Source organism: Poecile atricapillus, chromosome W (assembly GCF_030490865.1).
Source record: "Poecile atricapillus isolate bPoeAtr1 chromosome W, bPoeAtr1.hap1, whole genome shotgun sequence".
Classification (NCBI taxonomy): Eukaryota; Metazoa; Chordata; class Aves; order Passeriformes; family Paridae; genus Poecile; species Poecile atricapillus.
The window spans coordinates 61,062,993-61,184,888 of record NC_081288.1 but is presented as its reverse complement, the minus strand read 5'-3'; the positions used below and the strand labels follow the sequence as shown (position 1 = coordinate 61,184,888).

General features: G+C 41.5%; 2 protein-coding genes across 5 annotated transcripts; one reads left to right on the top strand and one right to left on the bottom strand.

Moving 5' to 3' along the window:
• Positions 1-761: 761 nt before the first annotated feature.
• LOC131592035 (histone H2B 5-like) lies at positions 762-19,659 on the bottom strand. Of its 2 annotated transcripts, none has more exons than XM_058863275.1 (2): positions 19,435-19,659; positions 762-5,403 (listed from the first exon to the last, which is right to left on the bottom strand). In XM_058863275.1, exon 2 carries the CDS (start codon positions 5,372-5,374, stop codon positions 4,994-4,996), a length of 381 nt encoding a protein of 126 aa, XP_058719258.1. In that variant the 5' UTR covers positions 5,375-5,403; positions 19,435-19,659; the 3' UTR covers positions 762-4,993. The 2 variants fall into 2 exon arrangements, with proteins under 2 accessions (XP_058719258.1, XP_058719259.1); XM_058863276.1 differs by lacking the exon at positions 19,435-19,659 and adding an exon at positions 18,937-19,425.
• A 136-nt stretch (positions 19,660-19,795) lies between these two features.
• LOC131592063 (GRAM domain-containing protein 4) lies at positions 19,796-95,271 on the top strand. 3 transcript variants are annotated; one of them, XM_058863321.1, is made up of 20 exons: positions 19,796-20,020; positions 44,074-44,284; positions 52,514-52,634; positions 65,517-65,637; positions 73,112-73,173; positions 75,079-75,211; positions 75,676-75,701; positions 76,905-76,996; positions 78,483-78,574; positions 79,514-79,562; positions 80,371-80,442; positions 81,773-81,816; positions 81,913-82,022; positions 83,241-83,395; positions 87,142-87,289; positions 87,759-87,852; positions 88,923-89,007; positions 90,734-90,802; positions 91,359-91,498; positions 94,209-94,226. In XM_058863321.1, the coding sequence occupies exons 1-19, from the start codon at positions 19,992-19,994 to the stop codon at positions 91,458-91,460; spliced, it is 1,815 nt and encodes a 604-aa protein (XP_058719304.1). In that variant the 5' UTR covers positions 19,796-19,991; the 3' UTR covers positions 91,461-91,498; positions 94,209-94,226. The 3 variants fall into 3 exon arrangements, with proteins under 3 accessions (XP_058719304.1, XP_058719303.1, XP_058719302.1); XM_058863320.1 differs by lacking the exon at positions 91,359-91,498 and having other exon boundaries at positions 94,209-95,271; XM_058863319.1 differs by lacking the exon at positions 91,359-91,498 and having other exon boundaries at positions 73,112-73,182; positions 94,209-95,271.
• Positions 95,272-121,896: the final 26,625 nt, after the last annotated feature.

Sequence of the window (121,896 nt, the reverse complement as noted above, 5' to 3'; positions counted from 1 at the left end):
TATGTTAAGCTTGTGTACCTTTAGAGACCCTAGAAACATTTTTAGCTCTGATTTCTGTTATATGCCATATCTGAAGTCTTAATTGTTTCTCCAGCAGACAGTGTCCAGCATGGCACATGCATTTCCCACTCCAGTGAATGCATTATGATGCTGATATCCAGCAGGTAAGTGTTTCATTGGAGTATACTTACCGATCATTCTTTAAAGGGAAGATATTTTTCCTTCTGGGGTTTTCAGGTGCTACATCTCATTCCATGTTTGTTGCCTATAAACTCAGAGTCAAAAAAAAGATGTTTCTAGCATTAGCAATTGTTAATTCAGATCAACAGAAATTCTGAATGTGCATAAAACACTTCTTCAGCCACAGAGTCTCACATTGTTCAGTCCAAACTGCTCCTGCTTGGGGGTAAATGATGGCTGCCAGGTAGAACACACCCCAAGCAGGAGTGTGGCAAGGACAGGTTGCAGGCTCAGCTCAGCCTGGGACAAGATCATTGGAAGGGCTTGAGAAAAACAGATGTTTATGTTGCATTCATATTTGGGGTAACTCCCCATGAGGACTCGCAGTGGCAGCCTGTGATATCCCTTCAGTGCTGGGCTCCTCTGGGTTTTGACTGACCCTCTGTCAGGACCAGCTGTGCTCCATCTCTGCTGGAAGGGTGGTTGCTGTCAGTCCAGGTCTGGAGGAAATATTATGGAGAAGGAGAAATGCAGGGCTTGGGGGAGCACTAGTGATAAGGCAGAAGCAAAGACACCCCAAGAGCTGGGTACCATTGACTTCCAACAGCTTGGAAGTTACCTTTTATTTAGACATTTAACAGACAGCAGGTAATTAGCACTAAGGTCATAACCCAGCAGCAATATAACATGGATCACACTTGATGTAACACTTATTGTCAGAAAACCCCTGTGTACATAAGCCCACGAGATACCATGCATGGAGTAAGCATGAAAGATTGCTCCCCAGGTGGTGGTCCCAGGAAACTCTCCAAATTCTGTCAGTAAGTGATTTTTATTATTCAGTTCCCATTCTTCCTTTCCCTGTAAACAATTTGATCTGGATGTAAACCATCAGAAATGCTATGATGGAACAAATGCTCAGGGCTGTGCAGAGGCCATGCCAAACTCTGCTCCTGGGGTGGCAGGACATGGGGCTACCCATATGGCTGCCTGTCACCAGAGTGAAGGGTGCACAGGCCCCACAACTCCACTGGGCAGGACTCTTTAGTGTCCCTTTGTGGGACACAGCTGTGTCCAGGACAGGCACTCATCCTCCACACTTGTTTTTGCTTGTTTTCCTCATGCTTGACTAGAAGCCTGTCAGTCCTGAGCAGGAGCAAGCCTCCATGCAGGTATCCACTCAGTTCCTCTACAGGCTGAACTCTGCTGTGAAGGGCAGACGGACCTTAAGCCCTTCTAGGGAAGCAGGGTGGAAAATCAGAAGATCTATAGCAGCTTGTTTTCTCTTTTAAATATTACATGATAACAAGTAACTCAGTGCAGTGGTATCCTTGGGGTTCATAAGAAGTTAATACCAAGGCTGTATTACCTTTTTCATCTTCATTTCCAACCTTCAATTTGTAGTTGATTTATTTTTTCAAAATTTGCCTGGCAAAACACAGGCATGGACCAGAGATGCATCTGGCACTGCAGTAGGAATCAGGTAGGGACAGCAGGGCTTGGTATATTATCTTCAGTTTCAAAACATTTTCTCAATTCCAAAGCTGGAAATATGTATTCTTTAAAAACACAGATTCTATAGTGCAGAATCCATCTTCTGCAGCAAACCTCCTTACCAGGAAACAGTGAAGTATGTCACATCTCAGATTACTTAGTGGACAATCACTCCTTGAACTTTTAGACCACCTTCTATTGCCTCTAATATTAAGGCTCAGCCCAAGGTCATCACGTTCAAACTAATTCCCTTTTAACTGCATTGGACGGTGTCCTGCACATGAACTTCCCAAATGCTTTCTGTGTCAGTCCTAGCTTATACCAGCCTTTTCTGGATCATCCCTTCCCTTTGCTGGCACAAATGTCTGTACAACAGTGAGAGAACAGAGCAGTCACCAGAACAGGGTTTGAAAGAGAGGAAAAAATAAAAAAGGCTTGTTTTAATACGGATCAGCTCACCAATCCTGTGCTTCATAATGTCAAGAGAGAGGGGGAAAAAAATACAAATGGTCAGTGAAGAGCAAATGATGCATAAAAGTACAAACTAAACTATAAATGCATGGACATGATCAATTTCAGTCACTTGGCTTTAGACAATATAAAAATCTTCTTTAAGCTTTCAAGTATTTTTGTAGCTTTAAACCACTGGTTCTCCTCTCTCTGAAACAATCTCCAAAAATGGAGAATGACAACAGTGGCAGAAGAAAATGGGACCAGTACTCTGTGTATGGAGTGAGCAGCTCTCATCTGAGTGCCCAGCCTCATTCCTGGCTCCCTGAGCTGCCCAGGAGACCCTGGATAGCCAATATCTCATTTTATTTTCCTAATTTCCTGCAGCCTGTGAGACAAAAGTGGGACTTTGCTCTGTGCAAAAAAGCAAGAGTTTAGAGGCTGTGCCAGGTAATTCTGGGAGATGTGTGTCCTGGCTCAAAGACACTGCTTGGGCTCATTCCACTCTGAATTCTTGCCTTCAAGAGGACTCCCCAAAGGGATGAATTCTGACCTGCACCTCGCAGAGACAGAAGAAGAAAGCTCCAGCATTGCCATCCAGCCCCTCACTCCCAAGAGGCCCCTGATGCATCATCCACTGTCTGGATTTTTTGTTGCGGAGGCATCGGGGATGATGGCTCTAGGCCCGCTGCAGGTACAGGTTAATCTTTGGTATCCGATTTTGGCTATTTGATTGGAAACAAAAAGAAGTACTAAGCTGTCACTTGCAAAGTGCCCTGGCCAAAAGGCCAAGGTTACCAATGTTACTGATACTGAATACAGGTGCTGCTGCTGGGAGCTGCTCCTTGTGGGTGCTGGCACTCAGGGAGCAGGGCTTTGTTCTTTCTGAGAGCTATCAGCAAAGATTCCTACTGGCATTAGGTTATGAAACACAGCTGTGTGGAACTGCTGAGCAGAGCGTGGGAGGAATGCCCTTTCTCAGGTGTGGGGTGCTCACGCCCAAAGTAGGGGTGTGGGAGTAGCCCATAAATAAATTGACCTTCAATCTTGCACAGAGACCACAGGAGATCCCAGGCTGCTCTCAGGTTTCTGAGCAGGGCTATGCAGTTCTTTCCTCAGACCAACTGGGAAAATGACTGCAATGCGAATCTTCTGGAGCTGCAGAGTCCTACAGCTCCAAAAGCACCATAAATTTGTCAAAGGTCCCAATCACTCTCTAAGTGTAAAGAAACAGGATAGGGATACATCCAGGGGACAGACAGAAATGTACTGCATGGCTGCTATTTCGGGATATGAATTTACCTTTTAATTAAAAACAAGGTCTTGAAGCTTAGGGAGAATCTGCACTTAGTTCTGGATCCTATTTCTTTGCTGCTCCTTTTATTTACAGAGTAAGTTGCTGAAAGCTGTTGTTATTTTAGACATGAATATTTTTTATTTGAGTGTTACTGCCTACCAGAGACTTTGCTTTTTTATTTTTTTTTTAATGTTGGCTAATTTTGTGTTTTGAGTAGGAAGCTTCAACTTCACACCAGTTCTACACAGGCCCTTCTGCTATCCAGCAGTCTGGGCAAGATAAACCTGTAATCAGGACATTCCTCCCTTAACCTCTATGGCTTTTTCACGATTTTATTATTGCTCACCTTACCGTGGACTTTGAAAAGATACGGGGAGTATCTGAAGTAGTTTAAAACTATTTAATCTTTTAAATATCTGGGATGCAGGCAAGTGTCTCTATATATCCACCCAGCCCCCAACTTTGCTTTTGCTTTTTAACTGCTGAATGAATTAGGGAGGGCAGGGCCAGGTGAGCTGCCTGCAGTGATATTTATGGGGAGCCAGCTTCCTCCTACCCCTCAAAATGCACTAACTACCTCTGCTCCCATACCAGATACCTTCCCAAATCCTCAGTACCTGCCCAAAACAGCTGTGCTGTTTGTCCTGCATCACCCTATTCCTCACAGGAGAGGGGACCCCCGCGGGCACCACCCCATCTTGCCCACATTTAAGGTGGAATGGAGCACCCAGGCAGCATCAAGGCAGGAAAAGTCTCTGAAAAGCAGCAGAATTAGCAATGTCTTGCATGCCAAAGCAAGTCCTAAGGCAGGCAAAGCAGCAGCCAGGAAAGATAGACACCCATTCCCAACATCCCACCTTGTCCATTCCTCCACCTCAGCACAAGGTGGGAGGCAGTGGGCAGCTCCAGCGCCAGCACCCTCATCCTGCTCCATGGCTCATCCATCAGGAGCAAGGAGGAGGATTAGAGCTTGGCATCATCGTGGGCATCTGCCTGCCTGCCAGGCTTGCTCTTTAAAACAGGCTGTCAAGCAGAGATAGCTGTTGAATCAATATGTGCCTGGTAGCTGTTGATGCCATTTCTGCCAGCACAGGGTGGGCTGAGCCACTGCACACCAGGAGGGATTCAGGCTCTGAGAGAGAGGATGCAGTGCTGACTCTTCAGTACCCACATCAGATGACTGTGAGAGAGCAGTCAAACAGGAAGACTTCAGTGATGGTGTCTCTGAGTTGCCGCTGCCAGTCCCCCCCTCCCAGTGCCAAACATGAATGTTTGCCAAGCACAGAGGAGACTGGATATACTATGGTTGGTCAGTTCTTCGAATGAGATGTGAAAGCAAGGGCCTCCACTACCAGCCTCAACAAATCCTTTCCACATCCTGAACAAACTAGGAAAATCAGCTGACATCCAGAACACTGTCTCCTCTTCCTCTGGGCAGCTTCTCATGCCCATCCCCAGGCTGCAAATTGCTGTGGATAATAGCTGTGACCATTCATCCAGACCATGGCTGCCTACCTGTGCTTGCGTGGAGGGCCCGGAGCTCGATGGTCCCACTGCAGAGGGGATGCCCGGCTATTTGGAGCTGGTGTACTTGGTGACAGCCTTGGTGCCCTCTGAGACGGCGTGCTTGGCCAGCTCTCCTGGGAGCAGCAGGCGCACAGCTGTCTGGATCTCCCGGGATGTGATGGTAGAGCGCTTGTTGTAATGAGCCAGGCGGGAGGCTTCTCCAGCAATCCGCTCAAAGATGTCATTGACGAAGGAGTTCATGATGCCCATGGCCTTGGAGGAGATGCCAGTGTCAGGATGGACCTGCTTCAGCACCTTGTAGACATAGATGGAGTAGCTCTCTTTCCTGCTTTTGTGACGCTTTTTGTCACCCTTCTTCTGGGTCTTTGTCACGGCTTTCTTGGAGCCCTTTTTGGGGGCTGAGGTTGACTTTGCTGGCTCTGGCATCCTGAGACCTCTTCCGCTGTGTCTTGGAGCTGCTTGGAGAGAACATAAAAAAAATTCTAATTATTTTTTGACCACCTACAGAATAATTGTACTGCTGGGGGCAAGCAACAGCTCAGAATCTGAGACAGATACCCCATGGCCCTGTGTGAGCATTTCTGAACTGCCAGCAAGAATTTCTCTGGTTTATGTATGGCTTTTTGTTGTTTTCTGTTTAAATACCTAAAACACTGGCCTTGTCAACATCTCTGAGCACAAGCCTAATTGGCATCTACTTAGTAAATACGAGATGGAGCCTGAATATCTTTCTGAGAACACTGCAGTTCCAAAGAATACTCTAACTTCAGCACAGATTAAATAAAATCTTGCTGGAATAGGCACAAGACTGTTGCAAGGTATCACTGCAGCCACCTTTACATTAGACTGGTCAAAATTATTTTATATGATTTACAATCTCCAATAAACCCTTTCTTATTTGCATGGAGATAGAAGTTTATTTTGAGGGTGCTTGCATTTCTGTAGCTATTGTTTGACACCATGTTTTCCAGTGAAATATAAAAAATATAGTTTTAAGCTAGCTAGCTGAGCTACAGGAATATATCAGTATTCACATCGGCTATCAAAAGATACCAGAGAGTAGAAAAGCTTAGAGGAGGTGGCAGGAATCACCTGGTCAAGAAACAGGAATGTGGATAGGAGTCAAAAAGCAAAGTGCTTTTGGGCTACATGTTGATGGAAAAAATTGTTTCCTGCTATTTGATGCTTTTTTTGCTTTTGAGAGAGCAAGCCTTTGCTGGACAGTTTACACCAAAGATGCCTGATCCTCCCTCTGAGTTTTTCTTCAATAGGTCACAACGTGCAGAGCCATGACCTGCAGCTGGCTGCTCTCATCCAGAAGTGCAGTAACAAAAAAACAGTATACAAACCCATCAAAAAACTGTGTGCCTGCCTTATACTACAGATTTACATGTGCTTTACTTCATGGACCAAGGGGAATAACTGTGTTGCAACCTGGTAAATTGTTTTGTGTTTCAGAAAACACTTCGAATGCTCCCTTCAAAGACAAGGCTCCTCCAGGTTTTGCTGGAGGAAAAGCTTACAGCATCACCCCAGGGCTTGGGTTTTACCGCTCTGCATATCCTTTGAAGATGACCTAGGAATTACAGTCTGCCGGCCAAGAGAGACTAGTAGAGAAAAAAGAGCTTCAGGGCTGATGGCACATGGGAAAATGGATAGAAGTAAACAGAAGAGAGAAAGCTGGGATGTAACATATGGTCTGCACACTGAGTATCAGAGAAGGACCTAAACAGTGCCTGTGCCAAGGCAATGGCTGCATGCTCAACCCTGCCTTTCCTCCTTGGGAAAGAGCGAGCGAGACGTCTGATTTCTCCATCTGCAATCAGAGCCAGATGCAGCAGCACCCATGAAGCCCAGTCTATACAAAGCTCCGGGCTGCTCCCTGTGGGAGGAGACATCATTGACCCTGAGGCCGGCTTTAGTGCCCAGCCCCACCTGAGCGGATACCAGCCCCAGTTTCCGAAGGACGGCAGCCAGCGGCAGGGCTCCGCAGCAGCGTGCGGGAGCAGCAGGGCCGCCGGGCCGGGGCTCCGGGACCCGCACGCTGCCGCTGCCGACGGGCAGCGCCGCATTTCGGCACGGCTGCAAGGGCAGGCTGGCACTGCCGGGGAAAGGTCTCCTCCACAGCCCTCCGAAACACCCTGCTGGCTAGAAGCCAAAGTCAACAGTGTTCTTAGATCTGGATTTCTGCCCCAGAAAAAGTTTCTTCTCCGAAACCATGATTTTAATGTGCTAAGTTTTTCACTCTGCCACCTCATGTCCTTAGTTTTTTCTAGCATTCTTCCTAGTGGTGGCATTTGGAAGGGCAAGCGCTGGACTACCCCAAAAGTTCTGGACACTTTTCAAAACTGACACCTTTCCCTTAAACACCACATTTTCTTCCTCTGGTGAAATCACAAGTTTTCTTCCCTTTTTTTCTCTATTTGGGAAACAGCACTGGGAAAAGAAATCCCCTACTGCTCTGCTTGTAGACTTGAAAATATGTCTTTTCAATGGAAAATGATTTTTCTATAAGAAATAACTGTGCATTTGCTTTTTTTTTTCTTTTGAGCTCATTTCCTGCCTGGAAAACACCACAACTGAAAAATGCAGAGGAGTATTTCTTAAGCTTTTTGAAAAGTATGTCCTTCTAAAATATGTATTAATTCTTAACTGCACTTCTACTGTAGCTTTTAAAAAATGAATAGAGAACCCAACAGGTACCAGAGTGATTTCACATGGCTCCAGAACAGGTCACAGCTACTGGACATCTCCGTCCATTTGCTCAGCTAATGGCCTTGGGTAGCATAGCCTGGGTCTCACTCCTCTCCCATGTATAGCTGCAATGGGAGAAGCAATGATGCTGAAATTCGGAGATAAGCACTAAAACTTGTGCTTTACTCCACCCATTTCTTTGCAGCTGATTGTTTAACAGGTAAATTACACCTTCTTTGCAAACTGGCTGTGTTCTTTGTGGTTTATTTGGGCAGTGCCTAGCATGTAGAGTCTGAGTGCATTTGCCAGGTGCTAAATAAATAATGTTAACAATGGTCAACAGTATCACCAATCCTTCTGTCAACAGTGCAACGCAAAGCACAGCAAGTGCTGCTCAGGTATAAAGACAGAAGCAGTGGGATTATTCCCAAAGTGTCCATGTGGCGAGTTTTTTGTTTTGAGGAAAACAAAAAGATGACCTTTAAAAGAATGGTTTATTTTTATAAAAGTAGTTCCATGTCTTTGTTACCTTAAGGGAAAAAAAACAAACAAAAAAAGAGTTGGAGAGAGAACCTGAAGAGGTTAATAATTTTTGGTTCTTATTTTGCAAGTGTTGCTGGTATGATTGACTTCTCTATTGTGAGGTAGACCAAGCATTGGATACAGGCTGCTCAGAGAGGCTGCAGGATCTCCATCCTTGGAGATACTCAAAATCTAACTGCACACAGTTCTGAGAAACCTACAGTGGCTGACTCTGCTCTGAGTATGAACTGGATGGATGTTTGCCAGAAGCACCTCCAACCACATCCATTCTGTGACCTTTGGAGACTGAAACTGGATGGAACATACTTTATGAGCTGTGTTCCCTTGATTGACATTTCCAATGGGATACTGCTGCCCAAGATTCCCACATGGACCCTAAGAAGAGATGGTGTTCATTTCCAGGTCCAAGCAACTGAGGTCCCGGGGATACAGAGTATGGCCATGCAAGAGAATGCACTTTCAAGCAGCATATTTGGAGTTTCAGGTTTTTGAGGAAAATTCTGAGAACATTCTTTTCTTTGTGGCTTTGTATGCTCTGAGTTAAATCAGTTATCAGTGCTGGCAGTTTTTTCCTTCCTCAGAAAACCAACAAAACCAACCACAGTAATTTTTCCAGCCAGTTCCAAGCAGCAGCCTGACTGCTGCCAGAAAGCAGAGCGGTGCAGAGTGACAGATACATCTTCCTTTGTGTTGACACTCCTTTCTTCAGCATCATTAAAAGGAAAGTGAACAGAAAAACATATTCAAAGATACAAATCACCAGAGTCTCTCAGATCTGAAATGGGAGACGAGCCCTGCTGAGAAATCCCACGTGGAACCTGATGCTGTCTCTTTTCCCCAGGCTTGATATATCAATGGAGAGAGACAAGCAGGGAACCTCCTGCAAGATTTTTGTTCATTTTTGGCCTTACCGCTGAGTCTGTAGGACCAGTGCCAAGCTGCTGCCAGCAGTGTGCATGGGTGATTGCGGGTGGACTATGAGCTGGCCTTTTGGACCTTTCCTCATGCAGGGCTGGAAACAACACTTGGATTTTTTTTTACTTTATTTTTTCTTTGGAAATCTGTCCTTGTAATGATGAGCGCTGGTGCATCCACTGTAAATCCCCATGCCTTTTCTGTAATACCCTAGTCAACCATAAAAGTCACATTTCTAGAATCAGTATTTGTTCTTACGAGGTTTTGTTGACAAATTAAACATATGTAGGAAAAACTCAAGCTCTCATCTTTTTGACATCTGAAATTCTGACATTTGTTAATCTTCTGATGTTCTACTTTAATCCTTGCTAGAGCAAATGAGAACCAATGGGCACCTGCTTATAGTCCTGCCCCTTAAATAGAAATGCCCTGTCCATTCTGTCCAATTATTGCCCTTTTTCTCATTTTCTCATACTATATAAAAGAAAGAATACTTGGCTTTATTCCTGCATGTCAAGAAATACTAAAGAAAAGTTGCTGCTGCTTTTTGTTTTATTTTCTTTGAAACACAAAGGGTAACAAATTAGGGAATGTTTCCACCAAAAGGAAAAGGCTTTCTAATGGATTCACCTGCTCTGAAATGCTTTTAAGATCTGGTAAATATAGTTTACAAATTACCAGGTGTCAACAAATGACTGTTATTGGAAAAGAGAATTTCTGCAAACTGCAAATCCCCTTCCTTTTATTATGTATGACCATCTACTATTATAAAAGAATATGTTCATCTGTGAGGTGTCATTATATAGTAACAACTGAGAAAACAGTATTTGTGATTATTTGGTAGCAAGCTCTGCCTCAGGTATAAAGCAGATCAGAAGCATGATGAGTCATTGTGAGACACTGGTGATGTAGCCTTGTGCAAAAACTGATAGTCATATTTTGGTCTGGAAAGAATATTTCTCTTGGTATGTTGTCTAGCATGTGATGATGAGGTATTATTTGCTTTGAAGAAAGGAGGAGGAGAATTTCCTAGAATAAGTAAAGCTAATCTGAAATGCCTGATTTCTTCCAGTGGTGGAGGGGTGCAGAAAACAGTTTTGAGATCCTAGGTTTCCTCCCAAGTAATCCAGTAACAGTACTAAAACCCCATTCTCAGTTCCACATGCTCTGCTACACTATATATCTCTGTTCTTGTAAAGTTTTCATTTAAATAGCTACCTTTCAAAGTTGGATATACACATGCAGTTTTCTAGTGAACAGAGGACTGTGACTACAGGTTAAAACTGAAGATGACACCTACTTACTGACAAAGAAAGAAGTGCTACAAACTCAGTCTCTGGCACAGACACACGATGCTCACACAGATCTTCATATTTCTTTAGAACAAATTCAAGCAGAACAGAGCACCGTGTCCGAGCTCTTTGACTGATATTCATCTTGCTTGTGTTAACCCATTTCTTGGGAGTTCTGTACAGAATACTACAGGAATCTTTTCTATTTTTTTCTATAATTTCAATTTATGATTTTTAGAAAACACATTTTTACCCACAGTAAAAACTGTAATTTCTTGTGCTTCTTCTACCCAAGTTGCAAGTATTTCTCAGGGCTGTTGGAGTATCAATCAGACTATGTATTACCTAGAAAGTAAGGAGCAGGACCCTACATCAGAGCTCCCTGCAGAGAAGATACAATGAAATTTAAAAGAAAATAAAATCTTACCCATGAGTCAAGCAGAGCAAGAGAGAGACAATGTTGCAAGAATAATTACTGTCAGGAGACTAAACGCTGCAGTCCTTATGCTGTAAGAGTGTCTGAAGTCAATGGGGATTTAACACGTCTGAAAGCACAAGTACAATGTTTAGAGATGCTTACCACCAACAGCTAACATTGATTTCCACTGGAATCCACAAGGCTCAGTACTTTACAAAAATCAGACTTCATATTTTATCAAGGTTTTGTTACTGTTAATAAACGAGCACTTAGAAAAGCTTTATTATCTGCTCTTTTTAAGAGTACTCATTGTATACTTGCTTTGGTATATCTCCAATCTACATGCTTGAGCAAGTATCCAATAAATACAAAAAGGAGAATGACATTTTCTATGGATCAATACCTGTTAAATGTAGGTGGGGTACCCCCAGTACCAGCATCTGCTACAATTACACTCCAGGTCAGCTTTCCCACAGAGTGTCAGTGTTTCAGAGGAACCTGTAGGAATTAGATTGGAGGACCCTGGTGGGTCCCTTCCAACTTGGAATATACCGTGACTCTGTATTATCACAACCATCCTCAGGAAGCCAAACAGAGAACACAAGCAGGCTCACTTCCTTCCTGGGGTTTTATCAATAACTCAAAATCTCACACATAAAATGCAGCATGAGTCTCCAAGTTTTAGAATCAAGATTTTCTGCTTCTGCCACAAATCCTTTCCTGAAGCTACAGCCTTCTTTTCCCCTTCATATCCCACTGCAACTCAGCTGGACCCACTGGGAGCCAACCTGTGTCCAACTGCAGGGTTTAGCTCCCATCCTTAGACTAACCCAGCAAAATTGCTCTGGAGGTAGGGAGCGGTCAGAGCCTGCTAACCGTGTAAGAGCAGCTGATGTCCAGCTGACCTGGGACAATCCTGCTGGGCAGAAGGAGCAAGACAGCACAGCAGCTCCACTGCTCAGAATCATCACAAGCTCTATATATCTTTTTGGTGGTTTGCAAAGTACAGACTACTGGAGATGGGCGTGAGAACCAAAATCATAGATGACTGGGGTGTATAATACCAATGGAAGAAAGGTGTTTTACTTATTCCATGATGCCCTATGCTACTGAAAATAAAAAATGCAGATTTGAAATAAGTTGTTCTGTGCTGTGTCAAAAATGAAAATCACTTGCTCCTTATCCACATCATTTCAGTTTCTCTGGAAAAGGAGAAGAGCAAAAACTCACTAAGACTGCTATATCTAAATAACTCCTTCTACAGCAGAGCCGTGGTCTCTAAAGTAGTAATGAGAATAAGCCTAAAGGACTGCTATCACTTTTAAGCAAACTATTTTTATGCATTTTATGGAGTAATGGAGAATTATCAAAATTCTAGACTATTTTCATAAGTGCTGAAAAAGGCATCCATTAAAAATGTGCTCATTCAGCCATTCAGCCAAAAATAGGAGAGAAGCTACAGCCCAACACCTGCAGGCCGTAGGGAGAGAGTGGGTGGGAGAGGGAGAAGAAGCCTCCCCAAGAGATGAGAGCTGCTCTGAGTTAAGGCAGGAGTTATGTGGGAATCAATGCAGACACATGCAGCACCTCTTCCTCCTACACACCCCACACCCAAGCTTTAGCAGGTCCCTGTAACCCTTTTCCAGCACCACAGATAATTTATGTAACAAAAAGAAACAAAAGCTGAGATTGTACCCCAAAATGTGTACTTTGGCCAAACTATACTGACTGGGATTAATAATTTTCCCCATGCTGAAGTGGAAAGCTATGTGCTCATGTTAGGCTGAAGACCAGACCAAGGTCACTGAGGCTTTTATGAGCGATGTGATAGGTACATCACAATGTAGGTGTTACCATGTATTCTCAATGCCATGGATAACATATATCCATCAAAACCTTTTAACAACCTTCAAGGTGTGTATATGGGTCTAAGGCATATATGCTCAACAGACCTGGACGTTACCAGCATCAACTCTCCCCCTACATGGGGAGAAAGTGTCAGGCAAGGGCATGATGTGTGCAGCTGTAATCAATCATGACTGACATCCCTTCTAAATGAGAGTCTCTCACTTCAATCATCACTTCCCAGTTATATTACTCACATTTCAGCAAGTCCTGAAAATGGTTTCAGAAAAAACAGCAGAAAGCATGCAATGAAAAAAGTCAGGGATATGTGAAAGCTGCTTTATCATCATGGTAAAGCCTAGGTGCCTGGGAACAGAGTGTAAACATGGGAGGTGGGGGTACCAGACAGGTATATCCAAAAGGACTGCATGCCATGCCACAAGCTAAAGGACAGCAAGTGGCACAGCATCTGATTCCATTGCTACAGGACACTGAAAATATTGTAATGTGTGTATTAATAATTAATTTGGCATAGTAAAAGCAATTTTACTGTAAAACAGAGATGTGTGACTATTACTGGAGCCTGCAGGGAAACAAAGATAAATGTCCTTCCCCAGATCTCACATCATTCAATAACCGGATAGGGAACACGATCCAAAACTGCTGACACTTTTTTCTGCTGCTGCTGCCACCAGATCATATTACCACAGGCAGAGAGTCCTCTGAGCATTAGAGGTCATCTTCTGTAGGAAACAGCAAAATGGAGAGTCTGTTAGATGGAAGGAGAGGAGAAAAGCATGGCTGGGACAGCCAGCTCTGGCAAAGCTCCCCTGAACAGGCAAGCTGGCTTTTCTCCAGGAACAGATAGGGGTGAGCACTAAGACACAAGAGCTACTGAGGATAAAAGTAAACTCTGAAATAAGAACTGACAATAAACTGTTTTAAAATGTTAAAGAATAAATTTACACTGGAGATCCTTACATCTTTACTTGGAAGGGGGAGAATAAAGGCAAGGGAGGAGAGGAGAAAGACAAAGAAATCCAGTCCTTACATATTTCAATGACAAAATTTGGTATTATAAAAATTCTAGGAAATGGCTTCAGTATAGCAAGTAACTGCTCTACTTTAACAAGGCAACATTTTTCTATGGTGCTGTGCTACTGAAGAACTGTTATCAAAATGCACAGATGTTCTTCACTTTGTACTTCTCTTTCCTTTATTATTTATTGTTCTTTCCTTCTTTTTCTCACATCCATTACAAGTGCCAGGAGGTTCAAAGCCCCAGCAGGTCCTGTCTCATATGTGGTATTTGTACAGAGACTAACACAGTACTTTGAACAGCCACAGGGTTGAAAAACTGGCAGCTCTCCAGAAACTTAACGAAATGGCTGTCAAGTTAACCCATGCCCAAATTCCACATTGTACAAATTGCTTGTGAATAGTGTTTTAATTTACCTCTAATTTGTGATAGCATCGTTACTGCATGGATTTAGTGAGCTAGTCACTATGTTGATGCAGGCTAAAAAACACCATCTCCCTTCCAGAGAAATCAAGCCATAACTGGGGATACACCAATATTTACATCAGGCACAGGTGCAAAGAGCAATATGATGAAGACTTGGTTGCAACCACTAGACCAGCAGTGAAGAAAATGGGGGCTGCTGGACAAAATGACAGTGGTCCAGGATGGTCAGCAGCAATTAGAAACACAAAATGTGAAGCTCACTTTTCAAAATTCAGAAGGGTTTTCAAAGGCAGCAGGTTTAAAATGCCAGTGGAGTGCCATGTGAGCTGTACAATACTGTTATTTTTAACCATTCTTGGCTCCATCCTCCCACATTCACTTTCCTCCTGAGCTTTCCATGCCCTTAGTTTCCCCACTGCTTTAGTCCAATAGTCTCCCAAGCTGTTTCTTCCTTAGATGAAGTGCTCACCCTTTGCTCTTCTCCCTCCCTGCTGGTGCCTCTCCCAGCCCACTCCCTCCACAGATCTCATTAGTGCCTCTGCTTCCAGAAGCACATCTTTTCAGGTGACTGCCAAGTCCTTTTCTTGAGTTGTGCCCCAGTTATCAGGGAGATGCAGTTGATAAGGAGGATGACTGGAGCTGGGCTGAGGACCCACAGTGCAGGAGAGGAGATAATATGGGGTTAATTCTGGCGTGTGAGACAGAGCAGGGTGGTACAGGAAGGTCAAGGCAGCTGCAGCCTCCACATTTTCAGGGCAGAGCTGCTGCACCTGCAGTGCATTTTAAGACAAACACATCAAGATTGAAAACAGCCTGTATTTATATTAGGTATGGTCAGCTCCTTCCTGAAAGGATCATCTCAGTCTCCTGTCTTGTAGGACTCCACTTGTTACTCAGTCAATTTCCAGGTGCCTCAGAGGACCCAAAGAGGACTGCTGCCTTTCTGTCAGTATGGGAGCAGCTTCCCTTCCCTATGTTTCTTCCAGTGACATTTACCAATGGTTCATTTCAGTCCTTTCAAATTTCCCCTTTCCTTCCTCTTCCTTGTTTCTACCTGCCTTTGTGATAGAGAAATGAGAAGACTCTTACCATATGCTTTCCCTGGCCTTTCTTCACACTAAGTTTTATCTTTAACTGCTGAGCTCCAGAATACCTTCCTTTCTGTCCTTTCCCTACATAATTTCAAGAATTTCTTCAGAAAAAATGTCACATGTTTTTCTGTTCCAGCTTTCTAGCATAACTCATGTCCTTTCTGTAATTCCCAACAACCTGGGGTGGTTGTGTTCTCCTACCCTTCCATCCATTGCCTCCTGTACACACTACCTATTGCCTTGCCACCTCTGTTTTCATTCTGTTTTGTTTTCATTTCTACCTTGCAGTCTTCTTTCATGCAGAATTTTCTGCTTGACAAATATCAGTCTGCTTCATATGATCTCTCTCCCCTCAAGAGACAGAGTTACACAGGTTATACGAACAGGTTCTAAGGAACAGGTTCTAAGGAAAGATCTTTTGGGTCCAAAAGCATGTCTGTCTTTCCTGACTCTGACTGATATAGGCACTGCCTCTGACAAACTTTGCCCACTTACATCCTTGATTGTGGCTAAAAGCCCACAGTTTCCCCCTCAGCACACACCACCTGCAGTGATTACCTGGGGAATGATCCTCTACCTTCAGATGATGGATTTCAACCCTCCAGGTGACACATCTCATGTCAGAGATGTGTTCTCTGCAAACGGAAACTCTCTTTCCATGGTCCTCAGGTAAAGGCCATTTAAAAAAAAAAAATAATACAGAAAACCGTGCTGTTGGACCACCTATACACTTTCACCAAACTCAGGAAAAAACCCTCACCCTATTTTAAAAGAAGTTTTAAGGCTGTTTTGAAAGGTAAAGAATTCCTACTCCAAGAGGGTCGATGAAATAATATGACAAGGGTGGTGATTAAGTCTCACCACAAAGGAAAATGTTGAGTTGATGTAGGTGGCATATAAAACCCCCCACTCTCTTTATGAGTCAGGTAAGCTGCCAGAAAGTGGAGGTGGAATCTGTGGGATGGAGCTGTTTTCATCCCAGCCAGTTAGTAGTAAGCTCTTTGAACAACAAAAAAAAAGTAGTTTAAATAATAAATTGTATTTTTTAAGACTAAGACTCTTATCTAAATAGCAAAATCTATCAATTGCCCTTGATCCCCAATGATGGTGTTTGTAGTCAGTGATAGTCAAGGGAAAAAATTACGAAACAACTCTTCCCCCCACCCTCCAAGGTTAATGTAGCATTTTTGGATTATGCATCTATTCTTCCATCTCCCACCCAATGCATATGATCCTGCAGTCACAGCTCTCTCCTCTCCCTCTGGCTCCAGAAAAAAGGGAAGCTGACAGGCTGAAATCCCAGTCTCACCCCACACAGAACCCTTTTCAGAGGAAGAGCTTAGCTCTGCTGAGGAGAAAGCATTTATCTTCCAATAGCTGCACAGAAGTGGCTTAAGAAATGCATAAAACAAAACAATTGTGGGGAAAAAATAAAAATGTTTTGTGAGATCTTATTTTGGGTCAGTCCAGCATCCAAGGGATATTTCAAAGATATGACAGTGTCCCTCACTTAAAACGAAAGTCTTTTCATTTACAAAAAAACTGAAATTGAGAAATGTAAAAAGAATGTCATGAAGTCCTTGAGTTTAAGGGGCTTAAGGTCCTCCTCTGGTATTGTCAGTGGGAACACAACATCTGCTCTGTTCACAGTGCAGCCTGAGCAAGATGCTTTCTTAAGTACACATCTGAATAGAGGAACATTTCCCACATACTTAATTCTTCAGTCTGCCCAATACACATGTTTGAGGATGGGCAGGAGAAGCTATTTCAGGTGCTAAGAAAGGGATGAAATAGGATCAGACTATCCCATGAGTAATTTCTGGTGTTCAGCTGGAAAGTGAAAGATGTGGAGGGAAAATAAAGGTGTACATATATATATGTAATATTTAAGTAAAATATATGTAATATATATGTAATATATGTAGGGGATGAAAAGGACAGTGACCAAAGGAATAGCTTGGAGAAGAAATGTCAAGAGGAAGGTAGAGTTAAGCAGTGGACAGAAGTGAGGTGTCAGAAAGGAGAGAGAGGAGGAAAGGGTATAAAAAGAATGACAAAGAGGGGGAAAAAAAGAGATGTAAAAAGAAGACATATGAAAGGGAACAAAAATGAGAGAAAAGACATGAGTGGACAAAAAATAGAGGAGGAAGGTAAAGTAATGAGCACAATGTTTGGTAAAGCAGAAATACTGAAGTATAAATAAGACACAGAAAAGAGAGACTCATAAGAAGGGTCACAAGAAGAAAAAAAGACCTTGCACAGCAGAGAATATGTGAAATAAGCAGCGGGGAAAAAATAAATCACCTGCTAGTGGGTGTGAGGTGCTGCTATCCCAACAAGGGACAGAAGCAAACCCTAGGAAGTGACAGGCTAAACCCAAGGAGAACAAAGGACCACGCTGGGAGAAGATAATGATACCCTTGTACTGGGTTGCTGCCTTTTGTCTGAAACAGAAATCACAAAGGTCATTGAAATTGCTGCTTAAATCTTACATCTGATACTTGAAAAAAACCCTCTTTCCCAATACAATCATTCTTCCTTCTCTCTCAGTGCTGGATTAAATTAATTACTGTACACTCCACAGTTGTACCTCTCTGCTGGGGAAGAAAACCCCAGACACCATTCTGCTCAAAGCAGATCTTCATCTCTGGCTCCCTTTGCCTATAGAGGCTTCTGCAGAAACCTTTCAGTAGACAAAGGTAAATTTCCTGCAGCTCCAAAATCACCATGATGGATTTGGCTATCATTAGTAAAATGAGGAAAGAAAGAGGAAGGAAACAGGGGTAAGCACTCAGGAAAAGCTTTTTTTTTTGTTATTATAATTAGGAAATTTAACCAGTACAGAGGGAAAGAACTTGCTGCCTGTAAATAAACTGTCACTCCTTTGCACATCAAATAATAGGAACAAGAGGGAGTGTGTGGGAAGTACATTCATATTATCAAATTCTTTCTGATATTAACGTGTTCAATGTAATGAAAACATAATCAGGAAAATAATGTATTGTAATACAAATACTATGGAGGCTATAGAGGAAAAAACCCCAGGAAGATCAGTGTTCCCAGGGTAGCTCCAATCTGAGAAACCAGAGCTTTATTAGTAGTAACAGGAGCAACATATGGAGATGAATGAAACCATGTTTGTAAATGTGATATGCAATTGCACACTCTCACTTGGCTTTCCTTTTTCACGATCTGACTCAGCCTCCACACTCCCCCATCTTTTGATTCATAAATTCTTGATATCAAAAAATAAAAGAGTTACAAAGCCAGCATGCAAAGAGCATGAGATGACGTGAAATACAAGGATGCTGGTGAGCACAGAACGTGCCATCAATCACCACCCTGCAAATGGACAAATCTGCTGGAGATAAGCAGTGGAGACAGGGCCACCCTCTCCAGGGGCTCGCTGGAGGATGCCGCGCAGCAAGCCACAGCTCATCTCCACTGCACCAGAGGCGCATGCTGAGGTAGACAAATCTATTGCAAAATTGTATAATATTGCTTACGCTGCACAGCAGCCACTCGGTTGGGCAGCCCCTGCATCACCAAACCCGTGAGATTGGAGGTGAGAGGAATGAGAAATAAAAGGGTTTCTTATGGCATATACTCCCTGTATTTTTTAAGCTATGGAAAAAAGATCAGTTAACCACAAGCAACACAAAACACAACAAACAGTGCATGAGCAATGGTTTACAGCCCTATACACGCACTAAATAATTAACAACCTCACGGAGTGTTGACACAGTGGGGGTCTGTATACAGGATAACCCCTTTCTTCCCTGGGGGCCCGGGCTCCTCAGCATGTGTGCGGTCAGGCTGCAGACGGCCAGCCCAGCCCGTGGGCACCGCCGGCCCACTGCGGGCAGCGCCCGGCTGCGGCGCCCAGCCCAGCCACGGCCGTGCCCCGGCCCAGGCTTCGCCCTCAGCCCCCGGTTAAGCGGAGCGCACTGAGCTCCGGCCATACGACTCCTACGATCGCAGCAAAGCACTGGCAAGGCTGACACCGTTTCGGTGCATTCGCCAAGCCCGGAGAACGACGAAGCCCCGGCTCAGCGGGGCTCGGGGTCCAGCACAAGGCAGGGCAGGGCTGCCCGCACACCGCATCGCGGTACAGCGGTGCGGCAGCTCGCACGCTCGGGCGGCGCGGCCCCGCTGCGGCCACTGCGGCGTACGGTGCCCACCGCTGCCGCACCGCAGGCAGCCAGCGCAGGGGAGGGTCTTGCCTGCTGGGCGTCTGGGCTCCTCCGGAGGCGAGCTCCAGGCGCCGGCGTGGCGCGGGGCAGGTGCGCACGGCGGGGCCGGGGGGCTGCTCGCTGCCGCTCCGCGCAGATCCGGCGGGCGCCGCGCCGGACGGGCCGCGGGACCGGGACCCGCCTCCGGTCCCGACCAGGCTGCGACCGGCGGGGCGCCTCGCTGTGCGCCGCCGCCGCTGCGGCCCGGGCCGTGCCGCACCGCCCATAGCCCGCCCGCCGGCTCCGCCCGCCCCCGCCTCTGCGGGCTCCCGCCGCGGGGCCGCCGGGGGCGGGGCGGGCGCGCAGCGCGGCCCCGGCGAGCGGCTCGGGCGAGCGGCTCGGGCGCTGCGGCGGCTGCGCGGGGCGCTCGGCACGGCCGCGGCGGCGGACGGGCACCTGCTGCCGCCTCGCCCGCAGCGGCGCCGCGCTTTGTCCGGGCTCAGCGGGCGCGCCCGGCCCCGGCGGCGCCCGGCCCGGCTCAGCACAGCGGCCGGCGGCTCTCGGGGCGTCGCCTGGCTCCGGCGGCCTGGGCACGGTGCGGAGTGTGAATGAGAGTTTGCTCCGATTTCCGAGCAGGGTGAGTGCCGCGCCGGCCGGCTCGGGGGAATAATAATAATTACAGTACTACTACTACTAATAATAGTAATCTTTTTTTTTTTTTATTTTATTTTATTTTGCGGTGTCCATACCTTTACAGACTAACCCGGCGCCACCTCCCTGGGGTAGGGTTCGTACGGGGCGCGGTGCTTCTCACCACCCTCGGACGGGGACCCTCGGGAGGGGGCTGCTGTCTTTTGGTCCCTCCGTTCCCTTTTGTTCGGCTCTCCCGGGGCTGGGGGAAGGGGCGGACCGGGAGGTTGCGGGGGAGCCAACGGAGGTCCCGGCCGGTGGCGCAGCTGTCCGGGCGGTTGCGGCACACGGGACGCTGTTCCCGTGCGCAGGGGCTGTCCGGCTGCCCCCTCCCTGCTTCCCGGGCAGAGCAGGGGCCCTCTGCTCCTCCCCGCGCCCCTCCAGCACGGAGGAGCCGCCCTGGGCTGCGGGGACGGGCGGTGGCATCGCCGCCACCAGCCAGAAGGCAGCGGCTGTAGTAAACACAGCGCGTGGGGCGGCGGTGAGCCCGGTAAAGGTCGCATCCTTGTGTGCACACGCAGCCCGACCTATCTGGGCTCCCCAGCTGTTGTACTGGGGACGCTGTGGCGGCTGCCGGTGGCTGTCGCTGCTCCCGGCCGCTGGCTCTGCTCGGCGGTGTTCCCCGGCTGCGTGCAGGGATCTCCCTTGGCGAGGGAGCAGCGGCGAGCTGCGTCACACCCGCCTTCACCTCCTCCCGCCCCCGGCCGGGGTGGCAGCTGGGTGGCATCCGATTTAGCAACGAGGGCTGGCAATGCAGGTTCTACTGTGAGGTTTGATTCCTGAGCGGTAGCTGTGCCTGGCCGAGTTCAGGGCTAGCCACACGGTCGTGTTAAATAGCAGCCAGCAATGTACTGATTCCGCAGAGCATGCAGTGTCTGGATGCATCTTGGTGTGGGGCAATGAGGCACGGGAGTGCTGGAGCAGTAGAAGCAGAGGAATGCCGCTGGAGAGCTTACTCGCAAGGGGACAGAGAGAATGGCATGGTAAATGGCTGCTTTGCAATTCAGGCTGCCAGCCTGGACTCCTTCAGACAGGTCAATAGGTATGCGTAGATTTTGCTGCCTTCTGTGTGCTCCTGTGGGTCATCCCTGGGCTTGTGTGCACAAATGGGGCAAATGGGAAATCACAGCTTTTTGTCATGCTTTTGTGTCTTGCCTTGTTGCTGCAGCTCCGGAGTTTTAGATGAGTTGATGTGGTTATGGAATGAATGATGGACAAGTTCTCAGTATCACATTTCCAGTGGTGGTTGAGATGTGGGTAGGGATAGGAAATATTTAATAGTAGGGCTCTCAGGCCCCTGTGCTTTGCATCATCTGGCAAATCCTGCCTTTGCTTTTAACATGTGATAAATAGTTTCATTCCACAGAATTAGAAGTATGAGCTTAACTACTTTTTTTAATGCCATATTTAGTTATCAAATATCACATCTAGTTATTCAGGAAGGGAGTGCTTTTTTTAGTCCTAGTCCATCTTCTTCAGAAGCTGACAGTTAAGCTACTAGCTCTGAAACTGATAAAATACAAAATTGGTGTTGTTTTGGCACTGAACTGTGCAAAATTCCATGAAAGTCTGAGTTATGTTTCACTATTTTTCGTATGGTGGCCACAAGAATGTTTGGCTCATCCCTCTGCCATAATAAAGGTGGTTTTTGGGCTGAGATGCCAGACTGAACTGAAATGAGCCATGTCGTGCATCCTGCTCTGCAGGTAAGCTCTTGGAGCTGGTTTCGGATGGTGGTATGTGGGACTGACCTGAGTTCAAGTATCAGACTGATGGGTTTGGTTTTGGGGTTTTTTTCTCATTTAACTGTGGCACTATTGTGACATGATTTGTTCAGCATGTCCTTGGTCAGGGGGTGGTTCTCAAGCAGCCTGAGGTTGGCTGCTGCTGTTTGGATGTATGTGTACCACTCCTTGGCGTGGTACAGCTTCTGCTCTGGGTGAAGGTATCACCCAGGCTTTGACCTCCTGCTTGACATCTTGCCAGCATTGCTGTGTCCTGGTGACCTGACATTAGTACCTGTGGGGGGTGAGGAATTAAGTGCAGCAGTGGGGACAGGACAAGCTCTTTCATGGGACCTAGTTTCAAAGAGACTAGTAGAAGGGACATCCCAAATAAGAAGGCAAAATTAAGGGGCTGACTAGCAGCCCTGTTGTCTTTCCAGCCGGAAACTAATTCCCAATGATTCACAGCAGAAACTGTTCCCTGCCCCTGCCCCTTTCACTCTGTGAGCGATGTCGAGAGGTTATGGGTATGGGAGTTCATTATAAGAATTAATGGCTGGAGCACTATTATGTGCCAAAGAGATTCAGTGTTGTTTGAGACCTGGGGAAAAAAAGCCAAGCTGGAATACTATGTTTTGGCAGGGGAACCCTTGCAGTGTCTGTAAGTGATTAGTACTGCTATTAAAGGTCAAGTATAGGTCCTGGGTATGATACACTGTCTGTGGATACATACGAAGTACATATATGTGTGCTACATATATGTGGTGTGTCTTCAGCATCATTCTGGTACTGAAATATTCAATCCTTAACACAGAGACTTCAAACCTAAGGAGAGGCATTAACTGTTTAACCCCCAAAATGATGACAGATCTGTTGGAAGAATAACAAAGATCCCGTTTCTCCTTATTTTGTCTGCTGAAAATTCACTTTTTATTTTTTGACTGTATCACCACCAAATCTGTAGGGACTCTTGAACACCAGTCTGTGTTTTGTATAACATATGGTCCCATTAGCAATTTTACTGTGAATATTTCTTTATTTAAGGAGTAATAGATCACATTTCCTGATGTTTTATTTTTGTAGGTCTGGGTAATAAATACTGTTCAGGAAGGCATGTGTCAAGGGCAATGTATACCTCACTAATTCTTTTGGGTTAAAGTTATGTAGATATTCAGTGGTTTATCATGGTCTCTTCCTCCCTCTCATTACCCCCAGTATTTATCAGGCTTTGTAACGATACTCTGTAAATTCAAAGTCCTGAAAGCCCTGGCTACAGCCAAAATACTCCAGTATTCAGAGAATTCTGTCATCTTGAATTGGAGGCTGTCTTGTCCAAACCTGCATCAGGCTCAAATAAAGTACGCTATTTTCTAGCTTTATCCTGTAACACTGATTCAATTTCTTTCCTACACAAATTTTTTGCAGCTAAAGAATATCTGCATGGCAGCATCCATGCTAGGAGGAGAGATCACTTTCTCTAATGTGTTATTTTTATGACAAAGCATTTGATCAGAGGGAAAGCTTTGGACAGTAAGTGCTTCATCAGGGTTTTTCAAAACAGATTTTCTCTCTGCCCACTGCCCTTAACCTGGCAGGTTAATGCATGAAATAATCTGTGCACAGAAATACAACAGATGTAGTACCTCAGTCATAATGTTGCATGCTTTGAGGTTTTTATGCATTTTTGTCTTTGAAGTTTCTGAACTTGCAGATTTCCTCTTTGCACCTTCTGTTCATTGCCATTGCTATAGGACACACACAAACCAAAGAAATTAGTTTAGACCTTTTCCTAGAGGTCAGAATTTACTAAAAGACTTATAGTTTAGTTGCGAACTCCTCTTAAAATTTAATGACTTAGTGCTGCTTTTTGTTAGGACATAAGAAAATGAAGTAAAGAGTCTTTGAAGCTCCTTCAGACTTCATAAATATTAACAGGCTCTGTAGTCTTCAGAGAGAGTAGGTTCTGGATGTTTTTCTTCACCTTAATAGTATGGTTTCATTTGCACAGTAAATCTTCTTGTCTTGACTGAACTGAAAGAGCAGTTATCAGATGCAAATCAGAAGTACTGTATTTGTGGGTGGGAGCACACTTGCTGGGTTTCCCCTTCTCTCTTGAACATCCAATCCTTTTCCTGGTGCATGCTCTGGGAGAAGTAAATTTAATTCCCTGGCTTACAAGATGAGGTCTTCAGAGGTGCTTAAATGATTGAAAACACAGGTTTTTTTGCATATGAGGGTAATGGAAGGTAAAGATTCACAACTTGTTCACTTGGATTGAAAAATCTTTTTTATTTGCATCTTGGTTCACTATATATGTTTAATAGTTGCCTGTGTTAATGAGGAAAAAAATCCACGGTAATATACTCTAAACATGCCTTGAGAATACTTAAAATTGTCTCTAAGTTTAAAAACTAACTTTCATTTTAATAAAAACTGAAATTCCATTTAATTGCAGCTTCCTATAAATCCCAGGTTAGTGCAGAAGGTTTTCTGTGATGATCCATAAAGAACACTTCACCTGTAGACACATGTTAGATGAAGTTTGATGTGTTCTTTTAAAACCTGATCTAGGCATCTCATCGGTAATTAAAGAGAACTCATCTTTTTATTTTGCAGAATGATGGAATGACTGAGGTTAGAAGGGACCTCTGGAGATACCTGATCCAAATCTTGGCTCAGGCAGAGCCAGCTAAAGGAGGCTGCTCAGGGAGAAGTACAGATGGCTTTTAAGTATCTCCAAGGATGGAGACTCCACAACCTTCCTGGGCAGCGTGTGCAAATTCTTAGTCACCTCGACAATAAGAAAAGTGTTTCTTGATGTTCAGAGAGAACTTCCTGTGTTTCAGTTTGTTCCCTTTACCTCTGCCTCCATCACTGGGCACCACCGAGCAGAGCCCAGCTCTGTCCTCTCTACACCCTCCCTTCAGCTTTTTATATACATTTATAAAATCCTCCCCTTGAGCCTTCTCTTCTCCAAGCTGAACAGTCACAGTTCTCCCAGCCTCTCCTCACAGGAGAGATGCTCCAATCCCTTTGCTGGACTATCTCCAGTATGTCCATGTATCCCTTGTGCTGGGGCCCACAGAACTGGGCACAATACTACAGTTGTGGCCTCATGTTTCCCAGAATGCTTTAAAAATAAGAAACTTCTGAAGTAAATTGTGCATGTGGTTTTTTTTGGATGAAGGTCCAAGAGGTCACTTTGGTGCTGTAAATCACTGATACAGCTTCTGAGTGCTTTTGCCTTTTCATAGGAGTTGATGTTCCTTGTTTAAAACACTTCAGCATTTTCCTGATCCTATCAGTGCAGGCTTTGACAACTCTTTTGACCTGTGATTAAGGGATTTATGACTAGGTTTGCTGGCTACACATGCCTAATAAGCATAACCATTGGATGCTGAGTCACATGGGGACGTGTTTTTGGGGCATGTTGATACAGACTTCTCTCTGAAACAGAGCTCATTGCAGCTTTATAATGAACGTGGGCTTACATTTGTGAGGGCACATTCCTGCTGTGGGCTGGTTTGGTTCTCCAGCAGCTACCCTCGTACTCTGTTGGGGCTGAGCTGCCTGGCCCGTGGGCAGCTTCTGCATAAGTGCATTTCCCCAGAGATGAGCCTGGAGGTGAGCAGCTGTCTGTAGACTTAACCGAGGGAAGGCTGGACGGATGCTGTGTGCGTATATGGGTAATTCTGCAGTTGATGTTAAATGCAGAAATTGTAAACAGGGGCTTTATTTTTAGGTCAACAGGGTTTCTATTTTTAGGTGAGCACTTCTAGGTGGAGAATAAAGATGTTGGTGTAATGCTGCTAACAGTGGTCATAGACAGGAGGCAGAGAAAACAAGAAAAAGGCATAAAGCACAAAATATCACTTTATCCTTGGGTTTTTCGTCAAAATCCTTGAGAGGGGTTGCTAACTTCTTTACCGTTAAGAGACCCTGTGTGTTAATGTAGGTATGTGTAGCTGGTTAAGATAGGACTTTTTGAAGGTTTTTAAAGAATATAGCAAAATCATGTGTAAAAAGCAGTTGGCAGTTGCTTGCCTTCTCTGTGTCCAAATACCGTGGTTAATAGGCACCTTTCAGATTTTCTTAGTATCCCCCGAAAAGTAACTTCACAACATGAGAGGTCTGTACTTACCTTAATTGGAAAGAACAAAAACATAATCTTCATGCTGGCCTAATGCATGCAATTAATGACTGAGTGCAATTAGTTTCCAGCTGCTAAAACTGTCTGACCAGATCTCTTGACAGGACTATCAGCAGTTTGTACTGGTAGCCAGCATTACTAATGCTTGGCATTTTACCATGTTGTAAAAGCCACTTGTTCCTTCAATATTCATGTCAGGTATCAGGGTTACTGACACACAGTACATATCAAATTCACTGGTTTGGAAACTGACCAATTTTCAGAGATCAAAAATTAGTACCGGGCTTTTCAGTGAAGGCTACAGACAGGCATCTTTAGATGCTCTCAAGGTAGGATTTAATTCATAAATTAAAGTTTATCATTTGCTTAAATTTTGAAAACTGACTTCTTAAGTTAGAAATGTGTATGAAAAAGCTGACTTCTTTAGAGAATTTTAGCTTTAGAGATACCTTCAGAAAAAAAGTCCTCCAGCCTCTCACTGTGTATTTTACTACCTGAGGGTCCACATTCCTACAGTCAGAAAATGGTTTGGATGTTTTTCTTTCTTTCTCTCTGGATCTCTTCTCTGCATTCCCAGGTGTGCACAGTAACTGCTTTAAAATACCTTGCTGCACTTCTCAAGGTTAAAAGCATGTTGTAATTCCTGGGAAGTGTCACGGGGCTGCAGAGAGGTGTGCAGATTTCTAGCTGTCAGCAGTTTTTCAGGAGTGTCATAGCCATAGGGGTGGGGAAATGTGAAGTGTCTAGAGAAGGATCTCTTAAAATGTAGGTGTTTTTTGGACTTCACTTTGAGTAGTCCCTGCTGCTGTGTTGCAAGCCTGATGAGGATATCATTTTTTCCCATGTTATTTTAGAGTCAGGTGATGCCTGTAGCTGTACAGCTTCAGGGACCCACCTAGTTGCGTTAGGACTGATGAAGGTGTCTTTTATAGATGGGCAATATGATGATTTGCTCTTGCAGTTAAGGGATGATATTTTTGTTGTGTTTTTTGAGGTTTAATAAACATTTAAAATTGTAAAGTGAGTGGTTGTTTCTCGCAGTGTCTAAGCCTTGTGATTTATTGTAATTTGCTCCAGATCAGAACCCAGCGAACTGTATGGTTGTGTGCTTTGGGTAAAGCTGCTTCCCATGACACTTCTGTAGTAGTGGGACCACTGCCAGTATCAGATTTTGTTCCAGGGATAACCCAGAAAATGGGCAAGTTTAAGCTTTCTGAATTGTCTGGAGAGAATGGGATGTCCACTTTGAGTCTTAGTGATCTTAGCAGCAGAGACCAGTCTGAAAATACCAATACCCCACTCTGGGAGTGCAGGGAGCAATAGCCTGGGCTCTTGAGCGCTTTGTGAAATGCACAACTATTGCAATGAGATACCAAGTTGGAACAGGGGAAAAAAAATAGCATTTTAAGCATCCAAAGATGAAATGCAGCATACCTTCAGTGTGGTATTCCTTGCAGTTACATAACCCTGATGAATGTGACCTTTACCTGATTCAAATCAAGTGCAAGATGATTTGTAATCCATGATCCTCTCTGAACTCATTTTTGTGTTAGGGGCTTTCTTCATCTGCTCTCTTTCTCACCCTTTCCCTTGTGAGACAGGGAGTAGTGCCAAATTATCATGTTGCCTGCATGTACCTTGCTGTATTGAGCTGAGGTGTTTGATTCCCAGCAGCTGCCATCCTGTTTGTGTGGAGCAAAGGTAAATGCGAAATGTGGAACTTAGGAGCAGTAAAACATCCAAAGCATCCTCACGGGACTTACACTACGATGTCTTTGGACTGATGGGATCATCAGGTAACAGTAGAAACCATCTCTGTAGACTTCTAAGTTTTCCATCACCCTGCAAGGATCACGTCATTGGAAGGAGTAGGAAAAAGCGCAGTCTGTCTGAAGATATTCTTTATGTAGTCTGACTTTTCAAAGCATTAAACCACTTGCAGGTGTTATTACAGTTAGATTAAGTTTATAATTCCTTGGACTTCTGCAGTGTTTTTATCCAATATCTCATATTCCTTTAAAAGCCAATCTACAAAGTAACCCAGAAAATAGCTCCAAGTGTCTATGGTCTCAGCAGCTCTGTGGCATCACCTGTGGTTGTGCAATGGGGAATGCCCTTCCCAGCAAGTCCTGAACAGTGTGGTTGGACACATTGATCCTTTAGGAGAACTTCCAGCTGCTACAAGGTGCTGTGCTTGAAAGATTTTCATCAGGTGTAAGAGCTTCCTGGAAACTTGCAGTAAATAAAACTAATGTCAAGAGTTTTCAAAACAGTGCAGAAATGGGATCTCTGTTCTCTTCCAGTTTATCTGGAGCAAGCCCTTTTCTGTTTGGAAGAAATGTTCTGTATACAAAAGTTTTTGATACTTTTGAAGGGTTTCAGCCTATTTTGAAAAACTTTGTCTTCCCTCCCTGGCAGAGTTGCTTGTGGGACTTATGATTGTAGATGCATTCAACAGCTCTTTTTACCTTCAGTCATGGGAATAATGTGGGATAATTCCAACTTCCCTAGAAAACTATATTAGGCAATATTTTTACAGCAAATAAACTTTTTGTAAAGCTACTTCTGCTTCTTTCCTGTGTCTTCCAGTAGCAATCTTTCCCCAGTTTGAGGGCTCTGCCAACAGATTGCCTCTAAACGCTGAATCACTTATCCCTCTTGAAAATAAATGAAGCACAAATACCATTTCTTGGAATATTTTACTGGAGGAATGTGGAATTTACTTTGTTTAGCAGTTTGATTTTGCTTGGTGAAGCTCTATGGCCCTTGAAGTCCTCTTAAAGGAGAGCAAGGGCAGTATCTGCTTTTTGAGTATGAAAAACTGGCTGACATTTTCAGTCCCATTTTCCTGGTGCAGTGCAAGCCTGGCTGTGTCCAGTATCCACTTTGAGTTTCCCTTGGATGCATACAGCTAACCTGGTTTGAGACACTACAGGCATCTATTTAAAATGCATTTTGTGTTTTGTTGTTCATGCTTTGAAATTGCATAAATATGGTTTTCTTTAGCAGTAAGCTCTAAGTATTAAGCTGTTGTCTGTGACTCATTAGTCTATTGTTGGTGACATTTAAATCATGGAAAATCCTTCCATGCAGTTTATATTCCTTATTGTTGAAGCAAACTACAGCTGTTTGTTTTACCCTGAAGGAGGCTTTCTTCTCATCTGACTAAAAGTTCATAATAACGTCTGGGAACTAATATGAAAGTACAGCAGACCTCATTCATCGAACAAAGTATTTCGTGTGCATATTTAACTGTTGAACTGTTGTGTTAGATGGGTTTTGAAAACGCTACGCAGACTGACACAAAAAAAGTGTCTGTTTCCTTGCTTTTTTTACTTCCTCTTCTCATTTCAGAAGCTCCAGTGGAACAGTGTTTGTAGTTACACAGAGTGATGTTTTCTAGAACTTTCTAACCAGTGGTTTAGTTTCTATGGGTTAATACTACATTCTTGTGAAAGTCAGAAGGAAAGTCGGTTAAAGACACGTATACTTACTGGAAACACTATGAAGGGATTTGACCTTGAAGATGACTGAATGACCACAGATTGCTCAGTATCTGGAATGGGACATGTGTTTAGGAAACAGATGCTTTGCGTGGTTTTGCATGGTTTTGTGTGGTTTCTGAACCATGGAGGGAGCACCAGACACGAACTCTTGAGGTAGATCAGCTACAAGCGTGCAGGTTTTCATTCTTACAAGTAGCTTATTTTTGTTTTTAAATATGGACTTACTAGTAGGTTCAACTTCTAAAGTAAAAGTTATTTTGAAGAATGCAGTCATAACTAGCAATGTGATTATGGTCCAGTGTGCACCCTTGTGTAAGAATGCCAGTATGAATTGGTCTGACCTATTCTGTAGGCTTCTTAACTATATACCAAATCCAAAGACTTTTTTTTCTGTATGTATGTGAGCTCTTGGTCAAAGTTCTTAGTGGTGATTATAATACAAATCCAAGCCAGCTTCCTGATCCTGCTGTCAGTTGTGATTCCTGGGCACTCAGAAACCTTCACACCTACTAGAAAAGAGTCTTCTAATTTGGAAGGACTTGCTTTCATGCCTGCCTCTTTTGAAGGAAGAGTTTTAGTAAGGAGAGGTTTTTATTTTGCTTGTTACAATACATCTTTTGAAAAGCCTGAAGTCCCTGGTATGGTGTGGGGCATCAAAGTTGAGTGCAGCAATTAAAAGCTAGAACAGTTCCTGACTAAAACTGCTGTTTAGTTTCTGAAGCTTTTGTACCATCCAATAAATAGAATGGTTTGGCGGTATCCGTAGGAGATGAGCTATCCTTTCATTGTGTATTTACAGCTTTTCTTCTCATGCTGAAGACAGCCGGTCCCTGTTACTTGTCAGCTCTTCTTCCAAGACTAAGGTGTTGTTTAGAGCAGAATCCCATTTTCAGCCGTCCAAGTCCCTGCTCAAGTTTAGTCTGTCTGCCTAGATCCTGCAGCTGGATGCAGGCTCCAGATGTCTACAACAAAGAAATCCAAATATATCATCTTTCTTTTCCCTTTTTTTTTCCCTTCACCAAATTTGATGTTTTGTAATTTGCTTTTGGGCATATATTGCTCTGTTGATCCCTAAATCATTCAAGAATAATGTGGTGTGACTTTTTCTTTTCTTTCTTTTTTTTTTAATTAAAAAAAAACTTCTATGCTGATCATGTAAGCTAGTCAGAGGTTAGTGGGAGTTCAGTTCAGTGGTTCCATCATATTCTGCAGTATTGAGTAAACTTCTGACATTAATGCAAAAAGTCTTAGGATTCCAAGTTTCCGTGAATTTGAGAGACTGTATATGTTAAAACATTTGTGTATTATAAACAAAAGGCTTGATATCCCTATACTGGAATTTGAGCCTGACTTCTAATTCAGCTTTTGGGATGCTTCTTGGAAAGTGAAATCTATGGTTTAGGTTTTAAAATTCCAAGATTTAAATATGTGAATATTATTTAAGTAATTTGGAATAAGTTAGAGCTGGAAGAAATCCCAGTTAAGAAACTGACAGAAGTGCCAAAAGTGTTGCTCTGCCTTCATTTATACTCAGTCCCCACATTCTTTAAGGAGTTTTCATGAGGTCTTTGGAGGTCTGTGGGCGGTCTCTGGCTTCAGCTGGTGACATAGCCTCAGTTTTAACGTGAGCCACCACTGGCTTCTCTGGCTTTGACTTGGAAAAACACCAAACCATTTGGAAGGAGTGGTTGGATGAAGAGAGGTGGGATCTCTCCAGAAATCTCCTTTGTGGACTGAGGCAGCTGTGAAATGGGCCCAGCTGAAGTGGTTTTATGGTGGCAGGTAGGTGGATGGGTGCAAGGACTGTGGCTCCCTCCCTCCCTGCTCCTTGCTTCCCAGACATGAGTGCCTGGAAAGATACAGGCTGTGTACATGGCTCTCTGCCTCCGAGTACTTTGACCTTTGGACCCTTATCATTGCCAGCTGAAGTGTCAGCATGGCATAAATAAGTCAGATCAAGGAGTGTGATTCTGGCCCTCTTCCCAGCCTTAGAGACAGATGTAAATGCCATCCTCTAGCTGGCTTTTAACTTGTTTAGTCTGATTGAAATGATGACTGATATAATCTTATTTCTTGTCGTTTGGTTTCTTCACTTTGTTACTAAACTGTCTTCTGCTATCTTTGTGTTAATTTAAATCTATTTTGAGTCTGAAGGCTCAACATGTGCCAGGTTGCTATTTGCTGTCATTGGGTTTGGATTATTTTAGCAGCCTGACAGGCTTTGCGTTGTATCTGTGACATTTTGAGACAAGAAAGTACTGGGGTTTTTTTTTTGTAATAGAGCATGCAAAAAGTATGGTAATTTAGAGTGCTTTTACAGGCTTGGTTAATAAACCAAAAAGCTGATCCATGAAGTGCAGGCACCATTGGATTCATGTGTTACCCCATGTTTGGGATCAAACAGACTGATCTGGCAGAGTTATTTTTTTTTCCTTTTCCATGTGTTCAGTACATCTCATGTTGAAACCTGGTGGAGAACTTGCTAGTATGGCTGTTTCAAGAGAGAAGCTGGCTTCTCTTGTGAGAAATGCCACTTAGCATACATAAATACTTTGGTGGTGATGCCAGCAGCAGGTTCCCCCTCTGCAGAGAAGTGTAGTTGGGTTTGTTGATATGCCCTGCTTTATTTAAAGACTTGCTCTAAGATAATCTTGTTCCATTTGTTTCAAGCAGCTTCAGAAATGTTGCTGTTAGCTCATGTGCATAACTTTCTGTCCTCTACAGTTATGAGGCAATAGAATATGAGAAGCACCATTAAAATGTTAATTTTTTTTACAAATACGACCAAATTAGTATGAATAGATACACTTACGGTCATAACCTCAGCTGTTTGGTTCATTGTTAGGAAGAGGCTTTGTATCTTTCTTACAGATATATGTAAAGCATAATTTCTGTGTTTCCTTGAAATTATGGATTTTTTTTTCTATAGTTTTCCTTGACTCTATTCGTGCTTTAAGGAAGCCTCAAAATTGCTCATAGAATGTGGTCACACATCTCCATCTTTTGTCCCTGTTCCTGTGCCAGCCATGCGTGTGTGCCAGGCTGCTCCAGGTGGGGAGCTGAGCTGCTCTGTGTGTTTGTGAAGATGAGCGGGATATGATTGCTGGCTGGAGTTCGTTTCCAGCAGTGCTGAGTGTCTTGAGTGATGAGTTATTTTGGTTTTGTTTGCAAAATGAAATAGGTTTTGTCAACTAATAAAATTTGGGAGAAAATACAAGAATGCATGGGAAACTTCAGTAATGTCTTTTTTTTTTCCCCTCCCTCCCTCCCTCCCTCCCTCCCTCCCTCCCTCCCTCCCTCCCTCCCTCCCTCCCTCCCTCCCTCCCTCCCTCCCTCCCTCCCTCCCTCCCTCCCTCCCTCCCTCCCTCCCTCCCTCCCTCCCTCCCTCCCTCCCTCCCTCCCTCCCTCCCTCCCTCCCCCCCTCCCTCCCCCCCTCCCTCCCCCCCCCACCATTCTTTCTGAGGTTATTCTGCTTGCTCATAGGCTGTGGTCCCCATCTGTACCTATTGGTGGGGTGAGGGGACGTACTTTGCTCAGCCTCACCTCCATACTTCTCCATCAGTTGCCTATTTAACTCTCACTACAGCTGAGCATCTCTGTCAGCCTTTTCCTGGGCTGGACTGGTGTCCATCTTCAATCCTCTTCTTGGAGCAGTTAGTGGTATCACCCAAACTGGCTTTTTTGACAGCAGTTGATACTACAGGCAGAGGTTGCTGGGAAGGAGTGTGGAGGAGATGCCCAGACAACAGCTGCTTCTTGGAAGAATCAGGTTTCATAGCAGAGATTTCTACTGAGTTTTATTGTCCAAAGCATTTTGAAGTCAACACGTGAACTGAAAGAGATGCAGTTCTGGCAGAAGCCCTGAGCAGTTTACTCAACAACAGAGCTAACTTGCAGGATTAAGGTTCTATTCCTTAGGGATCTAGTTTCTCACAGGACTGTACCCTCTGCTCCCTGGTATGACTATACTAGCTGGGGGTTTTGTTTTTGGTTTTTTTTTTTTTTTAAATTTAGGATTTCTATTGTAAGCATGGGGACAAAGAACAGATATTCTGGTTCCTGTGGGAATGATGCAGTTTGAAATGTGAGAGAATAGAGGTTTGCTCCTGTAAGGAAGATTACCTTGAGCAGCAGGGCCTTTCAGTCTGGAGCCTGCCATTTCACTGGGTTAATTATTTAAACAAGTAATTGCAGTTCAGATATCAAAACCGTGTTTCGGGTACAGTGATTTCTTTCTTTTTACAGCAAATGTAACAGCAGTGCAGTTGGACTTACATAAAGGGTTGCAGTCAGGAGCAATGCAGGAGGGGTCTGTGATAACTAGAGACCAAGTTCAGTGCTTTCCTGTGCCACACAACTTCCCCTGCTATTTCCTGACTCTTCTATGTGGAGTAAAATATCTCTCATCTTTTGACAAGCTGTGTGGGTGGACTGAAGGAGGCTCTTTTCCAGAGTGCTGATTTCCAGCAGAGCTGCTGTCAGTCTGGTGGGAACTTGACCTTGACTTTTTTACTCTGTGGTAAGATTTCAAGGAATAGTTTATATGGCTTTTACAAGTGGCTGTATAGTACAGACAGTGCCAGAAATTAAGCTGATGCCTGAAGCCAGACTTAATGTATAAAACCTGATCTTTCTGTGGTACTCCTTCATTTAACTTAGTCTGATAAATCCCATGTTCGTGTGTTGTGCCTGTCCTTTTACACATTATTTATTCAAGTTTTTACACAGTATGTTATGCCCCTACATTTAGAGGTTGACATGATGAGTAATTGTAACACTGAAAACTTGTGTAATTCGTGGTGTATTCTAACTTTTTTCCCCTTCCCTCTCTTGCGAACTTGTAACACAAAGTTTAGAAGCATTTCCAGGTTTTTGTCAGGAGAAAGGGACAAGGAATAGAATGAGCAGCAGCTCTGCTTCTTCCATGGAAATGTCTGTGATTTGGGGATTATACACATTCTTTGTAAGCTCAGGGCCAGTATATAGTAAGGAAATAAAATATTCTGAATTATATTGATGGTTGTAATTGGCATGTGCTAGCTATGTCTTTGTAGTTCTTCATGAACTACATGAAGAACATGAACATGAACATGAACTACATGGAACAGCAATGTTGTATTTATCCACAAGGGGTGAAGTTAAAAATCTTTAATGCATTAACGTTATGTTTATAACTGTGTAGCAGTTGGAGAGCTACTGGTGTTTGATAAAATGCTCAGTTCTTTTCCTCAGCCATGTATGTCTTTTGATTTTTGTAGTCAGCATAACTGAAACACTTGATTTTTTTGCAACATTCACATTTCAGAAGGTTGATGAATTCTCAGATCAGCAGTAAGATAGTCGAAACTTGGAAGAACAAGTTGCAAAGTGTTGTACACAAAATTACTGCGTCTTGGGAATCTCTCACTGAACACTTGGATCCGGATGGTTTCACATTAACTGGATACTCATAAAGTTCTGGTGTCGGCTTCTACTGGATTGTCTCCCTAAATTGAGGGAAGACCCTCAAAATAGACCATCTTGCTGTACTCTGGCCCTTAGTCTTGTTCTCAGTGGAGTACCCCGCTAGGTATGTGATTTGGGCAGTATGAACCTGGCCCTGTGCTTTCGTAATGTCAGAAAGGTAGGGGGTTCCTTTTATCACTGCATATGTAACACAGCACTTGTAGGTCTGGGGTTCTTTGCCTGTTAGCTTGAGTAATTCCTTTTGTATGGCCTTGCCCTGAAATGGTGTTGCACAGGAGGCTTGGCACTGTGACCAAGGGGAAGTGTTTCTCACATGTGCAAGGTGCAGAGGTTGGTGAGGGCTGGGCTTCTCGTGAGCGCTGGTTGTGCTCTCACAACCAGCTGTGCTGTGGGTGTACGTGAACAGCGGAGATTCGTCAGGCTGCCGTCCTTAGAGCTGTGTCCTGCTTCACATGGGTACATCTTTGTTTATAGACACAACAAACAAAGAGGAGTGCATGGACATTTTTCAAAACTGGACAATGCTATGTACCTTGGCTCTGTTTTCATAGATTGCTGAGTGAGCTATGATCAGACACCCTGAGCTGATGAGGTACTTATTTCTGAGAGTCCTCTCGAAAAGATACCTTGGAAAGCTGTTCTCAAAGTATCTTTTCACACTTGCATTGCAGCTCATTTCTACAGTGTACTTTTTCTTAGCAGTACCTTCATTTTCTGTTTTATCTGTGGTTGCCCTCTGAAGATGACAAACATACAGTGGAGATAATGAAAAACTTGGCATCAAGTAACTTAGTAACTTGCCCTTTTTTAACTTGAAGGGATAGAATCAAAATTGTTCAGAGCTGGCAGGGCTCACACTTTTTCTTAATAGTCAGTAATTACGTTCTTAATAAACTTATTAGTCTGCATAAGATGCTCCTACCAGTATATGTACTTCTGACTTTAAAATTTATTTTAAAGTAGATTGTAAAAGACCAGCATTATTGTGAGTGTCCTGTCAAGTTAGACTTGTTGCAGTTTCCATTTGAACAGTGGAAGAGGAGATAAATGCAGTGACAGCTTAATCTTACCCTGTGTTGTGTCCTGTCCTTCTCCCCCATTTGTCACCCCCATATCTCTGTTTTTATAGGCAGAAGTTGTGCTTGCTTAGGGCAGCACTTGTTGTGTGTCCCAGCTTCTTACCTGCTGGAAGCCCTTCCAATTCTGAGCTGCCTGAACCTTCTTCTATGCAGAGGCTTTTGCTAAACTGGTGATGTTCATCTTCCTGTCTGCACCCTCAGCTCTACCCTGACTAGTAGACAAAACTCAGAGCAAGGAAGCAGAAAAAAGCCTTTTGTCAATGCCAAGCTGTGACAAACTCTTCCCTGTCCTTCAGAGTAGGGACTGAAGCTCTGGCATCCAATATCTGAAATGTGCCTTGTGGCAGCTTCATGAACACTGTCTTTAGGGTGAAGCTTTGCAGTTGTTTAACCTCATTTAAGTGCAGGTGGCTGCTGTAAAAGGATGCTTTCTCCCTCTGCTCACCACCACAAACATTTTCTGTGTGGGAGTAGCAAAATCTCCCAATAGTCTGTGCTTTCCTGAGTGAGACTGCATCCCTCTCTGCTCTGATTAGACTGACCTTGCCAGAAAACAAACACAAAAATTAGCTGCTCAGCAATGAGCTGATAAACTGCATGAGTGATCAAATGACATAAAGGTTGTGGCAGAAATTATGGGGTTGCTCCCTCTGGTGTCAGCCTGTTATCTAGTGGGCTTCAGGCTTTGCTGGGCTCCTTTGGGATTGGGATGGGAACACAGCAGGGAGAAAGGAGGACCCAGTGGGTGACCAGGAAGGGACAAGTTCATGTCAGCAATAGCCTTTATCGTGACATGCCATCCCATGCCACAGGATATCTGTCATGGCTTGAGCTGGTGGCTCCTTCAGTCCATGCATGCTGCTGGAGATCCTCTCTGCAGGCACAGTCTTCATGCAAGGCTTTTTGTGCAGCTCTTCTGGTGGCATAGTCAGTGTCTCACTTTTATTTTCTCCTGCACAGGCGCCCTGAGGAAAAATGAGTTTTATCTTCCTTCTTGGGAGTTAAAATTGTCAATTTACAGACAAATTAATTTAGCAAAGCTTGCTAATTTCAGGTTTCACAATGAGAGATAGAGGTTTCACAATGACAGAAGTGTGCATGGTGGCTATGATAGCAGAAGAGGTGTTAGGGTAAGTGGGGAGTTAAGGGCAAAGATACTCAGTGGAAACAATTACTGCCTTTTGTTCCTTGACACATTGGGTACAATCTGGATAGGTAGGTGTGTGTGTGGTAGGTTTTGGATTTTTATTTTTTTGTGAACCAGTCCACCCACAGTTTTCCAGTGGTGGTGAAGTCAAGGCCCCCAGTTTCAGCTCTCTTGGACACTGAGCAGCAGCTGCCCCTTCTCCATCCTTCTGTGGAGGGTCACTGGTGCTGCTGTCTCTGGCTGACTGAAGGGCCAGTCCCCAGCCAGGTGCTTGAGGGATTAAGGTCTACAACTGTGCAGGAGCTGAGCAGCTCATTTTGGGAATGTTTGCATTAACATTTTTGCCAAATATGTGTGACGTACTGTCTGAGGAAGGGACAGAAGAGAACCCTACAGCCCCAAGCCACCATGTTCTGTCTCCCCTCTTCCCCCAACCCTTTTGTTTGCAGCAGCCAAGCTGAAGATTTTGAAGACAAGTCACTTTTACTGTGCAGTCCTGATTTGTCTCCCAGGGAGCTTAATGCCGTGAGCTGAATGACTCGTTACTCTCTTTTTGGGGGAAAAAAGATAGATTTTAGCGTAATGCATATTCATGAAGCCGCATTATGGTTGCTGTGACAACCTCACCAGTCGAGGTCTGTATGTTGAACTTCCTTCTCCAGTCCCCATATTGAACCATAGAACATGTTACACAGCTCTCCACTTTTTGCTTCCTCTCTTCCTCCTCCCAGTCGGTGGACAATTCAAATTGTTTGAGTTGATGCTTAATTAATAGCTGCATCTGTTTAAGTCTGCGACACCAAAGCACAACTTCCTGGTGGTTTCCAAACTCTGTTAACTGAGTGTTTCTTTGCTGGGAGTCTATAACCCAGAGAAAGTGATTCTGGTGGGTTTTTTTTGTTCATCTCCCTTCAAACTTGAAGGCAAAATAATCCTGAGTTATCCTGAGTTACTAAGCATAATGTTTCTTCAAAGGTAGCCTGATAACTTCATCCATCATGAATAAAACAACCCTCCAGAGTCCATCCCCCTAGTCTATCTAGTCTATCCCTGTCTAGTCTAGTCTGTTCCTAGAGTTTTAAGGACTCCTGGCCCTGAAAGGAGGTTTTAGTAGATGTTACTCAAAACCAGAAAGGAGTTTGTTCTGGGTATGTTATGACTCTGAAGCCAAGAGTGATGTAATTGGAGGAAGACTTGACCAGACTGTGACGCTGAGGCAGGGAATATTATTTCAGGATGGACCTGTTGTGATGAGTGTGGGGAGAGCTCAGTTTGAAGACTTGTTTGCATGTTTGTTGATGTCAGAAATTGAGGGCACTTGCGCAATGCATGTAATTTTCAGACAGTGTTTGTAAGCTGCTCTTGGCCAATCCAAATGAATGTTTGGCCCAAAGTATTGCAGTCTTGGTTTCCAGTGACAAATGATGACATCATTCTATACTGAGAACCTAAAATGTTGTATTGTCCTGGATGACCTCAATCTCATATTGGGGCTGTTCATGAAAGGGCTGTGTTGAGTGTGAGTTCTGGCCCTTCTGTCTGCTAAATGTCCTTGTTGAATCAAGTTTAATGTAAAGTTTTCTTGAAAGGTGCGAACTTCACCTTTACAAAACCATTCCCTGTTGTTCAGCAAGAGGTGCTGTGGGTTAAGTTCAGCTTTCTTCATGGATGTGAGCCTTCTGGAGAGTAGTTTGGGAGAAGTCTATGCACAGGGGGAAGAAAAGTATCCTTTTTTTTTACCCTGTGCTCTAGGATGACCCTGCTGGAGTAGGGAGGTTGGACCAGATGACCCACTGTGGTCCCTTCCACCCTGACCCGTTCTGTGATTCTGTGAAAAGCTGAGCAGATGAGGAGCTCTCTAGCGCAGTTGATCTTTCTCTGGTTAGTTTCTTAAATATTAATGAGTACGAAATGTTCAGAAAGTGACTTGAAATGAGATTCCATTCATTAAAATGAGAAATTGGGGGGAAAAAAATTCATGTAGCAAGAGGGAACTTTTTGCACAGAACATTATACAGACAACTCTGCATCTGTATTAGGCTTAGATATACTCGTTTTTCCATCCAGTTTCAGTTAGACATGTCTAGAAAAGAATGCACCAAGCTTAATTTTCAGTGTATGTGGATGGATTGAATTTGTCTTGTGTTACTGCTCTCACATCAACTCTCAGGATATTATTCAGGAGCATTTCAGTGTAGAAGTAATACCAAAAGTCATCCTGATACTTTCCACGCCCTTGGTTTGCACATCCCTTCCTCATGATAAGACCAAAATGTCCTGGTGTTGACAACAACGTCTGTATTTGTTCATCCACACAGCCTGGCTTTTCTTGAATATCGGGGCTCTTATGTTGGACTTCTGCAGAAATGTATTTTGAGAATGAAAGAAAATATGAAGGAGATGGAATGTAAAGATGAGAACTTAGGGGTATGCTAGATTTTCAGGTCATCTACAGCTTTCTGAAAAGCTGTTTTTCTACTAAAATGAGCACGAGTGCTTTGAAGGTTACTGTACTGTGTCATAGTCTTGTAGGGCCTTTTTGACCTGGGATGCAATTCATCCATGATGTTTTAAGTGGTTTCTCTGTTTGTTTTCCCTCAGGCTCCAGACTAACACTTGCTGAGTCAATGCTGTTTGACTTGGTGTAGCAGGTTTGTGTTTTGTTAACAGCTAAGGAAAACTGACTGAACCCTCTGTTGCGAAGCAGGGCCCTTTCTCTAAAAAGTGCACGTGAAGGTTTAGCTGTTCTGTCCCTGCCAGGTCTGCCAGGCCACAGACTATACTTGTGTAAAAACTAAATGCAATAACAGAAAACCAAAACGTAAAAACTACTTGTAGGAGACTCTGGGGTGGGTTAAGGCAGCTTTCAGACAGCAGTGGTGCATTGGGTACTGCACTTTCCTGAGTTCCCTTGGCATCCCAACCCCTTCCACGTTCATGCAGGAGTAGAAATGGGGTAGCAGTGGCACGAAGGGGTGGGAGGGCTGTTCCTGTCCACAGGAACACATCTCATAAACAAGTCCCCCCACATGGCAGGGGTGGCTGTCAATATTCCCTGGAAGCTGGTTTCTGCTTACTGAAGCCTCTCTATAAATGTAGGCTGAAAAATTTCTTGTAAGTCTCTTTATGATTTTTATGTGAAAGTTTGGGAAAACTTGATTTTTCTGTTATTTATAAATTTGGAATGTGAGTGTATGTTGATTTTGCTTTTTGTGTCTTGATATATTAATTTAAAATAAAGATCTGACAGTTGTTTGAGAGCTTTACATATTAGGTCACAATAAAGTTATCTCTTCCCTGGCCCTCTGTAAAAGCAATAAAGCTTCAGGCTTGAAGGAATTGCGTTAACTGGTAGATATTAATGCCAATTAAAAAGAAAATCTCTAAAGGTTATTTTAGCTAGGAGGCTTTTTAAGCATGGAAAAAATAGACGTTTTCCACTTGATTATTGTCACATGTATGACAGTGTTGGGAAATGGCAGTGTGTAAAATGCATGGAGTTAAAATACTTGTATTTTTATTAGAGTGTTATAGTATTTGTTGATGGTTAGTTTGAAAGCAGAGTGAGATGTGGATCTGCCTTTGCACTCTGAGCTCCTCATGTGCAGAGGTGCATGGTGGTTTTGATGTAGTGGGTATGAGGAGTTCCTAGAAACAGCTTGAAACTCACAGCTGAACCAGCTGAGCTCAGAATGGGTATTTGGGTAGGGATGGGTCCAGGATAGGTAGCTGGGAGAAGGTGAAGGATGAATAGCTATGATGGTGAAGCAAGTGGTTTGATACTTAGTTACTAGTTACTGTATTTTACAATAAATCTAATTCTAGTTAAGATTCTGGTCTTTCATTTTACAAAAGCTTCCTCAAGCTTATCTAAATTTGATTCAAGTAAGTTGGAATACAGAATCTCCAAGAATCTTTTTTTCTAGTGAAACTGCTGAAATGTCACCATGAAAAAAAAGTTGCTGGTTGCAGGAACAGGCTGCTGACATAAAAAGCCTGTCTTAAATCCAGCATTTGGCTGGAGGCCAGATAATGAGTTTTCATAGAAGCTTGTTGGCAAGCTTACATTTCTGCTTAGGTTAATGTAAAGTAACTGTAAGTAATTTGGGAACCTGGTACATGCAAAACAATTTTTAGACAAAATGATCTTATTATTTTTAAATTTTAACTGAAAATATTTTTATAAACCAGCTTCTTTTACTTCAAGCACTTTAGAAATGCCTTGGAGTGTGTTTCTCTACTATGTCCTCTTCTAATGGTTAACCTACTGAATAATCCTTTAAAAATATTAACCCTCATAGCATATCTGTCAAATCAGAATTTATGCTGACTTCATTCAGTGGAGTGATTTAATTAAAGGTTTGCCTTTTAAAAAGTCTATATGGTAACATACGTAAGGGTAAATCATCAGCTTTTTGATTAAAAAAAAAACCATGTAGATGTAGATGTTCATGGGTAATCTGTTGGCCAGGTTATTCTGTAACCTAAGGCTAAAATGCATGAACCATCCTAGGATGAGAATGGAGTTCAGTTTCCCAAAATGGTGCCCATCCCTGGCAATTATGCCAGTAGGCCTTTTCACTGTCCTTGTGGCTTTTTCAGTCTTCATTCAAAGCTTGATGGTAAGGGCTGGAGATGGCTTTGTCTCAAGATGTTTTGGATGCTTCTCATTTCTTACGTGTGATAAGTGAATATGAATTTATGCTAAGGGAAAGAAAGCTGAATTCTGATCTTGAACCATCTGTGGAAGTGCTGGATATACCAGGCTATAAAAGATGTCCAGATGCAGCCCTGGTCTTTGAGGAGCAGTGGATAAATGTGGTTTTAACAGGAGGATGCTGAGGACTCCTCTTTCTGTCCAGGACAGCAGTGCTCATCTGCAGTAACTGTTCCATCTCTAAGAGGGATTGAGAAGATGAGGGATGCATGTTTGTCTTCCATCATTATGGACTGATGGCTGCCAACCATGCCAGAAAAGAAGTAACACTCTGCCATGTTTTGTTATTCCCATGCATTGCTGTGTCATCAGCAGTGACATGATGAACAGACAGGATTTGGTTTCCAGCTGCTTTGCTGTAGGTCTCTTACATGGTATGCAAATCCGGTTGAACATAGATGGAGATCATTGTGATGGGAGAGAGAGCGATACAATTGTACTGGTGCTTATCAGAGATTTAAACTTCCCTCATACCATTTGTTCCCTAGTTGCTATTAATAGTAGGGCCTAGAGATATTTCTGGATGTGATAGCTGACAAGTTTCTTCATCAAATAGTCAATGAATGAGCAAGAAGTGTTTCTATTTTAAGCATAGCTCTGACAAGTAAAAGAACTTCAAAGAATAGCTGTTCTTAGAAAATAACCTTGGTGTGAGTTATCACAAGTGTTTCTCTATAAGTAATAGATTAAACACAGGGTTACAACTTTAAGCATCTCTGATAAAGGAAGAATTTTGTGGTTTTTTATTTTTTGCCAGCTGTACTGTAAGGGGTTTGTGTTAGTTTAAAACTTCTGGGTTTAATTGAAAGGTGCTAATAAACCTTGGCAGAAGTGCAAACGAAGACATACTTGAAGGAATGATCTGGTTTGAACTTGGTGTGAATAGTCACTGCAAAAGTGTTAGGGTAAGTGGAGAATCCATACGGAAAGTTGAAGAGCTCTGTGGAAAAGAGGTTTGTCCTAGGGAATGAGAATTGCCTTAGGTGCAAAGGCTGTGGTAGCAAAATATTTTTCTATCTTGCTCTTTATTTTTCCTCCTGAAGTGACATGTGTCTGAATTCCAATTTACCTTTGCACTTTCATCTCACCCCGTTGTCTGGGATAATGTGCCATGGAGCTAAGCATGACTTCTAATGAAGAGGATGGTAGTGCTGACCATAGAGGACAAAAGGGTAGTACCAGGAACAAGTGCCTCAAAATAAATTTCAAAAAATCCATTTGCTAGAGCATGGCATCATACGCCAGATGAATCTGTGTGCTGAAATAATAGTGGCTGTTTTGTTATAAACTGACAGAGCAGGGACTTGCTGGAGTGACAAGATCAAGGAACTAACTGTTGGGTTTGCCTTTTTTTTTTGTTTAAAGATGGAGCTTGGGACCTTTGGTACAGTGTGATTCATTGAATGGGACCAGTTTGGCAAGTCCGGTTTAAATCAGAAATTATACAGTGCAGTGTCTTGAAAACCTGTGATTACAATGAGGTTACGCATATAAATTGAGCTTTCTTCTGTTGTCTTTTAAAAAGCAAAATGTTTCTCCTAGTGAAATTTCAGGGGTATACAAGATAGTCAGTTGTGGCAATTTTAAGGATTTTGGCAGTGTGTTTGAATATGATTTATGGGTCTGTTACAGCTGTCTAACTTTTGGTGAAATCTTCTGCATGGATCTGTCTTTGGCTTTTTTCAGTTATCCCTTGGTACTTCCTGTTTTCTTAGCCTGAGGTTGTAGTGAGATATGATAGCATCCTTACTCTTTTGCTCTGGTTTGTCCAGGAATTTAAAAGTGTATGAAGCTTAGTGGATTTTCCTGTTTTTGATTAGAAGCATCACAAATTGAAGAATGTTGGCTTATCAGCTAAACTTTGTTTTTGTTTCAAGTAACCTGTTAGGAACTGACTTGCTAATCTTCCTTTGGAGTGCAAGTTGTTAGTTTCTGCCTATTCTGACTTGCTTTAAAAACTGCCAGGAGAGAGAGGCCCTGATAGTTTGGGAAGAACGTAAATGATCAGCTACTGCAAACCAAACCATGCATCTCCTACATGGTGGAAAAAATGCCTGTTAAAAAGCTAAGCGTGTTTTTCCTCCAGTGGCATTTGGAACTTGAAAGGTGGAAAGGCACTTGAAAGGTGGTAGGGAGTAGTTAGTGATAAGAATATGTGTAATTTGATTCACTGCAAGCTTTCTAAAATACTCTTGATTTTTGATCTTGCAGAGACTCCAACCGTCATGTTAAGGTAAAGCAGAAGAGTGCAGTGCTGAACATGCTAAAGAAGTTGGACAAAATAAGGTTCAGAGGTCACAAGAGAGATGAGTTCCTTGATTTAGCAGAGTCTCCAAATGCTTCAGACACTGAATGTGGAGATGAAATCCCGGTGAAGATACCTCGAACGTCAGCTCGAGACAATGAAGAGTTGAGAGACCCTGTAAGTACTCCATTTAGGTATTGTTATACTATGTTTTATAGTTTTCAGGGAGAAAAAGAACAGAACTTAATAATTCTTTATCCTTCTATTGCGGTTGTAACACTTGAAAATTTGTGGGCTAGGAAGTAGCTTTCCAGTAATAGGCTTCTATTTTGTGGAAAGATCAATTAATTTCTCAATATCAGAGTTCCCTGTCCCTACTTCTAATTTTAGATATTGTGAGTTCACAGGTTTGTTAACTTTGGATGTGCTTCTGAATGTTCTCTGGTTTTTGTTTTGTTGAATTACTAATGAACATGTGAAAAAGAAAAGGCAACTTTTCAGTCTGAAGAGCTCAGATCTGCTCAAGTGGCACTGTCTAGGACTTTGAGGATAAGACTTCTGGTTGCTTCATTAGTGTTAGAGGGTCACACCATCTTCTCCACTGTAGTGTTGTAACCAGTAGTGCTTCCATGCAATTAGAGCTTCCATGCAATTATGTTTAAACTGGTGATACACTGCTAAAACATTTTGGTGCTCGTAAGCAGAAGCACAAAAGCAGACATACCTTTTTCAAAGACACTGCTTCAGGAAAAGTTAAATATTGGAAAAAAAGTAAAATAAAATCCTTCTGTAACTGTAAAAAAAATGGCTGTGGATCCATGAGCTTGGAGTGCTACAGTATTAATTTAGATTTGTCTGTGTAATTGTATTGTAGAAATGAGTTGGAATTCAGAATTTATATCACCCTATGAAAACTTACTGTGAAGTTTTTATCCTGAAAATGTGATCTTACTGTTCTCTGAAGGCTCATTTCTAGGAGGTGGGGCTTGCTCACATCAAGCTGTAAAACAAAAGATTTTAAACTGTATATGCTTATGCATGTCCTTTGGGGTTGCAGCTTGTATCCAGTTCCGTAGCTGTTAGCTTTTTTTTAATTTAAGCGGGCTTTCGTTGTACTACATACAGTTCTGCTTATAGAGAGCTTTTTTGCCAGAATGTTTTTCCTATGATCATGGAACAAGCAGGTGGTAATGACAGAGCATGTTTTGGTCACAAAAAGCCTGTTATATGTAAATCCTCAAGCTTCTCAGACAAGGAAGTCTGTTCAATGCTGTTCCTTTGCTCTTACTCTACTGAAGACATCTGTCATTTGTTGGGATGTAAATATTGTGTGTACTGTTACTAATCTCTTCTGCTGCCCTTCCAATGTGGTATTTTGTGAGTTTTTTTATAGGGAAATAATGACTTATTTTCATTAAACTAAAAGCTTTATATTTTGTGTGGGTATATATTAGATGTCTTTTTGTATTTAATCAGAAGTGTCTGGATGGCAGAGTTATAGGCTACAGAAAGATCTGTCTTAAACTCCAGGTACTATTTTCTGTATTTCTTCAGGGGAGTAGTAGCTCCTGGGTGGCATGGAGGGTAGCCGAGGCACAGCAAGGTAAACTTGTAGTTTTGAATAATTATAAAGCCTTAACAGCTACACATCTGTAGTAGTGGTCTCAGAATGTTGAGCTCTGTGTGCTGAGAAGGGAACTTGGAGATACACTTTGCTTTCTGGCTGATTACATACCGCACTAGGCTGTTGTGGTCCGAGTCCCTGGGATACAGTTGAGGGCAGTTCTCTAAAATCAGGGAGAAAGAGAGAGAGGAAAGCAGAAATGGCATCAAACTTGTTTTACCCTGCTCTGGATGTTTTTAAGCTCCAAACCCAGGGTGATGCTAGAACAGCCTATGAGCAGCAGGTGTGTTACAGATACGAGCAAAAGGAGCAAATTCATGTGAGGAAAAAGGTCTGATGTATGAGGGATAAATTTCAGATGGGATTTTTGAGGGCTTAACAGTTGGCCCTCACAGGCATCTGCACACTAAGCAGGTATAAAATGAAGGGAGAAGAAATAATCCCCCGTGCTGCAGAGGTGCCAAGAGTAAAGAAAGTAATGCTTATGTATTTAAATCAATATTAAAGTAGTGGTGTCTGAGGCTGTGTCAACAGTGCAATTCTGAATTATTTTTCTGTTTCTTATTGAGATTATATAGTTGTGTTGTGCCTGAATTGGTTTTATTCAGTGTCTAAAACTCATAACTTAAATTGCTTGTACAGGATGTTTTTCTTTTATAGGCTCTGTAAGCAACTTAATATTATACTTGTATTACACTGATCATGGGAAGACCAAGTCTTACTGTTTTCTTCCTGTCTAATACCTTTGGGAAACTGTTGAAAGCACACTAAAACCAATGCAAGTCTTCTCTGTGTAAATGGAAGTTAGGTTACATGTCTTTCCAGATAGATGTGAGCTGTAAAGTGCTTCCAGTTCTGTTCCTTCGTTGTTTCTGTTGAAATCTGGGGACAGAGCTCATGGTCTTGAAAAGAGCAAGATTGGTGGCTTGGAACTGAACACAGGCATGCAGAATTAGAGTCTTAGTCCCCCTATCTGCATTTTCACGTTATCTATTCCCTAGACAAAGATTTCATCTCTGCCCCTCTCCACTTCCCTCCCCCTGCCTGGTGTATTAATCATTGTGGAGACATTAAGGAAAGATCTCTCTGTTAGAACAGCACAGTGCAGTCATGAATGAAGGACCTTTCTGTGCTTCACAGGTTTACAGTGCACTTAAAGATGTGCCTCTTCTTTAGGTATGTATCTGAACATGACAAGCGTGTGCAAAAACTTGATACAAATGGAGGTTGCGGAGTAAAAAGCCTTACCATAAAAGCTTGTGATTGCAGAGCCCTGACCATCTGCCAGGAGGAGCGTCATCCTCTGTTGCACTTCCAGCAAGCGAAGTGAATGTTCAGTCCCAGGCCACAGATTGCACAGTGGCACTTAGTCCCAGCACTTCACATGCTTTACTGAAGTCACACATGTAAAATTCACACCCTGTGAAAAGACAGAAAGGATGGTCGGATGAGGTCATTTCGTATTCTTAATCTTTAAACTGAGCTTTACCTATTTAGTTCATTAATCAACATCCTAACTAGTGTTGGGTAAAGCACACAGCTAGCTCCTGGTCCGAGGACTCTGGAGATGGAAGGATTTATATTTTCCTTTGAATTCTCAGTTGTTTCTGGGAGTTTTTTTTCAAAAGGTGTCTTAATTTTTACTAGTTTGGATTCAACTTACAGACTGGCTGCTTTCTTGTGTGGGTTTCCCCCTCATTTAAGTGCCCCAGCTACCAGATATGCCTTGAATAAGAGATACTTTCTTAGGTCCCTGTGGGTGTTGAGACACTGTGATCAGATCATTGCCAAGACAGCAGTGCTGGTTAACAAATTTAACTCTCTGCTAAACATTTCTTTCAATTCCTGAATGGCTTCCTATATTTCTTCCTTTGTTCTCTCTTTATCATAACTGTTTGGTTTTTTTTTAAGGCAGGGGCATTAGACACTGCATGCAGTGCTGCTTGCTTCTGCATTGTTTTGTGAAAACACCACGATTGCAAAATAGGTAGAGGGAGTAACCTGGTCCATTCCAAATCAATTAGCATTTGATTTGTTGTTACATTAGAAATTGAGGTAATAATGCTTGCTCAGTAATTAAAGTCCCCTTTATTCAGTACTACGCTTCCTATTTGTACAGAAGGGGAGACAAGTTCCAGTTCTGCATGCTATGTTCATATGAATGAACATGCTGCAGAGATCACATCCCCTTCACAGAGTGGAGAAGAACAAACTGTATTTAAACCTGTAGAGGCTGGCACTAACCTGGCAGTGAGAATTACTAGTAAAGCTCTCTTGTATCTGGCATATTGTACTGAAAGCAGCCTAATCTACTTATGCAAGTCCCCTGCCAGCGTGCTAGGATTAAATCTGAGTTACTGTGGTACAGAAAACATTACTTTAATTGCTATTGCAGTACAGCTTGTTTTTTCCTGACACATGTCAATTAAAACCTTAAACACTGCTCTGTTGGTCATCTCATTTCCAGTGATTGGAAGATACAAAGCATGATGCAAACATTACAGTTAATAAGTTGAGGTCTCTAAACCTGGCTAGCACTAGATTTTTAAAAATTTATGTAGAATATAGCTGTGTTTTGGGAGCATGCCAGTATGGGTATGCTTCCAAGAATAGCTGCTAAGGATTAACTATTCATGCAGATGCCTTCATTCTTAAACAATGTTGTTGAGTTTTTCCTTTTCTTACAGCAGGTAATTGCAGCATTCATGGGGAGCCCTTTCATAATTTGAAGTAAGAAAATGAACACGAAGTGTCAGATGAAAAGCTCAGGAGACTAGAACTTTGCGAGACAAGCTGTATAGTTTGCTGAACAATTCTCCCCTCCTCTTTTTTCCTCAAATGAGCGCAAGTTAAAATTTTCCATTTTAAACTACTTCTTCCCTGTGTTGTGTCCCAGCCACTTTCTGGGCTCTGAGGAGTGACTTGAGTGGATGGTTTTGCCCCTGGGATTGGTGTGTTGTGTCCTCACTGCTCCCCATTCTTCGTGTTTGAGAATTGATCCTCTCCAGGTTAAGGAAAAACTTGGAAATCAAACCACCATTTTCTTAGATATTCCTAGAAAAAATCATCCACATACGTATGATGTTGTGGAAGGAAATGGGAAGCAAAGGGTTAGGCAGTTGTGTTTCTGTGTGATACTGGAGATGTGCTGTGCTGCAGATGGAGAGGACAGATGCACAGCCGCTTTAGTTGGGAAGTGACTTGGACCACTTCTGTGGCTGTAGAGCAGCAGTGGCAACACACAGAACAAAATCCCAGGGCTCGCAGGCTGATGGGGTTTTGGAGAGGGAGGGCAGAGAAGTCTCAGGCTGGGAAGTTCTGTTATGAAAAGCCTGAATTGCAGATGGCTTCAGAAACGCTTTTGTGGGGAGATGTGGGTTTTAGATCTGCAGCTGGATGTGGCTTGGACAAACAGCCCTGGACTCTGCTAATGGGTTACAGGCAGTCTGTCATCATCAGAAATGTTCCTTTAACACCCGTCTCTACGTTCACCTCTGTCATTTCTCTGTCTTCCTAGGCACTGCCAGGCCTTGCTCATGGTCTTGGCTAAGTAATCATGATTGCCAACATTTTAAAAGGGCTCCTGTGTCAAATGCTGTGTCAATACTAGTCAAAGCTAGAGAGGCAGAAGGAAAAGCAGAAATCTGTGGAAGCCTTCAAGGCTTTTACTGTGAGTCAGAAACTAGAAAGGATATCTGTACAGTGCAGTGTAGTTAACCCAGCCTGAGTCCCAGCACTGTCCTACAGAGGCAGCAGAGAGGAGAAACCTGTACCCAGATGAAACTGGGATTCATAAAAGGATTTTGTTAACTTGACAATTGAGCCAGATATGCGACCTTCAGGAAGACGGACTTCCTTAAATTCAGAGGCAGGCAGTTAACCTTCAACAAATGTACAGACCTTGTTTCTTGTTTTCTTAGGTGTGTTGTGTGGGGCAAAAACTTCTGTGACAGAGACATCTGCTTAAATGTTTCCTGTATCACTGTCCTGGTGTCCTCAGTTCTTCTGAATGTTTCTGAATGATAGTCATAAAATGTTATGGTGATGCTAATTTTGGAAATTGGGTGCACCACCAAACTTGTCACCGTGTATCTTAATAAACCATTTTATTATTACATGTTAATTACATGATCTTGCTCCAAGTATTCTAGTAAGCAGCCTTATGTTTTAACTCACTGGATTTTTTTTTTTCTCTTTTTTTCCTCCTAAGTTAGAAGTTCACTGTAACCTTACGTAGCTAGTTTAAAGATGGGTACCTTCTGATTTTTAGCCATCAGTGGATGTCAGGCTGCTTGGATTCAATGCTTTAGCAGATAAACATATTTGGAAACTCTAAGAATGAGTCATGTTAACTGGTATCACTCTCCCCAGTGCTTCACACCTCTTGCTCTTTCCTTCTTCCTTAGAGGCACCTTAAGGTAGCCTGGGCTATAATTACTGACTCAACATCTCTGAGAAGCAAAAGCAGAGCTGGTTCTCTAGATGGATTTCTGAAATGTAGCACATCTTTGGGTAAAATATCTTGAGTATCTTCAATGAGGATGAAAACTTCAATATGCTTAGGTACTTAATAGCCTCTTTCTTTTTCCTGTCCTCCCTCACCTGGGGTGGACAGCTGCTGTCCAAGCACGGGGGCTGATGCCCAGAGTCCAAGCACATTCCTTTTGAGTACAGCACCTTGCTCTTTGTCCTGTAGGTGATTTTATTTATTTATCAATAAAGTATTTAAGCAGTGGCACTGTTTCTTCAGGTAGCTCCCTGTGAACTCCTGCATGCTGGGAGCAGATTGTCCCTGTGTGCTTGATGTGGGTATACAATAAAGAAAGCAGTGCATGAACACCTGGGCAGCAGTCTGTATTTTAGTAACATTTCCCTTGTGCCTGCCCATGGAGTGTGCTGTAAGGGTGTTGCTTTTCAGCTTCAGTCACACCATCCTCCTTGGGGCTCTCCAAATGTCTGTCCAAGTGAAAGCACTAAATCTTGCAGTGTAAATAAATGCAACCCAGCTCTATAGATAAGAGATCAACACCGTGTTAATTCGCATCCTGTGCTCATCTGAAAATCTTCTGCAGTGGCTGGAGCAGCTGCAAATGGCATCTCTCATCAGCTAAAGGCAGGAGTGATGGGGAAACGTGAGGCATGGTGAGGAGGATGCTGTGCTGCAGCTCCCCGTGTGGGAACTGCCCTGGGGTCTGTCCCTCTGTGCTGTGGCGTCATTTGTGCCGGCTCCAAAATGGGAAGTAGCCCAAGGCTGCTGCTGAGCTAACAGCTTCTGCTCCTCGCCAGGGCAGCAGCGCTGTGTGGGTGGGTGCTGCTTAGGGGGCTGGAAATAGCATCTCTGCTTGGCACGGTATTGAGCAAGCCCAGGTGGGGAGTTGGTGCTAGGTAAATGTTGGGCAGTAACTGCCTACAGAGTGCTAATATGCCCATATAGACAAATTCTGAGACTTAAACTCAGCATCTGTTCAGTTCAAACAATAAAACAGATGTTTAATAGGTATTTCCACACTGTTTTGTCTTGAAAGTGAAAATCAGTCCCAACTGTGAAAGTACTTTGCTATCAGAAAGCTTTCTGCACATCTTTCCCAAAACATAGAAAATGTCTTAATTTAATGTCTCCTGTAGATTACTTGAATTTAGATATGTATGAAATTTAACCTGTCATGGTTAAATGTATGCAGGCTGGTGTTTGAAAGGAATACAGTTCCTGTATGTTTTAGGGTTCAAACAAGGAATGGAGAATAGTCAGAATAGGTAAATAAATTCCTTTTTTTCTTTACATAATTTCTGAGATGTAGGTTTCTATAATCTATCAGTTTGATTTTGAGTATAGAAGAAGAATTTTGCTAGAGAAGCTCCTGTAATTCTCATTGACAGATTTTTTGTACCTGGTGGGGACTGTACACAAGTGCTGAGCAGCCATTACCCAGGAGATGCCCTCACCCACCCTTTTCCCTGCTATCTGAAGATGTCCACTTCAGGAGAGAAAGAAGGCATCATCTGCCACCTTCTGCTGTGTGGGATTGGGTTTTTTTTGTGTTTACTTCATGGAGGTGATGATTGTCACTGGTCTTCCTAATCAAATTGCTTTTTAATTCCTGCTTTCTGCAGGATTTTTGGTATTCTGCTGAGTTCATTCAGGGGGTGTTGATAAATCTGTTGAGGCATGCAATTTTCTGATTTCCTGCTCTCCTGGCCTGCCAGGATGAGCTCCTGGGCACCAACAACATCCTTCTGCAGTAACTGGGTTGTGGGGGAGCGGGGAACCCCCTTCCTTGCTGGGAAACTGTGGTCTCGAGAGCTACACATTCCATAAATGGATATCAAAATACACAATATGTGATTCCCAATAGCTCAGTAATTATCCAGAAAAGTTTTACTTTTGCTGGCTTCACAATTTTATGTTTTAAGTATGTAGCATTGACCATTCATTCTGTGAGAGGAGGAGAGGGGTAGTATAAATACAGCTTTTCAGTCAGCAGAAGAAGGGTTTAAATGATGATGCAGTATAACTGGTAAGGGTGGTGGTGTTCCCACTTGTTTTTTGTAGCTTCCCAAGGTCTGCAGAAGTGTGTTCTGTAAACTCACATTTGATTAGCTTTCATTCACCTATTTTGGTAATCTGATGCTGAAAGAGGTGTGTAGAGGTGTTGTTATTTGCATGTTTCTCACATGCTTGTTTCTTTACTGTGCCAGAAATCAGTCAATGTATCTAAGTTACACCAAAAAAATACAAAACCAAAAACCTTCTGAACTTTCAGTATGTTCTGCTTTTCTTATAGGCTGGTCCAGGGACCATCATCATGGCTTCAGGAGTCCAGGATTTTAACAGAACAGAGTCTGACAGACTGAATGAGATCAAAGGTCACCTGGAAATAGCCTTACTGGAAAAACACTTCTTACGTAAGTACAAAATGCTCTGTGGAGGGGAATGGTTTAGGCCTTCTGAAATAGTTTTAATCTAACTGTAGAAGTTGGCATCAGAAATTTGAGGTGTGCTGATGTGCAGATAGTATGTGGGTTTATGCTTCCCTAAGAAGAACTTAAAAGCATTCCCAGGGTTTCTGGGTCACTTGGGTATTTTTTTCCTCATTGCATTCCTCACAACATACTACGTGACAAAAGCTGCATAGCTGAAGTCTTGATGTTGACATCTGCAGGTTGTCTTAGAACTAAGTCAACCTTAATGTGCCTGCAATAGGTGTTTTTCTTTCTAGTTGTAATTGCTAAGAAGAGATGTATGATGGGGAGACCAGTTCGTTTTCATGGAAGCTGTTTCAACAAATAATGTATCTTAAAACACATTTCTCTTAACGTTATATGTATTACTGGTAAGTGGTGTAAGAAATACAGAGAAGAGTGTCTGTAGATTTCAAGTGTTAGTCGTTAGGGTTTATGCTTGTATATATGTACATATGTGTGTATTATGAGAAAAAGTTGTCATTTATGGCTAGAGGCAGCTGCAAGATTTTGAGAATTTTATCTCAGGTCTGAAATGTTGGATTTTTAAGACAGTTAAAAACAGAAAAATGAAAAACAAAATACCTAGATAAAAGTAGAGATCTCTGTAGTAAACTAGTGAGAATTCTTGCTCAGTTGCTTCTCAAAATGGCCATTTTAATATTTCGGTTTTAAACTTCAGACTGTGAGGGTTGTTTTTATGTGTTCAAAGCTTGTCAGATATTTTTTAAGGGGTAGAAATAACTAGACTATAGAATCTGTTCAATTTCTAGGCTATAATCCAATGACAAGACTTAGATTTTTATCTTCAGCATATTCTCAAGGATTTGTCATTAATTTTCTGTGACTTGTTTTTCACTTGGCAATATTTGATATGTTTTCCTATGGAGGCCTGATGAAGGAGACTGGGCAGGCATTTATAACAAGCTGCTGTCAGCTTCCACTGATACCTGGCAGAGGTATCATGGTTGGAATGTCAAGCAAAAACTGAAAGATTTGTTTGACTTGCCTTGTTAGTTTCAGTGATTTACTTGATTTTTATTTAATTATTCAGTACAGAGTTACCATGTACTCCTTCCTTCCCCAAAGATACATTGCTTAAGCTCCTGTTATACAAGTGTTTTTTAAACTAGACAGGACACATGTGATTTCTCAATGCAATCTAATGTGCAACAGAAACAGTAGGACATAGCAGAGCTGATTTCTGATTTGAAGTAGGATGTGCTTTTTGATGTAAAACCATTACAGGGCTCCCAGACACTTCCATGGCTGGTGAATTCATTCTTCTTAGTGTGTTCTTACAGTAACTAAATGGGACACACAGGTTTGTGAATTCTGGTAGTCTTCAGGTTCATGCTCTAATTTGAAAATCTTCTGATCAACTGTTACTTGTGGCTGAATCATTTTCCCCTTGTGCAGAGCTTTGCAGTAAACTCTGAGGTGAAGGATAAAGAAGTTCACCCTTCTGTGTAAACTTTGAGCAGATGTTTGAGGGTGCAGGCCCATGGGGTGGTTCAGCTGGGTGGCTTGAGTCAGCCAGGGGTGTCTCCAGCCCTCACCTCTTCACCAAAGCCTGACGTCCACTGAAATTACAGAGTTGTCCTGACAAATTGTAACTCTGTACATAAAAACAAGAGTAAGAATCATAAACTGGTTGAAAAATAAATGAGATAAAGCTTATCCTTTCCTTGGCCATTTTCCATTGAAAATTTTGGGATTAAATAGGTCACTATGTTTGTCAGTTGGAGTGAAGTAGGAGTTCAGCTTTTGTGTGTGGTTCCTGAATTCTTACCTTTACTTTTTCCTTCTGAGTTATTTTGGGATTTTTTGGTACTCAAAATGCTTCATTATTGTTGTCTTCCCAAAAGTGAACTAATGATGTGCAGAAAAACATTATGACATGTTTGTTCACTTCGGTTTGCGCTTGGAAGAAAGCCTGGTCATCATTTTTTAAAAATCTTATTGCTGCAGTAGATGTTTTTTAGGAAGGCTAGTTGCTCTGCAGGATTTCTATACTATTTTTAACTATGGAATTCCTTAAGGACACCTTGCTATGATTGTGATTTTGCATAAACTGTTTGCCACGTCTATGTACTCCATTTCCTCCAGCTCGGCATGCAAAAATCAAAGCAATTGCTAGTTAGTGAGGGAAATACCTAAAGTTTCATGCGTTTGCTTTTTAGTGTGCTGTGGTTCTACTTGTTATCATCTTGATTCTGACTTTTTTGTTTTTGCCTCTTAGATACTTTTATTTGTATTGGTCTCAGTAGCCAGGAGGTTTAGGGAGGAGAGATTTCCTTTCAGCTGTATGTCATGTGTAATGTGCACATACATTATACAGCTGCAAGTCAGTGTGGGTCTGTAATTTGAGGTGCCTGGCTAAAGCTTTTCTCTAGACTCCATTCAGCTGTTAGTAGGCACAAGCAATGGGTGCAGTTTGGCTGAATTGTACATTCAGTGAAAGACATCCTAAACCAAAGTGTAGCCTCTACAGGCTGCAGGGGAAATCCGGAGCAAGTAGGTATAGAGTCAAGCTGTTGTCTCTAAGGGAAAAATATCTTCATCTGAGATGCCTGTCCTTAGCAAAGAGGTAATCTGAACACCCGAAGATGTGAAGATGGGGAGGAATTGCTTAGCATGTGCAGAGCTGTAAATGCAAGTAAAACGTGTCTGGAAATGCAAGGGATTTAAGCTGATGGGAGGATGAGGCACACAGAGGAAGGAATCTTGGATAATGCCTTTAGCAAGGGGGAGGGATCATCTGATTCTCCCAGTCAAAGGGGCTAAAGTTGCTTTTCCTGTCTGTGTGGGAATGGTCTTAATCTCTTTGATATAATGGCTCAGTCTGAGCCTTACTATAGGAATGCTGAAATGTGGGTGTTGGGTTTGTGGTATTGGTGTGGGTTCCTTCAGAGTCTCGGAACACCAGCTGAATGAAAGTGCAAAGAACTTAGTCTGCTGGAGTTTCTGGTGCATGTGGTTGTAAAAAGTTTTGTCTTGGAGCTGGTACAATCAGAATAATTTATTTCTAAAGGATTTTCTGTTATTATAACCTAGTTTTTAATACAAGTGAACACTGCCTTAGGCTAATTGGGGGCTCAGTTTGGGAAACTACTTTTTTGAAACTACTGATCCAGGGCAGTTAGATTGGTATGCTAAGATTAGTAGTGGTTTTAGTGTTTCCATTTCAGAACCTAGTTGCATCTTAACAGAAATTAAAATTGTGCTTGCTGCTCTTGCATTTGAAAGACAAAACAACCAACAAAACAATCTTTCTGCTTTTACACCTTTTTGTTTGAGGTAAACAGCTTGCTTCCTGTTACTTCCTGTGCCTGCTTATAGAGGGCAGTTTTGGAGATACCAGCACTCTTGTCCTGGTGCCACAAGGTGCTTTGTCAGCATACATGCACCCTGTGGTTTACATAAAGTATTAGCCAATTCTAATTCAAGGGTGTTCAAGCCTTTTGCAATGCAGAATTCAGCAGCCCAGGAAGGCAGAGTTGGTAGCACCAGCTGAGTGAAATAAACCAGGTGACTATTAGAGAAAAGGGTTAGTCATGAACTGGTAAATCAAAGGAACCTCACATGAGGATGAGGAGTACTAGAAGGAAATACAATCCTCTCCCACAAGGGTTTTTGGATTCTACTCCATACAGCAGTTTGTGGCAGGAGTCTTGAAGGTCTTACCAAATCGTTGGTTTCAGTCATGATGTTTATACCACATGACAAAAGTAGTTGGGATTATGTTGCTTTCCTATTGAAATTTCTACTCTGGCACACTGTTCATCCTTGTGCCTTTTTGAACCATTTATGTGACTAACTCCAGAGTATATTCTCTGGTTCCCACTTTCTGATGTAAACGACCCGATGATTCTTTTTAAGAGCAACCTAGCAGAATAATGACCTCATGGAAGTAGAGCTCTAGAAAACAATACATGATTCTCAGGCAGAACTGGCATATTAGAAAGTGTTAAAACTCAGAAACTAAGCGTGTGCTGACCAGCAAAAGACTATGCTGAAAAGTCCAGTTCTGTAGGGAAATTCTAATACCTCCTCAAACAGTCCCAGTAATTGTATGCAACAAATAGCCAGTGAAGCTGTGCCAGAGTCCAATTACCAGCTGTGTCAGAATACCTTTGGTTTAATTTCTCCTGGTGTGAGGGTCACACCAGCTGCAGTGACAGAGCTAGAGAAGAGCAGAACAGATTCAGTATTGGTTTTGCTGTTTTCTTACTGACCTAGCAGCCTGTAGTCTGAACCTTAGGTTCAGAAATCTTGAAGCAGAATCTAGAGCTGATTTGAGCTGATGTCCATAGCAGATGAAGAGAACATAGCTGTAAAGAGAACATGTAGCTGCTGTGTTTATCTGAGAGACCCAAATACCAGCTGTGGGCCATAATAGCCATTCCTTTCTATGTGGTCAACCCTTGGCCGAGGGATCCTGATACTGCACCATGGGCTTTGAAATAAAGTGTGCTGATACTGCTGAGTGCTGAGGATGCTGTGGCACTAGAGCTTACCCTGGGTTTCTCACATCCTTTACTCCTTCCTCTAAACTTCCTTTGTTTCAGTTTAAAATCCTGGACTCCCTAGCACTAAAAATGTGTCCCTGGGAAATTTACATGTCTGTTTTGAGATTGTAGAGTCCCTCTGATGAAGACTGGTTTGCCTGTGGTGACTGGTGGGAAATTTTGAATATTTATCCTGGGCACCCAGAGATGACGCAGTAAAAATACTGCGTCTGGGCTTTGCTATAGAGCTGTCTCTAATTTGCTTACTGACATCTCATTTGCTTACTAACAAGTTCCAAAATTTTTCTAGATCTGACTTCTGACTAGGAGACTTCTCAAAAACTACAGAAATTTTCTTAAGAGGTGTAGGAAAGGTTTTGCTTATACCCAAAGATACGTGTATTATATACCATGTATGTTGAGTTCATTTCTGGCTTTCCTGGGCAAAAAAAAACCAACCCAAACTCTCCAAAACTCTGGCTTCATTTTCCTGGAAACACTGTTGGAAGAGGCAGTTGTGAGCAGTGTAGGGCATTGTTTGGGGGTCAGGAGGCCTCAATACAGACTGATGAGATGATCTCCATTTCTCATCTTCAGGGACTCTGCTCTGACTGGTGGAGGAGATAGATTGGGCTTTTGCTCGCTCTCAGCTTGGCTTCCAAGAGCACGAGGCTCCTGAGACCAGGGGATAGGGAAAGAATGTGACTCCATGCCAGTAGAGCAGCAGTCTGGAGTCCTGGGCTGATCCTTGGTCTGAGCCTGGCTTGTGCAGTCTGCCCTTGTCATTGGACAAAGCATGTACTTGATGATGTAGGTGATGATGCCGTGCATGAAGATGCCCAAATGCTGGAGGTTCTTGCATTGTCACACTGCCTTTTCATGAGACTGATGAACCAAAATGCAGCAGAGTGCTCAGAGGGATGTATTGTTTGAGCTCCTCCAGAGCCTTGAACAGATACCACCTACACACTGTGTTATGTATGTGGGCTGTGCTTGTTTCTGCCTTTTTTTGTGTGTATTCCCAGCTTGGCTTTTGTGAATTGCAGAAAGGGTGTGAAAACCCAGGCAGGGCAATGGTCAGCACTGTTGTACCTCTCCCTTTTGTTTAACTGGGATGGAGATTGTGGGAGCCCCATGTGGAACCTGCATTTCCCTGCTCAGCTTAGTAACACAAAAGCCTTGGAAGAGCCTGCTGCTATTCCTAAGCCAGACGTTATTTCAACATTTATAGACTGTTTCACTTCTGCCAAAACCACAGAGTGAAAAACATTCCTGCAATAATGACAACATTTTTGCAGTTCTGTTTATTTTAGGTGGGTTTTGCGACACTTCTGGCATTTTTATTCTCTGAAATTTCTGAAAATTCACAGAGCAGCAGTATATTTCATGACTTTTAAACTGACTTTTTAAGTGTATCCAGCAATACAAAACTTTCCACTTGATGTTTTGAGAAAGGGCTCTGTCTCAGTAAGCTGTATTTTCAGGAAGTGTAATTTAAAATCCTTCCCTAATGAAGGGGAAATGATCCAGGTCTGTGTCTATTACAAAATGATAAAGCTCCACTGAAAGCACTAAATGTAAATATAACGTTACTAATTGGTAGTTAGCATAACTATTTTGTACAAACCTTAGCAATGGCATCTTAGTTCTTTCTAACCTCATCCACTCCAAGTAGGACATAACAGGAATGGTGAGAGAGGAGGCTGGAACAGTTTGCACAGAGGAAGAACACTGTCAAATATGATGTGTTCTGTAAATCAGTCCTCCTCATCACATGCAAGAGAACACTTCATATGAAACTCTTGCTGTTCAGGTGAGGAGAGTACCACCAGTGAGTATTAACTGACTGAGAGAGGATGATGGTTCAGACTCAGCCTTCCCTCCACTGTCTCTGGATTGGAGTTGGCTTATTTCCTATCAGCAGAGCAGGAGCCCACGCTGCTCCCCACCCTGTAGGCGTATGCAAAGAGGCTCAAAAACTGGTCCTCTGAATCTCTGCTTAGTGTAAGAACTGGGGCAGGAGCTTTGTCTTTGGAACAGCAAAGAGAAGCACAAAGGAGTGATGGAAATAAAACAAAGCAAAAAGTGATTGTTAAATGGCCAAACCTGTGTTAAAGTTTTTGAAGGGAAAATGGCATGACTAATTGTGAATGTGACAGGTCACTTCTTTGTTTTGATGTTTGCAGACTGAGATAGAGAAAGGTGGTATTGAAAATGTGGGGTTTATATTTATCTGTGACCTATATAAAACAGGGCAGAGAGGAGGAAAAGATAGGCGCTCAATAAAGATACTAAATCTTTAATGATTCTGTCTGCCTTTTGGCTTTTCATGACACCAATATTAGTGTCTATTAGAAAATATTTTTTGTTACATTTTCTGTATGAAAGATTCATGCAAACAAGCATGGCCTGACCACAAGGGAAAGCCATTAAATTGGCAAATCAAGTTGTTCACAAATGCAAAAAAAAAAAAGAGTTCTTCCAGACCAGTTGTCCAGCTATGGAGAGCAAGAATGCTGGTATCCATTTTGACAAAGGATATTTTAGGTAATTTTTAGGTTATTCCTTCATGAAATACTAAGAGTAATCCTCCTAGGCAGTGAGTTTTGGGATTCCCAAGTGAAATGTGGAAGTCCAAGCTTGAACGATGACATGACTTTAAGGGATGGCTTAAAGAAGAAAGGACAATTAATAAAGTTGAGCTGCTAGAGTGATGGCTTAAATAAGCACTTTGCCAAGCATCTGGCATGCAAAGAAGTAGAATATCTCACAATGTCTGGGATCAAAAGGTAATGTTTTATCTGAAATCTTTGGGGTAGATTATGTTAAGTTCTTTGGCAATCTCCACGGTCCTCAAGTCACTGATGGTAAAAACATATGCCCTGGAGAAGGACAATCATGGATTAGAAGAAGAACAGGTAACAAATAATGCACAATTAAGCTGTGTCTAGTTATAGCTATAAACTGTGAACATGTCTTCAGAGGAGTATGTAAATTGCAGTTACTGTAAGCAGGAAAAAAACAGGTTAGGAAATTCCATTGTGGGTTCTTCTCCATCACTGCTTGTTAGTCAGACAACATTCTTTCTTTGTCTTTGCTTTATCGTATGTGATGAAGCCATTCCATGTGTTTCACAGCACTGCCATTTGCTGCTGGTTTTTAAGGTGAAGACTAAAAGCTCTTGAGTGTCTATGATGATAATAAATCTGTTTTCAGACTCCTGACATTTTGTTAGTAGTGTCATATAGTCGGTTTATTTGGGACAAAGTTGATATATTGGCTTTCTGTAGGAATTGGGAGCCTGGTAAGGGTGGAAGCTGCCTCCCTTGAGAAACTGCCAGTGTCTGGCTCTATCAGCACAACTAGTGAGATCCAGATTGAAAGTGTGTGTTTGGGATTTAGTGTGTTTAGTAACAATTAAATAACGTACTTGAACTCCAGTAATGTTCAAAGGGTTGTAAGGAGATTTACCATGATTAACATAGATGTAGAAAGGTTATTTTTGTCCTGTTAAGTACTGGTGTTTCCCCATGTAAATATGACAGGCTTGCACACATGCTTTTTGCCATTTCTAGCTTTTAACTCAGTTTCCTGAGATTTATAACACTAAGCTGAATTCAGGTAGCTAGACACAGTGACTGTCTGTCTCTAGCTCTGCTCTGAAAGAAAATTTTGGTCATTTTGTCCTAGAGGGGGATTTTGCAGCATACCTGTAGGTCTAGGAAGAAATGGTATTATGTAAAACAGCTATGAGGAGGCTCCCTAATCTACCTCCAATCCTGGGATTAAGGGAAACATCCGCTTTACTGCACAAGCAGTTTTGAATTAGAAATCCAGCATTCTGCCACGCCTTCCTAGCCTGATGTATCATCCTTATTTTCTAAACACAACTTGCATTTTGTTCAGTTTCACCAGGACTAAATACTTGGGTGTTTAAGTGCTTTTTATCAGAACATTTCTTACAGGCAAGTATTCTGCGGAGCAAATTGAAATTTTTCATTTGCTGTAGTGGCTGATGCTGTAAGATGATGCAACAAAGCAGTGGGTGCTGCTGTCTTAGAAGTTATTTGGTATAAGCTAAGCATTTTGAAATGTTAAGTCTTTCAATTTCCAAATCCTTAGAGTTCAGGCGTGACAGTTCATTACACCTCACAGAGGATAAAATGCTGTAGAAAAACTGAAATGGAAACAATTTTTTGGTAACCTGTGAGATACATCACTGATGATGGTCTTTATTAGGGGTTCAATTCTCCTAGGGTTTACAGTGCAGTAATAAGTGTAATAATTACTGTCATTGAAACACCACTGTTGCCTTGTTTTACAGACTTTTATAGCTCATTTTAAAAGAGCAATACCGTCCAGATATTGTCCTGCCTTTCTATACAAGTTGGCTTTGCTAGAGAGCTTCTAAAGCATTTTTTTGGGGTCACATCTGCTGTCACAGCATAAAGGGTTACCCAGTGTGTAGGTATTTAGAGGTTGTGACTGAGTTCATAGACTTCTGTAAGACTCAAGGATATGGAGTTTTTTTACACTAAATTCTCCACTTTATTACAGATTGTGACAAAAATCATGGCTAGCAACTATACCTATGATTTATAACTCAAATATATATATATATGTGTGTGTGTGTGTATAAAAATATATATTGAGCTGTTATAAATTCTTGGCAGCAGCCAAGCAGGTCTATGCTGTTACAGGCTAATACAATCTTTTCACTAATGAAGCAAACTTTCCAGTAAAACCACAGAAAATGTAGTTATGATGGATTATTTATATGCACATATACAAATTTTTACATTAATACCAGTTACAAGCTTATTGGACAGATGTCAGAATGGGCCAAACCATCCCAGATGTGGAAGGACAAACTAAACTGTCCTGGGTGAGGGTCCAAGGTCTCTTAGAAAGTTTGTGTGAAGAGCTCATCCTGTTTAGGAAAGGAAAAGTATGTGCAGCATGCAAAGTTCTTGGAGAGAGGAGTTTTGTTTTGGATAAAAATTATTTCATATCAGAGAGAAATAAGGAAGTGTAGGACACTACTGCTTCAGCAGCCAATAGATGCTGTTAATTTCTATATTTTACCTAGAATAACCAATGGATGTTGTTTTCTGTTCTCTCAAGCCAATTATTATTTTTCTGGACTGTTTTCCTTGTCTTGCAGATATAACAGCCAATGGCAGTTACCAAGTCTTACTTTGTCAGGATGTTTCCCATGTTTTCAGACTATTTTTCATCTTTTCAGATGATATGTGTTTGTTACGGTTCCTTGTTTTTGTACTTATCAGTGGTGACTCAGGGTGTCTCAGGTTTCTAGGTACCAGGCTATCCATTTCAGAGAGGCCAGCTGCACTTCTCACAAGGCTTCTGGTTCCCAGGCCTAGTTCCCAGGCTTGGCAGCATTTTCTCTGTCAGTATTTCAGCAGACATTTTCTTCTTTTAGTAATTTCCCCCCTCTAACCAAGTCATCTTTATGGCTACTCACTTCACCTGCATGTCCAGCTAAGACATGCACTGAGTCTCTAGCAGTATTTTAATGTTTCTTGCCCTGGAGAAGATAGTGAGCCGTGGTGGATATGCCTGGGGAGGAAATTGTGGAAACTGATTCATCTGGAAGCTTGGCCTTTCATGTTTTACCCTTTTGTGTGTGCAGAGTGGCAAGGATGTTTGAATTTTGACTGGCTGAAGATGAAATCCAAGGAGCCCTCCAGTTTCATCATCAAGGAGGGTACTCATCTGTAAAACCCAGTAGATAGATACCATGGTGAAATGTTCTTACGGATTCTTCTCAGGGGTCTGTGACCCCTGCTCTTTGTAGCCAGCTTCACTCATTCTGCAGGAAGAATCTTCAGGGACTGAGAAATTTGCTTTAGAAGTGTAGTTCAGGCCAAATGGTAGATTATTTCAGGGGAGAGAGCAAGGAAGAACTTCCCCCCCTTCCTCTCTCTGTGGCTTGTGTTGCTTAGCAGACTTAAGAGTATTTAACTAACTGAACACGAAGGTTTTACAGTGCCAGACCACACTGCTGCCAAAGCAGCAACAAATACTGCTTTAAGGACTTGATGGGGTGGATTTGAATTGCAGTCATGTATGGGAAAGTTAGGAAATGCTCTGAAATGTGAAGCTATGACAGTCCTTAAAGTTTGGATGTTGTATTTTTTAGTTTGTTTTATAGGAGTTCTGCCTCTTTCACTGTGCGCCCTGTAACTCTGCCTCTTTCTGTAAAGAATATTTGGCACTGCTTGTCCTTTTTGGAGGACAAGAGGTAACATTTCTGGAGGTTTTGTTTTGGTTTTAGTAGTACAAGATGTAGCGCAGTTAGAACAACTGGAATTAAGGAAGCTGGAAGATCTGACTTTCAAGGACATTGAGGTTAATTTATAATGTGTGTGGTTTTCTTATATACACAAAATGCATAGTCACTTCCTCTTTAATAAAACAAAAAATGCGTAATGAAGAATTTTTTCCCTTTAATGGTCTTGAGAAGATAGCATCTCTATCAGGCTTTGGAACTTTCTGTGATATCTTCGTGATATTGCACAAGCTCCAGTGCACTTGAAGTGCAACAGATGTTTGCCCTCAGCTGTGTGCAGGCTCTTGCTCTGGAGCAAGGCAAGCCTTTGAAAGTAGGGTAAACAAATTATAACTGTAGTTTTCTTGTTGGATTTAAAATTCCTTGTGGATACGCAATTAGGAACAGCTCCATGTAGAAGCGTGCCCTTGTATCCATATCTTTCCATTTATTTGCAGGAGAGACAATACCTGCTGCAACAGTGACATTTCCCTGCCCTACCCTTGGGGATTCTCAATTTTAGTTGCTGGAGGATAACGTGGTTTCTGTACTCCAGCTCTTCTTCCCAGGATCACCATCTCTCAGTGGGGAGATGGATAACAGCACTGCTTGCTCTTCAGTGGAGTTCAGTCTGTAGCCTGACAGTGGAAGCCATCGTGTTCTCCCCTTGATTCCTGTATCTGCTTCCCATCTCTCCTAATTCTGTGCTCTAAAGCTCTTCCTGCTGCAGGAGTGCAGACAGTCCCCCACCAGCAGGTGAAGTGATTGGACACACTGCACTTGGGCTTCCTGCAGGGCATGGAGAGTGTATCAGTTCCTCTGGATATTGGCACTGCAGCTTCAGACCTTCTCGAGAAGCATGGTGATTGGAGTCAGAGAGGCTCAGATATCAAAAGTCTCTGATTATCAAAGATTTAGAAGGCAATATATGAAAACAAACAAAAGAGATTGTGTATGAATCCTCTGGAGGGTATAACATAATATACCAATTTTGTAAAACAGTGTTAAAAGCCTGAACCCCCTGTGTTTGTGATGATAGTGGAAATAGCAAGTAGTTTATGTTCTGGTTTGTTGTAAACTTGAAATACACCTGCTGTCCTATTATTGATTGTTGTGATTGAGCTTAAAAACCATCCCAGAGAACAAAATGTAGAGTTTGGTTTAAAAAGAAAAAAAAAGAAAAAAAGAAATGTCACATGTATGCCTGTCTGGGAAATGTTGTCTGTAATAGTGACCCCATTTTAACTCTAGAGTAAAATAAGGTCATGAGCAAGGACACTGTCAGTGACAAAAGCAAGGCTAATTAGCCACAAAAAAGCCTTATGCATACTTGATACTAACTTCTTGTGAAGAACGCTGTGCGAGTGTGTATGTGTTTTTATAAGTAAATATGTGTGTTTATATATATAATTATTACACATAAGTTAGTAGGGCACACAATAACCTTGGAAAAATGTAAAAATTTTAGCTTAGTTTGTTGTTCCACAGCCCTTTGTTAAAATTGTATGGTGCCGAGGCTCACAGAGGGACCATCTGACTTGGTGCCAGAAATTAATGGGCATGGGTTTATATGGCATCATATACCTTGTTTTGAGTTCATGGTTTCGTGGTTTCCTCCCCACAGACATGAGGGAAGAAAACATATGCTTTTTTTTGTTATGACCACTGGATTTAGCAATAGACAGCCTTTCCTGCTGATTATTTCTTTGGGGAATGAAGAGTATGTCATGTTTAAGTAAAGATAGCTTGTACCAAGGGCTTATTTTGCATCTTGAAAAGAAAACATTAGACTTGTTTTCCTCCTTGCTTTAGAATTGTAATGAAACATTTTGTACTTGATACAGCTGTGTGCTTTTTTTCAAGTCTGTCTAGCTCCTGAATACTTGTTTTCTTCTGGAGAACATATTTGGTATAGCACAGCTAAAAAAATCCCCCACAACTTACCTGTCATAATTAGATTTAAAATTTCTTAAAGAAATACTTCAGGGTAACTAAATCTTTATCTTCTTCTTTAATTAACAGAGGAGGAGCTCAGGAAGCTGAGAGAAGAAACAAACGCTGAAACGTTAAGGCAGGAGCTAGAAAAGGAACGGCAGAGGAGATTAGAACTAGAACAAAGAGTCAATGAAGTACTTAAAGCAAGGTAAGAGGAACTTCTTCACTTTAAAGCAAAAAGCCACTTGAGAATGCTGACTGTCTCTGGAAAATGCTGGTAAAAGCTTATGTTTCAAGCCTAGGTGCTCTTAAAATAAATCAGTAGTTCACAGAGAGAGCAGCTGTCTATGTTGTCCTGTAAAACTACATAATTAACATTCTTGTACATATAAGTTAATTTGCCATACGTACTGCTGTACCTACAGAAGTGCCATGACACTTTCTAGATGAGATATTCTTCTTTTCACCTCTTCTGATACCCTAACTCTGGGATCTTGCCTGCCTGAATCTACTGAATGCCAGAGCCTTTGTCATGCCATTGCATACGATTATCTTTCTTAAAACCAGTGTCTTCTTCAGACTGCCCAATCCTCATTTCTCCTATTCTAGCAGCTGCAGGGATGTCCCACTGCCACAGCAAAGGCTTAAATGTATGTGAGTAACTGCAATTTGAGCTTTCCTTGCCACTGCAATGACAGATGGAAACACCTCCCCGTGTCCCTAGGTCCTTTCACCCTCAAGGACATCTATCTTAATGATGCAAAGCATCACATTTGATGTTGTCTCTCATTCCTCTGTTTAGCTACATGGGTCTTAAGACCATAGCAGTTGCTTGGGGGCCTGGTTGTTCTAGACCACTTGTGTCGTAGCTGCCTGTTTTATCTTCCCCAGCAGAAGCTGAGATTACTCAACTGAGCAGCAGGATCTGTGGCTCACCACCAAGTGCTGTCATCAGGAAATAGTGCAGGCTGAGTTGGTCATCCCATGCTAAGCACTGCCAGTTACTTAGAGGTGACAGGCAAGAGCAAACAGGCAAAACATTTTGCTTGGATATGCGGTTTCCCAATGCCATGCAAACTGTTCTCAGCATCCTGCTTCCTTCTGTAATCAGGTGTAAAAATACCTTCCTGCTAGGGCCAGTCCACATCCACTGGTAGCAATGGAAATAGGAGCTATTTATGGGAAACATGTGGGCCTAGTTGCTTTGGGTGTGTCTGTCTACCTCCCGATCCTATGGAATCATGGAATTATTTAGTTTGTAAAAGACCTTCAAGACCATCAAGTCCAGCCGTTAACCCAGCACTGCCAAGGCCACCACTAAACCATGCAGTTCAGAGCCATATCTGCATGTCCCTTAAGTACCTCCAGGGATGGTGACTCAACCACTTCCCTTGGTAGCCTGTCCCAGTGATGGAGAGCCCTTCTGGTGAAGGAATTTTTCCTAATACCAAATATAAAACTGCCCAGTGCAACTTGAGGTTATTTCTTCTTGTCCTATAGCTTGTTATGTGGGAGAAGAGGCTGATCCCCACCTGTGTACAACCTCCTTTCAGGCAGGAGACAGCAATGAGGTCTCCCCTGAGCCTCCTTTTCTCCAGCCTAAACAGCCCCCATTCTCTCAACCACTTGTTGTAAGCATGCACAAATACTTTATTTACTGGTGTCAGAAAGTACATTGCTGTCTTTCACTTCAGTCTGTTTGCAGACCTGTCATCCATTAATTTATTTAATATTAGTTAAGTGCTGGAACTATCTTCCACTAGAAACTATTGTATTTAACACTAGTAAGTGCTGGAGCAATCTTCCACTGGAAGCTATTGAGACAATAATTACAGAAGTCCCTTCTTAACTCTAAAGAAGGATTTTATTTGCTTTCCTTTTTAACAGAATTTATAGTGGTTTGAAGAAGTGTCCCGTAGTTACAGAACTGTAAGGTTTGGTGAATAACTGTTCAGCATTCAGTTTTTTTGCCACCTTTAATGAGTCCTTTCTTCTTACTTGTTCTCCAGACTAAAGAGTTACAGCTTTTCCACTGTCTCTTTAAGAGTACTTCAGTCATTTCATCACTTCAGTTGCCATTCTTTAACTGTTTTAAGAGTTCGTATTCAGAGTGTTGATGCACCAAGGCTTTAGATAAAAGATAGATTAGGCCATCCCTCTTACTCTCAGTACCAACTACAGGGGGATTTTTTTTAGGTGATATTTCACAGGGATGGTTTTCCAAAATCAGTGGTTCTGCAAGGGTGGTCTGTGTGAAGTCTTGACCTGTGCTGCCAAGTCAGCTTAGAAGGGGCTCTCAAAGTTCCTTGTGGAAGAGTCTGGTTCCCAAGCCAGCACCACAACTGTGCAGTGGGAAGGTTGCCCAGACTGCTCCAATCTGGACGTTTTTTGAGTGACCTTTTAAAGTTGCTCTTACGTCTGGGATGTGAGAGTGCATTTTTATTGCCGGTGCTGGTTGGCGTGGCTGTGTATCTAGTCTGGTATTGCCTGTCAGAGTGGGCAGTTGAAGAGGAGAAACGTGGGCCTGTTGCATGCTGAGAGCATCTGCCAGCACAATAACAGCTGCACAAAATAGTGAGCCTTGTTGCTGTTGGAAGATGAAACTGATGCTCAAGGAAAGGATACTTTCTTGCCTGTGGCTTGCTGCCTTGAAGAAGTTGCTTGAGATGCAAACTCCACGTGCTTGTCTTTGGTGCTGGCACAGGCCTTGGGCTTTGTCCCGAGGGCAGCCATGCCTCTCGTGCACAGAGAAGGGGGAAAGAGGTTTCATTGCTGCGAGTCCTGGAGGAGGATGAGGAGCTGTCTCCTTCTGCAGGAAGGTACACATCATCCTGCTGTGTTTCAGAACAAGAAGGCTGACTCAGAGTCTGATCTGGCCCACTGCAGCTAAGGAATACAGGTTTTACAGAGAAAATAGATGGAAGGTCTTTGTTTATCAATATTTGTGTCAACATCTGTGCCTTGTTGGATTGTCATTCTAGCAGGAGTGACATTGCTAAATTAAGGTAGGATGACATAGCTCCCTGAGTGCCATTTAGATATCCTAAGGATTACATTAGCTTGGTATTGCACTTGGGGATTACATTTAGCCAATTATCCTCTCTACCCAAGTGTTTCTCTAACTAGTCTTACTACTGTTTCAACCTTTTTGTGATAGGCAGGTGACAACAAAATAAGACTTTGAAAATTTTTCAGTTTCTACCTAGGAGGAGAAAAATTTGTTTGTCCATTGATTTTCTCTTAACTTGTGCTTCATTGTGTGAAATTCTTCACTGCTTACAGTATTTTACACTTCATTGTAGATATTTAAAAATACTTTTATTAGGACTATAGGTGAAATGTTGCCTTACATAGTCAGATATTTAAGGGGTCATATTTATTATGCCTGATGGAAATTTAATTTTGTTAAGCAGAGTAACTGCAGAAGGTTCTATCTGCTTATGTCAAATTCACTCTGCTTCTAAGGTAATTGTTTACAGTTTTAAAATAGATATTCATATGTCCCCTGGTAGGGGAGAGAGCAGCTTTTTGGTGCTTAGTTGAAAGCTGAGGTTTGCGTATACTGTTCTTTCTGCTTGCAGATATAAACTACTAATGAAAACTAAACTATATTGTGGTATATATACAGAATGAAATTACTTTAAAAGTTGCAGTATTCAAAAGTATTTATGAGGCAGATAATGTAGTAATATAAAACATGATGAAAAAATGTTTGGCAAGGAGAAAAGTTCACAATCTAATTTTTTTTTTCTAGTGAAAAACATGGGCTTTCTTCGTTGAGGTCACAGTCATGTACGGGGAAAGGGTGGAGTAGAAGAAGAGGATTTTTGGTGCTTTTGTTTGTCATGGTGTTTATTTTTTGTATATCTGATTATTCAGAAATATAGTGTCCTCAGCTGAAGTTTTCCACAGATACAGTTCAGAACATCCCAGCATTTGGTATGGCAGCTGAAGCTTATGACATTTCAGAAGCAGAATGATGCATAAATAGTCTGAAATAGTTTGTGTGAGCTGTTACTGACATATTTTGCAAATTGTGAGCAACAATCTTGCAGAAAACAAAAATAACAAAAATAACAAAAAGTTTTGCAACAACTCTTACCAGCAGCCTGTGACTTAAGCAGCGCACCTTGTTATTAGTATCATTGTGAACTACTTTTACAAGGACCAAATAGACAATGCTTCTGCATATGTCACTGTTCCTTCATTGTGAATGAGAATAGCAAGGGCTTTTGAAATGTTTTGTGTATTTTAATGGGAAGGAGATGGAAGGAGATGAAAATTATTTAACTTGGTTTTTTAACAGCTCTTCAGGGTAAGAAGCTATGCATACCTGAAAGATAGGTTTTTAAACTAGACTAAGAGAATACCTGTTTATTTTTGTGTGTATGAGGTTGGAATGTGCTTTTGATGGAAGTACACACCTATTCAGGTTGCATTGAACAGTAGGAAAGGTGCTAATAGCCTCGAATATCTTCTAAAACAGTGTTTGAAAAACTAGTGGTGGGTTGATTGTGAACTTGGAGTTAGCCTGTGGGAAAATTGCTTTGAATATATCTGAGAACAGGTGACTGCACCTGTTGTGTCTAGCAGTTTTGATCTGCATCCAGTTTTTTGAGGGCATCTGTTGATTCGCACATATTTTGACCTGCAGCTGTGTTCACGGCCTAATATGCACAAACAAAAAATGTTTATTTAAGGGAAATGTCCTTCAGTGTCAAGGTTCCCTTAACTTTTGTGTTACACTTGCAGCTAAACAACTAAATAACACTTTGGGTGCTGTTCCGTGGGGCAGCACTGAATAGACACTGTCTCAGAGTGTGCTTGTTGCTTTTGAGTGGTACATGTGCCTGGTCATGAACAGCTCTAATATTCATTAATATTGATGCTTCCCTAACCTCAGTATATTAAAAAAAAAGAGAGAAGCAAAAAAAGGCAGTTTGTGTTTGTCTCCTCCACTGTCTGAGGTTGCCCTTAGCTGTTTTAAACAGCCTGTGCTTTAAATGGCTGCAATCTATGGCTGCATGAAGATGACCTAGCTTCATGTTGGGGATGTGTTGGTGTTACCAGTTACTCCCTTTTTCTGGGTGAAAAGTGTGGTCCAAGAGGAGTTAATGCAGCCTGTGTTCTTAGGTTCAGGGTGCGGTTAGGAAGCCCACGTAGGAACACAGTGTTATTCTGAGGATTGTTTATGTTTTTCAGCCTTTTAAATCATCTCTGGCATGAAGAGTGGTTCAGAAACTCAGAAAGATAATTTCTTCCCTCTGTCAGTGGTCTTGATGAACTGGATGGTTCAACATGACCTGGTTTTGGAATTGAACTTCCCAGTAGGTGTGCAAGCCCAAACAATGAATTCTGAGCTTCCTGTTGTGGATCTGTCTGAAGTGGCTAATTATAACCTGATTCACAGGTGAAGTAATGAGCTGTCATTAACCTGATGATTCGTAAAGGTCAGGTTCTTCATGGGGAAGAAGTAGCAGGCAGATGGCAAGTAAGACATTGCCAAAAAAAATGAAACAAAAGCACCAAGAAGGGCCAAAGCCAACTGTCATGTGCTCCTGATGGGGCCCAGTAAGGCTGCTGTACAGAACTACTTCTTGATGAGATTTTTTTTTGATTTTTTGCCTAAGAAACATGGGGAGTAATGACGCTGTGCTGCTTTTGGAAATACATCCCAGCATGTCAAAGGAAGACCCAGGCTGAAGGCTCTGACAGCTGTCAGTGGTGGGATCTCATCTTGGCTCTGTCACAGGAACTGTTCCGGTGTGACACCACCCTAGTCAGTGCCTCCACACAGCTGGAATGGGTTGAGTAACTGGCTCCTGCCTGCTTGTGGTTGTCCACCTCTTTTCCACAGAAATATGTCTTCAGCTTCAATGAAACACAGTTCCAACGACAGATTTCAGACGAAAATGCTCAACTCTATGGTGTAACCATCTGATGTTGGCTGATAGAGGAAAACAAGACACCACTGTATAATAGTCGATGCAAATTTGATCATGTTTATTGCTGTCTGCTTTTTGAGAGCTGGAAATGGAGGAGATGTAAGGGTGTAGGAGAAGAAGCAAAGATAGGAGGAGTTTTTAGCTGAGGGACCCGTGGTGCATATAGAAACTGGGGGAGAATGGCACAGGAACCAAATAGCAAAAGCAAATAAACTGATGACAAAGGTGGCTTTTGAAAGGAAGAGCTGCTGCAAATACAGAAGCCATGGGGAAAAGTCCTGACTAGCCATGAAAACAAGTGTCTTTCAAAGCAAAAAACATTGAATGCAGCTCATCAACACCAATAAATGTCAAGCTGTAATTCATAAATCAGTAAATTACTTCTAAATGTTCTTTTTAGAAATGAACAAGGATGTGGAAAGCTCATTAAGGATGGGGAATGCTTAGGAAGGAAGTAACAAGTTCCATAGTTTCTCCATCATATTCATTGATGTATGGTAATGTTGGGACAGCACACAATAGTAATGACCTTTTCCATGTGCAGACAGTACAGTGGCATCTTTTTCTAATGTCCTTTCTAGAGGAACAGCAGGAGAGAGGACTGTATGTCTGTCTGTATTGCTGCAACTGGTCCAGTGCAGTGGGATCCCTCTTCCTGCTCTTCATTTGCTGACCATGTTTCACTTGATTCCCTTCCTGAGGAGCAAAAGATGAAAGGAACATTTGAAAGTATTTATATTGCCTGATAAATGAGAGATCATGAAATTGCTCAACTGACACTTTTTTGTTTGAAGAAATAATCTTTTCAATCATACAGCTCCCTGTCAAGTAAAGCTTGCTGTGGCTGGTGTTATGTTGTCAAAGCTCCTGCTTCATTAGAAAAATCTTTCTGTATGATATCTGCATGGATGACTGAAGACTTTGGGACTGAAGCCTGAAGTATTCTCAAGATAGGTTGGCAGTTGGAGGTTGTGTACAAATGTAATTTGAAGCCTTGCACATGTGCAGAATGTCAAAATCATTTGTGTTTTAAAAAATCTGTTCACTTTTAATGGATGAGAATATTCTTGACTCATTTTGAAAGGTGAGACCAATGATGCCTGCTGCTTGACATTTATTTTTAGAACATTTTTGTTGCAGTTTTTCAGGCTATTTCAGTTTTTCAAGATATTTTTCAAATTTGTTGTGATCTGTATATTTTGAGAGCTTACAACATAACATTTTAAATCATTGTTAACACCTGTTCCTCTTGTGAAGTTGAGTGGTGTTTGACCCTAGTAGCGATGGCAGAATTCAAGACTCGTGCATTAAATTGTGGTTTTACTCTACTGCGATGGTTATCAACTTGTGATATGGAATCCCTTTTAATTTATTGCAGTGGGAAAAGTCATGGCTCTGAAGAGTTTTCCTGGCAGGCACTGCAATGAATATACCACACAAAGGCATAAATAATGCAAGAAATTTGATACTACATTGTTGAGCAGTTTTAAGATGAAATTGAGCTGTTGGTGACAGGAATGGCTAAACCCCACCTCTCCTCACAATGGATGGTATTTCCCAGGATTCTAAGTGCAATGAATATTTTGAGTCTTCTGAGAGGGCACAAGCTGGTTTTTCTCTTGTCATGATTGTATAATCTCAGCTGTGGAAGCCATGGAGGTTCTGATGCTTCCTTTACCTAAAAGGGAATAAATTCTTCCTCGGTAACATTTCACATTGTTTCTGTTTTCTTTGTAGAGCAGAAGAGGTGCCTGCAGCTCAGCAACCTACAAAGCCACAGGCACAAGCCAATGGAACAGGTGAGCTTGGTCAGATCTCTAACAGCCCTTCAATTCATTTGGATTTTTTTCTTTATTTTTGATCCTTAGAAGATCAAATCTTGCTTCTGAAATAGCTGAATATGAATGACAATTCAAGCAACTTCTCTCTCTGTACATGATTCTGCATTTACTTTTTGTAGTTGACTCTGCATACCTGAGCAAGGAATTTATTGTGTATTGTAAGGCCTTTAGGTATGTAATGAAACCTGTTGGCTCATCTCATCATTCTTGCATACCTTGCTGATCCTTGACTTACCAGAAAACAGGTGTAATACATAGAAAAAATGTTCTGTTTTGTTCTCAGTTGCAGAAGTTCTGTTATGTCACTAACCATATTACTACTTCCTTCCTCTAAAAGAAGAGACATTCTGGAGAAGGAGTAAGCTTAAGAGTTAAAAATTTTTTGACACCTACACTGTTATCTACATTTCTCAAGCTGATGCTTATTATGAATTCAATAATGTACCAATGTCTGAAAGAACTAAGGCAATAGTCAAAGCCTCAATCTTTCAGTACATTTTTACTTTCCTTCCTACAGCTTGTAATCAAGACTTAGGCTTTTAAATATGTAGACTAAATCTGAAATTCTCCCTCCTGTACTTCCGTAGTGTCAATGCTTTCTGTTATGTGAAGCTGACAATTTTTTTCTCTTGTCAAAATTTCTTTCTCAGTACTTTCTGAAGTATTAGCATGTGGGAAGCTACTTCATATTTTTATTCTCAAATGGAAGTGTTGTCTCAGCTGTAAACAATCACTAGATTCATTGTTTTTCTAGATTTCATTGTAAATCATTAATAAATAATTTGATTATCTTTTCTGAGCACCAGTGGCTTTTTCTCAGGAGCTTAAATGCATCATTTTGGCTGTTGTAATCTTCCATGCCTCTGTTTAATCATATATTAATGTCATGGAGTTCTGTACTAAATTTGGTCCTGGAGTAATTATGACCAGTATCCTCTTTGTGACATTGCTGTATTAAGCTATGTTTCCAAATACTCTGTCTGTTCCTTCTAGACCACTGTTTTGTGAGTTACAGGTGATTGTTTTGTCCTCACTTGCTGTGCCTTAAGGCTTTTACCCTGATGTTATTTCCGTGTACCCCTATATTATGTTATATTTTTCCACTGAAACTGACGTACAGAAAGTGTGCATCACTTCATTATTTTTCTGTGTAAGACTTCTCAGGTAGTATTATGACTGTATATTCCATATATAGAATGTGCCATATGCAACATAATTTCTGAAGGCTGACTTTAGAAAAAATGAAACTGCATGTTTTTTTGTATAGCTTTCACAATCTTTATTAAAGTTTTTTTAAAAAAAAAATCCTTATCTGCACATACAATCTTTATAAACTATCAGTGGCTGGAAAGTGGAAGTAAAAATACCTCTAACAGAATCTTGCTTATGTTTCCACCTCCCTTTCCTGTCAAATCCCTGTGGCTGCAAGGTGGTTTTTGAGCCCTGTGCTCAGGAATGTTTTGCTTTGCACTTGCTTTTCTCAAGGTGACCCTTCAGCACAACAGAGAGCTGATATTTACATCAGTCTTTTGTTTACAGAAGTCTCTTAACCAGAAAATGTTTTTACTCTGCTAAAAATTATTCTTTGTTAGGATGTTTTACTCTTCGGGTAATAAGATGCTTCCATGCTGTCCTAAGAGCAATGCAGGAGTCACCTTTAGTCTTATTTTACCAATTTAATGCATCTGGGGGTCTTGTGCAACGGCATAAATAAATTGCAAGTTTCCACAGAGTGTTGGTGAAGGATGAGGAGGCTGTACAAAGTGTGCTTCCCAACAAAGCGTGGTGTGTGGGAACAGGGGCTGGCATTGGATAAAGATGTCTTCTAGCATTATCCTGATCCTTAGTGCTTCTCTTTTATAGATAAGAGTAGTCACACAGTCTCTTCAAGACTCCAAAAGTGGTTTTTTGACAAATTTGGGGAATATGTTGAGGACTTCAGATTTCAACCGGAAGAGAATACAGTGGAAACAGAAGAGCCACTTAGTGCTAGAAGGTAAATCCCTAATGTCCTTGTGAGAAATTTTTGGTGCCTTTACAAGTTGCTTTTTTTTCTCACTTTTTTTTTTTTTTTAACCAATCTTTTGTATGGTTTGAACAAGTTTCAATTACAAATAATAGCATCAAAAGTGCGGAACTACCTCAAAAGTTTTGTGACTGCTTTGGACAAAGGCTGAGATTCTATCTGCTGTCTGAAATAAAATAAGATCTGTACTATTTACCAGATTTTGTCATATGCCTCCCAGAAACTGTGAACAAAGTCTTAGATAGGCTGGAGAGCTTTTGAACTTCAGTGTTCAGTCTGATGCAAGGTAGACCGTATAAGTTACTAGAAACACATTTTGTAACAGGCAATGAAGCTTTATGCACATACAGCTGAAGAATATTACAGGGATCAGATGTACACAAGTGTGCACTAGTTGTCTGTTTAACAAGTTGCTTTTATCTATTATTTTTCAGGTTGACTGAAAATATGAGAAGATTAAGTAAGTACTTAGTAGTATTTTATTTGTTGTATTTGTTCTAGTTTCATTTGGGAGAATACTTGTGACTTCTTGTCAGTGGTCTACATGCATTGCCTTCAGAATACCTTTTAAAGAACAATATTAAACTTCAGCTTTGTGTGGTTCTTAACTTCCAGTAGGTTAGCGACAAAATCTAGATCCCTGTTATCCGAGGAGCCTGACTCAGCTCTCCATAACGTTGTCACCAGTGATTTCTAAGTCTTGATCTTCTCTCTGGGCTTGGTGTAGGCTACTGGAGCAGAGCAGATGGAAGCAGCACTTGAGTCCATGAGCTCTTCCAGTGCCTTTGGTGTGCCCTTCCACTTACTTCATTTGGTTGTGCTGCTGATGTTTAAGGAAATCTAGTGCTAATTGCTTAATTACTGCACAAGGGAATTGTGTTTAGGATAGCTGAGTCTCAAGCCGTACAAATTAGGACAAATCAGAGGCTCTCTTGAAGAAAGACTTGAAAGGTTGTGAGTTCTACTGCAAAAGAGAGTGAGAACTTCTGAGGCTCTCTCTGCAGGAGGTGTCGTCAGTCTTATCATCAGGAAAGGCAAAACTGGTGTGGTCCAACAGAGAAAGCAAAGGTGGTTTGCAGCAGCCCTCTCTGGTTTCCTTGTGTTCCCTAGCTAGTTTGCCCAAGTAGTGAGAGAGTGTAGAGGAAGAGGGTAAAAGGTAAGAGAGTTTTAGGGAGCTGAGGAAGAGCTCTTCTTGCTCTTGCTCTTGCTGGCTGGGTGCATCTGGCTGTGGGCCTCTCCCAGCACAGGTCAGTCTCCCATGCAGTGACAACAGGACCAAGGGTCTGCATAGGTGGGAGAGGCTTCTTCAGGGAGTCATGTGCTGGGTTGCTTGGTGTAGGAAGAGTAAGCATGTGGCTGAGAACAAGCTGCTTTTAGCAGCCAGGGTACTCTTGTAAAGGATGCTGATTTTTTTTCCTTTGTCTATACTTTGGAGTTTAGACATAATCTTTGTCTTGGGTAACACTTTAGTTTTTGGAAATGCATTCTTTAATTGTTCAGTTACATTGGTGGGTTTAATTTTTATTTCATTTGGATAGGCCTTTTTATTATTACATATTGTGAATATTCCTATAGTTTTCTAGTTTGATTGTTTGTAATTTACAAGTGATTTAACCACTGCCAGCTACTTCTAACATTGTGTTTTTTCTCAACTTCCATTTAGAGAGAGGTGCCAAACCTGTTACAAATTTTGTGAAGAATCTTTCTGCCTTATTAGACTGGTATTCTATCTACACTTCTGCTATTGCCTTTATTGTAAGTTATCCTACTCCTCCAGGAGTAGTAAGAACTTGAAAAAATACATTATTTGCTAAAATTTTTTGAAACTGCCATATCTGAATAGGGGTTGTGCTACAGTTCAAGTCAAATCAAATGGTATAATTTCATTTGACACAAAATACCAGTAGTGCTCACCTCCGTTATATATAAAACCAGTTAAATTGTGTTTCCCGGGTCTCTTGTTACATACTTTTGTAACTGTTGTAATAACTTAGAACTATCTCAGTATTGTTCACTCCTTTCTTGTTTCTCATCTCCCAGTCCTGGTAATTCAATGGTTACTTCAGCCTCTGTGAAGTTTCTTTTTGACTAGGGCTGAACTGCTGAGAGTGGTTACATTTGATGACAGGCCTTGATTTCAGTAGGATTCAGTGTGCAAACATCAGGTCTGTGAGTTAAGTTCAAGCATTTCTAAGCTGTCTTAATGAGGTTTGGATGCTGCAAAAAGCCATAAGTAGCTAGTGGAGTTTTGATTTGTTTTCCTTCTTCCTATTGCTAATTAAATTATCTAAATTCTTTTGGTTATAGTTTATATAAAATTAATTTCTGTCAAAGGAATTACCAATAGCTGTGTGGTGAAAATGTTACACCTTTTTCCTAAATAATACCTCCCTGTAAGTTATGGACATTATGCTATTTTGCATGGCACAGTGGAAGGAATACTGAGGAGGAGACTTCCCTCCCAGTGCACTCTGTCTGTCCCTTTTCCATATCTGCTGATTTTTCTCTTGCTTCATCTGGTAAGCCCATTTTTCAGATGAAAGCTGAAAGAAGAAACTTGAACTGGTGTTTTTTGAAAGCTCTGGGACCTGGGAGCCAGAGCAGTGTTTCACTTCGGGGTTATCAGTGAAAACCCTAGTGTCTCTCACAGAGAGGCTCTAGTCTCTGTTTTCAGAAGCTGGGAACAGAATACCTTTTGAAGTTCTTTGTGTTTGTACTTTTTACATAAAATAAAACCTGTTTTCTTGCAATCTTTTTAGTCTTGGAAAAGACTTGGAATTTAATTGACCTGAAATAATAGAGTAAGAGTTTATCCTGTTGGCCAGTATGGGGCTAATTGCTATAGCTCCTCTTCCATAGCATGGCTTCTGTGCCATTGCTGACCATACCGTGGTCATGCAGCAGATTCACAGACGTGGGGGTTTACCTCTTTTTTTTTTTGAACTCCTACCCCTTCAAGTAATTGTAGTGCTGAAAATACTCAATACTCTCTCTGAGGCAGCTGAGAACTAGTTAAGTGTCATCTCTGGAGATTTGGTTTATTCTTAGTTTTGATTTTGCTTTTCTGAGTGCAGGGCCACTGTCAGTCATGGAGTGGCTAAAATTTATTAATTTTTTAAAAATATGAATTGCATGATCCTGAGCCAAACAGCACAGTGGGAAGTGGTATTTAATGTAACTCACTGTACCCCAGTTTGTAATCCGCATCTCTCTCTGTTTGTTTTTTCTCCTTAATCTGCAGATTTACATCAATGCTGTATGGCATGGCTGGGCCATTCCTATGTTCTTATTTTTAGCAATTTTGAGGTTATCCCTAAATTACCTCATAGCCAGGTATTTGCATAAATACTAGCTTACTCGCTTAAGTAATGCTTTGTTTGAAAGATGTTTTGTTTTTCTTGCACTAAGTTGTAAACTGCTACTTTTTTTAATATTGTGAGTTACATTTAACAAAGTGAAATTCAATCTCCAATATTCTTAGTGTCATTGCTCAGTTTCTATAATCTTTTATGATTATTGGGAATTATCTTTGTATCCTGTGGCTTGGGTTATCATAAACAATGTTGCATGCTCTCAGACAAATCCCTCAGCACACTAAAATTCTAATATTTCTAATTCTGTGATATTTAGAGTGCTTGAAGAACATCACCTTCAATATTGAAGCTTGCTGTTTTTCCAAGCAGAGGATGTTCACTTAGGCTTAAAATGGCAGTTTTACCTTTTTCCAGAGCTCTTGACCTACTTTATCCAAAGTATCTTCCATTTGTAAATTTAATCTCTTATAAAAATTAAGTCTGAGGTTTTTTTTAATGGACTTTAAAATGGTATAGAGGGTCTTAATGTGCATATTGTAAAATAATTTTCTGACTTCTTAAATGATACTTTCTGTTTGACATTGTATTCCCTGGAAATTGCTGATAGCAAATAGGCTTCTGAATAAGTTGATGTAATTTTCTTCTCATGAAAAAATAAGAGAAAAATATTCCTAATCCTTTACTCCATGCACACCATTAATTTTTGTTGTAAAACCCAGTGATCCTGGGTTAAAAGCAGTGATTCTGTTTAGTATGTACTTAACTAATATTTTTAAGCTGGCTGTTTTTGGTCACTTGTACTTCTGTTATGTTGTGGGTTCTTCATCAATTTGGGATTATATTATTTACTTTTAAGCTGTAAGTGCTTATTGCAGAAAACTACTTTTTAACCTTTTACAAATAATCCATGTTGATGGATGGAGTTCTTGCTCTCTTTAACTATTTCCATAATTTCTAGGGGTTGGAGAATACAGTGGAGCATTGTGCCTGAAGTTTCTGAACACATGGTAGGTCTTTGATCAGCTTCACCTGTACACCTGCAAAAAAAAATTGCATCTTTAAACCTTCTTCTGTGTTTGTGTGGGTAGTTGGAAAGGAAGGAAGAGGAAGCTATAAGTGAAGACACTACATTTTTTTTCTTTCCCTTGTAATTTAAAAGTCTTTACTAACAGCACTCTTAGGTTCAGATGCTTCACCCTAAAATATTCCAAACTTAAAACACATTTCTGAAATTAATTTTAATTTATCAGCTTGGAACAAATCAGGTCCTGTGGGATCTTCAAGAAGTCTTGCATTCTGTTTTCTTTAAGAACATCAAGTCCATCTGTTAGTTTAGCGTTGCCAACCCCATCACTGGGTCCATGTCCCTAAGTGTCATGTAAATACTTCCAGGGATAGTGACTCCCTTCCCTGGATAGTCTGTTTCAAGGCTTGACGACCCTTTTAATGAACATATTTTTCTGAATAGCCAATCTACATCTCCCCTGGCAAAGTGAGGCCATTTCCTCTTGATCTGTCACTTGTTACCTGGGAGAGAAGACTGACCCCCACCTCATTACAACCTCCTTTCAGATAGCTGTAGAGAATTATAAAGTCTCCCCTGAGCCCTCCAAAGCATTAAAAACTAAAAATAAGCAGCAATGAAAGACATAAAAAGTAGATCTGAAACAAGGGAGGAAAATGGTAAGTGTAGAGACCATTAAAAGGGAGATGAGTATTACCAAAAATGTTGAGGAGTCACCTTGTTCTGACAAGTTTTATAAAATACGTTTTATCTGAGCTGCAAATCAATGAGTTGTCTCTTTCTTGTCTAAGGAGCAGCCAAAAGAGGACCTGACCGTGTCTGAAAAGTTTCAGCTTGTTCTAGATGTGGCTCAGAAGGCGCAGGTAATGTGCTGCTCTCGGCTGCCTCCTTTGAAACAAGGGGGTTCGTAGTCCAAGTGGTCAAAGGAGCTTGTTATACAGCATGTGAAAACAAATGCTTAAAGAAGAAATACTTTCCTTGCAAAGGGAACTTTACCTATGAGCAGTGGAGATCTCAGTAAGATTCTTAGAGCTTCTGAAATGGCATGATGCTTCAGAGAATGGGTTGAGGTTCTCTGACTACAGCTCTGAGCAAGCTCCAGAGGGAAGCAGAAGCAACTTCTCATAGTTTTCTACCTTATATATGCATATAAGCTTCTGTTAATGCAGATTGGCTGGTGAATCTTAAAAAATGTACTGGACTGTGGATCCACATGCCAAATCTGCTAGTCATAAAATTGATGTAGGAGACTCTGTTCCTTTAAGATTTAGCTGAAGGCTGTGGTCTGTTTAGCTGTGTTAATTCAACAGTTTGCTTTGCATCTCTAAAATAGCATGTTTTAAAGAACTCCACCCCCTCCAAGCATTGAAATCTGCTGATGTTGGAGAGGCTGAAGGAAGATTTTTCTCCCAGCTCCATAAATTGGATGAGGTAGCAGCTGAGTGACTGCACCATCCAGTTGAACTGCAGCCTTGTGCCATGCCTCATGATGTGTTGCTGTCAAAAGGGGTTTACCCTTCCTTTGCTGACTGTGAATGCTCAGGTCCTTCCCTCTGCTGGGGTGGTGCATATGTTTATATGAACACCTTTGGAAATTTATTCGGAAGGTGAAATTTTCAGGTGCTCTGGCAGTAAGGATTGGTGAGAGAATATGGCCTGAGTCCTGAGCAGGGGTCAGTTGCATCACCATTTGTTGGAATTACTTGAAATCTGCTGTCTCCAATGGTTTATTATAAAACCTGATAATGGTCTGATTCCAAGAAGCTAATAGCCCTTTTGATGAACTCAGTTACCACTTCCTGAAATTTCAGCAAAGTGTGTGAAGAAACCTTCCATTTTGTTACCTACTAATAGAAGCTCTTTACTCTTAGATTGAGAGCTTAATTTAAAATATTTGCAGTAATGTGAGTGCTTTCCAGTCATGACAGTGGAATCAAATAATTTCATCAGTTACAATGATCAATCACAAGTTACAGAACAAGGTTAAATGAGATGGAAGTCACCAAGTATTGATATTCTGTTCTATATTTACTCAGTTGTGAAGTATATAAATGGCTAAAAATTAGTTTTTAAAAAAAATGCTTCTGGGAATTGCTTACCAACAAAGTCAGAAAGGTATTTGTTTTCATTGTGTGGACAAAAAAACCCAAAACAATGCAGGACTTGGTTTTAATTCTTTTCCTTCTTACACAGAACCTTTTTGGCAAGATGGCAGACATACTGGAAAAATTTAAAAAGTGAGTTATCTGATGTGAGATTTTCTTCCCTTTTAAAACAAGACTTGCCAATATGTGTAACACTAATAATAAAATTTTGCTTTGTTTTTTTTCCAGCTTGTTCATGTGGGTCCAGCCAGAAATAACGCAGAAGCTCTACATTGCTCTATGGGCAGCTTTTATTGCATCCTGCTTTTTGCCCTACAGGATTCTTGGGCTTGCATTGGGTAAACACAATAAATAATTCACCTGTTACAGTCTAGACTTAATGGTTAAAACCTACATGATCTTTAGAGGGAGAATTTTAGAGTTTAAGAGAGAAAACCTGCATTAATAAATCATGCAATGTTTTAAAGTATTTCCATTGTGCTTAGCATCATTTGTCATGACCATTTTGAAAACCATCTCAGTGTATAATAGAAAAAGACTGGATAATGCTTTTGCTTATCTTGAAGAGGAGAAATCTATGAGGAGCTGTTAGCAGAACTTCTCAGACTGTCAGCTGTAAGGCTTCCAGAAAATCCTATATGTTGAGGGTTTTTTGCTCATACATCCTTGTAAATGAAATAAGTGGCATGACAAAGGAGACACGAAAGTGACAGTGTAGGAAAAAAATAAAAGAGGAAGTGGGATTCCTGGTAAAACTTGGAGAATGGACTGGACAACATTAACAGACTACTGTGGGTCTGTTACAGATAGTCTTAAGTGGGAATTGAGAAAAGGGTTCTCACTACAGCATGAGACTGTTTTTGCTGAGGTATGAAGCCCTGTACTGTGAACCAAGAACTTTAATTTTTTTCATTAAAGTAATGATATAATCAAATGAGTGTTACTTTTAGTGGCACTTGCCAAACTACCACAGCACTGAACTTCAGATTTTGTTAGCTTGAATATAAATGTAGGTTTGCTTTACACAGCAGTTGAATTTAGACGTGTGAGGAGTAATTGTTTTACTCTGACTCTTAGGAGATCTGGATTGCACTCAATAAAGTTTCGAGAGAGTATTTTAAGCCCATTTGGAATGGCAGAATGCAAGGAAATAACTTGTATAAGATAAGAGTTGGGACTGGAAGATAGAGTTTTATGTAGTACGTGAGAGCCCTCTGTTGCCATTAAAATTCTTGCAGGAGCTGCATAGTTGAATGATCTGGTGTGTTTTTTGTTTTGGTAGTCTATCATAATGTTTTCAGAATGCTTCTGGTAATAAGGAACATACGTTTGAATTATTCAAATGTTCTTCTGCATAATAGTGGCTATGTAAATGTTTAAAAGAACTGAGGATGGGAAGGAAAGAAGAGTAAAATAGTAAACCCAGGAGAATGGTTTTAACACTGTGACTAAATGTACAGAATTCGGTTTCATTTGTGAGCTTTCAAAAATATGATCAAAACAGTGATGTTCTTAATGCCTCTTAAGCATTCAAACTGAAGTGACCTTTTTTTCAGGACTCTATGCTGGAATCAAGTTTTTCCTTATTGATTTTATCTTCAAACGATGCCCCAGACTAAGAGCTAAGTATGATACTCCTTATATCATCTGGATAAGCCTCCTGACAGATCCTCAGCTCAAAGAAAGATCTAATGCTACAGTGTCAAGACGGGTAAGGGTAATGAATCTTTTTGCCCCTGTGTTCTCAGCCTCTGAAAATCAGATCCCTTTCTCCCTTTTCCTTTTCTTCAGTGACTAGAGCACATTAAAGAGATGGTTAAATCCTTACAATCAATGTTAGTTAATTGCACTTTTTTTATTATTTTCAAGATCCACAGTTCTTCTATGGATTCTGTTTCTTGTATGAAAGGAATCAGTTATCAAAAATGTGTATATTTGCATAGATACACTGTGAATCATGAAGCTAAACACACAAATATAACACCATACATATTCATACCAATTTCTTTAACATACATTCTGTGTAATTCTGTTGTAAAATACAGTCTTTTTGTATCCACTTTCTCTATTGTTAGGCATTCTTTTTCAGTGGAAATTCATATACTTAGGTAAATTGAAGTACAGTTAAAAAATAGATAAAGGCTTGAGTATAATATGCAGCTTACTAATAGGATGATGATTAACAAAGGTAGTTACATATTTAGACATTATGTTTCATGGTGTTTTGTATTAGGTGACCTTTTAGCATAGTGGTGATAAATGACTTCATGTTTGTACTCCCAACAGTACATTTTCTTTTTGTTAAAATGTCATAGTTAAATCTCGAAGTATTGTGTTTTGTGCGTCTTGGTAAATTGTTTTGGGGCCTGACATGGTAACTGAGTCAGGATTTTCCATATGCCTGGATTTGTCAATTTTTATTAGTTTAAAAATTAAAATAGTTGTAGTAGATCTTGAGTCTAATCCCATTTTAGCATTTGCTTAATGCCTCTTAGCACAATATCTAATTGCATTAATGGAAAGACAGCATTGTGCTGTCTGAAAGGCACAATTCTGAGCAGTAATTCAGCCTGGATATACAACTAGAGAGCAAAAGGGATAAGCAAATGAACGCTCATTGTCAAGAAGAAATCTGGGGCTTGGGGGCTGGTGGAGCAGAGGGTGGTAAAATAACTGCAGCACAAGTGAGTGTTTAAGAAGGAAGTAGATAAGGACAGTCTATTTACAGAAAGTCAGTCTTCTGTTCCGGTTTTCTATGGAATGAGATGGGTAAATAAGCACTTGGATGAAGCCATCCATGGCCTGTATTTCTCTTGGTTCCAGAAGATGATCTTCAGAGCTTCTGTGCTTCTTACACTTACAGGTTGTCCTTCACATACTGTGGTAGTTGTGACATCATCTTGTTTGTCTCTCTAATCTGCCTTAGAGGTGGGAAGATTCTGAATTGCTGAACTTGAGTCCATAAACTTAGAGAGTAATTATTCCTTTTGGCTTTTCTTCATGGCTTTAGTTTTGCAAGTAGAGACAGGGTTTTTTTACTACCAGGTCTGGCTCAATGGCCTTGGCTTGTCTTACTGGAAAGGATGTACAGGACTGCATTACCTGCTTCCAAATGTCTTTGAAAACATTAACTTGATCTCAGTAATTTTAGAGAAACATTCTTACCCTTGAGAGACTTCTGCAGACCTCATAGTATGAAAAATAGATTTTTGTACTAAAAGGTAAAAACCAAAGAGAGTTTTTCATTTTTTTCGTAGAAAAGGCAAAGCCTAAAGGCATGTAGTGCCAGCATGTGTGCATTTGCTTTGGCTTCTTATCATTAAACAGCATACAAGACAGAGTAAACTTAGACACAATGCAATATTAATTGCCTGTATCACCACTCTGACCTTGTGTCCTTAGAGAACAGTGCTAACAACAGTATCTGGTGGATAAAGGTTGTAAGTCAAAAGCTGATGACAGATCAAGTGAAAAGGAATACCTTACCTCCAGGGTGTTGGTGATGTTTTAAGACAATCAGGACTCATCCACCATTAAATCCAACCACTTCCAGTTAGATTTAAGGTTTATTAAAATGCTCTTCTCTTAGTAATTGGCCATTGGGTGTCTCAAGCCTGAGTGGCAAGAGGAAACATTTGCATAGGTTAGGCAGGATTAGAAGTGAGGGCAGAACTACTTACATTTTCAGCCACCAGATGGGTAATAGTACTGAAGTTTATACTCCATTTTTTAAATCTCTTTATATAACAAGTAGGTAGGAAGCAGTGTAGCAGAGAGCAGAAATAGTCCTTATTCCAGCACAAAAAGCATTAGACCTCTTGCTCTGATCATTTTTATGTTTTAGGCCATGGCACTTCACCTGATGGTGTGCATGTGCAGCCAAATAGCTTGTCTAAGAAGGCCTTCATAAAATTCTTTTCATCTTTAGTTGCACACAGATTGCTGAATAAGCTGTTATTTTCCTTGGTCCCAGGGACTCAGCACTACAGAAGTGAGGTGATATTAATTACCATGAGCTATTTGCTTTCTATGTTAACTAACTTCATTTTTTCCCCCTGAGGCATCATTGTCTTTGAGGTACCCTAAATAGACAAATGGCAAATGCCCTCTGCCGTGCTTGTTTTGTCAGTCTGCTTTCTAGTTAGCAGTTGCAGTTCACATGTTTTCATTGCTTTGGATTTCTTTTCTTAGTGTGTAAATCCTCTGAAGTGTTGAGTGCTGCCAATTTAGTGCAAAGTAACAAAAAAAGCAGTTGAAGGCTGGTTTGCCTTCAGCAGCATTGGGCCTCTACAGGAGAAGAGCTTAGTCCTGAGCTTCCATGTTGTCAGTTTGTCTCCTGCTGAACTGCACGTGCATGGTAGGGCTAGGAGCAGAGCTGCCAGTGCCTGCTTTTTGGAATCACGTGGTGCCCCACCAAGATGAAAATGAAAGTGCAGGAGAGCTTTCCAAAAGAACCTGCCTGCCGTCCTTCCAGAAGCAAGGCTTGTTGCTGGGACAGTCTCCAGTGGTTAAGGAGCTTTGTTTAAAAGTAGATTTTACTCAAGTACTTCAGTTTCAGGAACTCCGTACTACCTTTTATCCCTCCCAGGGATGCTGACAACCATTCAGATTTTGTTTTATGTGTCAACACTCTCAAAAGCGCAACTTCAAAGCACAGGAAAGATCAATGGTTCTGATGCAACCTGAATAAATTGAACTGGTGTGCTCTAACCACTCATAACTTTTTTAATTGCATTCATTGTGTGTAGTGTCTTGGTTTGTGAGCAAGATCATGCAGTGCCACTCGGTTCATGTTTTATTCTGTGTATTATACTGTTAAATAGATTTCACTTTTTTTTCTTTTGTCACTGTCACATTTGTGTTGTTTGTTTCTTTTCCTGCTAGCTGTCAGGGCATGAAAAGGTATGGATCATAGTGTGGAAAACTTCCTTTCATTTTCAACATTTGTATTCATAATGAGCTTATGCAGCTCTGTGTGGCTTTTTTTTTTTTTTTAATCTTTTTTCTTTCTAAACTTCTTTTGTGCAGTAATACTTTGTTTATCTCTTGAAGACAAGCCAAGTACTGATAATATAATGTCTGTTAGTAGTCCCACTAGTTAGAATCGTTGGAGCTGTTTGCAGTGACTTAGCTGTATCTAATGAGACATAGCCCTTACTGTAGAAAAATGGTATTTTAAGATAGGTGCATTTAACACCATGTGCTTCACCCCAGCAAAGTGTGTCCATCAAAGGGCAGCACTTTGAAAGGTTATGTTCAGGTACCATATTAGAGGCCTGTGCTCTAGCAGCAGCATAGTGCAGTAGTCCAAAGTAAATTTATGTAAGTCGTTAATGAAAATTATTGCATTATAGATTTTTTTTTTTCCCCCAAAAAGAGTAGTTAGCTAAATTATTTTTGAGAGTGTAGCTTAAATGTTGCTGCTCAGATTTTGGAATCGTGTTTCTTTTTCTGCAGCTTCAAACAACAACCTCCAGGAGTTACATGGGCTCAAGTGCCCCAACTGGAATAAGCAAAGATGAAGACACAAGTCGTTTTCATACCACCAAGAGAGGAAATTTCCATGAAGTTTTTAACCTGTCTGAGAATGAACGTCCTTTGCCAGGTATGATGCCGCAGGAAGGCTACATTAGTAGAATATTTTGTAAAAAGCCAGGGACGGTTTAAAGTTGAATTCCTTTTCTGTGCATTGTGTAGGTGTAAGCTTTTGATTTAAAAGTCTTGCTTTAAATTAGGATGAATGGAGATGGTCTCCTTCATCCCATATCCTTGCAGCTCTTCGAAAGAGCGCACAGCCTGGTGTGCCTTTTGTAGTTATGTAAATCCAACAGTCAAGTTAAAGGGAATAATTGTGTGGGTGGTTTTTATTTTGTTTTTTTTTCCAAAATGAGTGTTAAAACAGATGTTATGATGTCTAGAACACCTGATTTAGGCTTTTCTTTGTAAGCACTTTTAGTTTTAGGTATCTAAATTTTAATATTCTGTGTTTTCTATTGTATAAGGAGACTGTTGGGGATAGTGCCAGTCTCTCTTGCTTTTTCTTAAAGCAAGATTTCTTGTTACGACTTTTTCAGTGTGCGAAAATGGCTGGCGCTGTTGCTTGATTAACAGAGATCGGAAGATGCCTACAGACTACATCAGGAATGGAGTTCTCTATGTCACAGAAAAGTGAGTCATTGCACTTCAGACATTTCCTAGGAGGGAAATTCAAGACATTAAAGTCTTTGAATCTAAAAAGGATCTTTTAATAGTGTTCTGAAACAAAAATGCCATTTCAAGGTGCTTTGCAACCTCATGGAAGCATCATAGGAGAGGGAGAGCTGAACCTGGTGTGTGGCTATGCTTAACAGATGAGATTTTGCCTTGGAAAGGCTTGCATAGGAATGCAAAATAGCTCTATATAGACAGTTGTTAGTGGCTGCAGTTCTTGATGTGGATAACATACTAACTGTATAGATACTAGAAAAGAAACCTAAAACCTAAGTATACTTTGAAAATTGTGACCAACAGCTATTTGACAAATATTCTTAGTTTGGGTATTTTTTTAAGCAAGCTGATGTATAGGCTTCCTTGAAATGACAGCAACAAAGAGGAAAACTGAAAATTAAGCCTTGGTTTCAAATTTTTATGGGTGAGTGGTTTGTTTTTATTATTTATTTCCTTAACTCCCAGCCTCCCAGGACTGAATAACTGTGGTCATTACTGTTTGGGTCTTGCACTGAAGTTCCTTTGGAGTGTAATGAAAGGAAATAAAGCTCATCTGTATGCAGTGTCACCTAGTGATGGAGGCCACTCTCCCGTGTTTAGAAATCTGAGCTTTTGTCTGCAGCACTGTAACATGAAACTAACACAGTGTTTCTCATTAATCTTCTTTCAGGATAGTGAAAGATGTATAAGCCTTTTGAGATTTGGTATTCAACTGTTTAAGGATATATGTCCCTTGTGTGTCTTTAAAATGCTTGTCAGGTTTGACCATTCAGTGCAGTAATATAAATACAAGAATTATTGTGTGTGTATGCATACTGTATGTTCTGGGCTTTCAGACACACCAGCTAGTTGCTAGAATTTATAAATGTTTGTGCTAAATTAGAAGCCATAACTGAACTGAATGTCTTTCTTTTATTTTGGAAGTTATTTTAACCTGTGAAATTTCAAACTTCAGAAGAGACAAGAGGATATTTGAGAAATTTATTTTAAAGCACTGTATCAAAATGAGCATTTTCTTTTATTGTTTCCAGTTACTTGTGCTTTGAAAGCTCAAAATCCGGCTCATCAAAAAGAAATAAAGTTATAAAGCTGTCGGACATAACAGATATCCAGAAGGTATGTCTGGTTGGTGGTGTAAACAGGGGAGAAAACTGCTTTTCTGTTCAGCTAGTCATGTGTTGCATTTGTGCTTTTGTTATCTTGAAAAAGCATACCATTGATAATTTGTATAAGTGAAATGTAGTTCTGTGATTATGAATGTTCCCTAGAACTGCTTTTTTTGGACTCAGCACAAGCAAACTTGCTATGAGCATGAAGACAAACTACTGAAGACTAACCCTTTAGACTCCTGCATTTAAAAAAAAAAAAAAAATTATGTTATTTACTAACTTCGGTGTTGACCAGAGCTGTGTAGGCCTTAAGGAGGTCTGTTGATAGCAGGAATTGTGTATTGCTAACTTCAATTTGGGTGTGGATATTGATAGATGCACCATCTTAAAAGTAGGTGACTCAGAGGGAGGCAGGATTGTTGTCAGTGGAAAAAGGTAAATCATGAGAACAGCCAGAGGAGGGTGGACTGGAGTTTCATCTAGTTGGGACCCATCAGTAAGAAGCAAGAACTGGAAGGTTGGAAGCATAGCAAGGGCAATGTTGTCCTTCCTCTGGTTGAGGTTTATCGGCCTGTGATTACTAATGGCTTTATTGATGCCTTTCTCACTCTCTAGGGCCTTTAACATCACTTTTTGTTACCCTTTCTGAAGTTGAGCACAGACATCCCTGCTTTCTGCTGCATCCTGTATCATAGATTAAATCATGTTGAGCAAAGAAACACCTCAGCCTGGTGTTTACTACTGCATAAATACCTCCAGATTTTCAAATTAATTCCTTCTATTTCTATGACATGTCTGTAAAGCAGACAGCTTATGCTCAAATTGAACATTCCTACTGGAATTAATAATTCATATTAATGGATTTCAAACATCATACTTCAAGTAATGCTGGTTTGTTGTTCAGTAGGCCGTTACTGCCATAAAGTTTCTTTTGCATCTGTGTAGTGTTTTTAATGAAGATGAGACAGGGATCATGCAGCCAAGCATAAAAATGTACTGTGCTTGGTTTTATTTGGAGGTGGGAGACCCAGGTCTGTCTGGAATGTCTCTTTCTCCCTGTGAATACTCTCAAGTTCAGCCAACTGTACTCCTTTTTATCTTTATGGACTTTCTTTCTAAATAATCAAGCAAGCAGTCCATGTGTGGCACTGGGTGCTATGGTTTAGTTGATGGGGTGGTGTTTGGTCAAAGGTGGGAGCTCTTTTTCAACCTTAATGATGCAATGACTCTGTGATACCCTGTTTTCTATCTAATCTTGAAAAAGCAGCTTTTTCTGGTCTGCTTGCTGTTCCTCTGAAGAGTAGATGGATGTCAGCTGTAGGGGAATTCTGGGTGATGCCCACAGGCCCATGTCACAAGTGCATCTCACAGGGCTGTGCCCTGCCTACCCCATCTGGCAGCCTGCAGTTGCCCACGGCACAGCAAGGTCAGCTCCCGTGTGCTGGAGCAGGACTGATGCTCACTTTGGGGCTGGGCTGCTTCCAGCAGGTTGGGCATTGCTGCAGCTCTGGGAGGAAGCGGAGAGAACAGTCCTGGCTGTCTGGGTGAGACTGTACCCAGTGACTCCAGGAGAATGAGGCTCCAGAGAATGGCAGATGGCTTCATCCTGGTTTTTAATGTCTCTTAGTTGTGGCTGGGAGGAAATGCCAGTGATAAATTGTGTAACCTCTGCAGCATCTTTTGCAGTTGTTCAGTACAGAAGATACCTTAAGTCTTTGTGTTTTATTTTTTAGTATAAAGTGCTCTCTGTTCTCCCAGGATCAGGGATGGGTATTGCTGTATCAACACCATCTACACAGAAAGTAAGTAGCTTGCTGTATCTGTATTGCTGTGTTGGATTTCTTACCCTTCTTTTCCTCCTCTGGTTAGCACCAGCATAAAGGCTTTTTTATCCCCTTATGCCAATGGCTGGCTTTTTTTCGTTAAAAAAAAAAAATCACTTGTCTATTATTCAGTATGTTTGTCTTCAGAATTTTAATGAATTAAATATTCAGCTTGTTCTACTGCCTCTGAAGTGCTTTACTCTTAACATTCAGATAGATTTTCCCCAGCATCCTACATCAGGAGCATGCAGTCTGCTATGCAGTCCGAAACAAAAAGGTGTTGGCTTGAGAGTATCCATAGGTGGGGAGGCTTGGAGGTGGGAGGGCCTGACCCTCAGATGAAGTTTTTAAGGAAGTGAAAAATATTAGAAAATATACCACATACTCAAGGATGTAATAGAGAAAAGGATTATTTTGTCTTTATCAATGCATTTGTAGTATAATTAATTTGTTCCTAGTGACTTGACAAAAATATACCTAGAGGAAATTCTTTTTCTTTGTGGACTGACATGATGTGTTTTTTTCTATTATTTAGCCTTTGGTGTTTGGTGCCATGGTACACAGAGATGAAGCTTTTGAGACAATTTTCAACCAATATGTGAAAATAACATCTGCATCACCCAGCAGTGAAAGCTAGTGTCTTATCCTGGAAGAGTTAAAGGAAACTTTCTTATTGTATGACTTGGTAGTGAAAAAAAAAGAACATCCTCATCTATTTTGCAATAATTTTTCTTGTCTGGTGGTTTATATTCTATCTGTTACATAAACCAAGTGTATTTTATATATGCCTTCATGTTTGTTTTTAAGGTTTTTGTAAAAAAAGACAAAAAAACCAAATGAAAACAGTGAAAGTGCTATCATCACTATTAGCCTTGCACATTAAGCACTTTTAATGTTTATTTACTGACATTAAAAGCTGGAAAGATGCTCGGAGACCTGACTATATAATAGATTGATCCCTTTATCTCCACTGATGTCACTAGGGATACATTTATCACTTTATCTTAGTTGTTTTTCCCTGAGATGTGAGAATGATGATTGCAGAAGCCTCCTTCTTCAGCTTGGAGTTTTTAATTGTGTCCTTTATTAAAACTGATGGCAACATCAAGGAAGTATTATCTTCTTAGTATTTCCATATGTACAACTGCATTTAAAATAACTCCTCCTTGCTAATTTTTTCATTGCAGAAGGATGTTTTACTGGTTTGGTTAACTTCAATTTTTCCGGCATAGAGATGTTTAAATTACTTGTACAGTGAATTGGAGGAGAAAATTTGTAACTATATCTTCCTTTCCTCATTAACCAAAGTAAGAGGAAGGAAGGCAGGCAGATACTTTTTATAAAAGAGGGCACCAAAATGTTGTTCCTAAAATGTTAGGCATCTTAGAATTATATTTCTATAGGTACTTGTCCTAGAAGGGCTCAGCTGTTGTACATGTTGCATGTACAAGGCGTTTGTATGTTAATGCATTACAGACTTGAAGGCTTTTTGTGCTGGGGAGGTGGGAATGATTAAGTTTTATTCAGATGTGACCTTTTTTAATTTGGCTCTTGAGTTAACTTGTGATAAAAAAATCCTCTAATACAGCAACTGAAAGCACTAGTTTCTCTCAAAGCATAATTTGAGGAGCATTGGTGTGCTTCTGTCTTCCCCCATGCAGAATTAAATTTTAGTACCAAATTAAATTTTAGTAACAAATAAGCCCATCTGCCAGGTAAAACAGGAAGGCTGCACTCCTCTAAATCCTCTCAGGCCTGTCTAGCAGCAAAGCACATATTGACCTTTGTCTTCAATATTAGAAAGCTTTTATACTCTATATAATAGCACCCATCTGAGAGGTTTAGAATTTTATTTGCATTTTCATGAAAGCACAGTAGGAGTTATGCCAAGCCTTCCAGAGTGTCTTTTCCTTTGCTATTGTCTTTTGACTTGAGTAGTATGGATGTCTCCAGACATTATATGAACGACCCTAAAAAAAAGCAATGGAGATGCCAATTCTTATGTAAAAATGGAACTTAATACCATGGATTTTTTTCTCTGTTTTTTAAACAGGAATTTCCTTTCTTTGTAAGGAAAGGGGTAAAATGAAGGAGGGAGAGGGGTAGCAAACACCAAAGGGTGTTTAACTGTTAGCACAGTTTTAAATTGAAGTGTGTCAGTAAATGCAGGAGTAATGAAGAAGGTGGAGGTCAAACTGTACAAACTTTATTTTAGTCTGGCTGTGAAGAGGTGTAGGATATGGGAACGTAAAACAAATTTTATATGAAGAAGTACTGTTGAATACTGTAATATGGTTGAGTATTGTAAAGTGAAACACTAATGGGATGTGCCCTGGGTGGAAATGTAAGCAAGAACAGGGGAGAAACCACTCTAATGGCTAAAATGCAATTTTCAAGTTCTCACTGTAGAGTAGCACTTGAGCATGTCTGTACATGACCTGAAAAATGGGTGTATTTCTAACACCACCTTAGGTATGCTGTAACTCAGGGCCTGGAAACTTCAAATCTAAGTGAAGCTGGTGGGAAGTCCATTTTGCCACCGTTTAAAGTGGATGTAGGTTGACAGTTTATGGTTCCATAACTTTACACATTCAGGTTGTATGTTTAAGTAAAAAATCGTGATCTTAAATCTTTCTCATCAAAACTACTTTAAAATCAGTAAATATCTTTTTTGTAATTGCTACATATTATAATTTGGCTTTTCTTTCTAGAATCTTCCTTGAATAGCAAGTATGGCTAAGAAATAGGCATTAAAATGGCTTAATGTTATATAAATCTTAATCAGATTCATTCATTTTGTCTTAAGAGAAAAATCCCTTGGGTGTGTTTTAAGGTTATCCTTTTTTTTTTCAAAGAAACAGAAAACTATATTTTTTACAGAGAGCATGCTCTTTTTCTTATTTTTGTATCATTTTTTCAAGTGTAATTTATACCTTCACTCTGATCATAACAGCAGTTTCAGTAGGAAATCAGTTGACTTGCACTTATTACCTCCTCCTCCTCCCACCCTTCACTGATTGACCCTCGTGTACAGGGTTGTCCTAGATTCCAGTTCCTGGAGGAGCTATAGGATCTATACTGATGGTACCAGGATAATTAACCATACCCAGGCTTTGGAGAGGGAGAAAATATATCATTATCCTTTTCCCAGACTGAAATGCCTCATCTGTACAATATAATCTTAAAATTTATTTTCTGAACAAAGAAATTAGAAATGTCTTATAAAATCTAATGTGCTGAAGTTTGAAATGAATCCACACTTGAACAGTGTGAACTTAAAAGTTAGCAATCCTTAAAGCAGCAAACCTAGTGCAAACTGCAATGCAACATTGGTTCTAATGTAGAGAAAACAGACTGGATTTCTTTTTTTTTTTTTTTTTAATAGAGTTGTAATATAATTGACAGACATCTGTGTACATATTTTGCAAATTTCACTTTACATTGGGTTATCCGGTTTCCCTGCTGCACAGCTGCTCCCACGGTGTCCATGACTTCAGAGACTGAAGGTAAAACTGAAGTGTGTTTACTCACACTTTTTCACCTGCTGCACCCTCTCAGGTCTGGAGGGCAGGAGGGGATGGGCAGTGAGTGAATGTATACTTGACTTGTGTAATTACCCTGAAGCTCTCACCTGAAATTCCAATCTTCCTACTTAGTTTTGCAGTACAGCCTGGTGAACTTGAGAAACAGGCTGGGTCGGAACACTTAATGTAAAGTGCTTCTAAATAGCTGAAAGTGATGTCCTTGTCATTCTGTCTGATTGCTGTTTATATTTGCAATTCTGTTCATGTCTGTGGATGTCCGGATCATTCACGCGTAATTGGATTTAACTTCTGAAGAAGTTCCTTGGTTAGTTTGAGTCCCTTTTAAAGACAGTAAAAAAAGGGAGATGAAAACTGACTAATTCTTTATCACTGACCATTTTAATTCAAAAGCAAAACAAGCTGAAATATGAAATCATGCCTTTCTGTGCACTGTAGCTTTTGTGAGGCAAGATTGAATGAAACAAGCTATTTATTGGTAGCAACATCACACAGGATGCCAGCAGCAAAACTCTACCCTCATTCTGCAGACAAAGAGAAAAGGAATTTTACCCGACTGTGAAGAGATGAAAGGATGTACCTGTTTTTTGGCTACTGAAACCTGTTTGAAAACATTGGTAGTTTTTATTGAACTCTGTACATTTTGGCAGATGTTTAATTTCTACTAATCATTGAAATATAATGGATGTTAAAATTTTTATGTCTGAAGTTTGAGTCTATATTTTGAAATTGTAAATAATTCATTATCAGTGTAACTTTTGTTTGACAGAAGACTTATACTGTATGAATAATTGAAATAATGAAATTATTTGCCCTGTACGTTTTTTAAGAAAATCTTGTTTGTTTAAAAAGTCTTGTATAAATTATAATTTTTATTTAAATAAACCTAAAAATGCTTTGTGCTAACACTTCTTGCAAGCTTCAATTATTTATCCATCAAAACTACAGCTGATTTCTTGGAACAAAGTGAGTTAGTTCTTTCTGGCAGATTGACAGCCACAGGTCCATCTCTGGGGGGAAGTGGGCGGGTGTCATTGCTTCTGAAGCCCAAGGAACTTGAATTTCATTTTGAATAATTCCATTGCTTTATTGGAGAGTGTATGTGTGATTTTGGTTAGGTCTTTGCTGTGAGTACATCAGTCACTTTGTCATTACATGGTTAATTTAATGCACAGAAAAGCAAGTAGTGATTTCTAAGATGCCTCTGCAGGAGGGCATGGATGGCACAAGACTATTGGGAGGAGTACAAACTCCTGTCAGCCAGAGCTCCACACCACTGCTGCAGGTGGGCACTGCAGGTCAGGATAAGGAGCTCAGGTCTCTTCTCCATCCCCAGGGGGTGTGGGAGGTGTGCCCAGCAGCAGCATTCCCTAATCAGGAGCAGCTGTTGTGCAGCCCCTGTGTCACCTCAGCTCTCTGGTCACACCAGTTGTGCCTGTGTGTCACCTGTTCCCAGGCTCCCTCATTGCTGCAGTGTTCCAGGGAAGCTGTCCCGCTGTCCCTCTGCCCTGTGCTCGCTTCCGCAGCATTCTCAGGCCTTTGTCTGCCCGTAGGAATCCTGGAGATGAGCCTCCTGCTCATCTAACCCAGACCCGTTTGTTTGTCTCTACAGTGCTCCTTTCTGTTTGGCTCAGCTGAAATGGATCAGTCTGGGACAGATCCTCCACATGGGAATGCGTGCTGCTTTCCTTATTTCAATATTTAGTTTTCTCCTGGTGGCAGCAGTGCAGCTGGTGATTTAATGGTGTTTTACGCTGGTATTTAAGTGTTCTGACAATACTTAACTTGTTCAGAGAATACTTAACTTCCCTCTTGTACTGCTTTAATGTTTTTTTTGTTAAATATTTGTACAAGATGAGTTGCACCTGCAGTAGTACTCACAGAGGTTGGATTCAGTCCCACCTGCCTGAAGCCTTGTTGAATGAAAACGTGGAGCCTGGAAGTCTGGTTTTGGCTATAGACTTCATGGTGTATGTGGAGGGATGTAGTCTTCCCAAAAACAGTACTTGCCCATGTCAAGGTCACTTTAGCAGCCCATGAATAGCACAGAATTGTGTTGAACGAGCTGTTCACCTGCTGTCCCTGTAACTCCAATTCCTACTGCAGAAGGGAGGCTTTCCAGCTGCAGTATCACCCACACACGGTGCCTTAGTGCACTTGAGCAAGGCATGGCCTTGTGCAGTCCTGGATTAATGGTAAAGGGTAGTTCAAAGCTGCACAGCCTAGTTGAGATGTGCTTTAGGCAAAAATTCTGCTTTTGTATTCTCCACGGAAGTTCCTTCCATCTTTGCCAATTTCTGTGGCATATAGTTGCATATGGATAATGATCTCCTTCAGCTTTCCTTTTTCACTGCTTCCCAATTAAATACCAAATATAGATAAAAGTTGCTCTTTTTATCATTTTTAAATTTCCCAAATTTCTCCTATACTGTCTTTGATAGTTTTGAATTGAGAACTTTCCCACTGGTTCCTCTCACCATTGTTTTTCTTCAGCATTGTACCAGTTCTCTTCCTCTCACAAAAACAACACTGTCATTTCAGTCCTGATTATTTAGAGATACTGATGGACTGTGTCCTGATAAACATGTCACAAGTTCACTAAAGCTGCCTTCACCTCTTATGTCTTCCATTTTGTATAAATTGGAGCTAAATTGCTGTATCTGCTGGTTTGGATTACTCAGTGGCTTCCATTTTCTCAAGCTAATTTGTCATGTCTTTGCTGCTGATCATCTACATGACTGGGAAAGAAGATGTTTCTTGAACTTGTTGAGTGAGCTCTTTAAAGTGAGCAATCTTTTCTTGACAAAGCCAGTTTTACTGGTGCATGCCTTTGTTGAGCAAAATATGTATCTGCAGAGGAACAAATGTAGATGTAGATGATTTTGTCTGCTGCAAAATGGTGTTTGGGAAGGAATGTTTGAGCCTGAGCTATTTGCTGAGGCATCTCCATGCCAGTCTCTTTGAGTACAGGGCGTGAGGTTTTAACCTGTCATGGCTATGATGCCTTGAGAAAGCTGACCTAGAACAGAGGCTAGACAGAGGTAAGGATAAAGTAGGTATTTATTGAAAGGCCTTAAAGGATACACCTCGGGCAGTACAAGAGCCTGGCTGGGGCTACACCCAAGATGGACCCAAAATGGTCACAAAATGGACGACTGGGCGTGAGGCCTCACATTTTTATAAGTTTTGGTCCATCTGCATATTGGGGTTAATTGTCCAATTACAGCTTCAGCTTATGAAGTCCCACCCTTGTTTTCTCTCTTCAGTCCACTCTTGTTTATGCTTTTGGGCCTGAAACTTGTAACGATTGTTCTTGATATCAAGCTAGAAAAGGAATTATTTTGTTTACCTACTCTCTGAAGAGAGCTCACTAACACTTAATATGAAGCACAAAACTACACACCTAGGCAACACAGAATATGAAAAGTATGAAAGCTGAAAGTTAAGGCATCAGCTAAGTCAGAACTTCTGAAAATCATCTCCATGGGTTGTTTATGTCAGATAAGTATTTGGGAAGGACTCCTAGTATAAAGTTTTTAAACAAAGCAACTGTATTCAGTGTTGGTTTTGCTTTGTGAAAAAATGTCACCCCTGACCAGAGATGTCATTGGCCTGTCACAAACATTAACCAGCCACACAACAGGAATAAGAGTCATGACTTGATTCTAATTATATCGTTTAGAATATCATGCAAGTTATATACTTGTAGAAATGGGATCTGTACAAAAAATATTTGGAGCCAAAAGAAGCTCTTTGCCAAGAAAAAAAAAAAAAAAAAAGAAAAGATTAAATCTTCTAGATATTATTTGGGGGAAATCTGATGATGGGTATTTGAGCATGAGCTAACAGCAACCTCCATTACACATTTTTTGGGAAGTGTGCATACATATATATACCTTTCTTTACTCTCAATGCAGGACTTTCCTGTGTTTCAAGTGTGTTTTTCTTGCAGTACCCTGCGCTTTAGATGCTTGCAGGAAGTGTGTTATTTGTGTTGGTTAGTGGACATGCTCTAGGAAGTTTCCAAAGCTACAGAGGATGTCATCACTACTCCCAGCACTCACCTGGCACGGGAGATGCCGTAGAAAACCCTTTCCTGCTCATCGAGGGAGCTTCACATTTCTCTCATGGTGTGTTGAACCCTATGACTTACCAAAATGAGCAACCCTGACTGCACAGCTCATGGAGTGGTGGCAGCTGTGTCTGTGCTCAAATCCTTGTGCAACATAGTGGCTCTGGGCACTTTCCAAGGAAAGCAAAGCACAGCTAAGCCCTGAACTTTACCTATGTGATGCAGGACTGAAATGGTGAAGGGAAGACAGATGGAATATGAGGGAGCGGCAGCTTTGAGTCCAAAACTGGACTTGTGATGGCTGTGGGTGTTCCTCACACCATCTGTGGCTGAGCAGGGTTCAGGAGGGCTTTTGGAAAAAGGGGAGATCCCTGTCTTCAAAGCTGTATAAATATGTTGAGACTCTTCATTTAAATATGCCAAAAAGTGTATCAAGAATGTCTATATGAAAAATGTAGATTTACTGTATTGCTCTAATAGAGCCATTTTCAAATATGACCACTACGGTCATCATGCAAGGTCACTGTATGGCAAATACCAGTTGTATCTGATGACTTTTCGGGAAAATAAACACAAAAGGAAATCATCTAAACCTTGGCAAACATCGTGAACTTGCTGCTCTACTAACTCCTGCTTAAGATTTATTTCTAGTGTTTGAGTAATTTTATTGTTTTATATGCCTGACAATGTGAACAGCTTAGTGGAGACTTACTGTGCATCTCTTGACTTGGAGATGACAGGAGCTTGTCAACACCTGCTTCTACAGGTGTGCAGGCTCTGTGTCCAATGGAGTAAACACCTTGAAAAACCTGAGCTCTGGTCTCTGCTCAAGCAAGTGTTTTAAGGTGACTGGTTTCATGCCAAACTAAGAACTCCCTGCCTCCTGCTTCCTATCTTGTGCCAAAGCTGGGGTGTTTGGGCTGCAACATTAATAACAAGGTTCTTTTCTTTAGGACTGAGAGTGACGAGACAGAGGCTGTCTTCTCGTGTTCAGACTTGGTTGTTTATTCTCTTATCTATATTACATATATACAGAGTACAAGGAGCTATATACACTAACACAGAGAGGTGCAAAATGGCTAACAAAGAACTTCTTCAAGGTCTTTTATATGTCTATTTGTCCAATTAACAAATGCCAAGTAAATTATTTTTCTTAGTGACCCAATGACCCGACACCTGTGTGCTGCACTGCAGCATTTTCCATCCAATCACTGACTATTACCCAAAAATCCTTAAAAGAAGATGAAGAAGGAAGAAGGAGAAAGGGACAACGCCCTAAGTCCTCCATCTTCTCTCTTGTTTTCAAAAATAGCCTGAAGCCCAAACTTCAACTCTTTCACCCAGTGACTTTGTTAGCATTTGAGAACACACATAATCACAGATTGATTATATGCAGGTGCTTTATTGGAGCACACGGGAGCTAGGGGTATCAGCAACCCAAATCTAGCTCCATTGTCTTTGTCCAAAGTGCACATATTTATACAATTTTAGCTGTGGCAGTAATCACCATAACAACCTTATCAATACTGCTTCATTAACATTGCTTCATTAACTTTATCAATATTGCTTCAGTAGAGTTAGCTCATCCTTGTATGAACATGTATGAATCTTATCTCTGGGTATCTTAGAGATCCCAGGTACCAGTTCCCATTACCATAAACATTTTAGCTTGCTAAACCATCCCTAATACCAAGCATTCTTGTGACCTCCTTCTGCATGATTTTCAGAAACATTTAACCCCATAGTAACAACTTACAAAAGCTCTCCAACTCACACACTCACATTCCAAGTTTCCCTGTTTAATAACTGTCTCCATGGTGTTACGTGAAATTCGGTGCTTTCTTGGATGTCCGAGGCAGGTATCATAGATAAGGGCATGTATCCTGTGCCTCTGACTCCAACACTGGGGCTCACTAAACTTTCCTGAAGTGGCAGGAGCCCAGCACAGCATTTGATAGCAGTGAGAAGAGCAGTGTGTTACCACCTTTCCAGGAGCACTGGAAGTTGTTACAGGCTGTCTTGGCTTCCCCTGAATCTGCAGCCCAGGTATGGTTTTGGTGGCCATAAGGAATCTGACATAAAATTACCTCTGCGTTCTCCTTCTCAGGTTTGCAATGTCCATCAGATTTCAGAGGTAGCTTTTGAATATAACTTTGGATAAACATTAAAGACTGATCCTGAACATATAGTATTAAAGAATAATGAAAAGAAACTGAGTTAAAGTGTCTGTGTGTGCAAGTTAACATTGCACAAAACCTGATTGTGCAAATATTTAAAGAGTTGGGATGCTGTTAGAGGTATGTTTAATCTGCTAAATCTACTTCCTTCGAGCACTGACTTTTGCCCAGCTCCTTCCCTCAAAACTTCAAACAGAGCTGACAAAAAAAAAAAAAAAAAAAAAAAAAAAAAAGGGTAAGGAGGTAGCTGTTGCTCATCAAATTTTTGGGGCCATTGCAGTAAGAGCAGGGATTGTTAGAGAGGAGGCAGGAAGCACAGCCAGGAGAGGTTGTGGGCTTTTTGTTTGAACATGTTGTTTCAAGGGCTGTGCTGGGTTAGACTCATTCCTCTTGGAAACAGGAGCAAGGTGGAGATGGCTGTCTCACAGCCACCATGCAGAAGCAGAAGGCATGTTATCTGATGTGTGGCATGTTTTCATCCTAAAAACCATGAATAAGGGTCTTGGACGATGTTAAATTTAAATTTAAAGAAGTTTTGATTTAATTTGCATTTTTAGCCCATGTTACTCTTTCTTTTTACCTTTCTGCATGTGTGCCTGTGGACATGTAGCTGTGTGCATTGAAAAAATGGGTCAAAAACTTAACATTTCTGTGCACAGCAGATATGTTGATGGTATGTGTGAATGTTGGTGAAGTTTAGCTTTCTTTTTTCCAGGCCCTTAGCCCCACCTAGCCATCGTGCTCCTGCAGCTTTCTCACTTCAGCTCCCAAAGCTGCCTCCAGACATGTTCCCACATCATGTTCCCACAGCTTCCAAGGGCCACTGTGTGGCCTGGTAGGTGGTGGCACTGCTGAGGTGGTGTAAAATGCAGGTAGATGCAGGGCTGGGCTGTTATGCCATGAAAAATAAGTGCTGGTGCCCTCTATCTTTGCCAAAAATCTCATCCTTGATTTGTAAGATGTGCTGTGGGTTGTAGCAGCAGTGGTGGGTTCCCAGATGCCAGCCAACAAATGCCTGAGTATAAACTTTTTGCAGGTATACACCGTTTCTAACACTTGCTACTTTTAAAACCAAGAAAGGACCAACTCATATTAGATAGGGGATGTCCTTCTCCTATTACACCCCATATCTTCAGCCTGCAAAGAATACTATCTTGTACTTAAACACCCCCAGATCTGTGTCGTTGTGCTGGTGGCAGAGATGCCAGCATTTGCTGTGTTTCTCTCTGTTTGTATGAATTTGTTCCCTTGCTTTTTTAGAGCATGAGCTGCCGGAGCTGCAGAGCCCACCAATGCCAGACCAGGATGAGGAATGTTGGGCTGTCTTGTCTCTCAGTGCTGCTGAGGTTGAGGGGTTCCTGTGACAGCTCTGGGAACCAGATCTGTAAGCCCCTCATGGAAATGCATCACACTAAGTCCTTTGTAAGCTATTTGTGTTATTCTATGGCTGAGATACTTTATAACACTGTATTTTAATCCTTGCTGCTAACATTTTTGGTGGGGAATATATTATCAAAATACAGGTTTCAGTTACTTCTAAGTTTTTGTTCTTGTTTTTAGGAATTACACTGTTTGGTTTCTTTATTACTGTCAAGGAAGCCCTAATGGAAGACACTTTTCCCCTGCTTTCAGGAGTGTTATTTTGGTGATTACATCAGGTTGCTCAGGGGAGAATGAATTGATGAATGAGGACCTGAGCACCTGACAGGAGAAGACTCTCACTGTGACAGGGGAGAAGGTGGTGACAAGCTTTCTCAGACTTCTGATTTCTGGCAAAGCTGTGTCTCCAAGAGGTATTAAATCCCAAATATTGGTGCTTTAAAGTGCCTTTGGTGGGTACTCAGCCCTACAGTTGTCCCACCAGACAGAGCTGCTGAAACCTTTTGGCCTCAAGGACCCTCACAGTGACCACGAGCTTGATGGCCCCTCCAACAGAGCCCAGTCTGTGCTGCTCTGCTGGCCTCAGCAGCTCGTTGGAAGCGCCTGCCCTGAGCTCCTGGCTCCCACACAGCTGCAGGAGGAGGTGGAACAGAGCAGCTGCCATACCCCTGCACAGCAAGCAATTGGAGCCAGGCACTGTCCCATTGCAGCTCCCAGCTGAGTACAAGTCCTTGCTTTCCTCTCTTGTCCAGGAGGGTCATCATCACCCGTGCTTGAGCCTGTCCCAGCTGGGAGAAGGGACAGAAATGCCTGAACTTTGTGCCCCTGGCTGGGGGCATGTTGGGCTGGTGCCGTTCCCCAAGGCACTGATGGGAGGCAGAGGTGGAAAGGAGTCCTTCTCTCCTGCATTTGCAGACAGAAAGGTTTCAGGCAAAGCTTTAGCAAAACAGAATTCTTTTTAGGCTGTTACCCTCATTCCCACCCATTGTTCCACAATTTATGGTGTCCATTATGTTTTAATCAACCAGCTCTGTGTGGGAAGGACTGTGCTGCTTGCACTGCATCTTGTGTTAAGATCCTGAGAGCAGCTGTGATGAAGAGAGAGGGACTCTTTACGAGGAGGGTCTCACCTGTCCTGTGTCTTTTATCCTCTTCTATTAGGTTAACTTTCTGTCTGGTTTCATATTGGTTCCTGTAGTTCCTGAAGTGAAAGAACTACCTAGGCTCTCCTTTTGGACCCAAAGCCTGCAAATCAGAAATATGGCTGTCAGAGCCAGGGGGACTGTGCTATGCCAAGCCAGTCTGGGCTCAGGGGACCATCTCCCCATTTCCTCTTGCTACTGATGTGGTTGAAGTAATTTAAATGCCCTTTCCCTTTGTTAGTTTTTTTCTGAAATATAGCTGCTGAGTGAGGTTTTTAACCAATTTAAAGGGAAGCCCCTGTGGGAAATGAGGTTGAAGTACATTTATCAGATGTTAGTTTTGATGCTCTCTTTAGGAAAAGCAACATTGTGGTCTGTCTAATTTTATATGTTTTTAATAAGCAGAGGCACTATTTGCTGTGGTGAGTACTATGCAGGAGCCTGCTGAGCTGTGGGGGTGATGTGCTCTGGGCACAGAATGGGGAAGAGCTGCTCATCCCCACAGGCTACAAGGATTGCACTGTGCTGAAGCTGGAAGTCTCCATCACCCAAAATATTGCTCATCTGTGTCGTTCTAATTGGGAACGGCAGGAAGAACGACACAGACTCTCAGGGGAGTCAGAACAGAAGAGAATCTCTAGTTTATTGCTACAGCCATGTTATATAGACTAGTTCGTGGAAAGTACAGAAAGGAAACTCTTATTGGTTAGTAAAGTGCTACATTACTATCATTGGTCAGTGGGATTCACCACCCCCCTGACCCTCTTCTGCAAGGAAAACACGGGAACAGACAAACAGCACCTGCAGGCTGTTTTCTGTCTTTGAGGATTGTTTTGAATCCTCCCATGAAATTCCCAGCCTAGCTTCTCAGGCAGGGCTGGCAGGCCATGGGGCCTGCAGCTTGCTCTAAAGCTAGCCTCCACACATCTGGGCACCTGTGAGACCTCTGGGGTGGGTTTTTTCACAAGGTGTTTTCCTGTCAGCTGTCTCCTGGTGAGCCTTGCTGCGTTCAGCTCATACTTGAAGACAACCTGCATCCTCCCTGAGCCCTGGGCTGCTTCCATCTGCTAGTATTTAATGAAGGAAGGGCCCTTGGAGTAAGTGTGCTGCTTTAGATCTCATTGGCACTTTCTACTTGCTCATCAGCAATGAGGCGAAAATAACATCTGGCTACAGAGCAGTGTGCAGGTCTTGGAAAAGGTCCCTGTGCCTAGTGATTGCAGGGGCACTGAGATGCAAGGTTTTGGCATGCACCGAGTCCTTTATAAGAAGAAAACTCTGCAGGTTCCAAGAGGAGAAGCAATGTTGTTAATCCAAGTGCTCTGTAACACTGGAATGCTTTTGTACCGAGGTGGAGGCTAAAGGCTGAGGTAAACTGCTACTCCACAGCCCCAGCACAGCAGTCTGGCAGCTGTAGGCAGGGGAGGCATGGAGAGGCCTTAGCTCCAGCAGGATATGTGCTGGTTCCTTAGGCTCCCACTAGGAAAACAGGTGGAAAATAGCTTGGACAAGGTCATTGCCCTCAAGAGTGCAATATCTGTTGTCTTTAACAGGTAACCTGGTCAGCCCAGGGGCTGGCCAGTGTGGCTGGGGGTAGCCACCTACTGCTTCCCCTGCCACCCTGCACCCACTGCTCTGTCCTGGGCTCTGAACCCCACAGGGGTTGCTTTGTGCTCTGGCTGTCAGGACGTGGCTCCTGAGCTGTGTGCCACTGTGGCATGCCGAGGGACAGCCCCTCCTGAGCAGAAAACACTGTGTTTTATAGGGCTGGAAGGAGCTGTGCACTGCAAAACCCTGTTCCCTAAGGCTGCTGAATAAGGCCTGCATTAGGCAGGTGTATTTCCTGTACCTGCTATCTGTATTGATATTTACTGAGGTCAGGCATTCTGGGGAGGAAGAGCAAAATAAGGTAAGTAAGAGTAAATATCTGACCAAGCAGAAACTGGCCTCTGCCTTCCGTTCTGATTCTCAGTCCTGCTGCTGTGCTCTGGTGAAGGGTTCACAGAACATCCCAGCACTCCAGCCTCAGCTGCAGGTGGGCTGATTTTCACAGAAGCGGTTTTTATTGAGAGAGTTTGTCAGACATAAATGCAGATCGGATTCAATATTAAATAAAAGAAATACTAACAATTTTGTTATATCTCTGACTCAATTTGCTTTTTGACACATCAAGTCTTCCAGAAAACAGGCAAAGACAGGAAAGAGACAACAGACAATGTCATTATTGATCTAAACATTTTTAGCCAGGCAGTAGCAAACATTTTTTAAAAAAAAGTGTATCTTGTCTCTAATATAATTAGCTGTGGCTGTCAGTATCTAAGGGACAACTAAAATAACCATGCTAGTGTGTGTGCTGTATACTGTGACAAGTAATTTTAGGAGTCTTTGAGTGTGTAGCAATGGAAGGAGGAGGTAGAAGCAAGAAAGGTTATTATAAAAAAATCCCTGAAGGCTGAGGCACAGCAAGACATTGGTCTTCTTGAAGACTTCAGCTATTTGATTCAAAGTCAGAAAAAAAAAATCAAAATTTCATTGAAAAGATGTAAAAAACCCACATTCCTTCCTGATGGACCAATTCCTACTTGCTTCCCTATTCATGCCCTCTAAACTTTGCATCAATAAATAAGAAGTGTAGATTTGGGGATATTCAGTGCTATTATGAGAATGTACATATTTTCTTCTTGGTTGTTTCATGTCTGTTATCTGGTTCAAAGTCAGAAAAAAAAATAAATCCAGATTTCATTGAAAACATTTAAAAAAACCACATTCCCTTTTAAGACATCAAATTCTCTTGATAGTAGTCCCCCTGAGCACTGCTTTGTTGCTATGGTGATTACTAGTCCATTTAAGCCACTTTAAAATGGTAATGATGAGCAAGAAAACCAAATTCATAACAATGTCATTAGCATAGCTATTTTCGTGTGTTCCATGAGATTAGGAAATGACCAAAGTCTGGGGAATAGTAGTCTGATTTATTTTCAATTTTTATGTGCTGCTAATGGTTTAATGGCAAACAGATCTGATAAAAGCTGCTATCAAAGACATCAGCTCAGAGCTCTGAGATGATAAAGCTATGGGGCCTTTGTGATCCACTATGGCAGAATAAGCCAGCCTGAATTAATAAAAACACCTTTGGGGCATCCTCCACCGCTGGTGTGACATTGGACTTGGGCTCTGTGAGGAATCTGGTCCTGCTGAGGCGGTAGGTACCAGGGGAGGGAAACCTGATGTTAACTCGGTTCCCAAACTTTTTGGGCCCTTAAGTCCTCAGAGCCAGCCAGCTGAATGGTGGGATGGATTCCATGAGCCACCACCCTCAGCACTTCAGCTGATGAAGTGCAGCGGTGATGGGAGACCTCAGCTGCAGTGCGTGCTCTGAAGGGGAACAGACAGGGAGAGAACCCCAGCACTCACCACAGGACACCTCTCTACCTGTCAGGACTCGTGCTTTAGCTAGAGGACTTTGAATGAATGAAGAGTATCACACATGCTGGCCTGGGAAGTGCCTGGTGAGCTTCGCTGGCTGGTGGCTATGGAGGGGACGTGGAGGATGGCCCACTGTGCAGGGGCTGGGGCAGAAGCAGGACAGGGACCTTCAGGCAGTACTGATGAGGCTGTCCAGGCACACCTGCACTTCCTTCAGTCTTTTGGAGACTGCTTCAAATTATGATTCACTGAAGGGTATTTAACCCTTCAGTGAATAAAGTAAATGTGTTTCTTATCCTTAAGTATCATTGTGCAGGGTGGTCTTGGTTTTTGGTGCCAGCAGGAGTTGTGATGCCCTCCAGCACTAGGAAAGATGTTTCCACCGAGCTGGCAGGTCCTGTGTGAAGATAAAGGACACTGGCTGCCATACCAGAGAGGCACAGTTGACATAAGGCAGGTGACAGACATCACCCCTTGGCCAGCAGCAAGGTCTGATCCAGGGAGGGGGCACACTGCAGTGCCACCCCCCTGCAAACTGGGTCCATTAGATATTTGTCCTCACTAAGGTCATACACCAAGGATATGACTCCAAAATCTCTTGTTTAGTGAAATATGCTCTAAAATATATTTTAGTGACTGAAAATCTTAAAAATACTGACCAGCTGGCAGGAGGAGGGGAAGAGCTAAGATAAAATAATAAAATAGATGAAGTGGCAGACTCTATGCTGCTGGTGTCGCTGACGCTGCTTTGGTTTAAGACTTGTATGAGGCAAGAGGAATCTGAAGTCCCAGATATGACAGACAGGAGCTATCAAGGTAAAGTTACTGTGACTATTTTTATAAGGTTCCCAGAAAATTAAAGCCTTTCCTTTCCCTGTTAAAAAAAAAAGTTTGAGCTGAAGGACAAAAATATCACCTGCTGTTCAAGGCTGAATTTTTTTTCACTTCTGAAAATGAGGAACTTGTTATATCCTGAGTCATCCAACAAGTGATGAAACTCTAATTTCAGAGGCAAGAGTCTGGTGCTTATAGCAGCTCCTGTGGCAGGAGGCACAACAGGCACAACTGGAAATACTCTTGTCTCAGCACCTGACTCTAGAATCTGTCTGCCACTGGTTCCAGATACAATGAATTGTAAATAAAATAAGATAAAATTTAGAAAAAGTGAGGTATTGATTTTCTAGTATTTTTGCTTGACCTTCTTCCCTTTGCCTAGGGGTAAACGTGTTATTTGTTGTTGCACAAACAGTGCTGACAGGCTGTGTCAGCATGTGATGTGTAGTGAGAAGTCCCTCTCCAGAAACCAGGCTCTGAAAAGCTGGGAGCTGGGCAGTATATTCCTGAAAACCTCTCTGGTGTCATCATGGCCCAGCTGTGCCTTGCTAATGCAACACTTGCTCATTGGTCCCCTTCTGTAGGAGAGATGCTTGAAGTAAATTCAAAAATTTTAGTAAATCCAAACTTGAGACTGCCACCCTTTCCTTATCTTATACATACACACACACACACATATATATAGTATATGTATTATTTATATATAACACCTGGTTTGAAGAAGGTAAACCAAGGTACACTAAAAATGCTGAACCTAATATATCCTTATAATTTAATACCAGTATCTGCCTACCCCAGCAAGCTGCAGATGACTCTGATGAACCAGAGACATCAGTGTTTTGGCTCCCACTTGTTGGTGTCATGGGGTGCCCATTGCTGTGGCTGAGGCACCACAGAGGATCTGGAGCTGCCATTTGGAAATTGCCATGACCAGGGTCATGGTGGCAGGCTCATGTGGAGGCTGTATATTTAGATAGGAAGTTTACTTTGTAGACAACAAGAGAGACTAAAATTGTTGAACCTGTTCTACTCTGAAACTTGCTGCTTTCACTGGCAAAGATGAACTCACTGAGGAGAACCTCTTAAAAAGTGGAAGAAATGCAGGACCTTTCAGGTGTTTTCCTCCATGAAAAAACAACTTTATTTTAATTCAAAGCCTGCACAATGTGACATTTTCCTTTATCTCCTCCATCTGTATGTAGCTTCTATGTGAATTGCAATGCAAGAAAAACAACATAAAAATTAAAAAGAAAACCATATCTTTTTGGCCTGCAGAAGCTTGTCGTTTTGAATGCAGGCAAATGGAAAGGTAAATGAAAGGCAAAAAATGAAGGTGTTGGGTCACTATCTCTAATAACACATCTAATTCTGTTGTTGTTCCGTCTCCAGGCTGATCTGGGGAATTTGTTGAACTATGAATTTCTGTATACATATAGGGTTCATGCTTCAATGCACAGTGCTGATTGCTTATCAGAGGCCTGTGAGCAAAGGCAGCTACTGCAGAAATTCAGTTCTCCTTCTGTAATGAGCTTGTCCAAAAGAAAGAAGAAAAAGGATTAAAGTCAGTTATAAATTGTGTGTGTTTTATTTTCCATTATGACCTTTCTTTGCAAACATCTTAGGTTTCCTCCATATGACTTCTGTATAAATTAATATATATATATGTTTTTCTTCATTTAAACATGACACCAGATGAATTATCTTTTGTCAGAGTCATAGAGCAATGAAAAGAAGAAAATCTCACTGAGGAGTTATTTATTGCCTGTGATGTTTCAATGAAGAAAGGCTTCCTGTTACCAAATTAACTAGCTTCCCTCTCTTGTTATTTGACTAACAGATGAACAAGACTGATTTGCTATTGCATCTTCTCCCTAGTAATTCTTCAGTGTAAAATGAACTAAATGGCAAGCCAAAATGCAGCAGGAAGGAGTTCTGTGCTTGCTGGGGTTCTCTGGCTGCAGCACTACTATAAATGTCACTCTGTCTCTCTTTCTGGGAGGGAGATTCAGCAAAAATGGAGTTTTAAATAAGTGGGCTATTTAGAAACCATTCACACAAATGGAATGAGCCTTAGAATGTGTTTTAGAGCAGCAGCAAGGATGAGAGTTTCACAGAAACTGTTTCCTGTTCATCTGCTGTCCTGTTGGACACCCTTAATTGTTTCTTATTGGGATGTGTAATGAGGACAGCTGAATACCAGTGAGCTCTGCAAGGATGGCTTTCATTTCACTTGTGAGCCAGGCTTAGAACAAGTGTGGGTCTTTCTTGGAAAGTTCACAGTAAGTGTTCCTTTAAAAGAAACTTAAACTCTGCAGGTTTAAGTGTAATTTCTTTAAAATCCTGTCCCTGTGATCTCTGCTGAGCTTTACTGCATGTCCCATGAGGTGTTCAGCTGCATCACTGCACAGCTGCTCCAAGCCTGAGGAACTGTCTCGGATCCCTTGGCTGTTCAACCAGTGGTGCCAATACACTTTTCTTTCCACCATTTCAGAATCACTTCTATTTCTCTTTTTCATGAGGTCTTTGGTGCAAACTGGTAGTAAAAACATACAGCTCTATAAAATACATCTTGTTAAGGTAACTTTTTCTATCCTGTGCATCACTTAAGTGTTTGTCTAAGTTGTGTTTATCTCCAAGGGTTCCATCAGCCAAGTCTGTGTTCCCAAAGCCCAGGTGCTCTTCAGAATTGCTTTTCTCTTTATACTGTCTAGTCAAGTATGTTTGAATTTTGGTTGTTTTTTTTTTTCTTTGAATTTCTCACAGAAGCCATTGAAAGTTGATGTTTGCCAGTTTTTACCACAGGTATAGCTGGCTTTTAATTAAGCCTCTAAGCTACTGCAGATTGTTTATTTTCCACTGCCAAATACATATTAGGTTTTATATCCTGGGGGAAAATGAGTTCTTCAACATTTGTTATTTGGCCTGATGCAAGTTGGAATGTTCACATGAGCACACATAAAAATCTGAACAAATTGTTCAAAAAACACCCTCTAATTTGAAAACATCTTGATGTTTTTGTTTCAAGCTGCAATCTACAGCACATACCTGTTCCTGGAGCTACAGTCCTTGGGGCCATGAGTTTAGATTCCTTTTGTGCCCATTTTCCCTTGTAGCATTAATCTTCAGGCTTAGCTAACTCATAGAAAAAATCCTGCGGAAGAAATGCCAATTAGACAGCAACCTACTTTGCTTTCTCTCAACTCAGCTTCTTATGGATTCTTGTCAGCCTCTGGGGAACACCTGAAGGCCTGGGAGTCTGAGGATCCTCTCTTGGGTGTAACTACATTCATCATTTACCCACAGTAATGCTGAATCAAAACCTTCTTTTGATAGAAAGCTCCTGCTGGAGCATTGCAATCTTTTTTTGGTAATGGCACCAAATTCCAAATTCCCATCTTGAAAAATGAGACTCATTTTTCCCAATTCCAAAGATCCAAATTCCCATCTTGAAAAATGAGACTCGAACAACTCACCACATTTCTCTGTGGTGAATTCATCTGTGCTATGTTACCTTCAGAACTGTGTTGACTCCCAGATTGCTGTCACATTAGACAGGGCCCAATTGATATCTTAGGTTTGATGGGATTTCTGCCAAATCAGGCACTGTGAAATGACTGAAATGATTTCTGGGTGCAATCAAGCAGGAATCAAAAGTTCTTTATGGCTAAATGCAAAGCAAGTTTTCTTCACTTGTTTTAGTGCCCAGGTCTGCCAAGGCTCTGGAGCATCCATCACATATTTATGCTCATTTCAGATCCAGAAACAAAATTAAAAATGCAGGGAGAGGCATTAACATGATTCACAGAGTTTCTAAAAGCATGAGGAAAGCATAAACCAAAGAGAATTTAAAATCTGGGTGACATGAGGAGCTCCTGAAGAAACTGAGTCTGATGCAGTACAGGAAGGATGTTGATGGGATGGCCTTGTAGCCTTTAAACACTTTCATGTCAGCAGGTTTGGGAGGTCAAGAGTTCTTCAGAGGTGGTAGATAAAACCAGGTAGGTTACACACTGTGACAAACCTCAGAATAAGAATAACAAACTAAGGCATGGTGAAATAGGGAGTTGAGACACTGAAAATGAAGGCACCTTGTTAGATGAAGGTTTGAAGAAATGACAGATGAAATGATCTTGTAAAATTTTCACTGACCAGAAGGGCAAAGTAGTCTCTTTTTCCAATTTTAAGACACTTGTTGGAGAAAACAAACCCATTTCTTCGACTCTTCAAAAGCAAACCTATTTTTTTGTGGTTTGTTATGATTTCAGGATTCAATGTGTTACAAATTTTAAAATAAATATCTAAAAATAAATAAAAATTTAAAAATAAACTTTAAAATTATCAGTTTTTCACTTAGAGCCTTTGGTAAAGCAATATCAAAGCTCATTTTATCTCAGTGTTCCCATTTTGGACAAGCTGAGGCCAGGTTAAAATTAAGAGCATTGTTTTGATATACATGGGCTCACATGAGTGGTAAAGCTGCTGGTGGATCCAGCCATGGGATCAGACTCTAACTTTTCTTTAAAAAAAAATGAGACCAACAAACAAGCTCCCTCCTACATTTGTGAATCACAAAACTCAAGCAATTTCTTGGTGTCTGAGATTTTTTAAGGTATTAAGAGGTAATTTAAAAAAAATTCAATAATAAGTTGTTTTGTTTCCCACTGAAGATTAAAAACCACAGTTTGCTCCCCCAGGATTCAGGTCTCCTGTACAGACTGTCAGCAAAATCCTGGCTGAATCTTTTATTGTTTTTGGTGTTTGGCTTTAGATGAGGGTGGAAGTTTTTGGGACAGGTTTAGTTTTGTTATCAGAATGGATCAGCATTTCCATGCCATCGCTCTTTGAGGCATCCGAAAGGTGTAGAATTATTCGGATTTGGAGTCTATTATAAAGCCAAGGGAGTCCAATTAAACCTCTTTGAATCACAACTGTGTAAGAAATGCAGAATTATGAACAATGATAAAGAGGAAAATCATTTTGATAAAGTTCAGTTGAAATTCTCTAGTAGAATCTAGAGATAAGTTGAGGCAAAGATTTTTAGTTACTATTATCTTAAAATAAAATACAACACTGCAGCACAAAATCTGATACTGCAACATTGCATTCAGCAGTTCCTTGTAGCCTCCTGTTGCAGTGGGACAGCAGCAAAGGAAAGAGGGCAGTATGGCATCTCTGCTCAGGTGTGTGTGGTGATGTGAGTGTTCACATCAGAGAATCACAGAGTCATGGCACAATTTGGGCTGGAAAGGACCTTTAAAGGCCATCTAGCCCAACCCTCCTGCAATGACACCTTCTGCTAGATCAAGTTGCTCAGAGCCCATCCAACATGACCTGGAGCAGGGATGGAGCATCCACCACCCCTCTGGCAAACCTGTACCATGTTTCACCACTCTAATCATAAAACATTTCTTCATTACATATAGCTTTAATCTGTCCTCCTTTAGTTTAAAACCACCACCTCTTTTCCTATTGTGCAGTTGAGCTTTGTGGAGGCTTTTTGGTTCTACTCAAGGGTAAAGGGAAAGCTGGGGAGGTGTACATGTAGGAGGGATTTATGGTAAGGGGAGAGATTAAGGCTTTGGTGTTCAGGGAGAGCTGTCCCTGTTGGGATCCGTGCTCCTGGGAATGGGGTGACCACTGGGGTGCTGTGCCAGGCAAGGAAAGGTGATCAGGAAAACTGGATCAGGATTGCTGAGGGGCTTCACATATGCAAACTTTCCTGGTTAAACACAGCTGTAGAAGAAAATAATCCCTCCATGTTTCCATTCTGAGGCCAAACTCAGCTGGAGTATTTGGAACACCTCAGCTGCATGTGCTAGAAGTTTTACATGGGGAATTTATGGTTGTATGAGAAAGTGTTTTCTGGGTCAACTTTTCCCTTTTTTGGGCTCTCATTTTCCCAGTTCACTTCTATCTCACCTGGACACACACCAGCTTCTAGTATATATAACTTTCCTTTTGCCCTTTACTCTCCAGCTCTGTGGTCTGGAATACAGATACCAGAGAAATGACTGTGTTGAAAGAGGTAAAGTTTATGTATTCATCTAACACATGCTTATTCTAAATATGAGTATTGATCACAGTAGGCTTATTCTGATACTTAAGCATGTGCTTGAACATTTTTATATGTAGAAAATATAATTATGTGATATTTATGAATGCTGTTATGTTATTAGAAATTCATTATCTTAATCAAAAGTGAAAGGTGGCAAGTTCATGACCATAATTAAAGAGTTTGGCTATAATTTCATTGTTGGTGTACAACTTTTTCCTGCATCTATCTAACAATACATAACTTTGTCCTGAAACAAAATGTTAGATAGATGCAGGAACCAAATTGCTGAAGCTGGAAGCACCTCAGAAGACCATCTAGTCCATGCCCTGCTCAAAACAGGTCACAGCCAAGGTGGACATCCTACAGCCTCTTGGGGCAGCCTTCCAGTGTTTGAACTCTCACAATAAAATAGTGGTTAAGTGCCATATGCTACAAATTCTGGCTTCCTTAAATCACCATACAAAGCAAAATAGAAATCAGTTTAAGTAAACAATCACACATTTCATCCTAAGTACGTTTTTACCACAATGCATTATCTTATTGCAGCAAGGAAAGTGCCACTAGCTGGTACAAATACGATGGTTGGATGCACGAAGCTATTTAGGTATCTCATACCCAACCAAAACAAGGAGCGTGTACACAGCTTTCAAAATATATTCTGAATAACTTGGCCAGGATAAAGGTTGAGCCTGACTCCCTGGCTCACCACCCTAAACCTCTTGTTGTACTTGTTCTGTCTTCTATCTCTCTCCCCATGAGATCTAAAGTAACAGTTTTGGCCTTTCCAAAGCCTGACACATTTTATTCCTCCCAGAATTAAGACATTCTGTCTTATTAAAAGGAGTATAATATTGGAGTACCACTGGGTTTTTTGCTACATGGATTTTTCATTTTGAATGTCACTCAATATTTCATGAAAATATGAAAAAAAAAGGATATTGTATAATTAAAATCTTTACTATTTTAACCTTCTTACACATTGCATAAACATGAGCAGGTCTTATGAAGTGTGGGTTTGGTCCAAAAAAATAAAACAACCCCTCAAAATAAAATAAAAAAAAAATCCCAGTAAGATGAATGCTTTTCAAGTATGGAGCTTTATCTCTCAGGCAAGCAGAAGCAGTGAGCACTGAATACTTGCAGGCTGCAAAACACAAAAGCAAATTGTATGCAATGAATTAAAAAAAAAAAATCCCAGAAGATGAATATCTTAAAACCAAAGCAAACCGTTATTTACATTACTTATCATGAAACATTTTCTCTTTGACACCTGTGAAACAGCAGCTCACATCAGCCCCCTTGGCTGCTGGGCAGACAGGGTCTGACTGCAGGCTTTGACAGCCGAGTCCCACCAGGATGAAGCTGCCAGCACGGTCAGCTACCGCAGCACTTCAAGCACTGCTGCAGCACAGTGATGACTTATTGCTGTAAAATACCTGTAGCACTTCTCCAAATGAGGTCAGTGAGTTCGTTAAGAGCCAAATATTCTTGCTTTGTGCTAGCTCTTAATAGTGGATGGTGGAGTCATATCTCAGAGAAGCACTGGATGGCAGTAAATGCCCAACAAAACCCAGGCAGACAAAGGCAATTAAATAAAGCAAGGCAGAAAGAAGCTGAAAACTTCAGCTGCTTCAATGATCAGTTCTTTACAAATGGCTATTATATAATATAATAAGTAACTGTAGTTTTACTTATTCATTAGAGAGTTTTGTGCATGGCTACAATCCATCTGCTTTAAATGGCTTGAGAGTGAAATTGGCTGTCTCAGACTTTATAGGAGTTGCTGAATATCAGGAAGGAGGAAAAACCTTTCTGTTTTCAGGTACATTGCAAACTGGATGAACAAAAGATTTTTCTTTGAAAATTTAAATAACTGAATATATTTTCTTATTTGCCAAGGTTTTGCAGACTGATTGCTTTTTTGTATGTATAGGCAAATGAGCACAGAGCAGTATTTCTGTTGAACTTGATATTGCTTTTTCTTTGAGATGCAGTTTGACTGATAAAAGCAATAGCATTGCCAAGCTTGACACTGTAAGGCATTTCATTTGATAATGGATAACTTTCTGCTGGAAAAAACCCAGCATTTTTGTACACAAAGCATTACAAATTCCTATAAAAAGGCTCAGAAATCAGCTGATGGACAGATCTCAGAAAGTAATTATATCTAAGAAACCAGAGTCCCAGTGGAGTGTGCTCACTGGGATTTCACGAGGTGCTGGCTCATGGTCCTGCTCTCATCAATATTCTCTGCAGCCAGGGTGCAAATACACCCCAGGGGACTTGGCTGCAAAAAGTTTTTGTGGGGGAGAGTGATGAAGGAAAGGCAGCCCTTCAGAGCTATCCATTGGCACAGCAGCTTGGGCTCCCCTGAGTGAGGCACATTGTAATGGTGGGATGAGCTCCTGGAGATGGAACTGCACAGCTGGAATGTTTTTATGCAGGTACCAGTGACAGGACTTAGGACTGTATTTCAACCAGCAGCGGCCAAGAAATGGCTTCACGGTGGAGAGCTGGTGTGCTCCCAGACTAGCAAAGTGGTTAAAGTGCTAAAGTAATCCATGGCTGCATGGGAAGGAAACACTGATGAGAAGTGGGAAGGGAAATTATCACTCTGTGAGGCATTAGCAAGAGCTTTACTGGAACAAACTGACCACTTCTTGGATCCCCAGTTTAAAAAATATGCTGATAAATTGGAGAGGATACACCAAAGTACTGTAAGAATGATTTGAAGTCTGGAAAAGCTCAGAGTATGCCAAGAGCTCAATATAATTTATCCAGAAGAGCTTAAGTGCCTTGGTCATAGCCTGTAAGCCTCTACCCAGGGAAAAGGTTTCTGAAGTTTCTGAGTCTCTAACACAGCAACAAAAGGCTGAAGCCAGGGCCAGAGGAAGGCTGAAGATCTAGGATGGAGGAAAATGACTTCTTCAAAATCTTTGCACATTATCCATCAGGAGCCTGGGCTCAGCCATGCAGGGACAGCCATTATTGAAAAAAATGGGCATTCAGTGGATGAGTTTCTCCTCTGGTACAGCAGTGGATATCTAGATTAGCAGCTTAAGTCAGCACTTGTTTTAGATTTATTAAAGCATACATAAGAGCAGATTTTTGTCTGCCCTTCACCAGATAAACAGCAACATTCCTAATTTATCACAGCAATATTAAAACAGAGAACTATGTTGCCATGAAAAAAATTGTATAGGGCTCAGAAACAACATACTGTAGACAACAAGGTCCTTAGGATAAACAGATATTTTTGTTGCAAATGCAACAGAGTTCTTTTTATATAAAGAATACCATACATATGTCAGATAAAAGCCTTGATGCATAGCTAGATAACAGACTCTATTCAATAAGTTTTCCAAACATCTTGTTCTGTCTGTCAGATCTAATGATGACTGGTGACTAGACACTTCAGTGAAATGCTGCTTTGCCATTTATTTCCCATTTATTCTCTTGAGAAATCTCAAAACATTTTCAATTTGATTTAAGGAAGTTTCCCAAAGTCAATTGAACATGCTGCAGAAAGAAGTTCACTTTCATGGTCAATATGCAGTCTATAAAGAGCAATAAGGAGAAGGTAATTTCATTTTGATCATGCTAACCTTGTATGTTTATGCTCTGCTTAGATGTTGGTACTCTGTCACTTGCTCTGAAACTTGTGTTATGTTGAATCTTTTTGTCACATCCAACTTTCACTAAGATGGAGCATAAAGATGCACCCACATGAAGGCCAAGCTAGTAAGCAGCCTGGCAGGCATGAAATGGGAGAACTCACAGCCACTAGTGGTGGCTTTCAGCCCATCCTGCCCCAGAGTCACAAAGGTGGATGTCCTTTCTAAGCATTCCCTTGGCCGTGTTTGAGAATGTCACCAGGGAAATTAATTATTTTTGCCAAAATAATTGGACGGTAAATCATTATCTTCCCCAAGCATCAGAGACCCTCAAGCCATAAGGCTACTTTTGCACTGACAACACTGACCTTCTAGACCTCCTTCAAATCTGTACCCATCCTGTGGACAGCAAACACATAGGTCTGATAAGCAGTGTCCAGCAGGGATTCCTGCAAACCACAGCCATTATTACGGCTGTCTGTGGAAAGGAAAAGCTGCCATTCAAGAGGGCAGCAAAGGGTCTGTGTTTAGCCTGGTAAAACATATAAAGAGAGAGAATATATTCAATATTCAATACTCAGAGAATGGTCCTCAGGGATATTTCATCTGAAGGGCAGCTTAGATGTGGGCTATAAACTGGTCTCGAATAAAGACAAGCTGGAAATTACCAGAAGTGTCCCAGTCTATTAGAAGAATAAGAACCATAGTGTCCTAGTGCAGGAAATGCATTTACCTTAATAACTTTAAGGTGAATCTAGGCCAGTTTATGAAGGCCATATTACCTGCCTGCTGAAATGGACAAGGCTGACTGCTTGACCAGGGAGGTCGCCCCAGCCTTGTGCCAGGTTTATCCCTGTTCTCCCAAAAGTCTCATGCCAAATGGCAGCCTGGTGTTTCTCCCTCCCACCCAGTGTGTTTATTTACAACAATTATAAGAAATTTTAAGTCTGTGGTGTTGTAGTTTAGGGCCTGGCGATGCGGAAGAATTCGGGATGTTACGGAAAGTTATCCGACCCCCTCTGTTAGGATAGCTAGGCCTCTAGCAATTAGCCAATAGCACTTAGGTGTGACGTATGCAGATGGGAGTAACACAGTGACCCCCAGGCTATAAAATGTTAAGTTTCCCTGCAATAAATCGCCATATTCGCCATCCATCACATTGATGCAGTGGGATATGGACCGCGCGGCTGAGGATAGCCGCCCGTGCTGGTTCCAACCAGGGTATCAGCCTTGCTTGACCCCCACACTGTGGTATCCAGACATTGTGGGTAGAGTGAAAAAAAAAAAAAGAAAAAAACCTAACCCAGTAAATAAGCTATGGTTTTACTGTGAATTTCAGGCCTGTGGTGAATTTTTCATGGTTTGTTGCCATATTTACTTTTTTTCTAACATCATTAAGTTAAAATTCCATGATTTAACAGTAGAAAATTTGTGTGTGTGTGTGGACAAGCCAGCTCTATGTTTTAATGATTCTTATGAATATGGAATTTTAATGAATATTGCCTTCAGTGGTCCATTTGTCTAATCAAGAGTATGTAAAATGCTTCTTTTTCTGTAGCATCTGAAGAGCAGTGAAAGACAAGCATTTGACCTGCCCCCATGCAATTAATGGTGTGACATTTTCCATCTGCAACCAGACAGGGGAAATGAGGACAGACACATGCAGCTGAGCATCCTGAGGAGCAGGAGGGAGTGGCTTGGGAAAGCTGCTGTGGCCTGAGGGTCAGGAATGGCTGTTCATGCTTCAGGCATTCCTGTCTGAGGATGAGAAGATGCTGAGCCCTGAAGACTGCTGGGGTAGAGTTTCTTTACTTATCACAGACAGAAATGCAGCATGTGGGGCTATGTTGGTAACTCCTCATTCCACTCACTCCATCTCTGGTTCTAAATAAAAGAAAGTAATTTCATAATGATGTTCATGAGGCATTCAGCTCTTTGCAAGTAAATGGAAGACTCTGTAGCCTTTTCTGGTGTTGCTGCTCATGGCAGTGCCTGTTCCTTGGGGGGCCCCTGCGGTCAAGGACCCTGTCCTGTGTGACAGGTACATCTGTGAGTCTGGAGGACACTGGCAGCAGAAGTCCTTTCCCCAGCCAGACATCTGGGGAAGCAGAGAGCCTGCTTTTCCTGGGCAGGGAACAGAGATTCTCCCTGCCTCCTACCACACTAAATTCCTTGTGACAGTGTTAGCAAACACATCTGCTCCCTTCTGGCTTCTTGCAGATACCATTCCGTCTTGTTTCTGGAGAGATGACCACCTTCCCTGCCTCCATGTGTCTCTCCCAAGCATCCCTCCCATGTGCTTTCCTGGCTGACTGCTCCATTTTCATTCGGGTGAGGCTTTTGCAAGGCTGCCTGCACCTCCTCAGTGGCACACCAAGATTTTTTCTGCAGGTGCACAATACACCTTGTTTTTCATATTTCTGAGATTTCCCATTCCTAAGAAAGGACCTTTATGTGAGGAGAGAGCTTCTTCAGCCAGAAGTGAAACCACTTTCCAAGTCACCTTCCTGGATCTTTCTCTGCTTTCTCCTGGTTTCAAGCACAGTTTAAGCGTCAAGTCACAAGAAGATGTAAAAGGAGAAAATAATGGCCCCTAATACTTGTTTGGCTTGAATAACATGTTTGCCTTGCATTTCCTGGCAGTTAATGGAAGGCTGACATATAAATATTATTAATATATGTATTTTTTTTGTTAACTCTTCATATTAAATTCTTCTGCAAATTGAAAATCTGGTGGTTTTATCCCTCAGGATGCTAAGTCTACATTCTCATTCCCTTGGAGTACTGAAGTTTCCTAATACCTTGCAGGGGGAGCACTTTCTACCACTTTGGCATGGAAATGATGTATCATGGAAAAAGTGTGGCTGAGTGAGGCAGACAAGTACCTTGCTATTTCTGAATAGATTTTAAGCTGTGACAGACTGTTCACTATCCTGGTGCCTATTTGGTTTGGAACTGAAGGAGTTAACAGTGTCATCCCTCCATGCCCAAGGCAGAGGGCTGGAAAACATACTTTTTAGCATAACAGTGCCTCGCCTCCTGAGCAGCATTTGGAGATCTATCATATTTCTGTTTTAAATTCACATCCTTTCCTCAACAATATGCAATGCCTCCATCTCCATGGAAATGCTGGTATTGTTCAGCATTCACAGCTCATGAGGACAAAACACAGAAGATGCATTTTTGTCCTATAAAGAACAGGCCCAGATTCTGCTGCAGCTGCCAGGGGCTCCCCACTGCTCTTTGCTTATTCAGTACCACAGTTCACCTTAAAATGTTTTTAAGCATCAGCTTTCCAGCCTTTCACTGCCTTAAAACACATTTATGGAATCCATCTCTGTAAAAGACCTGCAGGAGGTACAAAACTCACTGCAGTATGACTGCCCCTCTCCAGGCAGTGCTCCAACACCCCACAAGTTTATGTAGCCGCTGAAGGGATGAATGTAAGAGGGCTCTGAGAGTATTCCTTGCTCCCCATTTAGAAAAAAGCAGCTGGGTTTTGCCTATGTTTTACTTTTGTGTATGTATATTATGCATTTATAAGAAAAGGCAAACAAACCTGGAGGTGTGTTTTGCAACACTTCACTAATTGACTGTTTCTTTTTATACCATCAGGAGAGAGAGAAACAGCTTTTCAGGCAGCCCACCTTGAGAAGCTGGGATGATGCCTTTGCCTGGAGAGAGCCCTTCACCTGCACCACGCAGCCTGGGATCCCTGGCAGCAGCCTCCACACAAAGTTTGCTCCCATCCATTTAGGGCTGCTCCTTTCCTGGTAGGTACATGAGGGAGGAAGGTGATGAGAAGGAACCCAGTAGAGGTCAAGCACACCAGGACAAGTGGTGGGGAGGACTGCATGAGAGCTGGCAGCTGTGGGAGGCTGGTGGGACACGCTGGGGAACTTGGTCACGTCCCTTCTCCTTTCAGGAGAACACAGAGAGTGATGGAAATGTCCTCTTTGTGGAAGTGCTTTGAAATCTGCAGATGAAAACCCTACACATAAAGGCTAAGTACTATTATTGCCACTTCTATTCCCACAGTATATGCTTATGCTTGGAGTACTCTACTGCTTCTGGTCTCATTTTTAACACAAACAGGAACAACAGAAAGATACACCTAAGAGGATTGCCAGCCTATGGTGAACTATCTTATATGAAATTATGGTGGCTGGAAAGACATTGTGGCATCAGCCACAGTTTGTCCCCATCTGATGACTCCTCACTTGCAGTTGCTTTCTGGCCATGGGTGATGGCCACCTGCTCCCTTGCCCCTGGACAGGCTAGAGGAGAGGGCAATTTTCCCTTCCATAAAGCTATTGGTTTGAGAAGTGATTTCTATTAAAATACATCTTGTAATAAGTAAGACAGGATAAGACATTGGACCAACCATAAATATTAGTTGTCAGATTAAAACTAAAACAAACTACTTGGAGCTTAGTAGTATAGTTAGTCACTTAGTTTAGTATGTGACAAAGAGTAAAACAGGCAAGAAGCCCCCCATGCTGGGTTTTGTTGCAGTGGTTGTCACTGCTCATAGCAACTTAGATTTTGATGTAAATTTGCATGCTTTTAAGTACAGACTATTTTTACACTTTTGAGGCCAGCCCCAGAGGTGCCTCTGGAGTATCACATACTGTGAGCAACACCTCTACAGCATCCTTTTCCCCCACCAAAGAAAACATTTTCCTTTTGCTGTGTTGCTGTGTAGAATAATGGCAGTTCCCAGAAAAGGCCGAGCCTGCAGAACAAGCAGAGAGGAAAGCCAAGCCAGAGCAGGGTAATCAGCAGTAATGAGCTAGAAGGATGCTTGCCTTGCATTTACCTGACTGTCCAG

Excerpts from the sequence above, each read along its gene's own strand:
- LOC131592063 (XM_058863319.1), top strand. The coding sequence starts at position 19,992 with ATGAGAGTTTGCTCCGATTTCCGAGCAGG. Across the intron at positions 65,638-73,111 it reads AATGAAGTACTTAAAGCAAG|AGCAGAAGAGGTGCCTGCAG; the intron begins GTAAGAGGAACT and ends TTTTCTTTGTAG. Across the intron at positions 87,853-88,922 it reads GTTCTCTATGTCACAGAAAA|TTACTTGTGCTTTGAAAGCT; the intron begins GTGAGTCATTGC and ends TATTGTTTCCAG.
- LOC131592035 (XM_058863275.1), bottom strand. The coding sequence starts at position 5,374 with ATGCCAGAGCCAGCAAAGTCAACCTCAGCCCCCAAAAAGGGCTCCAAG.